Source organism: Chiloscyllium punctatum, chromosome 6 (assembly GCF_047496795.1).
Source record: "Chiloscyllium punctatum isolate Juve2018m chromosome 6, sChiPun1.3, whole genome shotgun sequence".
NCBI lineage: Eukaryota > Metazoa > Chordata > Chondrichthyes > Orectolobiformes > Hemiscylliidae > Chiloscyllium > Chiloscyllium punctatum.
In genome coordinates this window covers 25,465,988-25,610,166 of record NC_092744.1, presented here as the reverse complement: position 1 = coordinate 25,610,166, position 144,179 = coordinate 25,465,988, and the positions used below count along the sequence as shown (strand labels likewise).

The 144,179-nt window shown below is 40.5% G+C and overlaps 1 protein-coding gene across 1 annotated transcript; it reads left to right on the top strand.

Moving 5' to 3' along the window:
• Nucleotides 1-27,587: 27,587 nt before the first annotated feature.
• On the top strand, nucleotides 27,588-118,329 carry LOC140478629 (scavenger receptor cysteine-rich type 1 protein M130-like). Its single transcript, XM_072571846.1, has 15 exons — nucleotides 27,588-27,870; nucleotides 31,277-31,351; nucleotides 33,415-33,546; nucleotides 42,310-42,396; nucleotides 42,483-42,566; nucleotides 76,532-76,669; nucleotides 77,640-77,708; nucleotides 87,173-87,490; nucleotides 97,322-97,642; nucleotides 99,378-99,683; nucleotides 108,211-108,525; nucleotides 110,404-110,718; nucleotides 112,173-112,478; nucleotides 114,442-114,573; nucleotides 118,235-118,329. The coding sequence occupies exons 1-15, from the start codon at nucleotides 27,588-27,590 to the stop codon at nucleotides 118,327-118,329; spliced, it is 2,976 nt and encodes a 991-aa protein (XP_072427947.1).
• The last annotated feature ends 25,850 nt before the right edge of the window (nucleotides 118,330-144,179 follow it).

The following is a 144,179-nucleotide window of genomic DNA, read 5'->3' as shown; positions in this document are numbered from 1 at the left end:
ATGGTGCAAGTCCAGTGGATAAGGTGGTTAAGAGGGCATATGTAATTGCCTTTATCAGTCACCGCATGAAATATAAGAGCAGGTTGGTTATGATGGAATCACATAAGATGTTGTTCAGGTCATAACTGGAGTATTCTGTAGAGATAAATACAGGAATAATGTGGTTGCTCTAGAGAGTTTGCAGAGGAAGTTCCCCCAGGATAGTGCCGGGGCTGGAGTGATTCAGCTGTGAAGAGAGACTACATCGGCTAAGATTGATTCCTGTCACCAGAGAAGGCTTTGTGGGAAAGGGAGGATAGGGACTTTACTGTTAACTATTCTTTATTTGTCTACTTATTCTATGAAGTAATGCTTAAATGTTTAACTCTCTTAACCTTTGGACCTTGGTACCTAAGATGGCGCCTCTATGGCCACATGGTCCACTTTTCACTGTATTCCCGTACTTCTGTACTTCAGTACAAGTGACAATAAAATCTAAACCAAATGTCGAAATCATTACCATTGTGCCACAAGAGACCTAAATTCTGAGTTTTAAATCTCTCAACCGCACTTAGAAAAGCAAATGCATCACTTCCTTATTCTCTCATTCTCCACAGAATATTTTCCACTGCATAACTGATTGATTCAGTTGTTTCAATTCGGAATAAATTTCCAACATTTCTTTAACTCATAATCTTGTCTCCCAATAGCAGGCAACGTTCAGGGCTCCCTCTCTCTTTATTGGAGATATTTAAGACGTTGTATTTTAGGTTCTTGCACAGTTTCCAGAAATCTTTAATACTAAAGCTCAGGAGAAAGCCATTCCATGCGTTAAATCTGCAGCGGCTCCTTTGAAGAACATTCAGTTCATCCCAGTCTGTCTCCGTTCGCCGTATCTCACTAATTTCTCTCTCAAGTACTCACCTTGATCTTCTTTAAAAGTGCCATTCAGCTTGTATTTGTCACGTTAACGGGCAGTGCTTTCAAAATCACAATGGAAACAGAATTGGAAAGATGATCTAAAATGTCCATTTCCTCGTGCGAGAATCATTCGGGAACTCTTCATCTAAGATTTATGTTCAATTCGAAACTTGAATACTTTCTGACAGATAAATATTCAGCGCACTTTACAACTGCAACTTTTTAAAAAATCACATTAAATTACAATCAATGACATTTTAAAATATATTTGAGGAAACTAATGTCATTTGAATGGTGTAGGAGACAGCACGAACTCTCAGAAATCATGTTTTGGGGTCTGTGAGAGCATGTGAGCTGGAGACTGCTACCAACCCGCCTTAAATCAAGTTATTTCTCAGTCTCTTGTGAAACAGCCTTAAACTGAGTGCTTCCTTCAGTGTTCACTGTGGAGAGTGAGCAACAAGACTCGTTATCTGTTCAGAATAAACCTTGAACGAACTTACGATGGAGCCTGAGATATCGTTTAAGAGGTGATTTGTGTGAAAGCCGGTTGCGCAATGAACATATAGAGTCATACAGATGTACAACATGGAAACAGACCCATCGGTCCAACCCGTCCATGCCGACCAGATATCCCAACCCAATCTAGTCCCACCTGCCAGCACCCGGCCCACATCCCTCCAAGCCCTTCCTATTCATATACCCATCCAAATGTTGCAATTGTACCAGTCTCCACCACATCCTCTGGCAGCTCATTCCATACACGTACCACCCTCTGCGTGAAAAAGTTGCCCCTTCGGTCTCTTTTATATCTTTCCCCTCTCACCCTAAACCCATGCCCTCTAGTTCTGGACTCCCTGACCCCAGGGAAAAGACTTTGTCCATTTATTCTATCCATGCCCCTCATAATTTTGTAAACCTCTATAAGGTCACCCCTCAGCCTCCAACTCCAGGGAAAATGTTCAGCCTCTTCCCTGTAGCTCAGATCCTCCAACCCTGACAACATCCTTGTAACTCTTTTCTGAACCCTTTCAAGTTTCACAATCAGTGAACTTAAAGAGAAAATGCTGGAAAATCTCAGCAGATTCTGGCAGCATCTGTAAGGAGGGAAAAAAGTTAACGTTTCGAGTTTTGTCAAAGGGTCAGTTGGACTTGAAACGTCAGCTCTTTTCCCTCCTTACAGATGCTGCCAGATCTGCTGAGATTTTCCAGCATTTTCTCTTTTGGTTTCAGATTCCAGCATCCGCAGTAATTTGCTTTGATATCAGTGAACTATCCCAATTTTACCAGCCCTCAGTTGGACCGGGAATCGATGATCTCGCTGAGCTGCTTAAGTGGTAGCGAGCTGCCTCAGTGAGATCGAGCGAAGAGGCTGCTGTCACACTGAAGGAAGCGTCAATTTTAACAGGGTTAAAAATCACACAACACCAGGAGATAGTCCGACAGGTTTAATTGGAAGCACTAGCTTTCGGAGCGCCGCTCCTTAATCAGGTGGTTGTTGACTCCACAACCACTTGATGAAGCAGCAGCGCTCTGAAAGCTAGTGATTCCAATTAAACCTGTTGGACTATCACTTGGTGTTGTGTGATTTTTAACTTTGTGCACCCCAGTCCAAATCAATTTTAACAAGAAGACGAATGGCCTGAGACTGGATTGAGGGATTGTTGTCTCCTGGTATTCGGCAAGCCATTGTTGTACTAATGTAGGAATTCTACTCTCCATCAAAGAGAATACTGGTGGTGTCATTCTTGTCCATTTGGACAATTAAAACTGATCTCCCTGGAACTGAGAATCTCTGGAGAACAACTGCTTTATTATCTTGGCGGCATGAAATGTCGAAAGGTGGTTAATCCATAAGACCATAAGACGGTCAAGTATAGTACAGAATTAGGCTGTACCGTGGGTCTGAGTCTCTCCTCCTGTCGAAACATCTTCTCCAAATCCACTCTCTCCAGGCCGCTCGGTATTATGTAAGTTTTAATCAGATTCCTCTTCATCCTCTGGACTCCACGAAGACGGAGAGTCCTCAATCGCTTCTGATATGACAACCCTGTGGAAGCATTCTTGGGATCCTCCTCTGGACACTCTCCAATGCCAGTATATCCTTCCTTCGATACTGGCCCCAAAATGTTCACAATATTCCAAATGCATCCTGACCAGAGTATTATACAGCCTCAGCGGTACATCCCTGCTCTTGCATTCTAGCCCTCTCAAAATGAATGGTAACATTGTCTTTGCCTTTCTGACTGACAACTGAACCTGAGTGTTAACCATAACAGAATGCTAAACTGTGACATCCAAGTCCCTTTGTGCTTCAAATTTCCAAAGCTTGTCCCTTTTCACAAAACAGTCTATGCCTCTTCTTCCGACCAACGTGCATCATCTCACAAACTTTCACTTTGTAGTCAACTTGCCATTGCTTTGCCCAATCTCCTGCCCCATCCAAGCCTCCCCCTTCCTGAACCCAACCAGTCCATCCGGCTACTTTTTCATTATCTGCAAACTTAACAACAACGCCCTGGGTTACTTTGTCCAAATCTTCAACGTACAGCGTCAATAGTGTGGAACCAACACGGACCCCTGCTGAACGCCGCTGGTCACCAGGCGCCATCTGGCAAAACCCTTCATCCCTGCTCTCTGCCATCTCGCAGTCAGCCAATCCTCGATCAATGCCCCTTGCCCCAAACACCGACCAAAATTCAATTGAATCTGATTATCCGCCTTGGCTGCAAATAATGTACCAGTTCACTTTAAAGAGGTAGACGGCTGAATCCGAGAAAGAGTGAAATTATTCTTGAGCCATGTAGACAGCGGAAAATATTGAATTTTCAGCCCGGGTTACATTCTGTACAAAGTTTCTTTGATGTATGACGGTCACAATCTGATATCACCGATGTTCCGGGAATTCAACAGTTGGAAATAGTCCCGCTTTCCTCTCTGGCTGGAAATTTGGCGCATGCGGGATCCGATTGTCCCAGCTCACTTCTGAGCTGGCTCCCAAAAGTTTTAATATCATTTCCATGAATGGACAAGTAGGATATCGGGGGGGAAAAAAAGTTTTACAACTGAACAAAATATCAAAGGCCATCACTGCAGAAAACAAATCGCGAGAATATTATTTAATCATCCCACGTGCGTAATGATTCCGGCGTGGTCTGGTGTTATTCTGGTATTTTATTTCACAGAAAATACCTGACCACAAGGTCACCATCCCTAACCCCAGATCCATTGGTCGTTTTGACGTCTTGAGCGTTTAACCAAAATCGGTTTAAGGCGGGTGAAGGCACGCCGTCGCTAATCCAAGAAAACAGAGGAATGATAAGCACAAATGGTTAATGCAAATCTGCAGCAAACTGAGAGAGAAGATCCTGCAGATGTCATGGTCTAATTATTGTGTGAAATTAGATTTTGGATGTTACTCCGCCTTCTTCCAAAATATTGTAAAGCATTGCTGATATTACACTTATGAAATAGTTGTAAATTTCGGGAAATTTTACTGTCATGTGGTCACACTTGTCAGGTATGTTATGGGTGTTGTTGAAACGGTAGATAATGACAATTTAGCTGCTGTCGATGTCAGCAGGTCTCAAAGTGACATAGCACAATAATCCGGGAATAGTAAAGGGCAGTGAGAAACATCTGACGGAAACTCGCAGGAGACAATAATGAAACAAAAATTCCCAACGGAAACTGCCAAAGTATTGATTCAAATTTCTGAACTTCATCGTTCTATTTAAAGTCTCATTTTCTGGAGGAAACCTAAGAGGAGAGAAAATTAACGCTTCGCTGAATCTAACATCTCATTGAATTCTCATTTATCTGGTTGGAAAGTTTCTTGTTTGTTGTTGGCAAAACAGACTGACAATTAAATAATTTTCCAAATTGGGATTTCGTTAAAATTATAAGTTTGAAACTTTTCTACCATCTTTCCAAATAAATAATTCCATTCATATTTGTTAGCTATCCTCGCTAACCTGTAATAATAACGGAAAGATCCAAAACGAATCCTTAAAACTACAGCCACAATAACAGGAAAGTGCAATAGTTTAAATTGTTGTTTTGAAGTTGCACCCGTTGTTACTACTTCAAAAAATATGCTCAATAACAGCCCTTTGTCATCTTCCATTATGTTACTTATTTCTGCATTTTTAACCTCTACAAAGAAAGTCCACATTTAATTCCTATACCAATTATATTACTTCAGACTTAGATAAATCGTGCAAAACAATCAGAATTAATTCCTTAATTTGTTGGATTGTTTTAGCCATTTCTAGTTCCAGGTAAGTTAATAATATGAAAAACATCATATTTAATCCCTTTTATCCTTTGCCAAATTATTATTACTCCATGCACATTCTCACTTCTGTTATGACACTGAAGTGCACTGCTGATTCAGCCACACAACTCCGCAAGTCATCTCAAAAGTTTAAATGTCCAATTGATTCCCCAAAACTGTTTCATTACTTGATTATTATTTTTATCTAGGACAAAGAGGCGAATTCATCAATAAGCATTAAAATGCAAACACACAATCTTTAACAACTGTCATATGGATTACTGCATACTGCTATGAAAATTTAAATCATATTGCCTTTAAATCCATATGCACATACATTCTTAGAACAAGAAGAGACATATTGTCCTGTAAATGTTTTTATTGAAATGAGAAAAAAGCAATAAAGAAAAATTATGCATCAAATGTCAAAACATCATGGGTGGAATATTGGGACTTGCTGACAGTTGTTTCATTTTTCCATTAATGAAATCATTTTGCTGTAGGCCACAGGATAATAGTAGATCTTCAGTTCTGATCAGTAGTGATCAGTCAGATCTCTTATTGATTTTGTAGTTTTTTTTCTCAGAGTCTTTGAGTGTTGACATTCACAGGGAGAGAGAGTGTGATCAATGTTTCTGAACAAACCTTTCCACAACTACAAGCATTTTACTTTTTTCTTAGGGAGGGAGATATAGAGCTTTACTGTTGGTGTCACGAAGGTCTTGTATTAACCACATTACTCCCCAATTTGCAGTAAAACAGAAACTAATAGTCCAAACATCTGTTGGGAGGCAACCTACCTAGCAAGGCCCCTTCCACAGGTTTGTCTGTCAAAGTCCATCTTACCTCTCTCTCAGCAGTTAGGTTTTTCTTAAAGCCCCGTGATCTTTGTAATCAACAAGTAAATTACAACACAACTTGTCTTTTAACCTTCAAATTCCAAAAGTCCACAGTAAGTAAACCAGTGAATGTGGAATATCTAGACATCCAAAAGGCCTTTGATAAGGTGCCACACGGGAGGCTGCTGAGCAAGGTGAGGGCCCATGGTCTTCGAGGTGAGCGACTGGGATGGATTGAGGATTGGCTGTCTATCAGAAGGCAGAGAGTTGGGATAAAAGGTTCTTTTTCAGAATGGCAGCCGGTGACAAGCGGTGTCCCGCAGGGTTCAGTGTTGGGGCCACAGCTGTTCGCATTATATATTAATGATCTGGATGAAGGGACTGGGGAAATTCTAGCAAAGTTTGCAGATGATACGAAGTTAGGTGGACAGGCAGGTAGTACTGAGGAAGTGGGGAGGCTGCAGAAGGATCTAGACAGTTTGGGAGAGTGGTCCAGGAAATGGCTGATGGAATTCAACGTGAGCAAATGCGAGGTCTTGCACTTTGGAAAAAAGAATAAAAGCACAGACTACTTCGAAACGGTGAGAAAATTCGTAAAGCCAAAGTACAAAGGGATCTGGGAGCGCTAGTCGAGGATTCTCTAAAGGTCAACATGCAGGTTGAGTCTGTGATTAAGAAAGCGAATGCAATGTTGTCACTTATCTCAAGAGGGTTGGAATATAAAAGCACCATTGTGCTACTGAGACTTTATAAAGCTCTGGTTAGGCCCCATTTGGAGTACTGTGTCCAGTTTTGGTCCCCACACCTCAGGAAGGACATAATGGCACTGGAATGTGTCCAGCGGAGATTCACACGGATGATCCCTGGAATGGTAGGTCTAACATATGAGGAACGGCTGAGGATCCTGGGATTGTATTCATTGGAGTTTAGAAGATTAAGGGGAGACTTAATAGAGACGTACAAGATAATACATGGCTTGGAAAGGGCGGATGCTAGGAAATTGTTTCCGTTAGGTGAGGAGACTAGGACCCGTGGACACAGCCTTAGAATTGGAGGGGGTAAATTCAGAACAGAAATGCGGAGACATTTCTTCAGCCAGAGAGTGGAGGGCCTGTGGAATTCATTGCCGCAGAGTGCAGTGGAGGCCGGGACACTAGATGTCTTCAAGGCAGAGATTGATAGATTCTTGTTGTCTCGGGGAATTAAGGGCTACGGGGAGAATGCGGGTAAGTGGAGTTGATGTGCCCATCAGCCATGATTGAATGGCGGAGTTGACTCGATGGGCCGAATGGCCTTACTTCCACTCCTATGTCTTATGGTCTTATGGTCTTATTCCCCAAGTAATGTCCAGAAGTTCAATTTTCCAATTTTCTTTCGAAAAGAAAACTATACGGTTCTAGCAACTTGCTGTAATGCGGTTGAATAGAGAATTTACTGAAAATGTGGTGTTGTATTTGGAAGTCGCTCAAATGCAACAATTAAGGATTCTAATGGACATGGAAACACAATAATCTTGCTCAACAGCAATTTTGTTCTGTAATGCATAAATATTAATGCCAAGATGTAGATTACCAGTTAGATAATCTAATGAGTAAAGGGCTATGATAGTTTCACAGTGAAACTGTTATATATAAAATAACATTTTTGTTACAATTTTCAGCACAAGATAATTAGCGATGGAGAGTTTGACTTACCATGTATAATGAAAGGTTTTTATTGTTTTAAACAACAGATCACAAACAACCCAGACTTGTTGGTGGAGCAGATAGATACTCTGGAAGATTAGAGGTTCAGAAAGGAGAGACTTGGGGGTCTGTATGTGATTCACACTGGGATTTACAGGATGCCCGTGTTGTGTGTGCATCACTGAAATGTGGAGAAGTAATATCGGTGCTCAGAAGAGCTCACTTTGGAGAAGGCAGTGGTCCCATATGGCAGGATATCTATGAATGCCAGGGAAATGAGACCATTCTCTGGTACTGCCCCACGACACAAACAAATCGAAAGAACTGCACGCACAGAAATGATGTCAGCATTATTTGTTCTGGTAAGTGCTTCATACTTTCTTATACCTGCTTTCAAGTGGAAGATAGTTTAAAATCTGATCATTTTTAGCCATGGATTTGCAGCATTATTTTTCTCCATCTTAATTATCAATATGGGAAACGTAGTTCGTGCTTTGTGTGAGATTCAGACTGTAGTTGCCTTTTCAATATTGGTGACTGGATATATAGCAGCACATTCCTTTCTTCATTTATGGAGTTTGAATAGCATGCTGTCAGAAAATTCCAATGATTCATGATCTTTTGAGTAGTTGCCTTGTTCTATACTTACGAGGCAGGGAAACATCGTATCTACATTGACCGTGTATTGTGCCGTCACAGTTTTCAAAGTAACAGAAATCACCTTTCATTCTTTGAAAGTCTAAAGAATGCAGGGATGATTTCCCAAAGTTTGCCTGAAATGACAATCCTGCGTTCAATTCTGGTCTCCCTGCCATAGGAATAATGTTATTGAACTTGGAAGGGTTCAGAAAATATCTACAAGGATGGTGCTGGAATTGAAGGTTTGGGCTATAGGGTGAAGCTGAATAGACTGGGATATTTTTCCTGTAGTGTCAGTGAATGAGAGGTGATCTAAAAGATGCTTATAAAATCAGGAGGGACATTGCTGGGTTGAATAGCCAAGGTCTTTTTCCCAGGGTAGGGGGGTTCAAAAGAAGTGGGCATAGGTTTAAAGTATGAGAGGAAAGATTTACAAGGGACCTGAGAGGCAACTTTTCATGAAGAGTGTGTTATGTGTATCAAATGCGCTACTAGAGGAGATAGTGGAAGTAGGTACAATTACAACATTTGAAAGGCTGGATAAGTACATGAATAGGAACGGTTCAAAGTGATGTGGACCAAAGCTGGCAAACAGAACAAAATAATTTTAGGAGATCTGGTTGGTGCAGACAAATTGGACTGAAGTTTCTGTTTCTGTGCTGTATAACTCTATGACTCTTTGACTTTATGATTTGTCTGTTCTACCCTTTTGTGCTACCTCGAGGGAGTGTGTATCCCTTCTTTGGTAAGCAGACCAAAACTGAACACAATACCATAAATATAGGTGTCTATACATATGCAGCAAAATATTTTTTCTCCTGTACTCAAAGTCCCTTGCAATGAAGGCCAAAATATAATTTGCCTTCTGAATATAATGCTGTCTTTTTTGTGACTTCTGAACAAGGATCTCTTAGCAATCAACTGCACAATACCACACCATTGTTTTCTGTCTTTCTTATCAAATAACTCATCCTTTACTGGTCTAGACAGAAGAACAGAGAATAGGAAATTGGTGTATTTGAAAAACAATTTCTTTGTGCCTGTCTTCAGGAGAATGATGCAGAAATATTTTTCAGAAGTGGTAGGGGACTTTGAAAATGGAAAGTTGAAGAAATTAGTATTAATCAAAAGTATTACTTCACTTCTTTTCTTTTTTTGTCTATTCTTCCTAAATGATGAATGTCCTTGAGTATTCAGCTCCCAGTCTTAATCACACTGCAATCGCAGAAACATAGAAGATAGGAGCAGGAGGAGGCCATTCTGCCCTTCAAGCCTGCACTGCCATTCATCATGATCATGGCTGATCATCCAACACAGAGTCATAGAGTCATAGAAAAGTACAGCACGGAAACAGATCCTACGTTCGAAATCGTCCATGCCAACCAGATATCCTAACCTAATCTAGTCCCATTTGCCAGCACTTGGCCCATATCCATCTAAACATTTCTTATTCATATACTCATCTAGATGCCTTTTAAATTCTGCAATTGTACCAGCCTCCACACTTCCTCTGGCAGCTCATTCCATACATGCACCATCCTCTGTGTGAAAAAAGCTGCCCCCAAGGTCCATTTTATATCTTTCCCCTCTCACCCTATATCTATGCCCTCTAGTTCTGGACTCCCTCACCTCAGGGAAAAGACTGTCTATTTATCCTATTCATGCCCCTCATGATTTTATGAACCTCTATAATGTCACCCCTCCGTCTCCAACACTCCAGGAAAACTGCCCCCAACCTATTCATGTCTCTCTATTGCCCAAATCCTCCACCCTGGCAAAATCCTTGTGTTTCTTTTCTGAACCCTTTCATGTTTCATGACATCTTTCCGATAGGAAGGAGACCAGAATTGCACACAATACTCTAAAAGTGTCCTAACCAATGTCCTGTACAGCTGCAATAAGATCTCCCAACTCCTCTACTCAATGCTCTGACCAATAAAGGAAGGCACACCAAACACCTTCTTCACTATCTTATCTATCTGCAACTCAACTTTCAAAGAACTATGAACCTGCACTCCCAGGTCTCTTTGTTCAGCAACACTCCCAAGGACCTTACCATTAAGTGTACTAGTCCTGCTCTGATTTGCTTTTCCAAAATGTAGCACCTCGCATTTATCTAAATTAAACTCCATCTGCCACTCCTCAGCCCATTAGTCCATCTGATCAAGATCACATTTCCTCTTGGGTATCCTTCTTTGCTGTCCTCCTCACCTGAATTTTGGTGTCACCGGCAAACTTACTAACTATACCTCCTATATTCACGTCTAAATCATTGACATAAATGATGAAAAGAAAATCAATAGCCGAATCCTGCTTTCTTCCCATAACCTTTGATCCCGTTTGCCCCAAATGCTATATCTCGCCCCTTCTTGAATACATTCAATCTTTTGGCATTATTACTTCCTGTGTTAATGAATTCCACAGGCTCACCACTGTTTGGGTGAATAACTGTCTCCTCATTTGCATCCTAAATTGTCCATACTGAATCCTCAGACTGTGACCCCTGGTTCTGGATGCACCTACCATCAGGAACATCCTCTCTGCATCTGTCATGTCTAGTCCTGTAAGAATTTTATAAGTCTCTATGAGACTCCCCCCTCATTTGTCTGAACACCAGTGAAAACTATCCTAACCCAGCCAATCTCTCTTCGTACGTCACTGCTGCCATCTCCAGAATCAGACTGGTAAACGTTTGCTGCACTCCCGAGAGAGTAAGAACATCCTGCGAATAATGATCTGTTTTAGCTTTGGCGGTTGTTTAAAGGTGAGAACATCCTTTCTCAGAAATTATGTGGGGGTTCTGGTTTGTACATTGTACAGAGTACCCCCAGCTTCTATCACAACACCACTTCTCACCTTTAAACAACCGCCAAACAATTCACAGCAAACTGCCCAGCCTTCAGGATAACATTGACCACAACACTGTACAACCCTACCATTGCAACCACTGCAAGACATGTCAGAGTGTGTCGACAGGAGTGCTGCCATTACATGTGGGGACATTATATGTGTGGCAGGTACGAATGTGACTCAGCCAACATGTCTATCCCATACAGTGTAAGCAAGGATGCCCTGAGGCATGGTATATGGGAGAGACCAGGTCAAAACAATGACTGCAGATGCTGGAAACCAGATTCTGGATTAGTGGTGTTGGAAAAGCCCAGCAGTTCAGGCAGCATCCGAGGAGCAGTAAAATCGACGGTTCAGGCAAAGGCCCTTCATCAGGAATGAGGGCTTTTGCCCGAAACGTCGATTTTACTGCTCCTCGGATGCTGCCTGAACTGCTGTGCTTTTCCAGCACCACTAATCCAGAATATGGGTGAGAACAAGCAGACTCTACAACGACAGCAACAATCACCAGACAGGAATGTTCCCTCTCAGTCAGGGAACAGTTGAGCAATCAAGGATATTCAGCCTCAGATCTTCAGGTGATTGTCCTCCAAGTTGGACTTCAGGTATGCAACAATGCAGAGTCACCGAGCAAAGACTGATAGCCAAGTTAAGTCGCCATGAGAATGGCCTCAAACAGGATCTGAGGTTCCTGTCACACTACAGGTGACCCCACTACACTATACACTCTCACACCCACACTCACAAACAAGCATACACACAGACATGCTGTTACACATGATTGCACGCACACAGACTCTCTCTCATACACATGCTCTCTCTCAAACACACACACTCTCTCTGTCAGAAATGTACTCCATCACACTCGCACATACACTCCATCAAGTGCGCACATACGCTCACACTGTCTCTCTCACATACACAGAAACATACACTTTCTCTCTCTCTCTCTCTTTCTTTCCATCACATGCACACATGGACGCATGCACATGCACAAAACATCTATGGGGTGAATTTGTATTTGCAGATCCATTCTATTTTGTTCAAAAAGCCGACAATTTGTAGGCAATCAGTCCATGCGATATTTTATAAATTTCTCCTTTGGAAATAGAGCCAGTGTGACTCAAGTTTGGGAGACAGACAGTCTCTAATCTCACATCTTTAATGCAGTGTCTGAGCTGAGATATCACCTCTACTTTTATAAACCTTAAGTTATCTCGGAAATGTGACTTGAAAGCACTCCTAGAATTTAAATATGAATGAATCGAAACCTGCAACCCCATTCTAAATGATTAAAAAGTCAGCAGCAATCCAGGTTTGTTTAAGACATCATATCAGTTGTATGACACTTCGATCTTTTACGATAAATTCTGTGTCCTATGATCCTGCCCCACTCGCTACCTGATGTAGGGGCACTGCTCCAAAAGCTTGTTATTCAAAATAAACCTTTTGGACAATAACCTGGTGTTGTGTGATTTTTAACTTTCTCAGAAAAGGAGAACAAAACTGCACACAATATTCTCGGTGTGGCCTCAGCAAGGCCTTGTATAACTGCAATAACACATCCCTGCTCCAGTACACAAAGCCTCACACAATGAAGGCCAACCTACCTTTTGCCTTCCTCACCAACTGCTGCACCTACATGCTTACCTTCAGCAATTGGTGTACAAGGACAACCAGGTCCTGCTGTTCACTCTCCTCTCCCAATTTACACCATTCAGATAGTAATCTACCTTCTTGATTTTGATTCCAAAGTGAATAACCTCACATTTATCCAAATTATCCTGCATCTGTCATTGAGTTGCCCACTCACCCACCCTGTTCTGATCATGCTGGAGGATCTCTGCATTATTGTCACAGTTCACCCTCCCATCCAATTTGATAATTTTGCAAACTTTCAGATGATACATTTTGTTCCCTCATCCAAATAATTAATGTATATTGTGAATAGCTGGGGTCCCAGCACCCATAAATAATTAAATCACACAGTTCTCTTACTCACAGCTTGAAAAAATTAGCTTTCTCATGAATGCAATATGTCATAGAGTCATGGAGATGTACAGCATGAAAACAGACCCTTCAGTCCAACCTGTCCATGCTGACCAGATATCACAATCCAATCTAGTCTCACCTGCCAGCACCCGACCCATATCCCTCCAAACCCTTCCTATTCATATACCCATCCAAATGCCTTTTAAATGTTGCAATTGTACCAACCTCCACCATTTCCTCTGGCAGCTCATTCCATACACGTACCACACTCTGTGTGAAGAAGTTGTCCCTTAGGTGTCTTTTATATCTTCCCCCTCTCACCCTAAACCTATGCCCTCAAGTTGTGGACTCCCCCACCCTAGGGAAAACACTTTGCCTATTTATCCTATCCATGTCCCTCATAATTTTGTAAACCTCTATAAGGTCACCCCTCAGCCTCCGTCGTTCCAGGAAAACAGCCCCAGCCTGTTCAGCCTCTCCTTATAACTCAAATTCTCCAACATTGGCAATATCCGTTTAGTCTTTTCTGAACCCTTTCAAGTTTCACAACATCTTTCCGATAGGAAAGAGACCAGAATGGCATACAATATTCCAAAAATGGCCTAACCAATGTCCTGTACAGCTGCAACATGACTTCCCAACTCCTGTACTCAATACTCTGACCAATAATGGAAAACATACCAAATGCCTTCTTCACTACCCTATCAACCTGCGACTCCGCTTTCAAGGAGCTATGAATCTGCACTCCAAGGTGTCTTTGTTCAGTAACAGTCTGCTAAGATTTGCCTTCCCAAAATTCAGTGCCTCACATTTATCTGAATTAAACTCCATCTGCCACTTCTCAGCCATTGGCCCATCTGGTCAAGATCCTGTTGTAACCTGAGGTAACCGTCATCACTGTCCACTACGTCTCCAATTTTGCTGTCATCTGCAAACTTACTGACTGTACCTCTTATGCTCGCATCCATTTCATTTATGTAAATGACAAAAAGTAGAGGATCCAGCACCTATTGCTTGTGGCATTCCACTGTTCACAGGCCTCCAGTCTGAAAAATACTCGATCTATCCTGTCTATACCTTACGTATGCTTCCTTCTTTTTCTTAACCAAACCCCCAATTTCTTTAGTCATCCAGCATTCCCTATACCTACCAACCTTTCCTTACACCTGAACAGGAATATACTTTCACTGGATTCTCGTTATCTCAGTTCTGAAGGCTTCCCATTTTCTAGCCATCCCTTTGCCTGCGAACATCTGCCCTCAATCAGCTTTTGAAAGTTCTTACCTAATACCATCAAAATTGGCCTTTCTCTAATTTAGAACTTCAACTTTTAGATCTGGTCTATCCTTTTCCATCAATATTTTAAATCTAATAGAATTATGGTTCCTGGCCCCAAAGTGCTCCCCCACTGACACCTCAGTCACCTGCCCTGCCTTATCTCTGAAGAGTCGGTCAAGTTTTGCACCTTCTCCAGTGGGTACATCCATATACTGAATCAGGAAGTTTTTTTAGATTAGATTAGATTACTTACAGTGTGGAAACAGGCCCTTCGGCCCAACAAGTCCACACCGCCCCGCCAAAGCGTAACCCACCCATACCCCGACATCTACATTTACCCCTTACCTAACACTATGGGCAATTTAGCATGGCCAATTCACCTGGCCTGCACATCTTTGGACTGTGGGAGGAAACCGGAGCAGCCGGAGGAAACCCACGCAGACACGGGGAGAACGTGCAAACTCCACACAGTCAGTCGCCTGAGGCGGGAATTGAACCCGGGTCTCAGGCGCTGTGAGGCAGCAGTGCTTTCTTATTAAATTTCTCTCCATCTAAACCCTTAACACTATGGCAGTCCCAATCTATGTTTGGAAAGATAAAATCCCCTACCATAGCCACCCTATTATTCTTATAGATAGCTGAGGTCTCCTGACAAGTTTTTTCTCAATTACCCTCTATTGGGGGGAAATTAGGGGGTCTATAATACTATCCCAATAAGGTGACCATCCCTTTCTTATTTATCAGTTCCACCCAAACAACTTCCCTGGATGTATTTCCAGGAATATCCTCCCTCAGCACAGCTGTAATGCACTCCCTTATCAAAAATACCACTCCCCCTCCTCTCTTGTTTCCCTTTCTGTCCTTCCTGTAGCATTTGTATCCTGGAACATTAAGCTGCCAGTACTGCCCATCCTTGAGCCATGTTTCTGCAATTGCCTTGATATCCCAGTCCCATGTTTCTAACCATGTCCTGAGTTCATCTGCCTTCCCTGTTCGGCCCCTTGCATTGAAATAAATGCAGTTTAATTTATGGATCCTATTTTGTCCCTGCTTGTTCCTGACTGTTTGACTCGCTTCTGTTCTTAACTGTACCAGTCTCAGGTTGATCTCTTTCCTCACTATCTCTTTGGGTGCACCCACCACCCCCCGGCCCCCAACCTTACTTGTTTAAATCCTCCCGAGCAGCTCTAGCAATTCTCCCTGCCAGTATATTAATCCCCTTCTAATTTAGGTGCAATCCATCCCTCTTGTTCAGGTCACTTCTACCCCAAAAGAGATTCCAATGATCCAAAAATGTGAATCCTTCTTCCATACACCAGGTCCTCAGCCTTGCATTCATCTGCTCTATCCTCCTATTCCTGCCCTCACTAGCTTGGAGCACAAGGAGTAATCCAGATATTACTGCTCTCATGGATCTCCTTTTTAAATTCCTGCCTAACTCTCTGTAATCTCCCTTCAGAATCTCAACCTTTTCCTTTCCTATGTCATTGGTTCCAATGTGGACAATGACCTCTTGCTGGCCCCATCTCCCCCTTGAGAATATTCTGCACCCTCTCTGAGACATCCTTGATCCTGGCACCAGGGAAGCAACACACCATTCTGATTTTTCGGTGCTAGTCACAGAAATGTCTGTCTTAACTTCGGACGAGAGAATTCCCTAACACAGTTGATTTCTTGGAACCTGATGTACCCCTCGTTGCATTAGAGCCAGTCTCAATACCAGAAACATGGCTGCTTGTGCTACGTTCCCCTGAGAATCCATCACCCCCTATATTTTCCAAAACAGCATACTTGTTTGAAATGGGTATAGCCACAGAAGACTCCTGCGCTAGCTTTCTAACCTTTCCTGGAGTTAACCCATCTATGTGACTGTATCTGAGACTTTCCCCCCTTCCTATAACTGCCATTCATCACATACTGTTGCTGTTGCAAATTCCTCATTGCTTCTAACTGTCTCTCCAACAGATCCATTTGATCTGATAAGGTTTGCAAGCAACAGCATTTATTGCAGATATAATCTGCAGTACCCCTTAAACTCTCTTTAAACTCCCACATCTGACAAGAAGCACATATCACTGTACTAAAGGCCATTTTTGCTCCTTCACAATGCACAGACCCAGAAAATAACACTGTCTTATTCCTCTGCAAAAAACAAATGCCCCAAGTCAAATTAATAGCTATGGTTTATATTTTAAGTTTAATCAAGAGACATATCTCAAAAAACATATAATCAAGAAATTACCCACTCTACTCACTACTGCAGACTTTCTGTGGACTACAATTAAAACAATACACTTACCTGATTCTGTGCTGTGAACTTTGCGCAAGATCAGTTGCGGATTTCACTGTTTGTTAATTTTCCCAAATGTACTCCAACTTCCAGTGATACATGAATTTAAATAGCAAAGGCAGTACTGTCCAGGTACAATGTGGTGTCAGTTTCTTTCTCTCTCCCTCTCCTGCACTGACCTCACCTTTGTCTGTTCTTGTCCCTTTCAAAACTGCTGTTATTTTGACTTGTTTTTTCCAAAGTTCCAAGACAATGCAACAGCATATAAAACGGTAATTGCTGCTCCTGGAATTCAAGGGAATTACCTCCAGCACCTAAAATACCTCAAAAACGGAGCAGCTGTTACAACCAGAAATTTTTCCTGTCCTCCATCTTGGATTATCCAGAATCCTGCATCAAGTATTCAGATAGAATGCTTTTCATTACCTTTTTTCACATTATTCCACAAACTGATTCTAATAAATACTTCCGTTCACATTATCTTTCAAATAATATTGCTGACTCCATTTCTGTTTCCAATTCCCAGTTGTTCTTCCAGTCATTCTGACTGACCTCTCAGGATTCTATCCAAAAGGCAACAGCAGCAAAAACGTGTCACAGCCAGGATAATAGCCCTGATAATAAGATGCAACTCACCAATGTTATGCAAGTTGCCCCTGCCCCAGGAACATTGTTCCAATGTAACCAAAATCTGCAGCCTTTAATTGTCCATCAATTTTTTGAGCTAAGCATGTTTAATAGATAGTGGCACTGAAAATACTCTTGATATTAAAGCTGCTGAAGCTCTGTCTCCTAACTCCTCAAATATCTGTTTTCCAGACTTCATCTCCCTAATACTGTTGGTACTAAAATGGAACACAACCCTGTCTGTTCACCCTCACCTGGAATAATACCATGCAGTCATTCTGTGTCATCCTTGCCCCTGACACCATGGAGATAATATACCATCCTGGTGTCAAAAGTGTGGATTCAGAAATGCCTGTTTTTGCCATGATTAATGAATTCACTATCATCATGGCTTTTCTACTCTTCTTTCTCCTCACCTGGAGCTCAGTCACTCTGTTGTCAGGGACTTCACTCTTGCTGTGTTGTATTGAACAATTTCCATCCTCATCAGTATCTAAATGCAACATTGTTCGTCAGCGACATTTGTTCAGTCGAATATCCCTGCACTACCTCTGCAGTTCTCAGAGACGATCTCCAGGAAACCCAGTCATTTGTTGCATGCATATCTTAAATCTGCAGCATAACCATCTCTGCATAGCAGTTGCACCTCAATGACTGCAGATGCTACTTGACTTCTGAAGCCCAAAATAAACCTTTTACAGCAACTGATATTTCCTGCAAATATACTTGTTGAGGACACATGGTGCATTCATGACTTGTACCTACTGCAGGATGCATATTGAATATGGCCAAACTACCTTGGTATACCTTAAAAATGGAAAATAAAATTACTCCCCACCCCTCACTAAAATTGTTAACTCACCAAATTCTCAGCTTTACACATTATCCAGCGGTATTCCATGGAAGCATTTAGGTCCAAGTATTTATGTTACTACAGATGCAGAGAAAGCCAGTTCTATTGGAGCTACAGTAACCAGTTAAAGCTAACTAATTAACGAATTGATTATGACTGCTCTCCAGTGGAGAACTGATTTATCTCTGTATAAACTTTGCAGAAACTTCAATTTTACTTAAAATGTAAATTTCACCTTAACGGTGTATGCAGACAGGACATTATTGCAGTAAGAGATAGGCCCTTATAGTTCCTTTACTCAGAAAATTCTGAGCTTCTCAGACAGTACAAGCTACATTAGCTCCAACAGGAGTTCCAAAAGGTGTTCCAAAGCAATTCAAATTCTTTCATTGTGGCACTGGAATATTTCACTCCTATGAGAGATGAGAATACTTTGGGGTCTCATGCCTAGTTCCTTCTGAAGTTTTTCATGATTTTTCTTTTCTTGTTTGAATGATCCATTTTTTGCATACTTCAATTTAAATGAGAATAAATTCATCCAGATGAACATAAATTCAATGAAAAATGTTCATTGATCTTGGATAAAGGAAAAAGGAGACCACGGTTAGTTCGTGGTAATAATACCTGCTCAGGAAGAGTGGAGATAATGTTTGATGACACCTGGAACACAGGATGTGATACCTAATGGGATTTACAAGATGCAGCTGTTGTCTGCAATCAACTTGGTTGTGGAGCTGTGATCTCAACTCCAGAAGGTGCATACTTTGGAGAGGGAAATGGGCCAATATGGAATTATATCCATGTTTGCACTGGCAATGAAATCTGTTTGACTGACTGCCCAATTGCATCCAGTGGAGACCACCAGTGCACACCCAGAAATGATGCTAGTGTCATCTGTTCAGGTAGGCATTAATTCATTGTCAAATACCAAGTATTCTGATAATTATGTTGTTACTTATTTTTGAGTATAAATGTGCAATAGCATGTTCTCTTAACTTATGATGTATCTGTAACCAAGATGTCAGTTACTCATTTCTCTTCAATTTATCTTCATCATCAGAGGAAATTGAAATGGATCTATTGAGCACTTCTTGTGATGGACCCAACTATAAATCTGCATAGAATGTACAGTTGGGAAGCACATATGACTTCACTTTGCTCTTTATAGCTGCTCTGAGAAAATGGGCCTTCTTGTAAACTATTACAGTCCATATATTTGCACCAGTCAACAGTCTGCCTGCTTCCAGACTAATCGGAGGGCTTCAACATCATTGTGTGTCAAATTCTTCAATGTCTATAATCCACTTTGTATCATCACCATCATGATTAATGGTGTTTGGCCAGTTGTGAAGATCTAGCTGTGCAGCAAGTAATGAGGGAACAGGTGCAGTGAAGAATACTATCTAAACATGTCTACTCATCTCAGATGCATCCATTAATGGCAATATTGGTGGCTGCAACTACAATGGACTTATTATTGTGCTCAAATGCAATGGTTGTACAGAGGAAGCCCTGGACAATTGTTTAACACTGACACAGCACTAAATTGGATAGTTCCATTGCAAACCAAAAAGCTCAGTCCGGGTATCCTTCAGGTTCTATTGGTTATAATAAACAGCAATGTTTTATTTGACAAAAAACAGTAAATCATTGGTGCGTCATTCCTCACACTGTACTTCAAGCTAGATGGCCAACACTCCCTCAATGAGGAATGCTGAAGAAAAGACCAACAAAAGGCAAATCCCCGAATGATGGATAAAACTTTGAGAAGTTTCAACATTAGGCTATATGCCATCCTAAAGCAGAGAATCATAAACACAAAATTAAGTGAACCAATTGATCAGATTAATCCCATGTCACAGTGTCAAATCCTGTCTGGAATTCTGGAAAACTAATTGGAAGGTTTTACAAAAACATTCCTATTGCAGCAACCAAAATGCTATTAGATTTAAAATAGTGAAGGAAAAAGATAGACAGATCAAAGAGTTGAATTTCTAAAGTGGAGAAAGGCCAACTTTGACGGTATGAGGCAAGAACTTTCAAAAGCTGAGTGGGGGCTGAGTTCACAGGCAAAGGGATGGTTAGAAAATGGGAAGCCTTCAGAAATGAGTTAACGGGAGTCCAGAGACAGTACATCCCTGTTAAGGTGAAAGGAAAGGCTGGTAGGTATAGAGAATACTGGATGACTGAAGAAATTGAGGGTTTGGTTAAGAAAAAGAAGGAAGCATATGTCAGGTGTAGAGAGGAGAGATTGAGTGAATCCTTAGAAGAGTACAAAGGCAGTAGGAGTATACTTAAGAGAGAAATCTAGAGGGCAAAAGGGGACATGACATAGCTTTGGCAAATAGTCTTAAGGAGAATCCAAATACATTAAGATCAAAAGGGTAACTAGGCAGAGAATAGGACCCCTCAAAGATCAGCAATGCAGCCTTTGTGTGGAGCCACAGGAGATGGGGGAGATGCTAAACGGATATTTTGCATCAGTGTTTACTGTGGAAATGGACATGGAAGATATAGAATGTAGGGAAATAGACGGTGACATCTGGAAAAATGTCCATATTAGAGAGGAGGAAGTGCTGGATGTCTTGAAATGCATAAAAGTAGATAAATCCCCAAGACCTGATCAGGTGTACCCTAGGCCTCTGTGGGAAGCTCAGGAAGTGATTGCTGGGCTCCTTGCTGAGATATTTGTATCATCAATAGTCACAGGTGAGGTGCCAGAAGACTGCAGGTTGGAAAACATGGTGCCACTGTTTAAGAAAGGTGGTAAGGACAAGCCAAGGAACTATAGACCAGTGAACCTGATGTCAGTGGTGGGCAAGTTGTTGGAGGGAATCCTGAGGGATGGGATGTATGTGTACTCGGAAAGAAAAGGACAGATTAGGGATTGTCAACATGGCTTTGTGCATGGGAAATCATGTCTCACAAATTTGATTGGGTTTTTTGAAGAAGTAGCAAAAATGATTGATGAGGGCAGAGCAGTAGACGTGATCTATTTGGACCTCAGTCAGGTTTTCAACAATGTTCCCCATTGGAAACTGGTTCGCAAGGTTAGATCACACGAAATAGAATGAGAACTAGCCATTTGGATACAGAACTGGCTCAAAGGTAGAATACAGAGGGTGGTGGTGGAGAGTTGTTTTTCAGATTGGAGGCCTGTGACCAGTCGAGTGCCACAAGGATCGGTGCTGGGTCCACTACTTTTCGTCATTTATATAAATGATTTGGATGCGAGCATAAGTGGCACAGTTAGTAAATTTGCAGATTACATCAAAATTGGAGGTGATTTGGACAGCGTAGAAGGTTATGTTAAATTACAATGGGATCTATATCAGATGAGCCAATGGGTTGAGGAGTGGCTGATGGAGTTTAATTTAGATAAATGTGAGGTGCTGCATTTTGGGAAAGCAAATCTTAGCCGAACACATGCACTTAATGGTCAGGTCGTATGGAGTGTTGCTGAACCCTCCAAGAGACCTTGGAGAGCAGGTTTATAGTTCCTTGAAAGTGGTATCACAGGTAGATAGGATCGTGAAGAAGGCGTTTTGTATGCTTTCCTTTTTTGGTCAGAGTATTGATTACAGAAGTTGGCAGGTAATGTTGTGGCTGTACAAGACAGTCCACTTTTGGAATATTGCATGCAATTCTGGTCTCCCTCCTATTGGAAGGATGTTGTGAAACTTGAAAGGGTTCAGAAAAGATTGGCAAGAATGTTGCCAGGGTTGGGAGATTTGAGCTATAGGGAGAGGTTGAATAGACTCAGGCTGTTTCCCCTGGTGTTTCAGAGGCTGAGGGGTGATGTTGTTTATAAAATAACAAGGGGCATGAATAGGATAAGGAGACAAGGTCTTTTTCCCTGGGGTAGGCTCGTCCATAACTAGAAGGCATAGGTTTAGGGTGAGAGGAGAAAGACATAAAAGAGACCTAAGGGGCAACCTTTTCACACAGATGGTGGTACGTGTATGGGCTGCCAGAGGAGGTGGTGGAGGCTCGTACAATTGCAACATTTAAAAGGCATCTGGATAGGAAGGGTTGTAGGAGCTCTCATATTATTTCACAGCTTCCTGTGCAACACCTTGCCAAAGGTGTTTTGGAAATTCACTATTGCATTCACTGGCTCTCCTTTGTCTAACTTGCTCATTACCTCCTCAAAGAATTCTAACAGATTTGCCAGACATGACCTCTCCTTGACAAAACTGTGCTGACACTTTTAAATACATTGCAACCTCATCTTTAATAACAGACTCGAAATGTTTACCAATGACCAAGATCAGACTAACCAGCTGAAAGTTTCCTTTCTTCTGCCTCCCTCCTTTCTTAAATCAGAGTGTTAAATTACCCGTAGGAGAGATGAGGACTTGAGGGCACAGCCTCAGAGTGAAGAGACCACCCTTTAGAATTGAGATGAGGAGGAATTTCTTCAACCAGAGGGTGGTGACTCTGTGAAACCCATTGCTGCAGTGGGCTGAGGAGGACCAGGTATTGAGTTGATTGAAGACAGGGTTATGTGGAGAATACAAGAGAACGTAGTTGAGAAACATCTCGGCCACAATCTAATGACAGCACTCAATGGGCCAAATGGCCTATTTCTGCTTTTATATCGAATGGTCTTGTGGAGATGAACCCCCATCTTGAGAGGGCGCCTTCAGTCAGGATATGCAACTAACCATGTGCTAAATCAGATATATTTAGAATATATCTGTTAAATCAAAGATTCACTGTAACAATTCATCAAAGCCCCATTGATCTTGATCAGATGGGACAATGATGTGAGAAGTGGCAGATAGAGTTTAATTTAGATAAACACAAGGTGCTACATTTTGGAAAGGCAAATCAGAGCAGGACATGTGCACTTAATGGTAAGTTCCTGGGGAATGTAGCTGAACAAAGAGACCTTGGAGTGCAGGTTCATAGTTCCTTGAAAGTAGCGTCACAGGTAGATGGGATCGTGAAGAAGGTGTTTGATGTACTTTCCTTTGTTGGGCAGAGCTTTGAGTAGAGGAGTTGGGAGGACTTGTTGCGGCTGTACAGGACATTGGTGGGACCATTTTTGTAATATTATGTGCATTTCTGATATCCTTCCTGTCGGAAAGATGTTGTGAAACTTGAAAGGGTTCAAAAAGATTTACAAGTATGTTGCCAGTGTTTGAGAATTTGAGCTATCGGGAGAGGCTGAATAGGGTGGGGCTGTTTTCCCTGGAGTGTCAGATGCTGAGGAGTGACCGTATAGAGGTTTATAAAATAATGAGGGGCATGGATAGGATAAATAGATAAGGTCTTTTCCCTACGGTGGGGTAGTCCAGAACTAGAGGGTATAGGTTTAAACAGAGAGGGGAAAGATATAAAAGAGACCTAAGGGGCAACTTTTTCACACAGAGGGTGGTGTGTGTTTGGAATGAGCTGCCAGGGGAAGTGATGGAGGTTGGTACAATTACAGCATTAAAAGGTTTCTGGATGGGTATATGAACAGGAACAGTTTAGAGGGAAAATGGGACTAGATTAGGAGAGGACATCTGGTTAGCATGGAAGAGATGGACCGAAATGTCTGTTTCTGTGCTTGTATGACTCGATGACAAAAACTTCTGAGGCTACGATATTTATCATTGGTGAGATTAAAGACAACAGAAACAGGGGAACACCTGCACCAACAATTTCCTTTCAACTGGGACACCACACTTACTTGGTAAGATACCAACTTTCCAGCACTATCGTACTCCTTCAGGTCTTGGAACTCACTCCCTTAAAGAGTTACGTCTTGACCTGCAGAATAAGATTGTAGAAATTCATGAAGTCACAAACTGTCACCAGGCCTTTCCAGCGACAGCTACATCCCTTGAAAGAGTATAAAACAGTGCAATTGACAACATGCATTCTTTTATTTTGTGCACTCATAAAGACCTTGTTCTTCTGAGCACAGGAGATCATTAATCTTCCTGACGATCTCAACATTTCAAATGCTGGCTACTTTCTCCGTCTGCTTTCTATTTTCTACTCATTAATTGAGGGAATAGATAAATCGCGCAATGAGACTAATGGTCATAATTTATGTTCAGTTGCTGTCTTTTTGAAATATTGCATGAACGTTGATTATAAAATTGCGTTCTTACAGGTGAAGATTGGCAGTTACGATTGGTGAACGGACAGGGCATTTGCGAAGGCCGTGTGGAGGTCTATTATGACGGTGTTTGGGGGAGAGTGACTGACACTCAGTGGAATTTCAATGAAGCAGAAGTGGTGTGCAGACAGCTGAAGTGTGGCTCTGCAATAAGCATTTACAACCACATGAAGTTTGGGAAAGGCACCGGACCGACCTGGATCAGTAATGTCAGGTGCAACGGAAGTGAACCCTTCCTTTGGAATTGCACTTTTACAGAATCGGAGCAGTCATCAATTGGAGATGACGTGGGAGTGGTGTGCTCTGGTAGGACCTTCTTTATTTCCTCAGATCTAACCATTGTCCTGCTGCCAGCAATGGGATAAAGAGTAAAAAATAAAACTAGTGTAATATTCAGGAGCAACTCCTTTCCCAGAGGGTGTCTCGAGCGACGTGGACCGGATAGGTCTGTCCATTGTGTCGTGAATTGGGAAAGTAGGTGCGTATATGAAGAGCTAAACCAAAAGGGTGATCGGTTTAGATAATGAGGCCTGAATTCGAATAGCAGTGTTCGTTCGAATGGGTTGTTTCTGTGCTGTAACTATCCTGCAATGGTTATGAAGTGTGCAAAGAAAGGTGAATAGCTTTTTCTCGTGGATTTTCCTTTCCATTGTACTCATATTGGTAAGGGTTTCTAAACTCTCTCTCTCCCTATTCCGGTAAAGTAGGTCGATTGAAGATCACTGTGAGTCTCCAGTGTACACGGGATTGTGGTCGATCCCGACACTGGCTTGGGTACGCAGATGACAGTTTAATATTTAATTGTAATGGCACATCATCCTCCTCAGCCGGGTAAGATTCTGGTCTATTTCGATCAGCAGGGAACCACACCGCCCTCATTGTCTGAGATTAGGTTCTTTGGAGCAGAGGAGTCTGAGAAGGGACATGTTCCAGGTGTACAGTACAAAGTTATAAGGGGCATAGCTAGATTAGACAGAAAGAACCATTTTGCCCTTGATGGAGGAATCATTGACCCAGGGCATAGATTTAAGGGATAGGGGAAAGGGCAGAAGGTTGAGAGGGGATGTGAGGAAAAACTTTTCACTCAAAGAGTTGTGGGAATATGAAACTCACTAAAGTTGGCTAAGTAGTAACACTGCTGTCTCATAGCGAGTGAACCTGGATCGTTTCCACCCTCAGGCGATTGTCTGCTTGTATATTCTCCCAGTGTCTGCGTGGGTTTCTTCCCTGGATTCTAAATTGCCCATAGTGACGAGACTGTAGGATCGGGGTTGAGATGCTCTTTAGAGTTGTGGACGGAATGGGTCGAATGGCCTGCTTCCACACTGGAATTTTATTTTTTCATTAGATTCCCTACAGTGTGGAAACAGGCCCTTCGGCCTAACAAGGCCCTCCGAAGAGTAACCTACCCAGACCCATTTCCCTCTGACTAATGAACCTAACCTATGGGCAATTTAGCATGGCCAATTCACCTGGCCTGCGCATCTTTGGACTGTGGGAGGAAACCGGAGCACCAGGGGGAAAGCCACACAGACACGAGGAGAATGTGCAAACTCCACATCGACAGTCACTCGAGGCTAGAATCGAAACTGGGACCCTGGTACTGTGAGGCAGCAGTGCGAACCACTAATCCACTGTGTAGAGATTCTATCTCAGTGTAGTACGCCTATAAACCCTCAGAATATTTAAGATGTATTTAGATGCATTTGTGATGTCAAGGCATAAATAGCTGTGGGGAAATTGAGGACTGCAGATGCTGGAGATCAGAGTTGACGATGTGTCGCTGGAAAAGCACAGCATCCGAAGAGCAGGCAAATTGACATTTCAGGCATCAGACCTTCATCAGGAAATAGCTGTGGACCAAGTGCCATAAGTTGATTAGAACAGTCAAGTGTGTGCATCTTAACTGCAAAAGACTTGCTGGGCTGAAAGGCCCTTTTTCTCTGTTGTAGTCCTCAATAATTCTAAAAGGAAACAAGGGAACAAGCAATCCTTATATCAAAAGCAATTTGTACTTAAAACATTTAATATGCTAGTCATAGAATCTCCCAGACACGATGGTGTGTGTCTTGAAGGGAGCTTTCAGAATGTGGTGTTGCCATGTGCCTGATGTATCTGTCCATCCAGATGATAAAGACTTCAAGTTTGGATGGTGCTGTCAGATGAGTCTTCTGCATTATTCCAGCGCATCTTGCAGAAGGCACAAACAGCTGCCATGTGTATTGATCATGAAGGAAATGAATGCTGAAGGTGATGGATTGCAGTCCTTGGGAAGTGGGAAGGTGTGTTATTTGAACTGCACATACCCAGGCAAATTACGAATATTTAATTGTGCTCCTGCTTTGTGCTTTGTAGATGATAGGCAGACATTGGGGAGACAGGTCATGGGTTACTCACCAAATAATTCCTGGTTTCTTGTTGTCACAATTTTAATATGCCTCCAACTCAGTTTCTGGTTTATAATAACCACTTAGAATGCTGACAGTAAGGGTTACAGCAAGAGTCAACTTCAGATTTTATAAGTGCTCAGTGGAAGTAGTATTTTCACTGTGTCTAATAATTTCACTAATGTAATTTTGTGAAGTAAACCTATAATACTGTATAGCCTGACCATTTTGAATCTCAACACTGATTGAGTGAATGACAATATCTTTGGCACAACCTAACTAGCTAATCAACATTAACTTGCAGCTAGAGAGTGACAAAAATGCTGAAAAAACTGTAATGCCTTCGTAAAGAGACTGGATTTTAAAAGTTGTAGACCGTCATTTTTCAACAAGGTTCTAATGGAGTTGAGCTCTACATATTAAAATCATAGTTTTTGTCATTTTACATTTTCCTTTAATACCCATGATTATTTGTAATGTTGTGAGGGGCTGTAGTTGATAATTCTTGGCAGTTCATTTTCATTTTGAATGTGGACAAAGGAGCAGATGTATGCCACTCAGCCCATCACATGCACTATTGAATGTGATCATCATTGATCTGATAATCCCCGACTACACTTTTCTGCCTTACAACCATAACCCTTGATGCCTTTACTGATTAAAAATCTGAATTGATAATGGGGAAAAACAAGCATAACGCATAAATGGAACAAACGGATCATTGCATGCGAAAAATGAGAAATGGGATATATGTTTGCAACAAATCTGTTATGTACACACAGGAACTGTAATCTGGACAAGAAAATGTTTGATAATATTATTTGTCTTTCAGATCATATTCAGTTAAGATTGGTAGATGGTGGAAGTCGCTGTGCTGGAAGAGTGGAGCAATGGAAGTTGGGGGACTGTGTGTGATGATTCCTGGGATTTAGCAGATGCCCAAGCTGTCTGCAACCAACTGAAGTGTGGACAAGCTCTAAATGCAACAGTTTCCAGTTGGTTTGGTCCAGGCCTGGGGCCTATTTGGTTAGACAATGTGAACTGCAGCTTGAATGATTCTGTTTTGTGGGATTGTCTGGTGGGGCGATGGAGTGAAAATGACTGCAATCATAAAGAAGATGCTGGAGTTATCTGCTCAGGTAACATGCCCTTTCAAATATTCACTCTTTCCAGTCCTGTCAAACAGAAGGCTTTTAACAATTCTCTGCATGGGTTCACATTCATATGTAGTCCTTGTGATAACTGATTTTGCACACTTTTTTTCCCCTAATGCTGTCATTAATGGGAAAAGCCATGAATTTACCCACCAAAAACATTGTATATAATGGAAAGTAGGAAAGACAGTGGAACAAATTCTAAATCACATATTTTTAGTGCTGGCAGGTAGGACTAGATTGGATTGGGATATCTGGTCAGCATGGACGGGTTGGACCGAAGGGTCTGTTTCCATGCTGTACATCTCTTTGACTCTATGACTCTATAATTGTTCTTTTAGGCTGGTTCTTGGATCTTATTGAAAAAAGTCATTAGTTTTGAACAGAAAGCCTGATGTTTCAAATGCACAATTGAATTAACAGCCAATGAAGTTTAAAGTTCAATGTGAAACATTCTGTCTTTGCCAAAGGCCTTCATTTTATCTCTCTGTGCCCCCACCTCAATGAGTTATGGGCTATACATGATGTTGAGCCTCCACCATCACCCTTGTCCACCTTGCCGAGCTCATCCTCACTTTGTACAATGTCTTCTTTAACTCCTCTCACTTTATTCAGAACAATTGTGTGGCCATGGGTACCATTATTGGCCCCAGTTCTGCTGTCTCTTTGTCAGGTATTTTGAACATTCCTTGTTTAGGTTTTACATGGCCCCCTCAGAACTCTTTCTCTGAAAAATTGGTGATATCATCAATACTGCTTCCTTCTCTTACTCTGAACTGGAAAAAACTGTCAATTTCATTTTACAATTTCTGCTCTGCTGTCAACTTCATCTGGATTAAACTCTGATACCTCATTTTCCTTTCTTGACAAACCTGTTTTCCATTTCTGGGGACAGGTTCGCTACCAATATTCATTATAAACCAACCAGCTGTCACAGTTAGCTGGACTATGTGTTCTCACACACTTCTTCCTGTTAGGACTACAACCCATTCTCCCAGTTTCTCCAGCTCTAAGAAATCTGTTGTGATGATGACACCTTGTGCGGAAGGGGTCTCAGAAACGCCCACTTTTATCCTCCATCAAAGTATCCCTGCTATTGTGGCCAACAGGGTCCTTAACTATGTCCATTCCACTCCTGAACATCTGCCCTCACGTTTTTTTCTTCCCTCCCACAAATACGATAGTGTCCCCCTGCCCTCACGTACCACCCCACCGGACTGCTCCAAAAGGATTGTAAACTGCCATTTCCATCGACTCCAGCAGTTTGCCACAAACAGGTACATATTCCCCTTCAGTTCTTTGTTAGCAATCTGCAGAGACCATTCCGTCTGGGACACTCTGGTCCACGCCTCCTTAATTCTCAGCATCTCCTCAAGTTCCCATGTCACCTTCCTATGCAATTGCAGATGGTGTAACATCTGCCTGTTTACCTACTCCCTCCTCACCATCCAAGGACCTAAGATATACCTTGCAGTGGTTTACCTGTAATTCATTCAATCTAGTCTTCTGTAGTCACTGTTCACATCGTGGTCTCCTGAACACTGTGGAGATGAAATTCAAATTGGGTGACCTCTTCACAGAACACCTGCGTTCTGCCCATAAAAATTATCCAGAGCTTCCGGTTGCCGACCACTTCACCACATCACCATGTTCCTACACCAACATTTCTGTCACAGGCCAGCAGCACTGTTCCAACAAGCCTCCGCATGAACATCTCATTTTCCACTTGGGGGATCTTACAATCGCTGGGAATCAATATCAAGTTGAACAACTTCACAAAACCAAATGAATAGCAGACGCTGTAAATCAGAAACAGAAACAAAAGTTGCTGGAAAAGCTCAGACCTCAGCAGGTCTGGCAGAATCTGTGAAGAGAAATCAGAGGTAATGTTTCAGGTCCATTTCAGGTTTTGGATTCCTTCTGAGGGAGGGTCACCATACCCAAAATATTAACTCTGATTTCTCTTCTCAAAAGCTGCCAGAACTGCTGAGCTTTTTCAGTAATTTCTTTTTTTTTCTAAAACTTTACAGCCTGATTCCACCCCTCTATCTTTTTTGTCCATCTCCACACCCACTCCTGTTATGACATGGGATTGCTTTTAGCACAGTCAACCGATTTTCATCCACTCACAGGCCTATTATCACATTGCATAGTTTACCTTTAGCACAGCCTATCCATTTTCTGCTGTCCTCATTATCCCTTGTTTAGTTTATCTTTGCTCCTGGCTTGCCATCCATAATCCCGTGTTCAATTATCCCTTTCATACCTCTCTCTCTCTCTCTGATCTCCATTTCGATCTGGGCGATTATCTCTGCTTTTCCCCAATCCCCTCCCAATCTCTTTTTCAGCATAACTATCAGTTTTTCACACATATTATCAGTTCTGATCAAATCACTGGACTTGGAACACTAACTCTGGTTTCTTCCTACAAATGCTGCCAGACCTGCTGAGTTTCACCAGCAATAACTGATTTTGTTTCAGTTTTAATTCACTCTTTCTTCTATAGACCACAGAGCTGTTAGGCTGCAGGATGGAGCGAACCCCTGTCAGGGCAGAGTCGAAGTTTTCTACAATGGGACCTGGGGGACTGTTTGTGTTGATTCCTTTGGAAAGTTGGAAGCAGAAGTTATTTGTCAGCAGCTCAGCTGTGGATCTGCCCAATCTGTGGAAAGTGCTCTTACATTTGGAAGCGGTTCTGGACAGATCTGGCTCGATGATGTGAGCTATCGGTTGCAGGATACATTCCTGTGGTAATGTCCATCTTCACCATGGGGTGAACACAGCTGTAACCATGGGGAGGATGTTGGAGTCATCTGTTCAGGTGAGAACTGCAAATGGAACCAATTTCTCTTGAAGTATTTCACCAATGTTTTAATATTTCTATCATTCATAAATTTGAGATTCTGCACATTTTTAATTGTCAGTGTGCAAATAAAACCTTTGCTGTCACAGCTGCATGTCTTTTTGATCAAACACCAATTTGTTTTGAAATTTTAACCCCAATTAATAATTCCTTTCATGGCTTAACAACTCCCTGTTTTTATGAATTCCTTCTACCCCATAACTCTCCAAAGTACCTGCCATCCTCTAAGCCTGGTCTCTTGGGCATTTCCAATTATAGTTTCTGCACAATTCACAGAGCTATCTTCAATTGCTTAGATTCTCAGATTCATAATTCATTCACTACACCTCCCGACAGCTGTACATCACTTACAATCCTCCTTAAAATCTAACCATGATTGACCATGACTTTTATCTTCTGACCAAACATCTCCTTTGTGCCTCTCCCATGTTAGATTTTGTTTTAAGATGATGCAGTGAAGTGGCCTGGAACACTTAATATGCTGTACAAACAAGTTGTTGCTGAAGTAATTGAATGTTTCTTTTTTAGAACGAAGACCAAGGGAAATGATTAATAACGGAGATATGAAGAAGAGCAAAACTGAACGGGTTTCAGAAAACTTTGGTAATTATTAACATGCATGCGATTAAATGTTCTGCAGTCAGATTCCTGTTTTTGTTTCTTTGTGGAATTTCAGAAGTCAATACTAAAGAGATTCTTTACAATCTATCCATCACCTCAACCTTTAACCCACTAATATGAATTATTTTGCATGATTAATACCAATTATTTTAAGTACAGTAACAAGTGCACTTATCGGAGTTATGTCCAGTGCATGATCGTCTTTATGCCAGTAGGTTTCACCCCATCAGAATTGGTTGTAGTAGCCATTAAAAACTTGATAATTTGATATTGCTAATCAATGGAAAGGTTTGAATGATTAATCCTGGGACAAAATATTGGTGAAAAGAATCTGAACAAGCAAACACAACATCAGCTGTCAGTCCGCATCTACTCAATTTTTGACACTGGAATTAACACATTGTTCCTTTTAGGGGTCATTAAAACCTTTTGGAATTTGGTAAAGTTCTGCATAACTGTATGTCACACTTTCAGTTACACTTCGGCTTAATGTAAATGAATATGGCACCATTTCCGTGTTTTAAACTCTATTTTTAAACATTAGTAAAAACGAAAGCGAAAAGTTAACTTCTGCTATACAAATTAGCTAATTAATTTATACTTTATATTGCAGCAAATTATTCCAGACCTGTGTGATTTTTTTTGTTTTAAAAAATTGGTTATGAGACCTGGCTCTTTCTGACTAATCCTGAATTTATCGCTTGTCCCTAATTCCTCACGAGAGTGGGGTGATGATCTGCTTTCATGATCCACAGCACTCCTTGGGATGTAGGAACACTCTCAGTTCTGCTCTGTAGGGGACGTAGGTGACTTTGATTGAGCGACAATAAAGACAAGATGAAAAAAGGTGAAAATCTAGATGAGGTCTAGATTGCAGTGACATTGCAGCTGCTGGTCCTCCCATGCATATAGTGACCGTGTTTACCTTTGAGTCGGAGGTTTCGTGTATCAAAAAAGCTGTTGAAGGAGGTTTGGTGAGTTACTGCAGCCCATTTTGTAAATGGGACAGACTGTGTCATTCTGGTTCTTTTTTTCATTCTGAACAAGACAACCAAAATAAAGTAATTGTATTCAATTGCAAGTTAAAACAGCTCAAATTCTCAGACTTAACGTTTTGTTTCTGCAGAATTGTGGCTGGCTGCGGGATTTAATAATTGTTCTGGAAGAGTTGAAGTATTCATCAATGGTATATGGGGAACGGTTTGTGATGATTCCTGGGATAAGCAGGTTGCTGCTGTAGACAGTTAAACTGTGGTCATCCAATGTCAGCTCTGGAAGAGGTGCTATTTGAAAGAGGAAATAGCACAATATGGATTGATGAAATGAAATGCAAGGGGAGTGAATTATTCCTGTGGGACTGCCAATTGTCAGTAATGAGGTAAAAACAATGACTGCAGATGCTGGAAACCAAATTCTGGATTAGTGGTGCTGGAAGAGTGCAGCAGTTCAGGCAGCATCCAAAGCTACTTGGATGCTGCCTGAACTGCTGTGCTCTTCCAGCACCACTAATCCAGAATTGTCAGTAATGGCCAATCATGACTGTGAACATAAAGAAGATGTCAATTTGATTTGTTCTGGTATGCCATTTTAAATTGAATCTTGATTTTAACGCACTTATTCTTGCATTCAAAACACTCCATGCTCTTATTTGTCCTCTCTCTGTAATCTAAAATTGTACTACAACCCTTAGAATACTCCATTTGTTGCATTGTGTGTATCACCAATTACAATCCTTTCACCATCTCCATAATTTGTTTAATTAGAATATACTCTAATCCACCAATCTTAAATCGAAACAATGTTACTGAATGCATACCTAGACTGAGCATTATTTGCCACCAATCAGTTCATGTATCATTTGACGGTTTCTCATTACTTTGCCAACTCTCTACATGCCAACGTTAACCTTTAATATATGCCTCAACCTTCATATTACTGCCTTTGTACATTTTCATTGCTCCTGCACACTGTTGGTGTATCTGTACGTAAATGAAATGCATGAGGCCATTTTACTTTGTGTTATTATTAAATGTTTTTGCTTTCAGGCTATCAAAGATTCACAGAGTCCTTCAACCAGCAGAGACCCCCGATTTTTATCATCCCTTGTATTTTTGTGACCCTTTTGATTGCTGTGTCACTTGCTTTGGCTGCAGAATTACAAAGAAGCTTCCAGAAAGGTTGGTTAATTCAACATTAAAAGCCCTGCCCAATAAATATTATGGTTGATTCCTGCTAATCTTTTCGTTATACAACTCTGACAGTTTGCAAGAAAGATGTGATCATGTTAGTTACAGAGACAATCTGCAATGATGTTACACAAATTGGAGAATTTTAGCTAAGTGCTGCTGAAAGGAGACCAGACATTTATCTAGCACTCATCAGACGAGTTGATGCGAAATCAAATTGAAAAAGAGAGACAGCATTTTATACAGCATGAGAAGAGGGTGCTGATTGGTGAGAGCATAATTGACACAGAGATGAGGCAAGTGGGACAGTTAATTGTCCATTTTAGTTCTCAGACCATTCAAGCAGATTAGGATTTGTCAGGGCATTGCTATCAGAATACAGCAGACATTGGCCATCTTAAAAACAACTTTGTTTTGCAAACATCATGTTTCTTGCATTGTCGTGCAGATGAGTGCAAGACAAACAGCTTTAATATCTAGTTTCCTATCAGAAAAGTTTTCACAATTTTTGTTGTGAGCAAAGATTGGATAGTGTTTGATTATATAGCAATTACTTGTTTCATAGAGGAGGCTTAAGGGAGATTAAATTGATGTAATTCAGCAATGAGGAGCATGGATATAGTGGACGAGGAATGTCAAAAGGTTCAGAAAAGATTTACAAGGATATTGCTAGGTTTGGAGGGTTTGAGCTGCAGGAAGAGGCTCAATAGGCTGGGGCTATTTTTCCTGGAGCATCAGAGGCTGAGGGATAACCTTAGAGAGGTTTATAAAATAATGAGAAGCATGGATAGTGTAATTAGACAAGGCCTTCTCCCTGGGGTGGGTGAGTCCAGAACTAGAAGGCATTGGTTTAAGTTGAGAGGGGAAAGATTTAAAGGGGAGCTAAGGAACAACTTTTTCACACAGATGGTGGTGCACGTATGAAATGAGCTGCCAGAGGGTGATGGAGACTGGTACAATTACAACATTTAAAATGCATCTGGATGGATATATGAATAGGAAGTGTTTACAGGCATATTGGCCAAATGCTGGCAAATTGGATTAGATTAATTTAGGATATCTGGTTGGTATAATTCAATTTAAAACCATACCTCGAGCATCGGAGCCCTCCATTTCTGTTTTCAGCAACAGGAAGAGCAGGTACTTGGACCACGGGCCTGCTGGGAAAGATGTCACTTATTTAAATCTTCACATCTGACATTGGAGATTACAGCTTTCAGGGACTTTTTTTTCTCCTCAGCTACATAAGTGAGTTTTTTATTTCCTTCAGACCAGACCCAAGTCATGGTCCACATACTTACTAATGATATAGGTAGAAAGAGGGATAGGGAGGTAAGGCTGGATTTCAGGGAGCAGGTGGAAGCTGAGAGCTAGAACAAAGAGTTGTTATCTCTGGTTTGCTACCTGTGCCATGTCATAGCAAGGTGAGGAACAGGGAGAGTTATTAGCTGAACACGTGGCTACAAGGATGGTGCAAGAGGGAGGATTTCAGGTACATGGATAATTGAGGCTCATTCTGGGGTAGGTGGGACCTCTACAAACAGGATGGTCTTCACTTGAACCAGTGGGGTACTAATATCCTGGGTGGGAAATTTACTAGTGCTATTCATGTGGGTTTAAACTAGCTCAGCAGCGTGATGGGACCCTGTGGTGTAGTTCCAGTGCACAGGAGGATGACAGTAGGGACGACATGGACAGGATTTCACAGTCACTGGAGTGTGCTGGCAGACAGCAAGCTGGTTTGAAGTGTGTCTACTTCAACATCAGGAGCATTCGGAATAAAATAGGTGAGCTTGCAGCATGGATAGGTACCTGAGACTTCAATGTCATGGTCAATTCGGAGGCATGGATAGAGCAGGGTCAGGAATCGATGTTGCAGGTTCCAGAGTTTAGATCTTTCATTAAGATCGGAGAAGGTGGTAAAAGTGGGGGAGGTGTGACTTTGTTAGTCAAGGACAGTAAAATGGTGGCTGAAAGAATTTTTGATGAGGAATCGTCTACAGAGGTGGTATGGGCTAAGGTTAGAAAGCAGAGAGCAGACATCCACACTGCTGGGAGTCTTTTATAGGCCTCCGCAAAATTCCAAGGATGTGGAGGAGAGGATTGGCGTAATGATTCTGGGTTGGAGTGAAAGGAACAGGGTGGTCATTAAAGGGGACTTTAACTTCCCCAACATTGACTGGAAATGCTTCACGTGTTGAGAGTGTAGTGCTGGAAAAGCACAGCAGGTCAGGCAGCATCCAAGGAGCAGGAGAATTGATGTTTTGGACATAAGCCCTTCATCAGGAAAGAGGCTGAGACATAAATGGGTGGGGGGGGGGGGTGTGGTGGGGTTGGAGGGGTGGGTAGCTGGGAAAATGATAGGTAGATGAAGGTGAGGGAGAATATGATAGGTCATAGGGGAGAGTGATGGATGGTCTCGAGGGCAGTGCCAAGTTGGAGGCTTGGGATTCGGATAATGGTGGGAAGGGGGGGGGCGGGGGAATGAGGAAGCTGTTGAAATCCACATTTATCCTGTGGGGTTTTAGGGTCCCAAGGCTGAATTATGAGGCGTTCCTCCTCCAAACATCTGGTGGTAATGGTTTGTTGGGGGAGGAGGCACAGGATCTGCGTGTCCTTGATGCAGTGAGAGGGGGAGTTGAAGTGTTCAGCCATAGGGCAGTGGGGTTGGTGGGTGCGGCTGTCCCAGAGATATTCTTTGAAACAATCTGCAAGAGGTGTCCTGTCTCCCCGAGGTAGAGGAGACCACACCAGGTGGAACAGATGCAGGAGATGACATTGGTAGCGGTACAGGTGAATTTCTGATGGATGTGGAAGGATCCGTTGGGGCCTTGGACGGAGGTGATGGGAGTGGTGTGAGAGCAGTGTTTGCACTTCTTGCGGTGGCAGGGAAAGGTGCCAGGAGTGCGGTGTGGGCTGGTGGGGAGAAGGGGAGGTGGACCTGACGAGGGAGTCGCGGAGGGAATGGTCTTTTTGGAATGCTGATAGGGGTGATGAGGGAAATATATCTCTGGTGGTGGGGTCTGTGCGGAAGTGGCAGAGGATAATGCATTGGATGTGGAGGTTGGTGGGGTGGAAGGTGAGGAACAGGAGCGTTCCGTCCTTCTTGTTTTGGGAGGGGTGGTATTCAAGGGTGGTGGTGCATGAAGTGGAGGAGGCCATCTAGAACTTTCTGAGGTGATATGCAGTGGAGGTGGATGAATTGGAAATAAGGGATGGTGTTTTTACAGGAGGTAAGGTGGGAGTAGATACAGTCTAGGTAGCTGTGGGAGTCAGTGGGCTTGTAGCTGTGGGTCAGTTGCCAGAGACGGTGATGGAGAGGTCCAGGAAGGGGAGGGCTGTTGCCGAGATGGTCCAGGTGAACTTGAGGTCAGGGTGGAAGGTGTTGGTAAAGTTGAACTGTTCAACCTCCTTGTGGGAGCATGAGGCGGTGGAAATGCTGTAACTCCAGTACAATGGATCGATCGGTTTTGTCCAATGTGTGCAGATGGGTTTCCTGACACAGTATGTCGAAGGGCCGACAAGACGGGAGGCCAAACTGGATCTAGTACTTGGTACTGAACCAGGCCAGGTGTTTGATTTAGTGATAGATGAGCACTATGAAGAGAGTTACCATAATTTGGTGACCTGTAGTTTAGTGATGGAAAGGGATAGGTACATGCCACAGGGCAAGAGTTATAGTTGGGGGAAGGGCATTTATAATGCAATTAGGCAAGACTTAGGAGACATAGAATGGGGTAGCAAAGTAGGGACAATGAAAATGTGGAGCCGGTTTAAGGAACAGATATTGGGTGTCCATGATAGGTATGTCCCTGTCAAGCAGGGAGGAAGTGATAAGGTAAGGGAACAGTGGTTTACGAAAGAAATTGTATCTTTTGTTAAGTGGAAGAGGGAGGCTTATGTGACGTTGAGATGAGATGGTTCAGATGAAGTGATGAAGAGTTAGCTAGGAAGGATTTAAAGAGAGAGTTAAGAAGATCAAAGAGGGGACATGAGCAGACGTTAACAGGTAGAATAAAGGAGAACCCTAAAGCTATCTATAGGTATGTGAAGAATAAAAGGGTGACTAGTGTGTGAATTGGGCCAGTCAAAGACAGAAGTGGGAAGATCTGTGTGGACCCTGTGGAGGTTGGAGAGATGCTTAATGAATATTTATGATGTGTTTTCACTCAGGGAAAGGAGAATCTTGTAGAGGAGAAGACTGAAATATGGACTATTAGACTAGAAAGAGTTGAGGTTAGTAGGAGGAGATGTTATCAATTCTAGAAGGTGTGAAAGTAGATAAGTCCCCTGGGCCAGATGGGATTTATCTGAGGATTCTCTGGGAAGCTAGGGAGGAGATAGCGGAGCTTGAGTTGTCTTTGTGTACAGGTTTAGTATCAAAGGACTGGAGGATTGCAAACATTGTGCCCTTTTTCAAGAAGGGCAGTAGAGATGACCCAGGTAATGAGAGACCAGTGAGCCTTACTTGTGTTGTAGGAAAAGCTTTGGAAAGGATTATAAGAGATAAGATTTGTAATCATTTAGCAAGCAACAATTTGATTGGATATAGTCAACATGGTTTTATCAAGGGCATGTAGTGTATCAAAAGTTTTTTGAGAAGGTGACCAAGCATGTGGATGAGGGTACGGCAGTTGATATGGTGCACATGGACTTCAGTAAAGCCTTTGATAAGGTTTCACATGGTAGGCTGTTGGAGGAAATGTGGAGGCATGGGGTTGAAGGTGATTTAGCAGTTTGGATTAGAAGCTGGCTTTCTGTAAGAAGGCAGCGAGTGGTGGTTGATGGAAAGTATTTAGCCTGGGATTTGGTTACTGGTGGTGTGCCACAAGGATCTGTTTTGGGACCACTGCTGTTTATCATATTTGTAAATGACTTAGGCACAGGCATAAGTTGATGGGATAAGTTTGCAGATGACACCAAAGTCGATTGAGTAGTGGACAGTATGGAAGAATGTTGCAGGTTGTAGAGGGACTTGGATAAACTGCTGAATTCGGCTGAGAGGGGACAAATAGAGTTCAGTGCAGATAAGTGTGAGGTGATTCACTTCGGGAAGAATAACAGGAAGACAGAATACTGGGTCAACGGGAATGATTCTTGGCACTGTGGATGTGCAGAGGGATCTTTGTGTCGATGTACATAGATCGCTGAAAGTTGCCACCCAGGTTGTTAGTGCTGTTAAGAAGGCATGCGGTGTGTCAGGTTTTATTGAGTTCCGGAGCCATGATGTCATGCTGCAACTGTACAAAACGTTAGTGCGGCCTCACTTGGAATATTGTGTAAAGTTCTGGTCGCCCCATTACAGGAAGGATCTGGAAGCACTGAAAACAGTGCAGAGTAGATTTTACTAGGATGTTGCCTGGTCTGGAAGGAAGGTCGCATCAGGAATGGCTGAGGGACTTGAATCTGTTGTCATTGGAGAGAAGAAGGCTAAGAGAGCATTTAACAGAGACATACAAGATGATCAGAGGATTAGATAGGGTAGACAGTCAGACTCTTTTTCCTAGAATGATGGTGTTCGTTTGTATGATGGGGTATAGCTGCAAAGTGAGGGGTGATAGATTTTAGACAGATGTCAGAGGCAGGTTCTTTACTCAGAGTGGTAAGGGCGTGGAGTGCCCTGCCTGCCAATGTAGTTAACTCAGCCAGGTTAAGGGCATTTCAACAGTCCTTGGGTAAGCATATGAATGATGCTGGCCTAGTGTAGGGGGATGGGCTTAGATTAGTTCACAGGTTGGCGCAACATCGAGGGCTGAAGGGCCTGTTCTGTGCTGTATTGTTCTATGGTCTGGATGAGTTAGTCCGAAGGGTCTGTATCCGTGCTGTACATTTCAACGACTCTCTGACTCGACATATGTAAACTATATTAACCTGGACTGTATAACCTGAGGCAGTGTAGCTGCTGTTAGGACTACATAGGAAGCAAACAGCCTCTTGCTCTTCAGAAATGATTTGGATGATTTTATGAATTTTGATCAGTGTTTAATATGTTTGAATGGGCTGTGAATCATGGAATATCCAGAGAAATGAAACTGTGAGTAAATATTCATGCACAAATCCACTCTAACAGTTAATCTGTCAAATTAATCAACTTCTCATTTCCAAAAGTGAATTACTTTTTCAAAAAAAAATCATTCATAGGTTGTGCACTTCACTGGCTCAGCCATCATTTGTTGTCCATCCCAGGAAGCCCAGGGGTTAGTGATAGTGAACTGCTTATTTGAAATGCTGCCATTTATGTGCTGTCAAGGCAACCACACTGTTACTGGTAAGGGAGTTTTAACCGATGATAGTGGAGTACTAATATTGGTATAAGAAGAGTGTGGAAGATGTATGGCTAAAGGACACCATGCAGGTGATGGTGCTCCAAAATGTCTGCTGTCTTTGTCCTTCCAGATGATAGAGGTTAAGAGTTTGCAAGGTGCTCTTGAAGAAGCCTTAGTAAATTACTCCAGCACATTGTGTCAATAGTACACACTGATGAGACTTTTTTTTTGGTGGTATGTAGGGCAGATGTTAAAGATGATAGGTGGCATGCAAACCAAAAAGCCTTCATGGTCTGGGTGATGTTGATACTCTTTTTGGAAATTCATAATTATTTCTGGGAGTCACTACCCGGACAAAAATTTATTGCAAATCCTTATTAAACCTGAACAAGGTTGTATTGTGCTGCTTTCTTGAATTGCTGCCATCCATGTGATGTTGCTGGGCCCAAGAGCGTCTGCATTGGTTTCATCTGCGTACTCGGCTTTTCTCCCACTATCCAAAGATGTGCAGGTTAGGTGGCTTAACCATCCTAAATTGCCCTCCATGTTCAGAGATCTGGAGGCTAGGTGGATTAAACATGATAAATGCGGGCTTACTGTGTTTGTGTGAGGGTGGTGAGTCTGGATGAGATGCTGTTAATTAATGAAGCAGCTGAAAATGGTTGGACCAAGAAAACTACCCTGAGGAATTCCTGCTGAGATAATTGATCTCAAACAAGCACAACTATTTTCCTATGATTCTATGTTTTATGACTCAAACCAAGAGACAATTTTCTTCCTGGGTTCCAGTGAATCTTGTTTTGCGAGGGCTCCATGATGCCACATTCAGTCAAAGATGACCTTGATGTGAGAACTAAGGCTGTCATGAGGTCAGGAACTAAATCTGGTGGGACACAAACTCTGTGTCAGTGAGCAGGTTATTGCTAAGAAAATGTTGCTTGATAGCACTGTTGATGACACTTTCTATCATTTTCCTGATGATCAAGAAAAGATTGATGAGGTGGTAATTGGCCAAGAAGGATTCCTCATTCTTTATTTTTACACAAGACAACTTTGGGGCAATTTTCAACTTGCCATTGCTTTAAATATATTGAAATATCTTGGCTCAGGGTGTGGAAAGTGCTGGAGTACACATTTTCAATACGATTGCTGGCATTTTCTCAAGGTCCTTCATCTTTTAAGTGGTAATGCCTTTCACCATTCTTTTAAAATATCTACTGAAGTGAATCAGATTAGCTGAAAACTGGCATCTGTAACTGTGGGGAGCTCTGTAGGAAACCAACCTGGATGAATTAGGCAGTGCTTCTGGTTGCAAATGCTCCAGTGTAATCTTTTGCATTGTTTCCATGTTATTGAGCGTGGAAATATTTGTAGAGCCTGATCCTCCAGTGATTCTTTCAGTTATCTATCACTAATCACCACTGGTTTTGGCAGTACTTAGATCAGCTTAGATCAGAGCTGACTGCTTAGAATTTCTTCGGCCTATTTATCGTTTGCTGCCTTTGCTTTTTGAAATTTGTCAGCTTGTTATGTCACTTCAGCAAGTCACCTGTTCATGATGTTGCTCCTGGCATGCCATCCTGTATTCTTCATTTAAACCAGAGTTGACCAATTACCTGGTAGAATTAGGGACGTACCGAGCAATGAGGTTGCAGATTATATTGAAGTACAGTTCTGCTGTTGTTGATGGCCTGGAGTGCCTCATGGATATCTTGCCTTCAGTTGCTCACCCCATTTAGCATGGTAGTAGAGCCAGATAATGCAATGGTATGTGTCCTCAATGTGAAGTTGAGACACTGTTACCTGTTTGCAGTTCCAACAACATTCTTCTTGAGCGTTGGTGGATTTGTGTCCTTTCAAGCAAGTGGAGATTATTCTGTCACATTCCTGACTCAATATTAGGTTGAACTCTGATTTTCTGCAATGAAAGAAATTCTGATTTTACTCATAGAGCATGAGAAATGTTCCTGATCAGTGATTTGCATTGATGAGATTCAAAGTTACTGAATATTATAGCCACAGTACAAAGAATTGGATTGTCATTTTAAGAGGGTTAAAGAAGGACTTATGCCCGAAACGTCAATTCTCCTGCTCCTTTGATGCTGCCTGACCTGTTGCGCTTTTCCAGCATCACATTTTTCAGTTCCTGTCATTTTAAGAGCATTGCTCATGGAGCCTGGGTCTGCAGTTGCAGCAGGCTGTGGTTTTAACAAGGTTTAGCCACATTGCTGTTTTCAGTGTGACCTTGGCTTTCATGAACATTTCCACTTCGTTGCCAAGACAATACAAATTGATGGACGGATGCAGAGATTTCTTGAGGGCATAGCATCCTTTCCTGTTCAGCAAATATAATTTAAAATGTTATACAAAGATTCAATAACTGCTAATTTGCAGGATAAAGAAAGATGGAAGGTGAAAAGCAGGTTTTAATAATAGATGTAACCCTCGACACATGTCCGTGTATAATCTGCTGTTCTTTATTCCACAGGCAAGAAAAAGACACAATATGCTCCTCGTCGCTTTCCTGACCCTGCTTATGAAGAGATTGACATTCACAACCTTGATACTGGCCCAGGTAGTTATCTTTAAGATTTATGCACTTGATACCTTTATTTTTAAATGCAATGTTAATTTTAAGTTTCCAATGTTTTCCATGTGTAGATGTACACTCCAATATTTCACTGGACAAGCTGGAATATTATACAGGAAGCGAGTTACAGGAATGCGATGATATACATATGCAAGGTAGGCCAATTTTCACCCCACTCTTGCACAATTCCATTACTAATCTGCAATGGAGAGTAAGATAAAATACAATAAACCCCTCATAGTTAAACTCCCAGATTAGCAAGAGTCTTTTGTCTTACTTTGGAGTCATTAATTACTTTGAATATTATGTAACATATGAATATTAACTCAAGCTGCATCTTCCAAGTGGAGTATACTGCCAGTATGATTCAAGAGATAGTGACTCGTTATTGTAACCCTCCGAATTCTGTATGCGTTGTGATAGACATCATACAAATTCATTTTTAGATAATTGATATGGTAATTTTAGGACTATGCAGTTGAAAGTGCATTTTGTTTTTTGGATGAAAGAATGCAGAAATACATCCTGGACATTTAACAAAATAGACAGAGCTACCACAGATTCAATATAAGTGTAAATGTTCCAAGTATCCTTCTGTTCAGTGTTAAGAAGAGAAAAAAAGAAATGTAGTGGCTTCATGGTCAAATTCTGTATCATTATATGACATTTATTAAAGCTGTTTGAAGTATTGCTAATGGAAAAGACACAAATTGATAATGTCCTCAGCAAACAGAAATAGAAATTAAGCATTTTTTTCCAATCAACGGAAAAGTCCTTTTGCCATGCATCTTGCTTTAAGCTATGTCCAGTTTTAAATATAAATCACTTTATTCTGAAACATTAAGTAGGTTTCTGAGGAATCAGCAACACACAGTAACTAGGGCTCTCATTTAACGTAGTTGTAATAGCTTGTCGAGTTGGTGATAATTGAATGAATACATGGAGTAATATTAATTCCCGCCTCAGGCGACTGACTGTGTGGAATTTGCACATTCTCCCCGTGTCTGCGTGGGTTTCCTCCGGGTGCTCCGGTTTCCTCCCACAGTCCAAAAATGTGCAGGTTAGGTGAATTGACCATGCTAAATTGCCCGTAGTGTAAGGGGCAGGGGTAAATGTAGGGGAATGGATCTTGGTGGGTTGCGTTTCAGCGAGTCAGTGTGGACTTGTTGGTCCAAAGGGCCTGTTCCCACATTGTAAGTAATCTAAAAAAAATCTAATTGATAATAAACCAATTGGCACTGCACTGGATTCATAAAATGTCAGAAAAATATACTGATTATTTTAGGGTTTAACTTGAAAATAATAAGTTCATTTCAAAAGCTCATTTTCATTTCCTAGATTCAGTTACTTCATTAGATGCTGAATTTGGAAGAGAATATGATGACATTCAATAATTTGAGAAGGAGCTGTGATGACTTTCACCACTGGCCTTACTGAGGAAAAATGTGTGACAAAATACCTCACATTGGTTAATTATGTTTCGTTATTCAACTTAATTTGTAATGTTACTATAATGACATGTTGCAGCTTGTTGTAAAATAGTTAAATGAATGAAGCAGGAAATTAATTGTGAACTTTCATATTGAGCATACTAAGTCTAATTCAGTTCTATGCAGGAGAGCAATCTATCTATCTTTTCCAAATATGTGAATTTTTGGTGTTATGAAGTTGAAGGCGTGTACTGTACCTTTAAGAAAGAGAGTGAAAGCTGTTCTGAACTAAGAGCTTACAAGCACCTGTGTGATGTGAATAGATGGTTGTCTTAGTGTATACTGGAAAATTTAAAATATGTAACATTTGGCTGTGAAATGGATATTGGTGTTTTGACAACAATTTTTAAGGGTGGGCGGGAGAAAGCAGGAAATTATAGACCAGTTAGTCTGACCTCAGTGGTGGGAAAGATGCTGGAGTCTATTATAAAGGATGAAATTACGGCACATCTGGATAATAGTAACAGGATAGGACAGAGTCAGCATGGATTTATGAAGGGGAAATCATGCTTGACGATTCTTCTTGAATTTTTTGAGGATGTAACTCGGAAGATGGACGAGGGAGATCCAGTGGATGTAGTGTACCTGGACTTTCAGAAAGCTTTTGATAAAGTCCCACACAAGAGGTTAGTGAGTAAAATTAGGGCGCACGGGATTGGGGGCAAAGTACTAGATTGGATAGAGAATTGGTTGGCTAATAGGAAACAAAGGGTAGTGATTAACGGCTCCATTTCGAAATGGCAGGCAGTGACCAGTGGGGTACCGCAGGGATCCGTGCTGGGACCGCAGCTTTTTACAATATATGTAAATGATATAGAAGATGGTATCAGCAATAACATTAGCAAATTTGCTGATGACACAAAGCTAGGTGGTAGGGTGAAATGTGATGAGGATGTTAGGGGATTACAGGGTGACCTGGACAAGTTAGGTGAGTGGGCAGATGCATGGCAGATGCAGTTTAATGTGGATAAATGTCTGGTTATCCACTTTGGTGGCAAGAACAGGAAGGCAGATTACTACCTCAATGGTATCAAATTAGGTAAAGGGGCTGTTCAGAGAGATCTGGGTGTTCTTGTCCACCAGTCAATGAAGGCAAGCATGCAGGTACAGCAGGTCGTGAAGAAGGCTAATAGCATGCTGGCCTTCATAACAAGAGGGATTGAGTATAGAAGCAAAGAGGTGCTTCTGCAGCTGTACAGGGCCCTGGTGAGACCACACCTGGAGTACTGTGTACAGTTCTGGTCTCCAAATTTGAGGAAAGACATTCTGGCTATTGAGGGAGTGCAGCGTAGGTTCACGAGGTCAATTCCTGGAATGGCAGGATTGCCTTACACGGAAAGACTGAAGCGACTGGGCTTGTATACCCTTGAGTTTAGAAGACTGAGAGGGGATCTGATTGAAACGTATAGGCTTATGAAAGGACTGGACACTCTGGCAGGAGGGAACATATTTCCGTTGATGGGGGAGTGCCGAACCAGAGGACACAACTTAAAAATACAGGGTAGACCATTTAGGACAGAGATGAGGAGAAACTACTTCACCCAGAGAGTGGTGGCTGTGTGGAATGCTCTGCCCCAGAGGGCAGTGGAGGCCCAGTCTCTGGATTCTTTTAAGAAAGAATTGGATAGAGCTCTTAAAGATAGTGGAGTCAAGGGGTATGGAGATAAGGCTGGAACAGGATACTGATTAGGAATGATCAGCCATGATCATATTGAATGGCGGTGCAGGCTCGAAGGGCAGAATGGCCTACTCCTGCATCTATTGTCTATTGTCTATTGTCTATTGTCTAATTTGAATGTAACCAATTAGCTAAAAGTATTGTGGTTCTGTTTACCAAGCTGGGAATTTGTGTTGCAGACGTTTCGTCCCCTGTCTGGGTGACATCCTCGGTGCTTGGGAGCCTCCTGTGAAGCGCTTCTGTGATCTTTCCTCCGGCATTTGTAGTGGTTTGAATCTGCTGCTTCCGGTTGTCAGTTCCAGCTGCCCGTTGCAGTGGCCGGTATATTGGGTCCAGGTCGATGTGCTTATACCGGCCACTGCAACGGACAACTGGAACTGACAACCGGAAGTGGCAGAGACAGGCCACTATAAATGCCGGAGGAAAGATCACAGAAGCACTTCATAGGAGGCTCCCAAGCACTGAGGATGTCACCCAGACAGGGGACGAAATGTCTGCAACACAAATTCCCAGCTTGGCGAACAGAACCACAACAACGAGCACCTGAGCTCCAAATATTTTCACAAACTTAGTTAAAAGTATGTCCCAGTATACTAAAACCCAATCAAGTTTGAATGTATTGTTTTGCCAACATCAAACCAATGTTGAGAATAGAAAAATGCAGGCGTTTTGAAAATTGCATAGAGCAACTGCCATCAATACGGATCCAAGAAATGAGGAAACGCTCTCTCCCAAAGGTACCTTTTCTCAGTAAAAAGAAAGAAGAAAACCCAGGGAGATCTTCAGTCTGAAGAAGAAAGACACCGAAGATGGCAGCTGTTCTGTGGTTTTGAAATTAAGTTGATGTCATTTTAATAAGTGTCTTTTATTGGAAGACCATATTTTTCTCAAGTTGGAGGCAAGTAAAAAGCAGTTAAGTGAAAGGGAGGTGGGGTCGGCTTAGAGCTGTGAATAGTTATTGTTTAATGTTCACCTTTAGAGTTAGAGAATAAACTGATATTATTTTCTTTATATAGTGGAATTTGAGAGTTCTCTGTCCCTCATGTTTTAACAGATTACAAGGTGAGCTGAGATTTTCTGGGTGTTTAGTTTAATTAACAGGAGGGCTCATTGCCATGTCGTAACATTAGTTTTAAGACTATGAACAACTTTGAATGCTAGCTGTTTAAGAACAGATTCTTATTCATTATTCATTCCTGAAAGAAATATGTATCTTAAACATATGGGAGTTTTATTCCTTTATGGTTTTTTGGAGCAAAACAAGGTTTAGTAAGGGAAATATCAGCCTTTACATCAACATCAACATTTACAATTGCAGATCATGAAGATGCAATTTCATAATTCTTACGGAATGAGACGGAATGAATGACAAACAAAATAAAAATTGTACTTTTATAACTGCAATTCCATCAAACAAGTGTGAGAGAACAAATTAAAGATGCAGCATACAGAGTTTGTTCAGTCAATGAACCATGGTTACTGATTTTAAAAAAAATCAATGAAGTTATTACGCATGAAACTACGTTTTATCATTTTTACAGTTGTATCAATGAAAACTGTTGCATAGAAAGAGAAGGTCTTTTGAGAAAGATATAAACCTGTCTATTATAGTTTGCATCTACATTCATATAGGAATACAACAATGCAAATATATAATTTTTTTTTTCATTACTCAACCAATTCAGCAATAGTAATTTAGTTGTAAGTATTCATTTTAGGTTTCTGTTTCAGTTTTGCCATATGTATTGCATGCAAATTAAATAAATGATATTTGTAGAAAATTTGGGATCCATATTAATTTATCCATATTTTTAAATCTAATTTTTACATGTGTTATGACATACCTTTGCAACAAGTAGAACTTCAACCTTGACCTTTCTCTGACAGGAGAAGATCACAAATAATCTGCTTCTCATTGAACTGATAGATGGATATGACCTGGCCAAATCATCATAACCCATCATAAATTTCTCACAATGTAAACAAATTCACAATATCACTCACGGAACTCTCTGTCTCTGTCGCTGTCTCTCTCTGTCTCTGTCTCTTGCTGTTTTAGAACAATCATGGCTCCAGAAAAACTGAACAGTTAGTAACTCAACCCATTCACACACAGAGATCAAAAGTTACACACATCATTCAATATGCAACCTCTAAATTTAATTCTGATAATGTATAGTTTATGTGGGTCATCACAATTGTTATTGACATATCTGTCAAGGGAAGGAATTCCTCCTACCGATAATCATATGGGTCCGTATAAGTTGATGGATATTAACCAATTTAGGAGTGGAGAAGAAATTCTGGCCTTGCACAAGATTCACATCTTATGAAAACAGAGCATACAGGTGTACAGCATGGAAACAGACCCTTCGGTCCAACTCGTCCATGCAAACCAGATATCCCAACCCAATCTCATCCCACCTGCTGCACCTGGCCCATATCCCTCCAAACCCTTCCTGTTCATATACCCAACCAGATGCCTTTTAAATGCTCTAATTGTATCAGCATCCACCACTTCCTCTGGCAACTCATTCCATACATGCACCATGCTCAGCATGAAAAGGTTGCCCCTTAGGTCTCTTTTATGTATTTGCCCTCTCACCCTCAACCTATGCCCTCTAGTTCTGGACTCCCCCACCATAGGGAAGAGACTTTGTCCATTTAGCCCATCCATGACCCTAATGATTTTATAAACCTCTATAATGTCACCCCCCAGCCTACTCAAACTATCCCTATTGCTCAAATCCTCCAACCCTGGCAACATCCTTGTAAATCTTTTTGAACCCTTTCAAGTTTCACAACATCCTTCCAAGAGGAAGGAGACCAGAATTGCATGCAATATCCCAAAAGTGGCCTAACCAATGTCCTGTAGAGCCGCAATATGACCTCCCAACTCCTGTACTCAATACTCTGACCAACAAAGGAAAGCATACCAAACACCTTCTGCACTATCCAATCTCCCTGCCATGCTACTTTTGAGGAGCTATGAGCCTACATTCCAAGGTTTTTTTGTTCAGCAACACTCCCTTGGACCTTACAATTATGTGTTAAAGTCCTGCTAAGATTTGCTTTCCCAAAAGTAGTGGACCTAGCACAGATCCTTGTGGCACTCCTCTGGTCACAGGTCTCCAGTCTGAAAAGCAATCCTCTACCACCACTCTCTATCTTCTACCTTTGAGCCAGTTCTGTATCCAAACAGTTATATCTCCAAATAGTTATATATTCCATGAGATCTAAACTGGTTCAGCATTCTCCCATGGGGAACCTTGTCAAATTTCTTACTGAAGTGCATATAGATAATGTCTACCACTCTGCCCTCATCAATCCTCTTTGTTACTTCTTCAGAAAACTTAATCAAGTCTTTGAGACATGATTTCCCATCCTCAAAGCCCTCATCATGATTATCCCTCATCAGTCCTTGTCTTTCTAAATACATGTACATCTTGTCCCTCAGGATTGCCCACCAGTGACATCCAGCTCACCGGTCTATAGTTCCCTGGGTTGTCCTTATCATCTTTCTTAAATACCGGCACTGCGTTAGCCAATCTCCAGTCTTCTGGCACCTCACCTGTGACGATTGATGCTACAAATATCTCAGCAAGAGGCCCAGCAATCACTTCCCTAGCTTTCCACAGAGTTCTAGGGTACACCAGCCCAGGTCCTGGTAATTTATCCACTTTTAAGCATTTCAAGACATTCAGCACATCTTCCTTTGTAATATGGACATCTTCAAGACCTCACCATCTATTTCCCCCATGCTATATATTCCATGTCCTTTCTCACAGAACCAATCATGCAACATATTCACTTAGTATCTCCCCCAACATACGGCTCCACATAAAGAATACCTTGCTGATTCTTGAAGGGACCTATTCTCTTCCCAGTTACCCTTTTGTACTTCATATATTTGTAAAAACCTTTTGGATTCTCCTTAACTCTATTTACCAATACTATCCAGTGAATTTCACTGTTTGTTAATTTTCCCAGACGCAATACATGAATTCAAACAGCAAAGGCAGTAACTGCACAGGTTCACTGCTGTGTCAGGGAGCAATGTGGGTTTCTTTCTCTCTCTCTCTCTCTCTCTCCTGCACTGCCTGACCATGTGCTGCCTTTGTCTGTTTCTCTCCATTTTAGAAGTGCTGTGTTTTTTCAACAAAGTTCCAAAATAATGCAACAGCATATAGAACAGTAATTGCTGCTCCTGGAATTCCAGGAAATCACCTCCAATACCTAAAATACCTCAAAAAAGGAGCAGCCTGTTTTAACCAGAAATTTTCCTGTCCTCCATCTTGGATTTCATCACCTCAAGATGAACAAAAGATGGGTTATGGTTTCTATGAAATATTGTTGACTTTCTATTTAATCAGCCTTAGATTTTCTTTAACCATCATGACTTTCTTCTGTCTTATTGCATATGAAAGCCTTGGTTATGACAGTAACTGTAACAGTAACTGGAAATGATAATGTTAAAAATCACACAACACCAGGTTATAGTCCAACAGGTTTAACTGGAAGCACGAGCTTTCGCAGCACTGCACCTTCATCAGGTTTTTTTTTAACTTCTCAGAATTCAATTTATTTTAGTAATAACAAAGATTTTATCAGTTGTAATGTGTTTTATGAATAGCAGTTAATTTTATTTGATCAATGGGGTGAACAATTCCTCTTTATTTTGACTGAAAATTTTTAAAAAATGAGTGGAGCATCGATTCAAGAAAGGATAAAAGAATAGGTAGGACGAGTGACGCATTGTTCTTTTAACTTAGTGCTGTCTAATTTAGTCCTTGGTCAAAGACTGGAGGATCTGACTATGAGTGAGATGAGGAAGTGGATTCAGAATGTAGTCATGGAGGACTTGCAACCTTTATGATGAGAGAGCTAGCTACAGTAAAAATAACCTAGGTAGAAATTTAGAGAGACATCTTATAACTCTCAGCAGATTGTTTCCAGTTAGACATAATACCTCTTTGGAAGTGGATTCATCATGCATAGCTGTGAAAGGAATATAAGGATAGGACTGAGTTTAGTACTCAACAATTAGTTGCAATTTAGTTGCATGTAAATCAATTAAGTGAGCCAAGTATTCATAACATTATTTGTTTAAGTGTGGTTAATTCAAGAATCTAGTGTAGTTTCTTCGCACTTTATGCAGTTCTATGTTGTTAGGTAAGATGTATCATCCGATCCCAGGTTGACATAAATTTCGTTGGGAAGGAAACCTTGTATCGTTCTATTGACAGCAAATCAAATATGAAGATGCTTTGAAATTAAAGTTTAGTTTGAAGCCACATAATTTTGTATTTTAATTGGTTTAACTTATAACTTCTGGAGCTTTGAGAAGAGGTAATAATTTAAAGCATGTAACATGCATTTATACATAAGTTTGTGTTGTCGCTCACTATAGTGATTAGTTTTAATGGTTGGAATTTGATCCCAAGATCTCAAGAGAAAAAAACAATTGTCAATATATTCATTTCTTCCAGTCATGAGCAGTTGTTGTGTTGTCAAACATTAACAAATTCTGGATTAGTGGTGCTGGAAGAGCACAGCAGTTCATGCAGCATCCAAATCAATATTAACAAATGTTTATTTTAACTGGAATATATTGATATGTCTTTGAACAGTGCAAAACACATAGGTATATCAAAGAGACATCATCAGACAGAGAGATTAAATGTGGATCATAATTATCATGGGAGGGGGCTATAACTTCAATAAACTGATGGGGAAAAGCTGGAATCAAAAAAAGGAAATTATCTTAAGTGACTGACACCTTTGGGAGTCAGTCAGGAAATAACAGGATATCACTATCAGATTTTGGAAGCCAACTAGTAATTGGGTATATAAGGCCTGGAAAATCTGAGAAATTGATCATGTCCTATTTATGTGTTGACAAGCCAATCAAAGCAAGGTTAGAACAAGGTTAGAACAAGGTTATGAACAAGCAGAAGTGAACATACAGTGACCCATATAAGCAGACATGCAATTAAACTTAAAGATAATTTATTTTCCATTTACCTGTACTTTCTGAACTAAAATGGGAAAAGAGGTGCTTAAAAAAAAATGCCAGGATGCAGGATGGTGTGTTGCAATTTTTAACAGCAAGTTGCCAACATTCATTGTTAGTTCTGTTGACATCAGACAGACCAAACATAAACTAAGTGAATGTTTAGCCAATCATCTCAGCCAGCCCATAAGAGTCACTGCCCATTTCAACTCCCCTTCCCACTCCCTCTTCATCATGTCCATCCATGGCCTCCTCCATTGCCCCAGTGTATCAGACTGCAAATCGGAGGAATGACACTTTATCATCAGCCTGGGCAGGCATCAGCCCAGAGGACTCAACAGTGAGTTCTCCAATTTCAAATAATCTTCCCACCCATCGCTCGCTCCCTCTCCAGACCCACCTCCTTCTTTCCATTCCTCCTACTGATCCTTTATTCCAACTACCAACGAGATTCATTCCTCCCAAACAGGTTGTACCCACCACCTGTATTCACCTGTCATTACCTCACCACTCTGACACCACCTGCACCCATAACCCTCCCCACTATTTATTTGCAGCTCCTCCTACACCCACCTCCATTCCTGAAGGAGGGTTATACCTGAAACGTTGACTTCTCTAGCTCCTGATGCTGGCTGGCTCACTGTATTCTTCCAGCCTCTTGCTTTTTTACTTTGGATTCAAGCATCTGCAGTTTCTTTATCTCTAACTTAGTATCACAGAAGCCCTACATTGTGGAAGCAGGCTATTCGGTCCATTGAGTCCACGCTGCCTTTCTGAAGAGCATCTCATCTCAGTGTACCTCCTACCCTATCCTTGTAATCTTGCATTTCCCCATGGTTTATTGACCTAGCCAACATATCCCTGGACACTATGGGCAATTTAGCATTGCCAATCCATCTAACCTGCATATCTTACACTTTTGCTCTTGTTGCTCTCGTCCCAACTCAATTTCTGGTTCTAGGAAATGATTCACATTAAACAATAATACCATGGTTTGTAAGTTGGGGCAAGGCAAATAAAATAAAATATATTGATTATTGTGAATTGTAAGTTCATGTACCTCCATTTCTTGCATTAAATCTCATTCTGTTGTAGTGAGTCTGATTTCATGATTCAACAACTGCTCCAGAGGGGTTGAAATATTCTTCAGTGGCATATATGGAATGGTTTGCAATGATTCTTGCAATAGGCAGGTGCTGCTGTCATTAAGAGACAATTAAACCATGGCAGCTCAGTATGGTTTCTGAGAAAGATACTATTTTTACCAAAGAAATAGCACAATTTAGTAAGCAAGGGTAAATGGAGTAGGAGCTTAAAGATGTGTTGCTGGAAAAGTGCAGCAGGTCAGGCAGCATCAAAGGAACAGGAGAATCGACATTTCGGGCATAAGCCCTTCATTCCTGAAGAAGGGCTTATGCCCGAAACGTCGATTCTCCTGTTCCTTTGATGCTGCCTGACCTGCTGCGCTTTTCCAATAACACATTTTTAAGCTCTAATCTCCAGCATCTGCAGTCCTCACTTTCTCCTAAATGGAGTAGGAGTAAATTATTCCTGTCAATTAGCAGCATAGGAGTAGACAGGCAGAGGCTGGAAGAACACTGCAAGCCCGGCAGCAACAGGAGGCGCAGAAGTCAATGTTTTGGGTGTAACCCTTCTTCAGGGCTAGGGGTGGAGGTGGGCAGAGTTGCAGATAAAGGGGGCTAGGTGGTGAAGTGGGGATAGGTGAAGACAGATAGAGGGTATGACCCTGGTTGGTCAATAGCATTTGGATATGTGCTTGATGCCTGGTACCCTGCACAATATATATCAAGAGCTGGAAGGTGGAATGAAGCTCATAACTGGTTTTTGGTTGACAAAGGCATGGCAGAGCAAACTGCCCCCCAGTGGTCATAAAGTATATTTAATTTCTATGATGATATTTTAAGAATAGGCTGTGAGTTTTCAGAAAGCCTAAAGTATGCAGAAAAATAATCTGTGATTTGCTTTGCAGGATAATTATTTAAGTTAATCAAACTCTTGCCTTTGAAAATCAAAGAGACAATGCTGGTTGTTCATTCAAAAGCAAAGTGATATACTGCAGATGATGGAAATCTGAAATAAAAACTGCAAGTTTTAGTGAAATTGGACAGGTCTGATAGCATTTGAGGAGAGAGAAATAGTTACAATTTTGATACAGTATGAATCTCGAAGAACAATCAACTAGGATTGGAAGCATTAATTCTGGTCTTCTGTTCACAGCTGCTGCCATATGTGCTGAGTTTCTCCAGGCATCTGTGACTATTATTGCGTGATCATTTGTTGGATGTGGACGTCTCGAGGGGTCTCAGCATTTATTGTTTTTTTTTATCACCCTGGAGGTGGTGGTGGCAAGCTGCTTTCTTGACCCACTGCAATCTTTGGAAGAGAGTACACCAACAGTTATCTTTGAAATGCAATTCCAAGACTTTAACGCAGAATTAGTTTGGGAAAGGTGATTTATTTTTAGTTCAAAAAAGTGTATGGCTTGGACTGGAACTTTCAAGTAGTCCTGTACCCATGCATCTGCTACCCTTGTCTTTCTCGGAGGCATGATGCTGTCAAAGAGACTTGGTGTGCTGTTGCATTGCATCTTGTCCATGGTACTGCACTGTGTGTATATGGTATTTGAAGTGAATGCTGGTGAATGAGTGAAGGGAGGTGGTAGATGTGGTATCACTAAAACAGGCTGCTTTCCCCTGGAAGGCATTGAGAAATTTGAGTGTTTTAGAGCTACATCCCTCATGGAAATTTGAGATTATTGGATCATGCTCTTCATTGATTTCTAGCTTGAGCCTCAATTCTCTGTAACATCAAAAGGATGATTTATTTTGTCTTAGAGAATGCAAAATGTGAAGTTCACGTGGTTTGCATGGAAAAGGGATGAAGATTCTCAATGTTAGATCCATCAGTCAAGCCTTTGCCTTGGCACTTTGACACCATTCATGTGAGACCTAGATCTGTGCTAGCAATAGGCTGTTTCTAAATTTTAATAAGGTTTAGCTGCTTTGTAATTCCCAAAGTAAAACCATGGATTTTGTAACAGCCATGCATCTGATTGCAAAGATGACTCTACATTGACATAGAGGCACAGAGAATTCGTGAGGGTGTCATGCCCTTTAGGGATGTCAGAATTGAAATTAAGAGGATAAATAGCAGGCACTGTGGTTCAGTATTTAGCACTTTTGCCTCACAGTGCTCAGCCTGTATGGAGATTGCAGATTCTCCATGTGACTGTGTGGGTTTCCTCTGGGTGCTGTGTCTAAAGGTTAAGTGCATTGCCCATGCTAAATTGCCCATAGTGTCCATGAATGAGCAGAATCGGCCAGACAGACATGGGAAATGCACAGTTATGGCGCTAGGGTAGGGGAATGGGTCTGGATGTTATTGTCTTTGGAATGTCATTGTGGACTCGATGGGCCAAATGGACTGCATGCACAATGTATGGATTCAATTATACAACCATAACAAATAGGTCAGGAGTGAACCATTTGGCCCCTCAATATTTCTGTGCCATTCAAATGGATCATGACTGATCTCGTGTTCCCCCTGCCCTTTCCCCATAACCCTTGCTTTTTCTACTGATGAAGAATCTACCCATCTCAGCTTTAAACATTCACAAGGACTCTGCCTCCACAGCTGTCTGTGTCAAGGAGTTCTGAAGTCTCTCAACCCTCTGACAGAATAAATTCTTCCTCATCTTTGTCATAAATTGACACTGCTTTGACTAAGACTATGGATTAGTGGTGCTGGAAGAGCACAGCAGTTCAGGCAGCATCCAAGTAGCTTCAAAATCAACGTTTCGGGCAAAAGGGCTTTTGCCCGAAATGTCGATTTCGAAGCTACTTGGATGCTGCCTGAACTGCTGTGCTCTTCCAGCACCACTAATCCAGAATCTGGTTTCCAGCATCTGCAGTCATTGTTTTTACCAAGTTGACTAAAACTATGTCTACCGGTCCTAAACTCTCCCATGAAAGGAGACATCCCTCAGCATTTACTCTGTCAACCCTCTTAGAATCCTATATATTTCAATGAGATTACTTCTCTTTTTTTTAAACTCTCATAAGTGGAGCCCCAACCACGTAAGCCAATCCTTTCATACCGGGGATCAGACCAGTGAATCTTCTCTGAAGTTCCACCAATGAAGTAACAGTTTTCCTGAAATAAAGAGACCGAAATTGTTCACAATAGTCCAGATGTGGACTCATCAGCCTTTTGTATGTTGGCAGGCAGAGTTCACTATTCTTATACTTGAAACCCCTTGAAATAAGAGCCAACATTCCATTAGTCGTTGCTGCAACAAATAACTGATAGCTCCCAAAAAACAATAAGGGGAGATGGAAAGGATAAACTGGATATTAGAGGTTTAAAAACAGGTCAAGGTAATATTGTCAAAGTCCAAAATGACTGCACTGTCATCAGAAAAATAAGATGACTGATGGTGGGTTAACCTGAGGTTCACCACACCCAAGGTGAGGGGCGAAGTTCAGAAGATGGGGCCTTTATGGAGAGCTCAGATAGTACAGGGCCACACTGTTGATATCTTTCTGCATTGAAAATCACCTGTTCAAGCCAACTGAGCTAATCGACCCATATTTAGGGACATAAAGACATAGAGATGTACAGCATGGAAATAGACCTTTTGGTCCAACTCGTCCATGCTGACTAGATATCCTAAATTAATCTAGTCCCATTTGACAGCACTTGACCCATATCCCTCTAAACCCTTCCTACTGATATATTTATTCAAATGCCTTTGAAATGCTAATTATACCAGCCTTCATCACTTACCCTGACAGATCACTCCAAGCATGCACTAACCCCATGTGAAAAAGTTGCCCCTTCAACCTTTTTTAAACCTTTCCCCTCTCACCTTAAACCTATGCCCTCTAGTTCTGGAGTCCCCTACCCCAGGGAAAATCCCTTGTCTATTTACACTTTTCATGCCCCCCATGATTTTATAAACCTCCATAAGGTCACTCCTCACCCTCCGATACTCCAGGGAAAACAGCCCCAGCCTATTCAAACTCTCCCTATAGCTCAAACTCTCCAACACTGTTAACATCCTTGGAAATCTTTTCTGAATCCTTTCAAGTTTCACAGTATCCTTCCTACGAGAGAGAGACCAGAATTACACACCATATTCCAGTAGAGATACGTGTGACCTTATTGATATTACAGCCAACATAAACAGGTGATGTTTGATCACTGAATTTCTTGGCAATGTTTGTGAAGAGATTAAGATGGATGATGCAGATGCTGATACAGACCCAGGTAATTAACTTTAGGATCATACAGTAGAATCAGAGAATCCCTACAGCGCAGGTGGAGGCCATTTGTTCCATTAAGCCTGCAACCTTTTAAGGGCAACCTTCGCATTTAAATAATGAATGCATTTCAAGGTTACTCTAATTTTTGTTGTTGATTAAAGCCTAACAGTCTGCTGCACAATTATATAGAGTGAGTGACAATGAAAAAAAGACATTTGTAAGCAAGGTAGGCCAATTTGAACTCCTATCACATGCCAACCCCTCCTCAGCCCACGGCACAGAGCTAGATAATGTAAATGAATTCCTTTATAGCCAAGTCATGATATTCACAATCGAATTTTTTTTTATTGTGGAGTCACATAATCAATACAAACACTATGTAAAATGTGAAGTTTAATTGTTGCTGAATATTCCAACTTAATCAGGCCAACAGCAAAGTTCCAGGGACATTGTGCACTTCAAACATGGCCCCATGCTGATACCAGAACAATTTTACTTTAACACCAGTTTTTACTGTGATGGAAAACTTATATGATCCGCTGCTAGATAATGGATAATTGGTCATTCTTGGATGTAATAAACATTACACTGAAGATGGTGTTGATAACAGAATGTGCTAACATCATGTCAGCATTTGATGAGTTATAAAGAGCTGTGTTCACCTTTTACATAGTGGTTATATTACCAAATTACTCCAGAATAAAACCATTGTATTATAATATCATAGCCTCAGCAGACCTAGACTCAATAGGAATCAGAGAGAACTTTCCATTGGTTTGAGTTATAACTTGCACAAAACCACATGGTTGTAGTTGTTGGAGGTTAGTCATCTCAGCTCCAGAAAGTCACTGCAGGAGTTCCTTAGGGGAGTACCTTAGGCTTACATGTCTTTCGCTGCTTCATCAATGATTTTCTCTCCAGAAAAAGGTCAGAAACTGGGATTTTCACTAAAGATTGAACAATATTTAGCACCATTTGAAAATACTCAGTTAGGGTGATATCAAATGTAATTGTCCTGACAATTATTATGGAGCCATATATCTTTATCTATGCATCTAGATCATCTACCTCGATGCAAATGCTGCATGCATTTAGGTAGAGTGTCCTAAGATAGATTCTAACCATTTTCACTTGATAGTCAATGGCATTCTCATTGCTGAATTTCACAATATTAACACCCTGGAGGTTAGCAGTGATCAGAAACAGAACTGAACTAGTTCTACATATATGGTAGCCACCAGAGCAGATTAGACACTAGTGTTCCAGCAGTGATCAACTTACATCATGACTCCCCAATTCCTGTTCACAAAGCAAAAGTCAGGACTGTGATTGAATACTCTCCAGTTGTCTGGGTGAATACAGCTCCAACGGCATTGAAGAAGCTGGAAACCATCCAGGATAAAACAGCCACTTAATTGTCACAATATCCACAAACATCAATGACTTGCACAATTGACATTCATTGGCAACAATATGTAACAGAACTGCAGAAACTCATCATGGCTTCTTCAACAATATCTTCCAAATCCAAGACCATGGAAATCTGGAAGGACAAGGGCAGAAAATACTTGTGGACACTACCATCTGAAATTTCCTCTCCAAGCTCATCACCATCCTGAATTGGAAATATATCACCATTGCTTCAGTATGATTTAGTTAAAATCTTGGAATTCCCTCTCAATCAGTTTTGTGGTGTACATAAATTGATAGCAGTGGTTTGACAAGGAAGTGCACCAGCACATACACAAAGACAATAAAAGATAATCAATAAATGCTGGTTCAGGCAGCAAATCCTACATCCTGAGTGGAAAAAACAATCATGACTGGATGTGGTATCACTGCCAGAGCCTATGTTTGATCCTGCAGATGTGGGATTGCTTTATCATGTGCATTGCATTCTGTCTCTGCTGCTTGGTATACAAATGTGTTGTAGCTTCATTATATTAAAACATTTTTAGGTAAACTTGGCACTGCTCCTGAAGTATCTTCCAGAACTCTTCATTAAATCAGTATGATTCCCTGCTTAAATGATAATGATCAAGTGAGAGCTGTGCTGGGCCATGTGGTTACAGATTATGGCTGAATACAATTCTGCTGCTGCTGTTGCCCCCAATTCCTTCTGTGTGCCCAAGTTGAAATTGATAGATTTATTCAAAATCTTTTCTTTTAACAGTGTTCTGGAACAACTCAACATGGTGGAGAATATTCTCAACATCACAATGGATCAGCAAATATGATTCTTATCCTTATCTCTGCAGGGGTGTGCTGGGGCCACTCCGAGTAATGCTATCCTGGACAGCTGCATGCATGCCAGGTGGATTGGGGAGGATCTGGTCAAGTGAGTTTTCCCTCTGATTGTCTCCCTCACTACGGAACATGGACATACCCATATAGTTGCAATCTTCAGGACTGAGAAAACTTTGTAGTCCAGCTTCACTGTGGTTTAATTTGAACCCAAGTGTTCCTTCCTAATTCTCTTTATTTTGCACATTGTCAATTATTTTGAAAATGGTCTGATGTACTTTTGGATATTTTAATACATTAAGGATGCTATATCCTTGGAGAGTTTTGTGTAAACAGGATCATTGTTTGATGCAAGATAGGAGACAGATTTTGATAAGGTTTAGGTTGTTGAAGTCTGAGGCTACTTGTGGATGGCTGAGGAAATTATAAGTTCATTTTTTAAAGTGTGCTATTATAGAAATACCTGGTCTATATCAGATAACATTTGGCACTGTATGTCAACCCACTGCTCTTCAGCCTGCTTCTGCTCACTAGAGCTGGTATTGATGCTGCAAGCAGCACTTCATAAAGATCTCGGTGTCTGATTGTGCATCAGGCTGCAACTATAGATATTCAAATAAACAGTTGCTGGTAACAACAGTTTGACAAACAACTCACATGATGGAGTAAAGGTTGGTAACGCTACTCATAGACAACTGGGAATTTCCAAGCTCACAGCTGGGTTAAGAACCACAGCTTTGATAAAAGAACTGAGAATAAAACAAGAAATTTTAAACATGCAAATAATCACTGTAATTAAATATCCTGTAATCAGTGGACAGCTAAGATCTGTTCCCTGGAACTATTGTGTGTTGTAAAATTTCCAGAGCTCTCTGTTCTCCTTGAAAAAACTGTGTGGCAAGTGTCTCCACCTGCTCAAATAAAACCTCCAGGCTTTCTGTGTTTGAGATTTCAGAAGGACCTTAATTGCATGGTCCGTCATGATGAGAGGAAGAGACAGTACTGCAGGATCGCCTTGCAGTCTGAATATCAATGAGGCTAGTGAATCCTACCAGAAAGCAGCTTGGAGCACATTCACGGCACAGAGGGGAGAATAAAGTTGCGCAATGCGGTTTATTTTAAAATTATTCTTTCATGGCAGAAGGCCATCATTGACAGGGACATTATTTATCGCCCATCATTGTTTCTCCTTGAAGTGAATGATCAGTCAGGATTTCAGAAGCCAGTTAAGCATCAAACACCATCATCTGTACCTGGTGCAACAAGCTGAGAGAAGGGATCAGGAAAGCTGATTTTTTTTTCACTTGAAGGGCATGAATGCATGAGAGTTCTTTTACAACTGTTGTTGACTTTCCTGGGCCTCTACATTACCAGTCCAGTGACATTGCCAATATACCACCAAACATTGCTGTTCTGAGAATTATCCATAACAGACAGACTGGGGTTTCCTCAAACTTGTAGCCCAATGGGGCATTGCTCATGATTGATAAGAATAAGTAAATTCTGAAGCAACTGATACATCAGACTAAGTGTCATATGGAGATGAAAAGATTAGAGTCATAAAGATACCATGTCGGGAAGTAAGAAGGATTTTTTTTTAAATGCTGAACTTCAGAAGCTGAAATTGCCAGATGGCTTACAGCTCCACAACCAAGCAAGCATAAATAAAATCAAATGAAACAGGTTTACACTCAGCTGCTCAAGTGTGGGATGATCCTGAGGCACCAAGTCAATTCCTCAAGCAACAGGGGTCTATTTAAGATGCTAGAGTCACCTTAAATATGCAGATATTGATGTTCTCATTGAATTGGAAGGGGGAGGGGTGGATTTTAACTGAATTTACCCATTGTTCAGGTACCCGCATAAAATGGAAGAGACAAAATAGATGACCGATTGTTTTAAAGAGACAGATATCATTACAGTGCAATAGTCCAGAAGTAGGAGACAATTCATTTGAACTAAAAGAAACAGAAATTGCTGGAGAAAATCAACAGGTCTGGCAACATCACTGGAGAGAAAACAAAGTTAAAGTTTCTGGTCCAGTGACCCTTCTTCGGAACTCAACTATTTCGAAGAGGAGTTGCTGGACTCGAACTTGTAATAGTGCTCTTCACAGATGCTGCCAGAGCTGCTGAGCATCTATATCTATTTCTGTTTTGATTCATCTGTCCTGATCAGGTTATTTCTTGCTCAACAGGGAAGCATTGGATACTGGATCAAGGATCAGAGGAATGGAATTCAGTTGCAGAACATGTTTCACTGGGAGTGTATTTTGGTAACAATGATCCTCGTTCCTCAGAATTAAAATAAAGAACAAAGAACAATACAGCACAAGATCAGGCCCTTCGGCCCTTGAAGCCAGACCCAACACATTTTGTCCTTTCGTTCTAAACCTACCTCCACTGACAGGATCCATATATCTCTCTGTTCCCTTTCTACTCATTTATTTGTCCAGTTCCTTCTTGAAACTGCTTTTGTGTCTCCTTCTACCATGTCCTCTGGCAGCGTGTTTCAGACCCTCACCAGCCTTTGTGTAAACAAATTGCCTGCACATTTCTTTTAAGCTTCACACCCGCCATCTCCCCGCTCCCCCCTCCCATCCACCCCCTCCCCCCGCTCCCCCATCCCCAACCTTGCACTTGTGTCTCAAAGTAATTGATCCTTCCAACCTGGGAAAAAGCTTCATACTTTCCATTCTTTCCATGCTATATATAATCTTATAAACTTCTTTCAGGTCACCCCTCAACCTCCTCCATTCCAGTGAAAACAAACCCAGTCTATCCAATCTTTCCTCATAGATAAAAGCCCCATCCCAGGCAGAACCTTGGTTAAAAAATATTCTGTACCCTCTCCAAAGCATCCACATCTTTCTTGTGGTGTAGTAACCAGAACTGTACACAATATTCCAAATGAGACCTAAGTAAAGTTGTATAACAATGCAGCATAATTTATATATCCTTTTACTTCGTATGCTTTCCGATGGAGGCAAGTATGCCATGGACATTTTTTACTGCTTTTTCTACTTGTGCTGCTGCCTTCAGTGATCTGTGGACCTGCACACCCAGTTCCCTCTGCATATTAATACTCTGAAGCATTCTGCCATTCACTGTATAATTTCCACCTGCAATGAACTTCCAAAATGAATCACCTTACATTTCTTTGGACTAAACTTCATCTACCATTTCTCTGCCCATGCTTCCAACTGATATATATCCATTGGTATACTTTGACAATTCTCCTCACTATTTGCAATTCCATCAACGTGCAATGTGCAAACTTATTAATTAGATGAGCCTCGTTTTCCTCCAAATCATTTATGTCAATCACGAACAGCATTGATTCCTGTGGAACACCACCTGTCACAATCCTCTATTCTGAAAAACATCCTTGCACCATTAAGCTCTGTCTCCTATGACTAAGCCAGTTCTGTGTCCATAATGCCAGTTCACCCTGATACTATGTGACTTCACCTTTTGTGCCAGTTTGCCATGCTGGATCTTGTCAAAGGCTTGACTGAAGTTCTTGGAGACAACATCAACCACTTTTCCTTCATCAATCACATTTGTCGCCTTCTCCGAAAACTCAAACAAGTTAGTGAGGCATGACCTCCCCCACATAAACCATGTTGTCTATTGCTAATAAGTCAATTTACTTCTAATTGTGTATAGATCTTGTCCCTCAGAATATTTTGCAGTAATTTTCCTAACATTGACATGATGCTCACAGGCCTGTAATTTCCTGAATAATTTCTGCCATCTTTCTGAAACAAAATGACAATATTGGCTATTCTCCTCAGCTATGGCCAAAGAGGATACAAAGATGTTTGTTAATGTTCCAACAATTTGTTCTTTTGTCTCCCTCCATATTCTGGGATAGATCCCATCAGGACCTGGGGACTTATCACCCTTAATACATTTTAAGATGCACAACGCCCCTTCCTTTTTAAGAGCAATCTGGCTGAGAAATTCTATATTTCCTTCCCTGAGATCATCCTACAACAATTCCTTCTCTTTGGTGAGTACTGACACAAAGTATTGATTTAGGACCTCACCTACCTCTTCACATAGATTTGCTCCTTTGTCCTTGAATGAGGCAATCTTTTCCTTGCCTACCTTATTACTCTTTATATATGTATAATAGGTCCTGGGATTCTCCTTAATCCTCTTTGCTAATATCTATTCATGACCCTTTTTACCTCTTCTAATTCCTTGTTTAAATTCTTTTCTACTTCCCCTAGTTGTGTAAAAGTATGAGCTAGAATCATTTATAAAAGAACATTTAAGCAGAGGAGGATTATTTCAATGATAAAATAGAAAAATAGTAGGCAGATTTGTATTAAGCAATGAATGGCTTTCAGATGAAGTTGAGTTGAGTTCTTTGACCAGATTTCTTGCAATGCTCAGGCAACACTCAGTGCAACCTGGACGAACAGCACCTCATTTTACACTTGGGAACTCTGCAGCCTTCCGGATTTCATATCAAGCTCAACAATTCAGGGCTTGTGTGCTTTTCCCCATGCTTTCTCCCATCCACACACACCAGGCCTTGCCATCACATGGGCTGCTGCCACACAGAACCCATTGTCAGCAACTCATAGTCCGGGTTAGCAGCCAGACATTCTCCTAGGCTTGTCTTTCTGCACTCCTTTGTCTGTCCAACTGTTTTTCATTCTCTTTGGGCCGCACCTCCATCTATCCCTTCCCCTCTCCACTCACCCACCCCACCTTTGGTCTAAAAACCATTTTTTTCGTCCTACCATCAGTTCTAAAGAAGGGTCACTTGATCTGCAATGATAACTTTGATTTTCTCTCCACAGAAGCTGTCCTATTTTCTGAGATTTTCCAGCAATTTCTATTTTTGTTTCAGATTTCCAGCTCCATGTGTCTTTCAGTTTTTTGTCTTATGTGGAGTTTAGAGGTTCTCACCGAAGGTAAGAAATGACATCAAAACGCAGTCAACTCAGGATATAGAGATTAAAATGACCCAAAATAAAAAGGACAGGCCTTGTATAAAAGTTCAAATTCTTAATTGAAGTAAGGCAAATTTTGGAAATTATGAGACAGGAACTTTCAAGAGTTGATTGGAGTAAACTATTTGCAAGTAAAGTAAAGGGACGAATGGCAAGAGGGAGGCTTTCAAATTGAGATAAGAAGAGTTCAGAGGCATTATGTTCCTGTGACAGTGAAGGGTAAGGCTGCTAAGATTAGAGAATAATGAATGAATAAAGATATTAAGGCTTTGGTGAAGGATAACAAGAAATCATATATTAGGTATAGACAATTGAGATCAAATAAATCTCCTTTACAGTATAATGGGTGCAGTGGCATTCTTAATAGGGACATCAGGAAGGCAACAAGGGGACATGAGATAGCCTTGGCAGATAAAGCTAATGATAATCTAAAGAGATTCAACAAATACATTAAAAGCAAATGAGCAACAAGGGAGAAAATAGGGCGAATTTCAGATAAACAAGGTAGTCTGTGTGGAACCATAGAAGCTGGGAGAGATATTAAATGAAGATGTTGCATCAGTTTGTTATTGTGGACAAAGAAATGGAGGCTAGGGAACTTGAAGAAGTTGGATACAACAGGAGGGTGGTTAAAGTTGTGCCTTTATTTAAGAAAGGATGTAAGGAAAAATCTGGGAACTATAGACCTTTGAGTTTGACATTAGTGGTGGGTAAATTGTTCGAGGGGTTTCTGAGAGAGAGGATTCACATACATTTAGAGATGCAAGGACTGATTAAGGATAGTTAGCATGGCTTTGTGCGTGGGAAATCATGTTGCACAAACTTGATAAAGTTTTTTTGAGGGCATATCCAAAGGAACTGATGAGGGCAGAGCCGTAGGCATTTTCTCCATGGACTGTAATAAAGCCTTTGACAAGGTTCTAATAAGTAAAGTGAGATCACATGGAATTCAGGGAGAGATTGCCAATTGAATACAAAACTGGTTTGATGGTAGGAGATAAAGGGTGATGTGGAGTATTGTTTTTCAGACTAGAGGCCTAAGACCAGTGGTGTTTCCACAGAGATCGGTGTTGGGTCTACTTTTGTTGTAATGTATATAAATGATTTGGATGACAATTTAAGAGGATGAGTTCATAGCTTGTGGATGACACCAAAATTGGTGATCTAGTTAACAACGAAAAAGATGATCTAAAATTACAGAGGGATCTTGATCAATTTGGCCAATGACCTGAGCAGTGACAGATGGAATTTTATTTGGATAAATGTATGGTATTGCACTTTCGTAAACAAACAAGGATGAGACTGATACAGTGAATGGCATGGCTTTGTAGTAGTGTCAAAAATAGAGATCTAGGATTTGAGGTACACAATTCTTTGTCAGTTGCAAAACGTGTAAACGGGATGGTTAAGAAGGTATTTATCACACTTGCCTTATTTTCTCAGACCATTGACTATTGGAGTTAAGGCGTCTGTTGTTGAGGTTGTACTGGACATTTTTGATGCAACTTTTGGAGTACTGTGTGCAGTCCTGCAAAACGAAGGATATTATTAAATTGGAGAAGATTAAGGAATGATTTATTGTCGGGACAGGAGGATTTGAGTTATAAGGATAGGCTGGAACTTTTTCACTGGAATGTAGGGAGTGGACGGGTGACCATCTGGAGGTTTGTAAAATCAATAGTGGAATAGATTAAGTGAATAGTTAGGGTCTTTCCCTAGGGTAGGTAAGTTGAAAATTAGATGCCATAATTTTAAGGTTAGAGAGGCAGATTTAAAAGAGACTGGAGAGCTGTTTTATCACTTAGAGGGTGGTTCCTGTGTGGAATGAACTGCCAGAGAAATTTATAGATGCAGTTACGGTAACAATATTTAAAAGATATTTGGATTGTTGCATGAATAGCAAAGGTTTAGAGGAATATTGTCTAAATGTAGGCAAATGGGACTAGTTTACTTTGGGAAACTTGGTCGACAAGCATGAGTTGAATCAAAGGATCTACTTCCATGCTGCATGACGACGATTCTATAAGCCTATGGCAAACCTCAGCTGAGTAAGATAGTAAAGTGAGTTAAATACAGTAATTGCAAAGAAGACTGAAAATTGTAAAAAGAATAATAAAGAATGATAAATAGAACTTTCATTTTTGGTGAACAAATGAAAGAAATTAGGCCTCAATATTATCTGCTTACAGTGTTGATTACATTCACACCAGCAATTGCCAGGTCCACAGTAGAGCTGTTCCAGTTCAGCTACAATGCTAGGATTGACTCGATTCAGAGGTAAATTTTCCAATTATGTCCAGTTTGTTCATACACAGATAACTCCCTGCAAGCAAATTACTGGCCCATCAACACGTTATGCAGATCAGCATGCTGATAGAATGTCTTGCTGGTAAAGCTTTGAATTGGTGCTTGTTCATCACTAAAGTATTGATAATGCTCTACTTTGCTTCTGGCAAAACCATTCAGCTACATTCAGCTTTTGCAACCTTGGTCTAAATATGCTGAAACAAACTGAACTACAGAAATGAGAACAGAGTGATTGGCCTTCACATCAGCTCTCCAAGATACTTTCTACAACACTTGAAAGACTCGAGTTTGAGCACCTCGGAGAACAGGACTGTTGGTCCAACTCCCCCTTTGCCCATGTCACATACTATGCTAGCTTGTAAATGTATCTCTGTTCTTTTACTGTCATTGGAAAATGACAGTTTCCTAACAGTTTCACTACAATGTATTCCATTAGGAATAGGAGGTTGAGCGCCACTAGCTTTGCTAGTGATACCCTTTAACAAATCAGAAGCAATACTTTTAAAAATGCTTTAACATATACATATTAAACAGCTGGAGAGAATAAGGACCACTCTTATGAATGATGCTTTTAAGTGGATTTAAATAACTTTAATCTTAGAAAACAGGATAAAATTTGAAAAATTGCCCATGTTACCAAATCTGCATTTTGAGAATGAAACATATTACTTGACAAATTAATACTTTGACTAGCAGTTAGATTGAATTAATAAGCAGGAATGTGAGATGATGCATTTTTTGAGGATGTAATTAGGACAGTGTATAAGAGACAGCCTATGATTGTCGGTTTTTTTGGAGTTCTAGAAGGTGTTTGATAAGATTGCTCAAATGAGATTAACATACAAAACTAAAGCACATAGGTTTGGTGGTCATGTACTGAAATGGATTGAAGACTGATTGACAGACAAAGAAACAGCAGGAATAAACATTTTGAATGGCAGGCAGTGTTCACAGTATATGTTAATGATTTACTTGATGAAATTACATGTCATTCTCCAAGTTTTCAGATGACACAGGCTGAATTGGGCAGTGTGCAGTGAAGAGGATGAGGATAAGATTCAGAGCGATGTGGACAACTTAAGTAATTGGGCAAATATGTAGCAGATGCAGTATATTGTGCACAAATGTGAAGCTATGCACTTTAGTAACTTAAACAGACATACAGATTATTATTTAGAATGCAACCATTTGGAAATGGGGAGACAAAATGAGACCTTGGTGTCCTTACACAGCTGTTGCTGAAAGTAAGCATGCAGGTGCAGCAGACAGTGAAGAAGGCAAATGGTATGTTCGTCTTCATAGCAAGAGTATTTGAGTGGAGCAGAGGAATGTCTTGCTGCAACTGGATAGAATATTGTTAAAACTAAGTATGGAGTACTATGTGCGGTTGTAGTTTCCTGATGTGAGGAATACTGATCTGGCTATTGAGGGAGTGAAAAGAAGGTTTATCAGACTGATTCCTGGAATGGCAAAACTGATGGAAATGGAGAGACTTCCTCAGTTAGGGCTATTTAGATTAGATTCCCTGCAGTGTAGAAACAGACCCTTCAGCCCAACCGACCTTCCAAAGAGCAACCCACCCAGACCCATTCCCTACCTAATGCACCTAACACTATGGGAAATTTAGCATGGCCAATTCACCTAACCTGCACATCTTTGTGACTGTGGGAGGAAACCCACACAGACACAGGGAGAACGGGCAAACTCCATACATACAGTTGCCTGAGACATGCATTGAATGCGGGTCCCTGGTGCTGTGAGGTAGTTGTGCTAACCACTAAGCTACCATGCCACCCCAACCCAGATTGAAGGATATGGAGATGAAATGGGAATATGGCACTGAATTGGATGATCAGCCAGACTTGAAAGGATGAATGACCTGTTCCTGCTCCTATTTCCTATGTTTCTACGATTTGAAGGGTTGGGATGATGATATCGAATTAATGGCACAATGTTTAACTATATTCACTGGAGCTTAGAATAATGAGGAACGATCTCATAGAAACCTATGCAACTCTAACAGGATTATACAGGGGAGATGCAGGAAGATGTTCGCAGTCATCAGGGAGTCCACAACCAGAGGTCACAGTATAATGATAGGGAGAAGGTCATTGAGGACTTAGATGAGAAGGAATTTATTCACCCAATGTGTGGTGAGCCTGTGGAATTCTCTTCTACATGAAACAGTTGAGAACAAACTATCAAAAACTTTCAAGAAAGATGTACATGAAATTCCTAGGAGTAAAGAGATCAAAGGATATAGAGATGAAAATGGAACATGACACTGAATTGGATGATGTGCCAGACTTCAAAGAATGAATGACCTGCTCCAGCTCCTATTTCCTATGTTTTTACGATGTGAAGGGTTGGGATGATGGAATCAAATTAATAGCACATGTTCAACTGTGATCAGGGACAGAAAGTCCCGGGGACTCCTGTGCAAAAAAACAGAAACTTATTTACAATGCTCATTGGATCCAGAACTTCATAACTAGGTGGTTTGAATACAAAAGTAGAGCAATTATGCTGCAATAAAACTGAAAATGCCAGAGAAACTAAGCAGATCTGGCAGCATCTGTTGTGGTGCACCTTTTAAAAACTCTGATCAGGACCAATGGTTACCACATTTTTCAAAAGATGCAGTGTCCTTAGGTAGATGCAAAACAAATCTACCAGACTGGTCCCAGACACAAGGTTTTAAGTTAACAGCTTGGGCTGGCTAGGTTCATATAACAACATTTGGACAAAGGGGCATTGAGAAGAGATTCCCTAAACGGCAATCAAATGATGACAAACCAGATTGTACAAGATCAAGTTGAAATAGATTAAATATTTTGGGCAGAGTATGCATGTGGCTTGTAAGTAAGTCCTGCTTAATGTAACCAGTGTTTAATATACATGGAGGCAATTTCTTATGAGAAAAGATTGAGGAGGTTGGGCCTGTGCTGTTTGGAGTTTAGAAGAATGAGAGGTGATCTCACTGAAATGTACAAGTTCCCTATGGAGCTGAACAGGACAGATGTGGGAGAGTATAGAGTCAAAGAACAAAGTCTCAGAGAAAGGCTTTGTATATTTAAGACAGAGATGAAGAGGAAATTCTGTTTTTGGATGTCAGAGAATAGTAAATCGGTGGAATGCTTTACTGTAGAGGGCTGTAGACGTAGATTCATTAAATGCATTCAAGGCTGAGATAGACTTTTTTTTACATCACTAAAGGAATGACCGTTAGAAGGAAAAGTCTGGAATATAGATTATCATGTCAGTCATCATCTCAGTGAATTGAGGAGCAGACTGAATGGGCTAAATGGCCCCTACTTCTTTTGCCACATCTTACCGGTCTCTACTTTGACCTCACTGAACATGAAGGTGCTGGAAGCGCAAATAAAGATTTTGAAAGTGAATAGGTGGGGATTTGAAAGATAAAAAATATAGAGCACAAAGATCGGGAGGAGAACCGCAACTCAATAATTTGCTCCGGGAGTAGTCAGTAAGCAGTTAATAGATGGAATCACCCCATTCTGTGTCGTAAGTGATCCTATGAAACACCAGGATTGTTAGTTTTCCTAGATGACCTAGAAAGGTACAGGTTTGAAATAGTCACAACATGTCAATGTGGGATTGCTGCCTGATCACAGAAAGACCGCATATGTTCTCAAACCCCAAGGAGGATAAAACTAGCAATTGGAGTCGAATCAGCCTTACATCGGCAGTGGGGAAACCTTTAGATTAAATTAACATAAAGACATGCTTGGCTTTCAGAATATTATAGTTGAAGAAACGACCATCAGTCGGAACTTAGTGAAAGCAAATCTTCATTGATTAATTTGATTGAATGATTTGCTAAGAACATAGCAATTCGGGAAAGACTAGTAATTGTTGAGAACAGCAATCAGACATCAATGGGAAAAAATGTCGAGACACAGCCTCATTAATTTTGTTACAGAAATGTGCGATGTGTTACATTGTGGTTGAAAGAATGTGGCGGGGCAATTTGAACCAAAGGGTGCAATTGCAAAGTGACCGCAAGCATCGAGAGACCTGTGGAGGTATTGTGGAAATCTTTGTCACAGGCGGAGATGGGGAGAGGCATTTTAGATCCATTGGCATTATAAACAGGGAAACAGAGTAAAACAAAACCAAATAATGTATGCTCCAGCAGCTTAGAACACTGGCTCGGCTTCAGCTGCATATTTGCATTTTATTATGGGTACCACAAGTTTGAAAAGGATGCCAAACGTTTGGCAAGTTTACACATGTAATCTGCTGAAATAGTGCCGAGGGCGTCGGCTTTTAGTAATGCGGTGATCCTCGGTGATAGAGTCATAGAGATGGACAGCACGGAAACAGACCCTTCAGTCCAGCCCGTCCATGCCGACCAGATGTCCCAACCCAATCTAGTCCCACCTGCCAGCACCCAGCCCATATCCCTCCAAACCCTTCCTATTCATATGCCATTCCAAATGACTTTTAAATGTTGCAATTGCACGAGCCTCCACCACTGGCCTCTGGCAGCTCAGAGAAAGTAGCTCAGTGGTTAGCACTGCTGCCTCAGCGCTAGGAACATGGGTTTGATTCTAGCCTCAGGCGACTATCTGTGTGGAGTTTACACATTCTCCCCGTGTCTGTGTGCGTTTCCTCCCACAATGCAAAGATGTGCAGGCTAGGTGAATTGCCCATAGTGTTTGGTGCATTAGTCAGGGGTAAATATAGGGGAATGGGTCTGGGTGGGTTACTCTTCAGAGAGTCGGTTGAGGACGTGTTGGGCTGAATGACCTGTTTCCACTGTAGGGATTCTAATCTAATCTATGCCCTCTAGTTCTGGACTCCCCCACCCCAGGGAAAAGGCATTGTCTATTTATCCTGTCCATGTCCCTCATAATTTTGTAAATCTCTATAATGTCACCCATCAGCCTCGGACACTCCAGGGAAAACAGCCCCAGCCTGTTCAGCCTCTCCCAATAGCTCAAATCCTCCAACCCTAGCAACATCCTTGTAAATCTTTTCTAAACCCTTTCAAGTTTCACAACATCTTTCCGATAGGAAGGAGACCATATTATCGCGCAGAGAAATTGATGAGGGTGTAAGGCGTCATTGCTGTGTTTGGTCAAGTACATAAGGAGAAAATCTTTCCAGTGACAGAACAGGTCATGGGGACAGAATAGTGAAGATTTGTGAAGAATCAGATGCAAACCGTGAAGATATGTTTTTTCTAGAGATTTAGTTGTGGTGGTGAATTACCTACCTGAAAAGCCATTCACTGGTATTACAGAAGCAAATCTGTTAAATCCTTAAATGAAATAAATGCAGGACAGCAAGAAAGTGTTTGAGAATAGAATTAACTGCCTTTTTCAATTTCCACACAAAAAGAAATCAGCCCGGAAAGGATGAGCTGAGTGCTGTTATTTGAATATATCCTACTGAGTAATTCGAAACTACTGGCCATGCTTCCATGGAATTTAACTGAAACAAGATGACTACTTTCACATACAACAAGCAAATAAACACCAACTAGCCACAAAATGACATGACCAGCTATCCTTAGTAGCCACACACGTAGATGACAAGCAACATGAGTTCGACTGGGAAAACACTACTATTATAGAGGTAAAAACAATGACTGCAGATGCTGGAAACCAGATTCTGGATTAGTGGTGCTGCAAGAGCACAACAGTTCAGGCAGCATCCAAATAGCTTCAAAATTGACGTTTCGGGCAAAAGCCCTTCATCAGGAATAAAGGCAGTGAGCCTGAAGCGTGGAGAGATAAGCTAGAGGAGGGTGGGGGTGGGGAGAAAGTAGCATAGAGTACAATGGGTGATTGGGGGAGGGGATGAAGGTGATAGGTCAAGGAGGAGAGGGTGGAGTGGATAGGTGGAAAAGAAGATAGGCAGGTAGGACAAGTCTGGACAAGTCAAGGGGACAGTTACTGAGTTGGAAGTTTACAACTAGGGTGAGGTGGGGGAAGGGGAAATGAGGAAACTGTTGAAGTCCACATTGATGCCTTGGGGTTGAAGTGTTCCGAGGCGGAAGATGAGGTGTTCTTCCTCCAGGCGTCTGGTGGTGAGGGAGCGGTGGTGAAGTAGGCCCAGGACCTCCATGTCCTCAGCAGAGTGGGAGGGGGAGTTGAAATGTTGGGCCGGGACAAGCCAAACAGAGAACAGCCAGGGAATTCCTAGAGGCATGGCACTCATCCACAGATTCTGTCAACAAGCACATCGACCTGGACCCAATATACCGGTCACTGCAGCGGACAGCTGGAACTGACAACTGGAAGTGGCAGATTCAAACCACTATAAATGCTGGAGAAAATATCACAGAAGCGGTTCACAGGAGGCTTCCAAGCACTGAGGATGTCACCTAGACAGGGGATGAAACGTCTGCGACACAAATTCCCAGTTTGGCGAACCGAACCGCAACAAATAAACTACATATTCGAGGAAACAGTGACTCAGAAAAGGACAAAATCCGAACGCAAATATAATGACTCAATACGAGAGGCAGATCGTAGTGGGCAGCAAATACAATGAAGCACACAGTGGGAGATTGATCGGCTCTGGAAATAAAGATCGGTTAGAACGATAGCAAAACAGGTGGAAACAAACAAATATACTATTTCCTCCAACATGAGAAAATTCTGATAGACACAGAAATTCGACTGGTCAGGCCTACCTTCCTTCCTTTCTCCCTCCCTCCCTTCTCTCCTTCCTGCCTTCCTTCCTCACTTCCTTCCTCTCTTTCTTCCACTCTTCCTTCCTTTCTCCCTCCATCCTTCCTTACTCGTTCTTCCTTTCTTCCTTCCATCCTTCCTTCTTCTCTTTCTTCATCTCTTCCTTCCTTCCTCCCTTCCTTCCTTCCATCCTTCCTTACTCGTTCGTCCTCTCTTTTTTCCTTCCTTCCTTCATTCTTTTCTTTCTTACCCTCTTTTTTTCTATTTATCACTAACTAAAGAAGATGTCATGATTTGTTGTACCTTGCAGAGTTGTAGATTAAAATGGTTGATGGATCCTCGCCGCTATAATTCTCTTTCTTTCTCACTGGGCACGAAGTTCTGATATTGACTGGAGGCTGCTCGTCTCATGCCCCCGATATATTCTTTACCTGCAGGACATTGCCTTTTCTGTTGCATCTAATTCAATATAAAGACAGGAACAGTTCAATGAAAGTAAATATTATTAACTCCCCTTCATAGTTGATAAATTTGAATTCTAATCCGAAACCTGTCGGTCACAGAACCCCTCCCCTCTCACGCTTTTAACTTTAGCTTTGCCTAAATTGGTAATAACATCGGTTATTGGTTCGTCGATTCCAGTCGTTCTGTGCCGCTGAAAACAAACTTTGCCAGACCCGAATTTAACAGCGTCTTGCTGCTGAATAAATAGATCCGCTGGTTAATGAACCCCACATCATCTTTTGACTGAACCGAGGTGCAGTTTTGCTCAGATCATTGATCAGGTTCTCCTGCCTATCTCTGTGATACATTGCCGGAAATGCAGCGCTTGGGGATGTCTTTGCTGATTCTACACATTTCCGTGGGTAAGTAAATCGCAATCGCGCTTTCCTGAAATCTGGAAAATTACTTTATCTCGGAGTGGTTTATTATTTTCCAGACATTCGCTATTTACTGAAGGATGCTCTGTTTAATAATTCTTTTTCTCATTTTACACAGCTCCCCAATGTTATTGGTGATTGTTCACAAATTCCCATTCCGCAAAGATCAGAAAGATTCAAAAGTATAGGAAAGTAAATTCCCTTTCGCCGATAAATGTTTCTTGAGTAGGTGTCGTTTTCTATTTCCTGTTCTGGACATTGATTATGGAATACAGGTTTCTGGACGCTTGCCCGCTACAATAGAATTCGACCCAATCCTTGTTTTATTTAAACACAAGATGCGACGAGTGAATGATGTGCTTCGCGAACTCATAGACATTAAACTGTATTTATTAACTATATCGTGAAATATGTTTAAATAGAATTTATTAGGTTAAATTAAATTCAATAATTGTAATAGTAGTCGATGATGCTCAATACATCGAATGAATTCCGAACCAAAACATCAAAATATTGTCATTCCCGGTAAGTGTGAATGTGGTCTTATAATTTAGATCTGAGTTAATATTTCAAGTCACCGAAGAATAACATCGATTAAAATCGGTGAAATTATTTCTTTGTGTAAGTACAGCGGGTTTTTCGTTTTGATCTTGTCCACATTTGGAATAATGATTTAATTTCATTAATCGGCATCACTTCTCACAAACGGGGAAGTTCCTCAATCTGATAACTTGGAACCTAGTGGCATATAGAGTGTACACGATATTCGACCTTTGCTGCGCTCCTGCAGAAAACAAGGTGTTAAACAAGACGACAATCCCAGGAGTGCGAATCAACAATTTCAGCGTTTCAGTTGCAAATAATTTATGGTTTCAGTTTATGAGGCACGGTAATTGATCAGTAGGTTATCAAATTCTCCTAATATCCCCGAAAGAAAAAAATAATTCCACAAGAATGAGATCTCCCGCCTTTCGCAAGAGTTCTTATGGGCACAATTTCAGAAAAATGTACATTATTCTGGAAGAAGGCGCTGTAGGATTTAACTTCTCAGGTATATGTTCGAAGACCTGGGAAGAAACTCTTTCCTCATGTGCGCCAGATTGATGTTAACCAACTCTAATGTTGGTTCCTGTCTGCCGTGGGGTGATTGACGGTGCTGTCAATAAGTGCGCATTTTCTGTAAAAATAAAAGAGCCGAAAAATGCCAGATCCAGCAGGACTCATTCGTTACCAGAGCGAATGAACTGATATTCTAATCATGAACTATTATAACGATGGCTTGACAGGCGTTTTCATTCTGTCCAGTTGTGACTTTTTTGCTCAGATCCTCGACTTGCCCGATTGCTCATGAAAGGGAAGTCAGGCGCGTTGTTGAGCGAAGGTACACTGATGCCAGTTTTGTAACAAGGCAGGAAAACTAATTTGTTTCAAACTTTGAAATTGAGAAAGAAGCAGGCGATATTGGAAATGTCTCTCTCATCCTATGGAAAACAACATCCACAAAATATATAAAAAGGGCTGCAAAATCGCCTTGAGCTGAGCCCAGTAACAAAATCACTCTTTCTAGCAGCATTCAACTGAATGCCATGCTAATTTAGGGAAGGCATCATCATGAATAAACCAATTTCAGAAGCTCTTACATTCCACTTTGTAAACAGAACGCTCCTTCGTTTTTTGAACATTCTTCCAAATACTACCACATTGTCTAAGGCGTGTCCTGTACGAAAATAACTCCTTTACTTTGTGTCAAATTCTACCTGGTTACGCTCCCGGGAAACAACTTTCGGCATTTCATGACGTGTATGTAATCGTTGTTATTGTCACTGTTATCGAGCTATTACTATTCATCACCGTGATCTACTATGTCAGAATTGACACACGTGAAAATTTGAATTCTATTTTGACATAACGATCGCTTACCTAACACACCGAAACAGAAATAATACCTTCCGCCGGGTCTCACCACTTGCTGTTCGAGTTTAGAGATCCCTTGTTCCTCAGTGAGAGACAAGTTAAAATACCGAGCAGGCCAAAGCACCGTTAGCGGCGGGATCACAAATTCGCAGCTGTAGCTGCGAGCGGCTGCAATAGTGGACCCGTTATTCGGCGAGCACATCGGTGAATGTAGCAGAAAGACTTAGAACAAATCAAAACGTATACCGTCCGTTAAACAGTGGCAGAAAGAAATGGTTGTTGCTAAATGCTGTTTCGGACGCGACACGGCAGAAAGCTGTATCTCAGTTGCCTGTGGTAAGGATCCTCTTTCAAGATACTTTTAATTAACCTGTTATTATTAATTAATCTATGATTCTGATCTGTTCAGAACTGTCATGATACACCTCTGAGGCAGGTGAGACTCAACCTTCTGCTCCAGAGGTCGGGATATTACCACAGCACCACAGGAGCCCAGGATATTGTTTACAGATATTTTATAAACAACCTGCTCAGCGATGTTATTACACACCTCCAGAGCAGTTGGAAACTTCAACAAGACCTTTCTAGTTCCAGAGGTAGGGACACTACCATTGCACCATAAGATCCCTAAGGACTTTTATAAAGTATGCGTAACTTTCATTTCTTTACTTAAGAAAATGTAGAAGTATTTAATCAGCCTGTACAGGGATATTATGGGTCACCTCTGGAGGAGGTGAGCCTTGGACCTGAAATGAATGACAGTCGTTCAAGAAAGCGACCAACTAGCATCTTCTCACGACCGAATAGCGATGGTTAATAAATGTCAAGCCTAGCTATTATCAGAATTGTTACAGTGCAGGAAAAAAAACATTCATCCCTTCACATCTGCATTGGCTCTCTGAGAATACAAAAGTTGCTTCTCGTTTCAAATTTGCTTCCTTTGAAAAACACGATGAAACTGAATCCTCTGATCCTCAATCAATTGAGGAGTGTGAAAGGGTTCTTTCAACTCACTCTGTTCAGATCTTCATGATTTTCAAAACTTCTGCCAAATGCTACAAAATCCAGATAAAGTCTAATGAATAATAACACATTTTGTTTGGAAAGCTTCCTTGAATTTTTGTTGTTAAATTTTAATGTAGAACTGGAATAAACGAGCTACTTGCAAGTTTTTCCCCACATGAGCATAAACTACACTATTAGAAAAATTGGAATTCAGTTTGAATCTATTCACAAATAGAATCTCTGAATAAATTGCCAGGTATGATTAATGAAACACAGACGATATTATTTCTCTGACTTACTGTCTGATGGAATAAGTCATGTTAAGCTGAGATTTTTTTTCTCATTGTTACATTGCTGAAATTCTGTGCACTTCCATGACTGGTAAGTTCTGCAGTGAATAGAATTTTATGGATACATTTCAATCATTCTTCTTTTTCTCGTTATTACTGCTGACTTATGATGCAAGGCTACTGAGCGATCATTTTCAAATTTTGAGGGAAAATGGGAAAGAGCTAAGGAGACGATCTAACTGGATTTCACCTCAGAAGAGATGATCTGGACTCGGAGGACAGAATGATATCCTGAGTTGTAATATTCTTCGCTCTTATTACTCTAATCTTCCTCCAGAGCCTATTTTCAGGCATTATGTAATGCATATAGAATGTTAAGGAGAAAGGGTTGCATATTGGTTTTATTTAGGTTCAGTTTCATTATTGCTAATAAACAGTCTCTGTTCTTAGATTTTAGATTTTTATAATCTGCCTATTTATTTTTCAGTTTCAGCAATTGGTTCCTCTAAGCAACCTTCCAGTCAAGATACAACAGTTGGTCCAGTGAACGACAAAGGTAAACATTTTATATAATTGGAGTTTAATATATCATGCAATATTACATACCATAGTAAGAGAATTTGTTGCAATGATTTATCAACACTTGTTAGGAAGATAAGTGTCATGCATCTAGTCTTGTGAACAAATACTTTATGTAAATGATTTGGACATGAAATAGGAGGTATGGTTTGTAGGTTTGCAGATGACACGAAAATAGATGGTGTATTGGACAGTGACGAAGATTATCTCAGAGTACAATGAGATCTCAATCAGATGGGCCAATGTGCCAAAGAGTGGCAGGTAGGGTTTAATTTAGATAATTGTGAGGTGTTGCATTTTCGAAGGCAAAACAGGGCAGGACTTACACAATAAATGGTAGGGCTATGGGCAGTGTTGCTGAGCAATGAGACCAAGGGGTGCAGTTGTATAGCTCCTTGAAAGTGGAATCGCAGGTAGATAGGATAATAAAGAAGGCATTTTGCACACTTGCCTTCATTGCTCGCAATATTGAGTACAGGAATTGGGATGTCCTGTCTATGGGCCATTGGTGAGGCCACTTTTGGAATAGTGTGTGTATTTTGGCCCCCTTTCTAAAGGAAGGATGTTGTTAAACTTGGTTGGATACAAGAAAGGTTTGCAAGGCTGTTGCTGGGACTGGAGTGTTTGAGCGATAGGGAAAGGCTGAATAGATGGACATATTCCCCCCGAGTATTGGAGATTGAGGGGTGACATTATACAGGTTCACAAAATCATGAGGGTCATAGATAGGGTGACTGGATATGGTATTTTTCTTAGGGGGAGGGGGAGGGGAAGGGATGGGGGGCGGAGGGTAGCGCGGGAGACCAAAGCTACAGGACATAAACTTTTCACACCGAGAGTGGAGCATCGTCTGGAATGAGCTGCCAAAGTGGAGATCAGTGCAATTACAACATTTAAAAGGCATCTGGAAGGGTATTCGAAAAGGAAGGATGTAGAGTTGATGGGCCAGTTTGGCAAATGGGACGAGGTCGGAGTCAAATGTCTGGTCGGCAAGGATTAATTAGACCAAAGGGTTTTTTTTCCCCCATGCTGTATTACTCGATGACTTTTTGGAAGCATCCCTGGGACTCATGGTCAATAACCTGCTCTGCACATTTGATAATGCTAAAAGGCATGCTCTTAAGATGGTTTTGTTTGAATATGTGATTTATTCTTTCAGCAATAATTAAATTATCTTCATCTGACAGAGTGCTCCCCAGTTTTCAGAAAGCTCTCTTGCAATTATATTTTATGTATTGCATTTTCTTTACTGGAATGGGAAATAAAATAAAGACATCATAAGTGCAATTTTGAAAGTTGACAAGTGTCAATGTTCTTGATAAATTAGAATAATTTCTTGAAAATGTGAAATCTAAGAACCATGAAGTGAGTCCATATTTCCAAACTGTGCGATTATTGAAGTAAAGGACTTGGTTTCATTTTTGAATTCTGAGAGTTGTTTTGAAATGTGTTTACATGCATTTAAATTCAGCTTTTTAAAATCAAAAACTCCTTGAGGTGAATAGTCCATACTTCTGAAAATAAAGCAAAGGAGAGAAAAACATTAGGCTTTTGAGTCACAACAAGGTGTCAGATAATAGGAGATAGACATAGAAAGCACTTCCTTTGGAAATACCATGCTATTCAAAAGTATGGAGGATCCTTCCAGACACAGTGTGCAGGTTTCTCTCAGAGAGAACAGTTGTGTCACAGCAAAGGTATTTTTCGCTTAGTCGTCCCCAAATCAGTTTTGGTTACAAAGTCCTCTTGAGTGATTTATTATTAGTTCAGGGAGAAGTCCAGAAACGGAAGATTCTGGAAAAAGAATTTAAGGAATGTTATGAAATAAATTAGCTGTGTTAGTTCATTTAAGAGCCCCATAAAGAGATATTAAATAAAGCTAGCATTGAGTGAATACAGAGGTTTGCCAGGAAGAAGTTAATCACAGCTATTGCCAACGAAAGAAGGAACTTCAAAGTGGAAACAGGGTCATGCTTCACTGAGATTTGCGCATCTGGAAGGTTGTTGAGGATAAAATGGTTGAATCATTAGTTCTCATATTTGTGTTGCGACTATCTCAATGAGTTCTTGTATTGTGCTAGAACGCATATTTTCCTTTATTTCCTCGTGATTATCATTGATGTTGTTTTAATGGTAAGTACAGTGTCAGCCTCTCGTCAATATGTTCAGTGATTGACTACCAAGGTAAATAAATTGCAAAAATAAAACTTATGATCCACCAAGCCAGGTTTCACTCTGGGATTTTACTTGTCCAGTATTAATATCAATTGGAATCTGTATGCTTGCAAGTGATAACCAATAAGTCATATTCAAACTCATTGTAGATCCTGAAGAAACTAGAAAAAGTTTTGCAGCAGAAAATGAATAGGAATTTTGAGAAACTTACATCCAGTTATAGTGCTATGTTTGTCCAGCAGTGTGACATTCCCTCGCACAACTGACCTGCAAATCTCTTGCACAATTCCTTTGGAAGTTAAGAACTACAGGGTCTTAATATCTCCTTTGCATCTTAAACAGTGCCAACAACTTTTTCTTCTTCTTGCCTGTACACGTTCAAACCTCGAATTCTCACAGGGGTCTCCAACTTACTGAGAGAATAAATAATTTCAACCACCGATACGTCAGTGACTGGGGAATGATCCCTTTACCATTTTCAGTACAGCAATGAACCAGAATCTGAAAACGTCACTTCTCATAACTTAATTACTCCCCTGATAAAATAACTTCTAAAGTTACCAACCCTTACCAGCGGTCGGTCACATCATTTGTGTGAAACGAAGGTAGACTGGACTTGACCTGATTAGAGACCACAAACACCAATGTCGTGCTTTTTTTGTTCACTCAAGGTGCAAAGTTTCGAAGCTAGAAGCAATACAACATGGAACAGTGAATCGACGCATACGTGTGCACTTTAATAGTAATTGGTGCACAGTGAATAGTCGCAGCTTGAATACTGATGAGCTGAGTTTTGCTCAATTCGAATTTCTCGCCAATTAGTATTGGATTTAGCCTGCTGATAGATTTTTGCTGTTCTTAGTGCTGCGAGTTAGAACCATTTTCTGTTTAGTCGGGTAGGAATGACAACAAATAATTGCTAAAATACGATTTCGTATGTTTTTGCTCTGTATCAGGTTCTCGGTCAGTAGCAATACTGTATCACAGAACCAGGGACCCGGGTTTGATTCCGCCCTGAGGCAACTGTCTCTGTGGAGTTTGCACATTCTCCCTATGTCTGCACGGGTTTCTTCCGGGTGCTCTGGTTTTCCGGAGATTCGCTGGTTAGGTGGATTGGCCGGGACGTTTATGGGGAATGGGTCTGTGTGGGATGATGCTCGGAGGGCTCGATCGGCCAAATGGCCTGCTTCCACACTCAAAAGATTCTACAGTTCTAAGGACGTGTGCAACAACTGGCAGTGCCTCGTGTAATTTACATTTCGTACCATTTCAGTCGACCGTGATCAATTCTGAATATAAGACATCGTTTTGAAAACCGGCAGCACCATAAGTAAAATAGTTTCATCAACTAATTTTCTTTTGTCTCAAACATAAACGCGGATCAAAGCGACACAAGTAGCAAAAGAAAATTCTATTATTAGTGCAAATTGATTATCAAATTATTTTAAAGCTGTGATTTAAAGTTAATGATTCCAGGATGACCATGTCAAATCAGTCTGGATGGTTTACAAATTAATGCCTCTCCTTGAATGTTTAACAGAGTTGAGCGAATCGAGACTGGTGGGTCTGGAGGGGACATGTGCTGGGCAACTGCTCGTTCGTCACCGAGGTCGGTGGGGCTCCGTCTGTAGTAGCCTGTGGGATTCAACAGCTGGAGAAGTCGTCTGTAGACAGATTGGTTGCAACGCCTATCACGCAACATTACCTATCCCAATCTCACAAGAAACAGGACCTATTTTGTTGGAGAAAGTTCATTGCAAAGGAACTGAGTCATCACTATCGGAATGCTCATTCAGTGCTTCAGACCAGCAGAGCTGTGAAACTGGGACCGTTGTAGGCTTCTTCTGTAAAGGTATTTGCATCATAGAGTCAGAGATGTACAGCACGGAAAAAGATCCTTCAGTCCAACTCGTCCATGCCGACCAGATATCCTAACCTAATCTAGTACCATTTGCCAGCAGTCGGCATATCGCTCTAAACCTATTCATATACCCATCCAAATGCCTGGCAAATACTGTAATTGTACCAACCTCCACCCTCTGGCAGCACATTCCATACATGCACCACCCTCTGCATGCAAAGGTTGCCCCTTCCGTCCCTTTTATAACTTTCACCTGCCACCCTGAACCTATGCCATCTCGTTCTGGAATCCCCCACCACAGCAAAAAAAAACTTGTCTGTTTATTCTGTCTATGCCCCTCATGATTTTATAAACGTCTCTCAGGTCACCCCTCAGCCTCCGACGCTCCAGGGAAAACAGCAACAGTCCCTGTTGCTCAAATCCTCCAACCCTGGCAACATTCTTGTAATTTTTTTTCTGAACCCTTTCAAGTTTCACAATATCCTTCCAATAGGAAGGAGACCAGAATTGCACGCAATATTCTAAAAGTGGCCTAACCAATGCCCTGTACAGCAACCACATGACCTCCCAACTTCTATATTCAATGCTCTGATGAATAAAGGAAAGCATACCAAATGCTTTCTTCACTATCGCCCTTTGACTCTACTTTCAAGGAACTGTGGACCTGCACTCCTAGGTCTCTTACCATCAAGTGTATAAGTCCTGATCTGATTAGCTTTTCCAAAATGCAGCACCTCACATTTATCTAAATTAAAGTCCATCTGCTACTCCTCAGCCCATTGGCCCATCTGGTCAAGATCCCATTGTAATCTGAGGTAACCTTCTTTGCTGTCTACCACACCTCTAATTTTGGTGTCATCTGTAAACTTACTAACTATACCTCCTATGGTCATATCCAAATCATTTATATAAATGATGAAAAGTAGTGGACTCAGCACCAATCTTTGTGGTTCACCACTGGTCACAGGCCTCCAGTCTGAAAAGCAATCCTCCACAACTACCTTTTGAGCCTTCTACCATTGAGCCAGTTCTGTTTCCAAATGGATAGGCATTTAATATTGGATATGCTTTTTTGCATGTATCTTGATACTTTGCATGCAACATGTCCAAGAGTATCTATTGCATTCCCCAATGTAGTCATATATTGAGCTTCCACTTTTGGCTGTACAGACATTGGAAGACATCTACAAGGGGGACACAGAAACATTCTGAGAAGGAGGAAGAACGAGAGATTGGTTAAAATATGCTTACTTATATTTATAATCTTCATGTTTCCTTCAAAGTGCCATTTGTAAAATTGAAAATTCATTTACACATTTCTTTGAGAAGCTGACAAAACTGGTGGATGAAAGAAAAGCACAGAAGGTGTATATGAACTTCATAAGGCGTTTGATAAGGTTATACACGTAGGCTATTGCACAAAATGCAGAGTTTTGTGGTTGAAGGTGAATTAGCTGTTTAGATCAGAAATTGGCTAGCTGAAAGAAGAGGGTGGTGGTTAATGGGAAATATTTATCCTGGAGCTCAGTTGCCAGTGGTGTGACACAAGGGTTTGTTTTAGAGCCACTGCTGTTTTTCATTTTTATAAATGATTTGGACATAGTGAGGTGGGTGAGTAAACTTGTGGACGACACTAAGGTAGGCAAAAGTGTGGATAGTGTCGAAGGATATTGTGGGTGTCAGAGGGACATAGATAAGATGCAGAGCTGGGCTGAGAAGTGGGAAATGAAGTATAATGTAGAAATGTGTGAGGTAGTTCACTTTGGAGGAAGTAACAGGAATGAAGAGTACTGAGCTAATGGTAAAATTCTTGGCAGTGTAGATGCACAGAGAAATCTCGACATCCAGGTGCATAAATCCCTGAAAGTTGCCACCCAGGTTGATAATGTTTTTAAGAAGGCATATCGTGTGTTGACGTTTATTGGTAGGGGGATTGAGATTCAGAGCCACAAGGTCATGTTTCAGCTGTACAAGGCACTGGTACAGCCACACCGAGAATATTGCATATAGTTCTGGTCACTGCATTATAAGAACAATGTGGAAAGTGTTCAGGGGAGATTTACGAGGATGTTGCCTGGCATGGAAGGAAGGTCTTAAGAGGAAAGGTTGAGGGAACTGAGGCTGTTGTCATTGGAGAGAAGAAGGTTGATAGGTGACTTAAGCGAGATGTATAAGATAATTAGAGAGTTAGATAAGGTGGAGAGTGAGAAACTTTTTCCTCAGATGGTGAAGGCTGACAGGAGAGGACATAGCTTTAAATTGAGGGGCGATTGAGTTAGGATAGATATCAGGGGTATTTTCTTTATTCAGAGAATAGTTGGGGCATGGAACTGCCTGCCTGCAACAACAGTAGACTCACTGATTTTAAGGGTATTTAAATGGGCATTGGACATACATATGGATAATAATGGAACGGTGTGAGTTAGATGGACATCAGATGTATTTCACAGGTCGGCACAACATCAAGGGCTGAAGAGCCTGTATTGCGTTGTAACCTTCTATGTTATATGTTCTAATACCGGGACACCTAGTTTTCCCTCACTTGTTTCAGCCTTCCCACTTTGTTCAAGTTATCAAACTATGTGTCCAGTGTCCTGAGCTGGATAGAGAGAAGTTGAAAGCTATGTCTTCTGCCCTTGTCATTAAATTCACTTTTGCGTTACAACTCCAACTCTGCCCAGAATTGACTAAGCCAAAGTCTGGACATTTCAGCTTCATATATAGCATCAGACTGCCCACATATTGCACCAACGTTAAGGCCACCAGTTTCCAAGTCTGTAACATCATGCAGAATTGTGTTGTTTAGTTCCTGCGGCTCAATATTCAACTCCATGGTCTTTGAAATATGCTAGCTTCCATTTCAATAATTCCTTAGTTTTAAACTCTTGATCCTTGCATTTAAATCTTTCCATTGCCTAGCCTTGCAATAACTTCCAGGCCTAAACCTTTTTAACATCCGTGTTTCCATACCTGGACAGGTGGGTCTTACAATGTACCCTGTGCCACTGTCCCATGTGGGACCTTCTTCAAGTGCTGCAAGGTAGATATTTTTTAATCAACCTACTCAGAGATATCATCACACATCTTTGAAGCAGATGGCACTTGAATCCTGACTTCTTGGTCTCAGGCATGGAGACTACCACTGAAACACAAGAGTTCTTCAAACGATATGAGGTATCATCAATTCTTTACTTCTGGTCACCTGAGCACCAACAATTTTATCATTGATGGGCATGCCTACAGCTCCTTCGCCCTCAACATTGAAATTCCTTATCTAACTGGCTATGTTTCATTATCTTGCTTTACTCATTTCAGACATTCCTTCATCCTAACTCTGTTGTCTTTGTTAATTTCTCACCATGTGGCAAGGTGTCTTGTTTCTTTTATAATGCTTCTGTGAAGCAAGTTGAGACATTTTATATCTCTAAAGGCACTATGTTTGCACTATTTTATTGCTGGACCAAAAACATCTGAGTGTGCACCTATTGTGACATCATGGAGCTCTACATCTGGCTTTGTTTCTATATAGAGAAAGTGAGGACTGCAGGTGCTGGACAGTCAGAATTGAAAACTGTAGTGCTGGAAATGGTCAGGCAGCATCCGAGTAGCAGGAGAGTCAAGGTCCCGGGCATGATCCTATGAACACATTGTGTTTCCTATGGTTTCATTCCTGGATGTCCGTTGCCATTTGCGCCTCTGCTTCTCTGGTGATATCTTTCAGAATCTACAGTTTAAGAAAACCAGTTGTGATAGTTGCAGTCAACAAAATTTCAGACATTCCGAGTAACTACTCATCAGTTTGTGTTCATAACTAAACTTGTTCTTATTTCGAGCAAATTTCGAGCTTATTTCAATTGAAAACATTTCTTGTCTTCTATATCTTTATCATGTATTTATCCAAATCCCTCTTTGACAATCTGTAAATTTAAATTAGTTGCATTATCCTCTCGAAAAGCATGAATGATTATAATTGAGAGATTATTTGCTGATACCTTGATGGCCCAGTCTCTTATCAGTAAATAAGGTTCTAGGAAGATCAAAATGGTTCTTGTTTCTTCAGGCACATTGGTCGTAACCTTTCTCTCGATTATGAGGTCCATAAGACCATAAGACATAGGAGTGGAAGTAAGGCCATTCGGCCCATCGAGTCCACTCCGCCATTCAATCATGGCTGATGCGCATTTCAGCTCCACTTACCAGCATTCTCCCCGTAGCCCTTAATTCCTCTAGACAACAAGAACCTATCAATCTCGGTCAAGAATATGTCCCAGCTAACCCAAAGGTGTACATTAGCACGTGCAACCTGGTTGGTTGAAAATACTTATAAAAGCTGAAACAATCCCAGCCCATGGCCTCCCATGATAACCTCAAGACAGTAAGGGTTAACAAGTGGCCTGCTTTTTCTCTTTGGATTTGCATTCACGTTTAGCTCATAGGTAAATTTGCACAAAACACTCAAACTTGATGCCCCCAACTCAACTTCATGACTGTCACACCTTTTCCCTCAACGTTGCTCCTGTCCTTCACATTCAACCATGGCTGAGTTATATTGTCTCGAAATATTGTGCTGCAACCAACCTTCATTTGAGGTAGGCTCTCCGTTTTGAAAGAAAGTTGCTGTTAAAAATTAAGTTATGCCAAAGTGAACATTCAAGCAGTAATGCCAAATTCGAGGATGACGGATACAGTGTATGAGTGCTCAAACAATAAAGTGCGATATCATTAGTTATGGTTTGGCCAGGAGACCCTCAAGTAGCTTAAATAATAATATCAGAAACTTGTGTTTAATCCCTCTTCTCACCTCTCGAGACACATGAGGCAAATGAAGGAGACAATTCGTTCCGTTTTACCAGTTACGAGAATCAGGGAGAGATATAGCACAGTGGTAATGTTAGTGGACCAGAAATTCAGATTTTTTTTTGGCACTGATTGACTTTAGAGCGGTCGATCAATATTGCGACTGCAGAATAATTCTGTCGCTTTCATAAAACATAACGATAATTCTACCTGTGTGTGGAACCTCTCTGCTTCTCCGTGGCATCTGACTTCGAATCTTTGTACTTTGATTATTATCCACAATTCCAAAATATATTTTGTCTCTTCTGCCTTGTATATTTTCTTTTTATAGTAATAATTGCTGATGATCTATTACCTCTATTAATACATCTTATATGTTAAAGGACTGTGCTCTGTGTCATGCTATAATGACCACTCGCGATTACGATCTTTTTGTAATTGTAGAGCTAACCTCCTATTCCGTCGATTTATTAATAGTGTGCCTTGAAACAGGAAGAATGGCTGTGATAGCTGTTGTTAAAATGATTTTAAACAGGTGGTTTATTGTCTTCTGTTAAACTGGCGCATGCCAGCTAATGTGAATATCCTGATGCATTCTTCCCTGACAGCCAGACAAATTGCTGTACTGAAGGATGGAGGTAGCCCTTGCGCTGGAAGAGTTGAAGCCGCGAGCTTTTCATCGTTGATTGTAATGTGTGGGCGAATGTGGGGTATAAACGAAGCTCGTGCTTTCTGCAAATTTCTGAGCTGTGGCGACGCTGTATCTGCATCAGGGAATTCTCAGTTTGGGGCTGGTTATGTGCCGATGCTGAACTTTAGACTTCATTGCAAAGGCACTGAGGAGGACCCTTGGAAATGTGAGATTAAACATTTGGCTCACAAAAACTGCTCTGCGGAGAAAGAAACAGCTGGTGTTGTTTGTTCAGGTAACTTTTCCGTCTATATTATTTTAGATAATAAAGTGCCATTGACATGTTTGCATGCTACAATACTGAACAAGTTGTATAATCAAGTAAATTATTAAACAACTCAATATCATTGAATTCTACCTTGTGGACTATCGATTTAGAAATTAAGTTTTCAAACAAATTATGGAATATTTATTGCCCATCCTAGTTACCAATGAGAACATAGTAATGAGCTGACTTTTTTTGGCTCTTTTAGATTTGATGCTCGGCAATGAGCCAGGACAGGTGTCAGATCTTGCGGTGGGAGAACACTTTGGTAACAGTGACCACAACTACCTCACAGTTACCATAGCCTTGGAAAGGGAAAGGAGCAGTTACCAAGGGAAGATATTTAATTGGTGAAAAGGAAATTATGAGGCTATCAGACATGAGTTAGGAAGTACAGATTGGGAGCAATTGTTCCACAGAAACGGCACAACAGACATGTGAAGACTGTTTAAGGAGCAGTTGTTGCCAGTGATGCACAAATCTGTCCCTCTGAGACAGACAAGAAGGGGTACGATTAAGGAGCCTTGGATGACGAGAACAGAGGAGCTTCTTGTCAAAAGGAAGAAGGCAGCTTACGTAAGATAGAGGAAGCAAGGATCTAGCACAGCTTTAGAGGATTACAGGCTTACTAGAAAGGAGCTCAGAAATGGACTGAGGAGAGCCTGGAGGAGGCACAAAAAAGGCTTGGCAGGAAGGATTAGGGAGAACCCAAAGACGTTTTATACATATGTGAGGAATAAGAAAATGATCAGGGAGAAGGTAGGGCTGGTCAGGGATAGCATAGGGAACTTGTGCATGGAGTCAGAAAAGATAGGGAAAGCCCTAAATAAGTTTTGTTTGCTTTGGTTTTCACTAAGGAAAGGGACCTTGTTGTGAATAAGAACTTTGAGAAGCTGGGAAGCAGGCTTGAACAGATCAAGATTGATGAAGTTGATGTGTTGGAAATTTTGGCAAACATTAAGATTGGTAAGTCCTCAGGGCCAGACCAGATTTATCCTAGGTTGCTCCAGGAAGTGAGAAAGGAGGTTGCTAAACTGCTGGTGAAGATTTTTGCTTCCTCACTCTCCATGGGAGTCATACCAGAGGATTGGAGGCAGGCAAATATTGTTCTTCTTTTCAACAAGGGGAATAGGGAAATCCCTGGCAAGTCAGTCTTGCATCTGTGGTCAGCAAGGTTTTGGAGAGAATTCTAATAGATAGGATTTATGACTATCTGGAAATGCATAGTGTGATTAAGGCAGTCAGCAAGGTTTTGTGATGGGCAGGTCATGCCTCACAAACCTTATTGAGTCCTTTGAGGAGGGGATGAGACAGGTTGATAAAGGTTGAGCAGTGAATGTGGTGTATATGGACTTCAGCAAGGCATTTGATAAGTTTCCCGATGGTAGGCTCATTCATAAAGTCAAGAATATGGGATACAGGGAATTTCATGGCACTAAATGAATAGTAAAATATTTTCAAGTCTGAATAATGAATGGCTTGAAAATTAGCTTGCATGTAGTGGCATTCTCATGTACCTGCTCCTCTTGTCCTTCTATGGGGTTGGCAATTACTGCCCAAGTAACCTTCCTGAATGTATATAATGCATCTTTATATGGTATACATTACTGGTACTGAACATCAGTGTGAAGGCAGTGAATATATGTGGTAACAAATCAGCCAATTGCTTTGTTCTGGATTGTTCTCAGTGGTGTGATTGAGCATTTTTGGAGATGGATTATCAAGGAGAGTATTCCATGACATTTCTGACTCATGCCTCTGACTCAGAGAAAGGCTCTGGAGAATCAAAAAGTTAATGTGTCATACTGCTGACCTGCCCTTGTAGTGATAGTAATTATATGCCTTACAAAGATCGGTGATGTTTCTTAGATTTATACATTACGCAATTCTTATTTTGGTTGTCTCTTCTTGAAGTTGCCACTGTTTGATCAAGAGTAGAAATGAAAGGGAAACCTCACTCTGATTAGAGGTAAAATGTTGCCTCAGCTGTGACAAAGATGCTGAGGGACAAATGGTTTTAATTGAGTAAAAGTTATAGCAGACTATCCAAAACGCTAAGAGTGGAACTCGTTACAGTTAGAGGTTGATAATTGAAATGTAAGACATCAGAACAGAGGTAGACCATTTGTCTGATCGAGATTGCTACATTCAATTACAGTAAGCCAAATAATTTTTAAAAATTTACACATGGGATGTGGCATCAATGACTCAGCCAGCATTTCTCCCTTCATTGCGTTGGAACTAAATAGCTTCCAAGCCATTTCAGAAAACAGTTAAGAGTCAATCACAGGAAATGAAAGTGCTGGAGAAACTCAGCCCATCTGGCAATGTCTGTAGACAAAAATGCCGAGTTAATTTTTCACTTCCACCTTTTAGTTATAATTTGTTATAATTCTGCCATGAGTCTGGAGAAACACATGTGAACTAGACTAGGTACAGATTGCAATTTCTTTCTTTCAAGAACTTGAGTAATACAAATGACTTTTTAAAAATCGTGTTGGTTTAATGGTCATCATTAGAACTTAATTCCATCATTTTATTGAATTTAAATTCCACCATCTGCTAGAGTGGGATTCAAACACGGGGCCACAGAATATTAAATGGGTCTCTGGAGCTCCTCTGATAATCTTCAAGTCTACTACCCTGCCTTTGCCCACTAATACATAATTTGTTTCTTTATAAAAAAAGTTATCTCAGCCTGGATATTCTGAATGAATATTCTGCAGCAAAGAATACTTTAGTTCACTATCCTATCCTCCAAGAGAAGAAATTAATATTAACCTCTGTCTTGGAATGACAATGCCTTATTCTGAGGTATTCTCCCTTGGTCATAGTCTGTCTATGCGAGTGAGTACAGGAATTAGCATGTAGAATGGATAAGTTTGTGGCAGAAAAGTTGGAACAGGAGGGAGTGTTTTTGATTTATGGATCTGAATCAGCTTCATTTCGGGCAAAGGTTTGAGCTGCACAAGTCTGACAGATTGCACCTGACCTGTTCATACTTGCAGGAATGTTTGGTCATGTGGGTGGTGGGAATTTCAACTAATTTGGCTGAAGATGGAATACAGAATAGAGGTATATAAAAGATCATGCACAAGAAAATAGAGAAGAAGAACCAAGTCTATCTAGAAAGTGAGGCATAGATGGTCATGTTAAGGCACAAGGAATCACGGCAAGGCTGTATGACATTTATTTCAATGCATGAAGTCTTTCGAGTAATGCCGCTGAATTGACAGTGTTGATTTCATATGGGGATGTCATGTTATTGCTGTCATGGAGATATGATTGATAGAGGGGCAGGAGTGAAAGCTCAATATGCCAAAGTGAAGTCACTTTAGGCATGATAATGAGATCTGCAGAAAAGGAGGTAATATCACAGTGGAGAACAAAGTGTCAGCAAGGAGGGATGTTATCTTAGAAGATTCCATGAATTAGGCCATGTGGATAGACCTCAAAAACTAAATGGTGTAAGTCACTTTTCTGGCTGCACTATAAATACCCAAATAGTTTGAGGAGGTGGAAAGACGGATATATAGGCAAATTCGAAGTGCAAAAGCTCTCCCCCCCTCCCCACCACCCCCCCCCCCCCACCCTCACTCTAACCCAATACCCTCTCATTCTGGCCTCTCCTGCCCCAAAGAAAAGACCTTGTCTGTTTACCCTATCTATGCCCCTCATGATTTTATAAACATCTATAAGATCAACCATCAGCCTCCAATGCTTCAGGTAAAACAGTCCCAGCCAACTCAGCCTCTCCCAATAGATCAAACCCTCCAACTCTGGAAACATCTTTGTCAATCTTTTCTGAACCCTTTCAAGTCTCACAACACTCGTCCTATTAAAGGGAACCCACAATTGCACAATAATCCAAAAGTGGCCTAACCAATGTCCTATACAGCCACAAAAAAGACCTCACAACTCCTATACTCAGAGTTCTGACCAATTAAGGTAGGCATACCAAATGCCTTTTTCACTATCCCATATATCTGTGATTCCACTTTCAGGGAACTATGAACCTGCACTCCAAGATCTATTTGTTCAGCAATATTCCTCAGGACCTCACCATTAGTGTAAATGTTCTGCCCTGATTTGCCTTTCCAAAATTCAGCGCCTCAAATTTATCCAAGTTGAACTCCAACTGCCACATCTTGGCCCATTGACCAACTGATTAAGATCCCATTGTACTCTGAGGTAACCCTCTTCACTGTCCAATACATCTTCAACTTTGGTGTCATCTGTAAACTTACGAATTATACTGCCTTTGTTCACATCCAAGTCATTCATGTAAATAGCAAAAAAACAGTGGACCAAACACCGATTCTTCTGGCATACCACTGGTCACAAGCCCCCAGTGTGAAAAGCCACCCTCCACCACCACCATCTGCATTCTATGCATCAAAGCAATTGGAGACATTCAAAATGGTAACAAATAGAATGTAGAGCCATAAAGGTGTAAAATATATTAGAAGCGAGAGGATAACCGAGGACAGATAAGTCCAATTGGGAAGCAAAGCAGCAATCTGTGTGTGGAGCCAAACAACATTGCTGAAGTTTTAAACTTGCACTTTGAATCTGTATTCATTGCACAGATGTATATGTAGGACAGGAAACCAGGAAGGGGGACTTTGTTGTGCTTGAATGAATTAGCATTGAGAGATTATCATTGACATCTAGCAGGTTCAAAAGTGGAAAAATTCCTATACCCAGATAAGATGCATGCCAAGCTGCTGTGGAAGGCAAGAGAGGAGATTACATGGCTTCTACTATCAATTTTGACATCATCACTGGCCACAAGAGGGGTGCCAGATAATCGGAGAACAGCTAATGTGGTATCATTATTCAAGATGAGTGGTAGGGATAAACAATTAAACTAACAACTGCGAAAGAGAAACAATTGGAAATAGTTTTGAGGGACAGAATTAATCTCCATCTGGAGAGTCAAAGATTTTTCAAAGATAGTCAGCATTTCTTTGTTAGTGGGAGATCATGTCTCAAAATTGACTCCTTTTTTTCAAGGAAGTGACAACGTGTCTAGATGCGGGTAATAGAATTGATATAGGTTACACTGACTTCAGTAAGGCTTTTGACAAAGACTCATATGGCAGACTGACTAAGAAACTAAGAGCCCAGTTAAATGTGGCAAATTGATTTAGTGGCACGAACCAGAGGGTGATGGTCAAATAATGTTTAATGTCTGGAAGCTTGTGTCCACTGGTGTACCACAGGGTTTGATGATGGCTGTATTGTGTACATTAATGGGCTAGGCATAATTGCGGGTGGTATGATCAGTAAATTTTCAGATGCCATACAAATTAATAGCCTGAAAAAAATGTGAAGAAGAAAGCCTTAGATAGCAGACTGATGTAGATAGACTCATCATATGGACTTAACAGTGGCGAATGGAATTCAGTGCTGAAAAAAATGAGGAGTATCAAGACAAGGGAATACACATCAAATGGTAGCACCTTCAAAAGTACAGAGGATCTGAGAGATCTTAGTGTCCTTGAAAGCAGCAGGGCAAGAAGATAAAATGGTTGAGAAGGCATATGTAATACTTACCCTTTATTTGACAAAATAGTGAATACAACAGCAAGGAGATTATGAACCGTGTACAATGTTAAGCCACAGCTGGAGTAATAGATGCAGTTCTGGTCATCACATTGTTGGAAACTGTGGTTGCACTGGAGAAAGTGCAGAAGAGCTTTACAAAGTTGTTACCTGGTCTGAAGTGATTCAGCTTTCAAGAGAAACCAAATGAACTGGGGCTGTTTTGCTTAGAGCAGACAAAGCTGATGTGTACCTGATTGAATGCACAAACTTCTGAGGGGCATAGGCAGTGTAGATAGGAATAATGTCCCTACAGTGAAGGGGTCAATAATTATAACACAGTTTTTCAGATATGTAGCAGAAGTATTAGAGGGAATTTGAGAAAATAATATTTTGTTATCAAGGGCTGAAGGTATCTGGAACTCATTGTCTGAAACAGTGATGAATGCAGGAACCCTTAAGACCTAGAAGAAAAATTTAGGTGATCATATAACATATAAGGATCTGGGTCAAGAGTGGAAAACTTGGATTAGGATAGATGAATGGGTATTTCACAATCAGTGCAGAAGGGCTAATGAGAAAATCAAAAACAACTTAAATGCCAATCGATAAGAAACAGACAAAAATTGTTCACAGTATTCCAGCTGTTCCTTGTGTAGTTTTAACACAAACTCCCTAATTTTGAACTGCATTCCATTTTCTTTCCTTATTATCAACTTAACCTGGATTCCCAACTGAATCCTAAATCTTGTGGTGCTGCAACTTTCTGGAGTCTTGCTACATTTAAATAATATTCAGCTACTCTATTCTTCCTGACAGAGTACAAATAAGAAACATACGTTTTCCTGCCCCTTCAACAAATTATGCTAACTACATGATGCTGAGATAAAATATTATTGTTTTATATATAAATATGCTCTATTTAGCAAGTTTATTTAAATTAAGTGTGGAAAGTAAATTCCAATTTCTGCATTTATTGTAAAGCAGACTCCAGGTGTGACCAACTGGTGACTCATGAAATCACATCATTTCTGGCTATTGAATGACGTTGATATGTGTAGTCATTTCAAAATGAAAATAACTTATGGGTCATCATGATTTGGGATACCAAGTCACATTGTTCATAGAAAAAATTTAGTTATGTACTTCATAATTTTCATTACCATGGTGTGGATTTATTTAATTGATTCCATCACAGGATTTGGGCATCAGTGAGACCAACGTTTGCTGCCCATCATAAATTGAATATGAGAAAGTGGTGATCAGCCATTTTCTTCAAACTCAACAATCCCTTTGGCATCGATAGAACCATAGTTCTGTTCGGAAGGGATTTTTAGAATTCCACATCATTGTGAGAGAAATGGCAAATGATTTTCAAGACAAAACAATGTACGATTTTGAAAGGAGCTTGCAAGTGTTGATGTTCCATGCATTTGCTATTTATTTCATTCTATGGGTGAGGGAAAGCAGTTTTGGAAAGTGCTTTTAGAGAAGCCCTTTTTGAGTTGCTATTGTCCATATAGAAAAGGACACAAATTGCTGTCACATTCCCTTCCTCTCCACACCTCCACTCCACCCCTCCAAAAAGTTAACAGACTCAGTTGTGATATATTTATTTGTACCATATTTTAATGTCATAAAGAACACATATACGACATGTTATAGCTATCAACCGCAATTAATAATTGCGACATTCTGAAGATAGAGATGTGTTGAATGGATTAAAAATTTTAAAAGCTTATTTATTAGCTATGGCAGGCACATTTTACAACTTGTGATCACTTTATACCAAAAGGATACCTTGCTGTTTCAAATCATGAAAATAAAATTCTGCGTTTGCATCATTGATGTGAGGTACTTGAACTTCAATATTATATCTCAGCATGGTCAACTAAGTCTTCTTTTTAATTTTTTTCTCACTGTGATTTAAGAAAAGGTAAAATACAAATGAAAATGCAAATGAGCTTATAAAACGGAGATTCAGAAACACGTCTGTTCAATTGCACCAGTGGGTCACCAAAAATTGCAAAGCTAAATAATGTCAAATATTTGGAAGAAGTAAACATTCAACTTAAATTATCATTTCATCATCTGAACAATGTTAAACTCTAGTGAAGTAATTTTCTTATTTTAAATCATGAATTCAAGCCAGTGATGTTGAAAGTTTTATCCCATTTCTTTAAAACAACAGAACACAGAGAGCCAAGATTGGTTGCTGGAACAGATGGATGCTCTGGAAGATTGGAGATACAGAAAGGGAATACTTGGGGCACAGTGTGTGATTCACATTGGGATTCACAAGACGCTCGTGTGGTTTGTGCTTCCTTGAAATGTGGTGAAGTGATAGCAGTGCTCAGAGAGGCTCGGTTTGGAGAGGGCAGTGGTCCTGTGTGGCAGGATGTCTATGAGTGCCAGGGTAATGAGACGATTCTCTGGGATTGCCCCATATTACAAAGCAAACAAATGAATTGCACACACAGAAATGATGTCAGTATCATTTGTTCTGGTAAGTGTTTTGTCCCTTCTTTCTGCAAAATTCGAGTGGAACGCAAAGTTTAAAATTTGTGCTATTTTCCTGTAGATTCGAATTTTTTTCCCCCTATTAATGCCTCCGTCAATGACGTAGGTGACATGGTTGATTTCAACATTTGGCCCAGTTCTCTGTTCGCGTTTCAGCATGATGATTCAAAGTGACACTAGAATATATCCCTTTCACTGTTGGTATCGATTACGCGAATCACCGTTTTCAAAGAACCTGCATTTGAAGTTCAAATTGAGCTGTAGGAACTTGTCGCAAGACAGCAGCAGACAAAAATGTGAGGTGCTGCATTTTGGGAAAGCAAATCTAAGCAGGACTTATACACTTAATGGTAAGGTCCGAGTGAGTGCTGCTGGACAAAGAAACCTTGGAGGGCATGTTCATAGCTCCTTGAAATTAGAGTCGCAGGTAGATAGAATAGTGAAGAATGTGTTTGGTATGCTTTCCTTTATTGGTAAGAACACTAAGTATAGGAGTTGGGAGGTTATGTTACAGCTGTGCAGGAGGTTGGTTAGGCCACTTTTGAATTGTGCAATTCTGGTCTCCTTCCAATCAGAAGGATGTTGTGAAACTTGAAAGGGTTCAGAAAAGATTTGCAAGGATGTGCCAGGGTTGGAGCATTTGAGCTATAGGGAGAGGCTGAATTGGCTGGGGCAGTTTTCCCTGGAGTATCCAAGGCTGAGAGGTGACCTCATAGAGATTTATAAAATCATGAAGGGCATGCATAGGATAAATAGGCAAAGTATTCCCAGGAGTGGGGGAGTCCAGAATTAGAGGGCATAGGTTTACGTTGAGAAGGGCAAGATATAAAAGGGACCTAATTGGCAATTTTTTCACACAGAGGGTGGTGGATATGTGGATTGTGTAACCAGAGAAAGTGATGGAGGTTGCAAGATTTAAAAGGCATCTGGATGGGTATATGAATAGGAAGGGTTTAGAGGGATATGGGTCAAGTGCTGGCAAATGGGAATCTAAAGTTAGGCTATCTGGTCGGCATGGACGAATTGGACCGAAGGGTCTGTTTCCGTGCTGTGCACTTTTTAATAAAACAAAAGGAACCAAAGCTCAGAAGTAATTACTTCAGCTACTTCAAAATAAGTCGTATAGAATTCTCTCGGATCCTAATGGATTTTGTCCCTATCTGCAAACTTACAGTCAGAGCAATAAATGGCCGGTAGCGTCCAATGTGTTCAGTCAATTTTCTTCCGTGTTGCCACTTCACCATCTTGTGAAATGGAAAGTATCTACCTTGCTTAGTTCCCACCTTTTCTTTTTGCACTGGAATCTCTAATCTAAAAAACCTCTTCCTGAACCACAATTCAATTTTGCTATTTCATTTCACAATAATAGGGCGAATTCAACTCCAAAATTTCCATTCAGATGATTGCTTCTGTCTAGCTTCCTTTCATTCGCAGAATGTTTGTGTCAGTCTCTACCACGGAATTACATCTTGACCCTTTACATATGTCCTACCTGTTGTATCTGCACAGCTCTTTCCCCTTCACCTATCCGTTGTCACAGCGACATTTTGCTGTCGTCAAAGCTGCTCTGTCTGTCAAAATTGTGGGACTTCTTAATCAGCCTTTGCCAAAATATATCGAGTTTTCCTTTTTCCAACAACCTCTCCTATACGTACTGTCGGGATGGACAAAATAGATTATTTCCATTAGAATATGAAATCAGAACATGATAACATGTATTGCTTCTGCACCAAGGTCAAAGGGGACCACGATTAGTTGGTGGTAATGATACCTGCTCAGGCCGACTGGAGATACTCATGGATGATACCTGGGGCACAGTTTGCGATACCGACTGGGATTTACAGGATGCAGCAGTTGTCTGCAATCAACTTGGTTGTGGAGCCGCAATAGCAGCACCAGGAGGCGCATTTTTCGGAGAGGGAAATGGAACGATATGGAATGACAAATACGAATGTATTGGCAATGAAATGCAGTTGCGTGACTGCACGGTTTCATCCTGGGGACAGCATCGGTGTTCCCACAGCAATGATGCTGGGGTCATCTGTACTAGTAGGTGTTCATTCAGCTTCAAGTATTCGTTAATCTCTTAGCTGTATCTATTTTAGTGTTCAATTTCTCGAGTGCGGGATTACATTATGGCTCGTTGCCGCGACAAAAGTCCGAATTCTTCTGCTTTGCAATTGTTGCACGAATCTGTTTGATTTTTGTTAATTTCCGAGCGACAAGAGATAGCACAGTGAGGGATTCCAGGTAGCAGGATACGACAGTTATTTATTTCCTACCCTTCAATGCATCTCCTTTGTCAGAGGAGATCGAAATCGGATTTAACACTTCCTCTGAGAAAAATATAATTGCAGAATTCTGAAAGTCCTAAACGTTAACAGAAATTGCTGGAGGAGTTTAGCAGGCCTGGCAACATCTGTGGAGAGAGAAACAGAGTTAATGTTTCGAATCCTGTCCTGAAGTAGGGTCATTCCACTCGACGCGATAACTCTCTCCCAGATGCTGCCAGACCTGCACAGTCTGTACACGGACATGAACACAGAGTTCATGTTTCAAGTCTGGGAGCCAGAACTTCAGAGCAGCGTTCTGAAGAAGCGTCATACTAAACTGTTCTGCTTTTGTTTTAGCATGAGAATAGACCCGATAGGTTAAATATACTGAAGAAGGGCTCATGCCCGAAACGTCGATTCTCCTGCTCCTTGGATGCTGCCTGACCTGCTGCGCTTTTCCAGCAACACTTTTTCAGCTCTGATCTCCAGCATTTGCAGTCCTCACTTTCTCCTAAATATACACCACTGCAACTCATCAAATCTCTCTGCCAGAACGTTTCATTCCCAAGAAACCTACCATCTGTTAGAAGAAAGGCATGCAGTAATACTAGGAGAAATTGAGGATTGCAGATGCTGGAGATCAGAGTCGAAAAGTGTGATGCTGGAAAAGCACACACGGTCAGGCAGCATCCCAGGACGTTTCGAGAGGAGTGAGGGGGTGGCCCAAGGCAGCAGACAGATTAAGGACAGGGGGTGGGGCTTTGGGGAATGCTATAGGGAGATGAATGGTGTAGGTGTTGATGGTCGGTCCAAAAGGAGAGTGGAGCGGATGGGTGGGAAAGAAGATGGACAAGTAGGACAGTTCAAGCGGGAGGTGCCCAGTTGGAAGATTGAATCTGGGATAATTTGCGGGAGGGGTGGTGTGGGGAATGCAGACACTCTTCAGCTCACAGGCCATCATGACTTGGAAATATATTGCCATTTCATCATCATTTCTGAGGCAACACATTGCAACTCCCTCTCTAACACGTCTGTGGCTATGACAATAGCATACATTCTGGAGTGGGATCAAGTTACGGTCAAACTGTAACCTTCTCAAAAACAAACCCTGTCCTTCCCGATGATGTCCGCATGCTCTGAAATAACGAAACAAAACGGCAATCTGATTTTTATTCATTCCAGGAATGTGTGTATCTTTGGTGAGGCCAGCATTTACAGCCGAACCCCAAAGGCAGACGAGGGGGAAAAAAAACTGCGAACGTTCCCCGGCCACATGCAGTTCAAGCGAAAACATATTTTGCTTTCCTCATTTGAAATGTTTTGACTGAAGCTTCTCTTAGATCCTTACTCACTTTAACTTGCTGACAACCTTTATATTCTGTACTTGTAATGCATTTCCTTTGCATTTTGTGAGCAACGAGTAACCACAGAATAACAACTTTTAGAATTGATGTCTACATTTCAACTTTGAAATGTTGAATGAACCTAGATTGTCAAATTACATTCTACAGGTGAAGATTGGCAGATGCGACTGGCCAATGGGGAGACCATTTGTGATGGCCGAGTAGAAGTTTACTATGGCGGCAAATGGGGGAGAGTGACTGACACTCAATGGAATTTCAATGATGCGGATGTAGTTTGTAGACAACTGAATTGTGGCTCTGCAATAAACATTTACAACCACACCAAGTTTGGGAAAGGCACAGGACCATCATTGATCAACAATGTCAAATGCAATGGAAATGAACCCTTCCTGTGGAATTGCAGTTTTACACAAATGGAAGAGGTGTCCATTGCCGATGGAGTTGGGGTGGTTTGCTCTGGTAAGAATATCTTTAATTAGAATACCTTTAATTATCCAACACAAATTGTGCCTAATATTGCATTAGACCTTAATGTCAGTCGTCCTGGATAGTGGTTTTTGATTTAGTATTTCACTCAGATTAACTGGACCATTTTCGGGCAGATTTTACATTTCATTCACTGAATACAATTCATAGAAAACATTATACATCGCCAATTAAAACTAGAGTTAATGTAAACCGGTACTTTAAAATATGTTGCTCATTGTGCATTGAAGAAGGAAACATTAAGGTACTAATATGCAACCTGCCAACCCCTTAGCTCTCGAGAGCTGTGGCTTTAATGAATAGAAAGCTGTTGAATTTCAGGAAAGGAAATTATCATAAGTCGTTATATGACGCTGTGCAAATAACCACGACTTAAGAAATTGATCCAACATCAGTCAGTGTCAATTGGTTAAGAGTAATAGGTTCAAATCAACATTATGTAATGCCAGTCCAGAGATTAAAAAAAAATGGACAGTTTGAGAAACATCTTCAGTTTACATTGCAGTTGAATGTGTGGAACTAGCCATGTTTGGGATTGAGTGTTCGCTTAACAGAGTTCCAAATGAGACATTCTCAAGTTCATTGAGAAGTATGCATCATTCATGACTCAATACAGATAGGATTAGTTTGAACACTCAATGTAAAAATCTGAAAAGTAAATGGCAGTTCAGAGGACTGGATTGGGAAGTCTTTAAGAACCAACCATGAGTAAGACCAAAAAAACTTAAGAACAGAAGTAGGCCATTAGCGTACGCTCTATCATTGAATGAGCTCATGGCTGATTTGATAACATTCAATTTCACTTTCCATTTTCTCCTTAATCATTGATTTCCTTAATGGATTTTTAGAACTTGGATTTAAATATACTTCACCAAATGGCCTCCAATGTTCTTTACAGCAAAGAATTTTACAGATTCATTACACTATGAGAAATTAAACTTTTTCTCATCTTTACCTTAAATGGGTGCCCTTTACACTGAAATCATGCCCTTTAGTTTTAGACTCTCCCACAAGTAAAAACAATCTTTCAGTATCTACCCTGCCAACTCCCTCAAAAATGTTGTAATGCAACAAGGTCGCCTGCTATTCTTCTAAATTCCAATGAGTACAAACCAAAGCTACTCCACCTCTCCAGATACAAAACCCTTCCATCCCAAGATCAATCTAGTGAACTCTGTTTTCCCTGCTTCCAATTCCAGTATATAGAACATAGAACATAGAACAGTACAGCACAGAACAGGCCCTTCAGCCCACGAAGTTGTGCCGACCATTTATCCTCATGTATGCACCCTCAAATTTCTGTGACCATATGCATGTCCAGCAGTCTTTTAAATGTCCCCAGTGACCTTGCTTCCACAACTGCTGCTGGCAATGCATTCCATGCTCTCACAACTCTCTGTGTAAAGAACCCGCCTCTGACATCCCCTCTATACTTTCCTCCAACCAGCTTAAAACTATGACCCCTCGTGTTAGCCATTTCTGCCCTGGGAAATAGTCTCTGGCTATCGACTCTATCTATGCCTCTCATTATCTTGTATACCTCAATTAGGTCCCCTCTCCTCCTCTTTTTCTCCAATGAAAAAAGTCCAAGCTCAGTCAACCTCTCTTCATAAGAGGTCCAGGCAGTCCAGGCAGCATCCTGGTAAACCTCCTCTGATCCCTCTCCAAAGCATCCACATCTTTCCTATAATAGGGTGACCAGAACTGGATGCAGTATTCCAAGTGCGGTCTAACCAAAGTTTTATAGAGTTGCAACAAGATCTCACGACTCTTAAACTCAATTCCCCGTTAATGAAAGCCAAAACACCATATGCTTTCTTAACAACCCTGTCCACTTGGGTGGCCATTTTAAGATCCCTCTGTTCCTCCACACTGCCAAGAATCCTATCCTTAATCCTGTACTCACCTTTCAAATTCGACCTTCCAAAATGCATCACCTCGCATTTATCCAGATTGAACTCCATCTGCCACCTCTCAGCCCATCTCTGCACCCTGTCAATGCCCCAATGCAGCCTACAACAGCCCTCTATACTATCAACGACATCTCAAACTTTGTGTCATCTGCATACTTGCTGAACCATCATTCAATCCCCTCATCCAAATCATTAATAAAAATTACAAACAGTAGAGGCCTAAGGACAGAGCCTTGTGGAACACCACTCACCACTGACTTCCAGGCAGAATATTTTCCTTCTACTACCACTCGCTGTCTTCTGTTGGCCAGCCAATTCTGTATCCAGACAGCTAAGTTCCCCTGTATCCCATTCCTCCTGACCTTCTGAATGAGCCTACCATGGGGAACCTTATTAAATGCCTTGCTGAAGTCCATATACACCACATCCACAGCTCGACCCTCATTAACTTTTCTAGTCACATCCTCAAAGAACTCGATAAGGTTTGTGAGGCATGACCTGCCCCTCACAAAGCCGTGTTGACTGCATTTAATCAAGCCATGCTTCCTCTATCTCTATCCATTCCAGCACGCACAGCTGCTCTTCAAAGGTTTCATTCACTACAAGGTTCATTTCTTTCATAAAGACAGAAGCAAAAAACATATTTAGGGCTTCCCCTACCTCCTCAGACTCCACACACAAGTTCCCTTTGCTATCCCTGACCGGCCCTACTCTTTCTTTGACCATTCTCTTACTCCTCACATAAGTGTAAAATGCCTTTGTGTTCTCCCTACTCCGTTCTGCCAAGCATTTCTCGTGCCACCTTCTGGCTCTCCTCAGACCATTTTTGAGCTCCTTCCTCACCTGCCTATAATCCTCTCCAGCTGAGTTTGACCCTAGCTTCCTCCACCTTATGTAAACTACCTTCTTCTTTTTGACGAGAAGCTCCACCGCTCACATCATCCAAGGTTCCTTTATCTTACCTCTTCTTGCCTGTCTCAGAGGGACATATTTATTCATCACTTGCAACAACTGTTCCTTAAACAGTCTCCACTTGTCTATAGTGCCTTTACCATGGAACAATTGCTCCCAGTCCATGCTTCCTAACTCATGTCTAATTGCATCATAGTTTCCTCTTCCCCAATTAAATATCCTCCCATTTTGTCTAATCCTCTCCTTCTTCATAGCTATGTAGAAGGTGAGGCAGTTGTGGTCACTATCATCAAAATGGTCTCCCACCACAAGATCTGATACCTGCCCCGGCTCGTTTCCGAGCACCAAGTTTAGAATGGCCTCTCCCCTCGTCGGCCTGTCAACGTACTGAGTTAGGAAACCCTCCTGAACACACCTTACAAAAACAGCTCCATTCAAATCTTCTGCTCGAAGGTGGTTCCAATCAATATTGAGAAAGTTAAAGTCACCCATTACAACAACCCTACTACGTCCACACTTTTCCAAAATCTGCCGACCTATGCTTTCTTCAATCTCTCTGCTGCTATTGGGGTGCCTGTAGTAAACCCCTAGTGAGGTGACTGCTCCCTTGCTGTTCCTAATTTCCACCCATACTGACTTGGTAGGCAGATCTTCCTCAACAATGGAAGCTTCTGTAGCTGTGATACCCTCTCTGATTAGTAGTGCTACACCCCCTCCTCTTTTCCCCTCTTCCTATTTTTAAATGCTCTAAACCCTGGACCATCCAGCATATGTTTCCCTCGATAACATGACCAACTGCTCACAAGTTTCAAGTGTGGTCTGACTCGTGCCTTGCACAGTATGAACAAGAGTGTTAAGTTATTGCCCACTCACTTAACCTGTCCTATCAGTCATATGTCTTATGTCATTCTTACTACATGGCTTCCCATCTTTTTTATTATGTAATTTGCAAACTTGGTGATAGTACATTCACTTCCATTATGCAAGCCTCTGATATATATTGAAAATAACTCTGGATCCAGCACTGATACTTGTAGCACTCCACTAGTTTTAGGTTGCCGTGCAAAAAATGTGTGCTTTATTGAACCCTGTCTTCAATTAATTAGTCAATCTTCTATCCAGATATAAATGTTAACCACAGTGCCAAAGACTCATTTCACATTCAGCAGCTTAATGTGTGACACCTGATCAATGCCATTTGTAAATCCAAATATATTGCATCTACTGGTTTCTCTGTTAGCTATCTTCTTTTATTTTACCTCCTCAAAGACTAAGACTATAACAATGCTTTTTTTTAGCATGATTTCCCCTTCATGGAGATAAACTGACTCTTCTAGAAATTATGTTTGTTTCTAAATGTTTTGCTATTTTGTTATAGTATAACAGACTCTAACATTTTCAAAATGACAGTGTCATGGAAATTAAATTGATTCGACTCAACTATTAGCAAGAGCAACCAAAAAGAGCTTTATTAATTTTAAGCTCCACATTGCAGAGAGACCACATGCACTTGACAAAAATGCCTTGTGCAAGGGCCCTGAGCATAATTCATATATTCGTCTTATACTGTTTCTTATCACGCTCTCAGGGACAAAGACTATGAAGATTTGAGTTGTTATTCTTTTCATTCCCTTGTTGTGGACATACTGTTCTTATATTTTTCTCTTGTTGAATGTTTACAAAGTTCCACAGAGACAAGCTGTCCCTCGACTGCAGACTTCAGCAAAGTGTCAGAAAGTTTTAAATTTAGTAAAGCATTGTCTTTCAGATTTCAGAGTAAATGTTAATTTTGTTAATTTTCCATTACATTTTCCCCCTTTTTGTCATTCTATGACAACTAGGCAACAAAAAAGAGTCAGATTTTAAAAAATCTACACAGCCAGTTAGCTAAAACTCAGCAACCTTAACAGCTATCTGTGTTGTAAGGAGCATTTTAAACCATTGCAACCAACTCTTTGCTTTCCAGTTTTTCCTCCTGAAGTCTTTCATCACTATACAGTCTCCAGGTTCTAGATTGTGCAGCTTCCCTTCTGCTGGTTGGAGTAGTGCTGCTTTCACTTGATTCAATATTTCAGACAAAAGTGTAGAGAGTCTCATACAGTAACACAACATCTCATCCTCACAGTAGCCTGTTATCTGTCTTACCTTAGGTCTTGGGTCAATTCCTGTATTGGGCAGCCTACCAAACAAAATCTCAAATGGGCTAAGATTAGCTCTTCCTCTCCTCCTAGATCTCATATACATCAGCACAATTGGAAGTGCCTTTTTCCATGTCACCCCTAGTTCCTCACAACATTTTGTCAATTTATTTTTTAAAGGTAGCATTTTCTCTTTCCACTGCCCCACCACTCGCTGGGTGGTAGGCACAGTGTTGTCTCATGTTTATTCCCAAATAATCACTGATCTTGCCGTAAGGCATTATTGACAAATGGTATCCCATTGTCACTATTAAGCCTTTCAGGGATGCCCCTGTATCTACCAAAAAGGTAACTGGGGTACCTTCCACATATAACATAGAGGTAGGCATTGACTTATATGCATCATCATTGTACTGAACATATGGTCCACACTCTGCAATCTCAGTGCTCAATATGGGGATGGGACTTGTTTCAGTGCCCATAAGGTTAGTAGAAGAGATTAACATAAGTGAGTCTTTGTTGCCAAGCATAAGGGCAAGAGACTTACCTGTACCTTGTGGGCTGCCCACCTCCACCTCAGCCTTCCCCCATCAGTCATCCTGCTGTCCAGCCTCCAGGGCCAATTGAGGCTGTCTGTGTGGGCACTGTCTCGCTCAGTGGTCCATTGCTCCACAAACAAAGCACCCACCAGATCTACCTCTGCTAGCACCTCTTCCACTCTCTTTTTCTGCAGCACATCCCTCCAACGGCTGGGTGACCATCTTTTTCACTATTTCATCCTTCATTCCATTGATGAAGCTGTTCCTCAGGTATGCTTCATACAGTGTGATTTCTGCTGCCGTTATGTCTTCAGGTGTTCTCAGTCCACGATGGGCATTATGGACTTCAGTGAGGCGCATAAGGTACTGGGGCACTGTCTCACCTTCCCGTTGTTTACACATTGCTATTTTGGTCATGTCTATTTGCACTGGGAATGCCTCCCAGGCAGTCGCCAGCACTGCAACAAAAGCATTAAAGTCTCTGTTCTGCTCCACTTGCGGGTTTGCTGCTCTGGCATGGACGTTTGCGGCTGGCCATTTATACTTCTCTTGGGCTTCTTGCTTCAATCTGTTGCGGGTACGAGATGCTACTGGTGATTCAGCAGATCCTGAGGTGGCCGCCGCTGACGTGGAACCTTCGCCAGGTGGATCTTGTAGCGGGGCTGTAGGTCTCGGAGGGCAGTCATCAAGGTCAGGGTCTGAAACAGACTTAAGACACTGTACAACTTTGTTAGGTTGATTTCCACACACGTCTGCATGTGTGCTGGTGTTTGTGCGTGTATTTGATCTATCCTTTACTTGAGATTTCCTTTCTTTGATATCAGCCTCAGCCTTCCACATGTTATAAGCATTCCAATTCACAGGTTCTATTTTTCCCTTCCATTTCTCCTTCTCTCCCTCCTCCAACCTCGACCTCAATATTTCCAACTGCCTTTTACTAAAACTTACTCCCTCCGGAAAACCACATTCCTTGAACCACAATTCTGACTGCCTTACAGACTCTGGGCCATAATTATTTAACATGTACTGTATTTTTGGTTGGCCATTCCAATTTCTCTGTGGATTCGCTTTTTGTTTGCTCTTGCCAGAGCCCACTTTCAGTGTTATTGGAAAAGTGTTCAGCTCTCTCTCTCTGTCTCTCATGGTACGGTTATCTTTTTCCCTTCGACTTGCTTTTTACCTCTGGAGGTTCCCTCTCGCATTAGGGGCATCCACCTCAATGCCTTAGTTTTCGTAAACCAAGAAACCACGTCCCCAATACATCTTTGGTGAGTCCAACTCAGCCAGTGGTGGTTCCAAGTCTAAAATCAGCCTTAAATTTGCTGTCTCTCAAACACACTAGAGACAGCAATCCTTTCCCTTGAGTTTTGCTCAAATACTGCGCGAGAGTTCACTGAACCTTTTTCCTGATTCATTTATTCTCTTAGAATGAGTCTCTATATAGGATTACTTAAGCCATGACTCCTACCCTGACCCTATTCAGTTCAGACCCCGGCGCTGGGGTGATCCACAGATTCCCAGTCCACTCATGCAAAAGGGCCAATTCAGTGCTCGAGATGAAGTGAAAAACCTTCAAGGCGCTGACACCTGCACCTTCTGGGAATCTTCAGAATCTCACCCAGGCACGGGTGCCGGGAGAGCCTCCAAGTTTATTGTCGTGGAAATTAAATTGACTCGACTCCACTATTAGCAAGAGCAACCAAAAAGAGCTTTATTAATTTTAACTTCCACATTGCAGAGACACCACATGCACTTGACAAAAATGCCTTGTGCAAGGGCCCTGAGCATAATTCATATATTCGTCTTATACTGTTTCTTATCATGCTCTCAAGGACAAAGACTGTGAAGATTTAAGTTGTTATTCTTTTCATTCCTTTGCTGTGGACATACTGTTCTTATATTTTTCTCTTGTTGAATGTTTACAAAGTTCCGCAGAGACAAACTGTCCCTCGACTGCAGACTTCAGCAAAGTGTCAGAAAGTTTTAAATTTAGTAAAGCATTGTCTTTCAGATTTCAGAGTAAATGGATTTCAGAGTAAATGTTAATTTTGTTAATTTTCCATTACAGACAGATGTTCAACTAACTGGCCTACAGTTATCTGCTTTGTTTTAAATCTCCCTCACTTTTTGATTAAGGAAGTCTAAGAATTCTCTGGTACTTTTTCAGCGTCTAAGAATTATTGAAAGATGACTGCCAGTTCATCTACTATCTTTGTAGCTACTTCCGTTTGAATCCTTAGGTTCAACCCATCAAGCACATGGCTTTATCAGCCTTTAGCCCAATCATTATTTCCTATCTAATGAGAGATATTGTGTTTAATTTCTTCTTATTTTATTATTTAGCTTTTTTTTGTAAAGTTAATTGTGTCCTCTTCCATGAAAATTAATGCCAAATATTGTTCAACTCCTCTGCCATTTCCTGGCTCATGTTTCTACTTCCAGAGTCTCATTCCCTCAGGGCCCAATGTTCATGTGGCCTCTCTTTTCCTTTCTACATATTTATGGAAGCTCTTATGGTCGATTGTTAGGGTATTTACTAGTTGGTCCACATAGTTTATTTTCTCCCTCATAATATTGATTGGCTTTTAAAATATTCCCAATCCTCTGAGTTTGTAAGAAAAAAATCATTTAAGAAAAAATAAAATTAAAATCATTGTATAGTTGAGAATCTGAGGATAATGTCACTGTAATCCTACCAGCCCATATGGCTCTTTTTACATTAGAGAGAGAGAGATGACAATAGTGTTTTGACTTGAGGGTTACCACACCTTGGGTGAGGTCAGAAATTGAGAATGACAGTCTTCATGGTAACCTCAGTCAATGTGTGAATTAAAGTCACACTGTATCACAACATTCTGTATCACATACCAGCTGTCTAGGCAACTGAGGTAAACAACACCATGTTATGAGTTTCAGAATATAATTTGGGAATTGTAAGTCATGCATTCACTGCTTCCTGGACCAGAAACTGTTTAAGATATTTGTGCCTGTCCTGCAGATCATATTCAGATACGATTGGTGGATGGTGGAAGTCGCTGTGCTGGAAGGGTGGAGCTGTATTCCAATGGAACCTGGGGAACTGTGTGTGATGATTCCTGGGATTTAGCAGATGCCCAGGTTGTCTGTCAACATCTGAAATGTGGACAGGCTCTAAATGCAACGATTTCCAGTTGGTTTGATCCAGGAGTGGGACCGATCTGGTTAGACGATGTGAAATGTCAAGAGAATGATTCTGTTTTGTGGGAATGTTTAGCAGGATCTTGGGGTGAGATTGACTGCAACCATAAAGAAGATGCTGGAGTTATCTGCTCAGGTGAGATGTGATTTCAAAATTGAGCACTGTTAATGATAGCATTAATAAATCTAGGGACTGGATGATTGATAATTAGACCTGGTAATCATTGAGTTTGTCGCTCTATGGCCTACTGCTCCTGATAACAATGGAAAATCCATTGATTTAGTTGCATGCCAACATTTTGTAGAATGAGATATTAAGCTGCAGTCTGGCACATTTAAAATGAAATTCGATGAAACAATTGTTATGGACCAGGCCAGATCACCTCAAAACATTTCAAACAAGTAGCCCAGACCCTAACTTTACTAGTTGCTTAAAGCAGGTGTGATATGAATATTCCAGGAGATGCAGCTGGTCAAAACACTTGGCTGAAAATGTATTGCTGGAAAAGCACAGCAGGTCAGGCAGCATTCCAGGAGCAGGAGAATTGACGTTTCGGGCATGAGCCCTTCTTCAGGAATCTTTAATTTCCGATATGGCTAAGAAGAACTGTTTGTTTGGTGTATGGATTCTTCTGTGGATGAAGAACAGTAGAGGTCCTTTGCAGGTCTGTGAGAGTGTTGTCCTGAGCTGGGGTAGGGCTAATTGCAGGGAATGTAAGTAGTGGCGCATGGTTGCAAGCGTGGAACGGAGGATCCTGAGGGAGGTCTGTTGCTGGAGGCTTCGGATTTGTTGTAGGTACTGGTTGTCCTGGTTGGGTCCAAATTTTGTTGGTCTGAACAGAGTCCGGAGTCCGTGAGGGGTCAGTTGGTTCCGCAGGCAGGTGCTGAGGCAGGAGATGTGGCTGTGGTAGCGAGTCTGTTTGAGAACGTGGCTGAAGAGCTTCTGGGCAGAGGAGATGACCTGGGGTGTGCAGTGAGAGAGGGACTCACTGAAATCTTTGTAGAGGGAAGAAGAGAGCTTCTTCAAAGAAGGCATCCTTGCAAAAGGATTCGCAGTAGGTTAAAATCTTCTAGGAGAAAGTGAGGACTGCAGATGCTGGAGATCAGAGCTGAAAATGTATTGCTGGAAAGTTTGAGAACGTGGCTGAAGAGCTTCTGGGCAGAGGGTTTGGGAATGTGGCTGAAGAGCTTCTGGGCTCCTGAAGAAGGGCTCATGCCTGAAACGTCGATGATTCCTGAAGAAGGGCTCATGCCTGAAACATTGATTCTTCTGCTCCTTGGATGCTGCCTGACCTGCTGTGCTTTTTCAGCAACACATTTTCAGCTCTGATCTCCAGCATCTGCAGTCCTCACTTTCTCACGGTCAAAACACTTAGTTTTACACAGAACAGAATTTATTTACAAGATTTATGAATGAAACAGAAACAAAGGATAACAGAATATCAAATAGCTTAATCTATTCAAAACCCCAACTGATCATCCCAACTTAATGATGCTTTTCCAAATACTTGTAACAATCCCTATGAACACCCCTTGGAGCAAAAAGTAAAATCAAACACAGGATTTTACAGGGGAGAGAGAGAGAGAGATGACAGCATGGAACACCCTCTTCCATGGAGATATTTCTTGGATCAGCAGCTTCAAAACTGCCTGACTGCTTTCAGTGAACAGCCAGACTGCCAAAACTGCTAAATCAAACCAGAGAAGGATGAGTTGGGAGAAGTGACACTCCCCTTTCTTTTTTTTCTAAAACTAGGAAGCCTTTTGGCTCAGGCAGTATTTGTCAACTATAATCAAATTGGCCCTGAGACACTTCCAAGCCAGACTTTACAGAATCGCTGCTTTTATGACTTGCTGAAGGTGCAGCAGCATCTCACAATCGTCTTCCGAATGGTCTGTTTCAAGAAAAATCATCAAAGTAATGTAGTTACGGATCTGCTTGATTTTGTTTTATCCGCATTTACAGGGGTCGCATGGAAATGAACAGAAGATTAACCTAAGCTTTGTTCTCCAGAGCACAGGGCTTTGAGGCTGCAGGATGGAGCGAACCACTGTCAGGGCAGAGTCGAGGTTTTGTATAACGGAACCTGGGGGACTGTTTGTGCTGATTCATTTGGAATAAAAGAAGCGGAGGTTATATGTAAACAGCTCGGGTGTGGCTCTGCCCAATCTGTGGAAGGTGCTCTTACATTTGGAAGCGGTTCTGGACAGATCTGGCTCGATGATGTGAGCTGTCGTTTGCACGATACACTCCTGTGGCAATGTCCATCTTCACCATGGGGCAAACATAATTGCAACCACCAGGAGGATGTCGGAATCATTTGTTCAGGTAAGAACTGCAAATGGAGTCAATTCATCGTGAAATACTTCACCACTTTAATATTTCCATCACTTGTAAATTTGCGGTCGCCCACAGCTCTGCAGTGTGTGTTTAAATCGAAAAAAGCCCCAAACCCCATTATACTTGTACTCGATGACCTACATGCATGTGGAGTGTCTAGCATTTTGATGCTTTTAAAAAATCATGAGATGTCAATACTGGCTATGCCAGTATTTATTGCCCTTCCCTAATTGACCCAGAAGAGGTGGTGGTGAGCTACCTTCTTGAACGGTCGTAGCCCATTTATGTAGTCACACCCACAGTACTGGTATGAAGAGAGTTCTGGGATTTTGACGCAGACTCAGGGAAGAGTGATATACCTCCAAGTCAGGTGAGAGCCTTGGACGTAGGTGGTAGTGTTCCCTGTATCTAATGCACTTCCTCTGTCGCGTTTGGGAGTTCGGAAGGAATTCTCAGGGTTGTTTATAATTACCTACAAGACTTTCCTTTCCTTTTTGTCTGTGAACATCTTCAATCCCACCATTCTTTGACACATATACCTTGCTCTAATTCTGACTGGTGTTCATTCTTAAGTTTAATAGCTCCATCATTCGTGACAATGCTTTCAATTGTCGAGATTCAAACCTCTATGTTTCGCTACCTTCAACTGTCTACTTCTCTATATCGCTTTCGTATTTTAACAGATACTTTCGAGTCTGCTTTGTCGATGCCGGTGTTGGACTAGGGTGTACAAAGTTAAAGATCACACAACACTAAGTTATAGTCCAACAGGTTTACTTGGAAGCACTAGCTTTGGGAGCGCTGCTGATGAAGGAGCAGCGCTACGAAATTAGTGTTTCCAAATAAACCTGTTGGACTATAACCTGGTGTTGTGTGATTTTAAACTTCGAGCCTGCAGCTTTGAAAATGTTATCCGCCATCTATTTTCATATCCCCTTTTTTGTTAACGCTGTCGTTGAAAGCCCTGTCTGAATATCAGCTGTTGTTTTGAAAGTAATCGATTGTTTACTTTCCAGAACTAAATCCGAGGAAAATGCACAGTAAGAGGAAGAGGAAAAAAAGTAACATGGAATCAGTTTCGGAAGATGTTGGTAATTATTGACAAGGATTCCATTAAAAATTAATAATAAAATCCATACTGTCTCTAAATATTGTTATTCATTAATATACCCAAGAGTAGGCAATTATCTTCCGCTGTGCACGCCGGCCAACTAGTTTAATTTTACATAACGCTACACAATGATCGGGAAAGGTGAGCACCTTTGCTTTTGACGTATACTAACAGAGTACCGCGATGGCTGAGAGACCCAGGATCTTTAATAATGGTGCAGTCAAAGTATCTTCGTGGTTTGGGATCTAGAGCTGAACAACTAAAGTAAATGTCCAATTTCAAGTTGAAGTATCCTCGGGTTCTCTAGAACGCTTTCTGTTTTTCTCTGCAGAGCTGCGGCTGGCTGCGGGATCGACCAACTGCTCGGGAAGAGTTGAAATATTTTTCAGTGGGACGTGGGGAACGGTTTGTGATGATTCCTGGGACAGGCATGATGCCGCTGTTGTTTGCAGACAATTAAATTGCGGCGAGCCGGTCTGGGCTGTGGGAGAGAAGCTATTGGACCAAGCAAACGGCACAATTTGGATGGACGAGGTTCAGTGCAAGGGGAGTGAACTATTCCTGTGGGACTGCCAATTGTCAGCAATGGGCGATCATGACTGTGATCATAAAGAGGACGTCAACGTGATCTGTTCTGGTACACAATTTTAACTTCAGCCTTTATTTGATCATTCTCAACTTTACCATTATTAACTTCAATCACCCTCTGTGTCTCATGTCGTCCTCCATACAACAACCACCACCCTCCCAAGAAGTCACCAACTCCGGCCTTCTGCCCAGCACTGAATCTTTTGACCGTTGCCATCATCTCTTCCCCTCCCCAGAAAATAAACACGAAGGTTCCACACCCAAACACACGACGACTTTGTCTTATTCTACATTTCTTTGAAAAACGTACCGCTTTGATCAACCTTTCAGTCACCTAACTCAAGAGATGTGGGTCTGTGTCAATTGTTCCCCAATAATGTTCTGGTGAAGTCTATTCTGGATAATACATAAATGAAAAGTGAATGTATAATCAGTGTGTGGAAAACACACGCAAGGGACATTAGGAAACGTGTTAGTTCTAGAAGGAGTAATTAAAAATATCTTACTGCTATAACTACACAGTGAAATTTTATATCGTTGTCCAAATGCTTGTTTATACAAAGCGTGTATTTTTTTTTGCAACCATGCCAATCGACAGGGCTACGTTTATATTTTAAAATGGAATTCTCCGAAAGTGAGATTTTTGTTGAGGATTTCGCCATCGACAGAGAAGTCATTATCTGCTCATGTGAAAGCTCTGGAGCTTACATTCTTCACCCCCAACACAGTCCGAAATGCTACAATCTGTAGAAGATAATCAGTCCATGCTATCCTGCGTATATATGCCACCTTATCACGGTTTTTTTGTAATTGTTCACAAGTTTTCAATGATACATCTATGCAATTATCTATGCCAATCAAAGTGCGTTCCTTTTCATCCTTTCGCAAATAATCTGATGTATCAATTTTGGATCCAAAGTGTAACACCTCACATTTCACCGCATTGAGCTCCATTTGTCACATTTATGCTAAATTACTTAATGTGTCAACCTGCAAATTCTGCTCGTAACTGCAATATGTCTTCTCTCAACTTTCTTGGCGGCGCCATTAAACTCTAATAATAGCAACTTGCTTCATGTTATAAACTGAAGTTTTACATAATTTTCCAGAATCTGAACACAAAGGATCAATTTCCAGTGTCAGTGCAATCGATAGTTCATGCTAGTTTTGCCTCGAGTACTAATTATAATAAACACAACAATCTTACGTTCTGCTGTATGGTTAAAGCAGAAAAGATTTACAGGGATGTTGCTGGATGAAGGGTTTAAATTTATAAGAGAGGTCGAATAGGCTTGTACTTTTTCCCTGGAACATAGGAGGCGGAGAGGTAGCTTCATAAAGATTTAGAAAATTACCAGGGGCAAGGATAAGATCCTTTCCTCAGTGCAGGGGAGTCCAAAGCTACAGGGCATGTGTTTAAAGTGAGAAGGTACAGATTCAAAAGAGACCCGAGAGGCAACTTTTCATGCAGAGTGTGGAGCGCATATGGAACAATCTACCAGAGGAAGGCATGGAGGCTTGTTCAGTTAAAACATTTATAAGGCGTCTGTATGGGTACATGAATTGGAAGGGTTTGGAAGCATATGGGCCAAATGTTGACAAATGGGACAAAATTAGATTAGATTCTCTACAGTGTGGAAACAGGCCCTTCGGCCCAACAAGTCCACACCGCCCCCCCCCCCCCCCCGAAGAGAAACCCACCCAAACCCATTCCCCTATCCTATATTTACCCCTGACTAACGCACCTAATACAGTGGGCAATTTAGCAAGGCCAATTCACCTGACCTGCATATCTTTGGATTGTGTGAGGAACCGGAGCATTCGGAGGAAACCCACGCAGACGCAGGGAGAATGTGCAAACTCCACACAGGCAGGTGGAATCAAATTAGTTTAGGGTATCATGTTGGCATGGTCAAGTTGGACCGAAGGTTCTATTTCTGTGTTGTAAACTCTTTGATCATAAAAGCGCGGAACAAATTTTCCCTATCATTATTACATATTTGTGATTACAGCCCATCAGAAGCACACAACACCCTTCAACCAGCAGAGGGCCTCTATCTTCATCATCCCTTGCGTATTTGTTGTCCTTTTGATTGCTGTTTCACTTGCTTTGGCTGCAGAATTGCAGAGAAGCTTCCAGAAAGGTTGGTCAATTTCAAATAATCTCCCAGATTTTTAAGTGGCTCGCGTAATTCTTATTCATCTTGTTGTTCTGCAATTCTTAGTGCATTCATATTCTGAGCGAGTGTTTTGCAGGAAGGTTGTCAACATAAAGGAGAGGTTTAGATACGAGAACACATTGCGTTGTTAGGAATTGTTTTCTTTCATAGTCAGGAAGCATAAAGGAGAGTAACCTGAGACGTACATAATAATGAAGAATTTCGACAGATTTTGTACAGCTAGGAGGCCAGGACACAAAGCTTTAAAGTGTTATGTTCAAGGGTTAGAGGGATTTGCTTCCACTTAAAGGGGATTGAGGGTCTGAATAAATGATGAGCGTACTCAAAATGTAGTTAGTTTCGTATCTGAAGTCTCAACCGACATGATATAGACCCATGTTGGAAAATGGCCTGGGATGGTTGGTCAAGTGATAATGGAACTGATTCATAACCTAGGTATCTTAGACTGTGGGCATTGGTTGAAATCCTACTTTGGGGAAGCTGGTGAAATTTGACTCGATCTCAAAATACGGAGTTTAAAATTGATTTTTAAAAAAACCTGTTTCACTGATATCTTTTGACAAGGAAATCTGCCATTTCCCAGTCTGGCCTACATTTGGCTTCAGACTGATAGCAATGTACTTGTCACTTCACTGTTCGGAATGGGCAATACATACTCGCCCAGCCAGTGAAACTCACAACTTGTTGATGTTTCAAGGAATAATAACATTGTCTAGCTGGTTTCTGGAGAAGTATCAGAGCATTGGAAAACTGCTAATGTAACAACTCTATTTAAAATAGGACAGAGGCAAAAGGAACTGATAATTATTGTCAATTAGATTAACATCTAGTGCAAGAAAATATTGGTATCAATTATTAAATGAATAATCTCAGAACATTTGTAAAATCATCATCTAATCTAGTAGAGTAACATAGCTTCGTGAAAGGGAAATTATGATTGATGAACTTGTTGGAGTTTTTTGAGGAAGTCTAAACCAGAGTGGATAGAGTCTTATGTTTGGACATCCAGAGGTGTTCAACAATGTAACTCGAAAAGGTTAAATGAAAAAAAATACGAGCCCACAGTGTTGAAGATACTATATTGGCACGGATAGCAAATTGGCTGTATCAATGTGTGAACCCTCTTGAGTTCCTCATGCTTATAGTGTGAAAAATGTCACTCATGCCAATGTCCATAATGCCTTCTGGATAGCAGGCAATCATAGCACAGTGATTAATCCAATATTCTCTCATCTAGATTAGTATCATAAAATTACCACAAAAGACAGCACACTGAAGGATTGAGAACAATTTGATTTCAGGAAATTAGGACAAAAATGTTTTTCAAGAGTGGAAAACAAAGAGTATGTGAGTAAAATTGCCAGGTAAATAAAAGCTGGCTAAAAATACATCTATAAATATGAGAAGAGAATCTTTTAAAAACAGTAAAGTTCATTGTAATTCCGATACTGTCAGAAATTGGGGAAATTTTATTAGGAAAAGAAGAAATGGAATTTAAATAATTTTTTTTTAAACAATTGTGATAACAGAACATTTGGAAAACATTAATGGGTTGGCAAAGCATAATGGGTTTATGAAAGCCAAATAATGCTAAATATGTCTACTGGAGTTTTAATTTGAAGATGTAACCAGTAGAATAGATAAGGGAAACCTGTTAGATGTAGCATGTTTTGAATTTTCTGATAGGAGTGCTAGGCAAATTTAAAGCACATAAAATGGGATTAACATTTAGCATGGATCAAGAATTGGTTGACAGACAGAAAACAGAGAGTGGGGAGAAATGTGTCTTTTCTTTGAGATGCACACAGTGACAAGTGGAATATTGTAAGGAGCATTGATGGGCTCCAAGCATTCACAATATGTAAACTGTTCTGGATGAGGGAACCAAATGGAACATTTCCAAGTTTTCAGATGACATACGACTGGGCAAGATTTTGAGTTGTGAGGTAGAGGAGGCAATGAGGATTCAAGATGATTTGGACAAGTTAAGTGATTGGGCTAGTACATGGCTGATTCAGTACAATGTGACTACATCTAAATTTGTACACTTCATTGTGAAAATAGAGAGGAAGAGTATTTTTAAATGGGATGTATTGGGAAGTATGGATTTAAAAAATGGATATTGGTGTCCTTGTAAACAAGTCAATGAAAGTCGTTCAGGCATGTTCAGGAAGCAATGAGCAAGGCAATTGGTCTACTGACCTTCATTGTCAGATGATTTGTGTAAAGAGGCAGGGATAACTTGCTGCACTTGCATGGAGCCTAGCTGAGACTACAACTGGAACTTTGCAGTAGTGCACTTTTGCCTCCCTATCTAAAAAAGAGACAACAAGGGAGTTCCATGGAGATTCACTCGGCTGATATTGGGGATGATACGATTTTCTTATGAGGAAAGGTAGGGGTTTGACTGGCCTGTATTCAATCAAATTTAGAAGGATGAGAGAGAACTTTTTGAAATGTATGTAAACCTAACAAGCTGGACAGACTTCATTATGGGAAGATGTTTTCAATGGTTAGGGAGTCCACAATTAATCTCAGGATATTCAATATACCATTTCGGACTGAGATGAGAAAATACTTTTTTCACTCAAAGAGTAATGAACCTATAGAAATCTGGACCACCGAAGACCGGAGAGGCCAAGTTACTGAATGTAATCAGGAAAGAGATAGCTAAATTTTGAGATTTTAAAGGCCTCAAAGAGTGTGGGGAAGAAGTAGGAATGTTACATCGAGAATGGTGAAGCAGGCTGGAAGGCCAAATCACCACCACCTGTGACTCCTTTCTCTGTTTTTATACCGTATTTGTGTTTGCCACTTATCAGTTTGTGGCTGTTGACTAATTTACATTCTCTTTTTTTCTATCATTCACACATGACTACTCTTGTTTTGAAAACAAACAACATTTGTGCTTATTGTTCATGATGTAATTACATGTAAACATTCCGAGTTCTTACCTTGTCAAATCAATTGGGGAATACTGGATTCTTTCACACATTTGAAGTAGATATATACATTTATTTAACCCCTATCCAGCTAAGTACCAATCACCAGATTGCCAATTAAATACTTCTTCAGTCATTGCCTCCTACCACTCCCCACTCATCTTTTATTCTTCCCCTAGTCATCGGAATGCAGTGCCATCAACAACAGAGTATGCAACTGCAAAGATGCTTCAAAAGGTTTATGAAAACAGCATACTATTTACTAGGATTACAAATTACTAACACTGATAAGTGCTAGGGCCAAGAGGAGACATTCAAAGTATATAGAAATAGGAATGGTGATCATAATTCTTGCATTGGTTTCTTCAAAACAAGATGTCACATAACCTCGAGCAGTGACAAAATATCTCGGCTTTGTTATCCGAACAATTGATCTCAGAGCACGATCTGTATCCCATGCTTCCCCTGCAATTTTCTCAGGCTTTCCCAGACAATCTATTCAGCAAAATAGGGAACAGAATTTTTCAAGAGTTTAGCAGGACATTAGAGACTATATGAGAATTCAAATGACTGTTTTCTACCAGGCAGCATTACATGGGATCTAAAGAGGAATATGGGTGCAAAGGGTATGAGTAATCTTTGATGCTTGGACATCTTTGATGTGGTTTTTTTTTGTTTTACAGCCAACAGGAACAAACAACATTACAGCACTGGAGTTCCTGATCATGTTTATGAAGAGATTGAAGTTCAGGAACAGGGACAAGCAATTATCTTTTAGATTTACACCTATGGTAATTTTCAATTTATATGAAATTTGTGTTTTAAGATTATAATGCATTTCCTTCAAAGATTTGAACTCTGCCAGTTCACTAAACAAGTTGGAATATTATACAGATAGTGAGTTACATGAATATGCCGATGCAAATATTGAAGATAAACTAATTTGACATCTTGTCCCACGCCTTGCTTTGCAATTCCCCAAAGAAAAGTGAAACGAACAAACTCACATCCTCATAGTCAGGCCAACACAATTTAGAAATGCACAACAATCTAATCATAGAGTGATTTTAGTATCACATACCCATTCCAAATTATCAGTCTTAATTGTCAGTGTCTTTTTAAACTCAAGCAGGCAGACTGCATTGTTAATAATATTTATTTATTTAACTGTGGTCCAAAGCAGTAATTAGAAGAACTTTAGTTAGATATCCATATGCATGGTAATGTAAAACCATTTGAGTTCAGCAGTAGGTAACTGATCACTGACTCCAATATTTAGGTTTTCTATGAATTTTTAAAAGTAGAGCTACATCACTGTGTTGATATAAGTTTTAATACACTGAATACCCTTGCATTCGGCAGGTAGAAGTGACAGGAGATTCATGAAGATGTCCCCCCAGCATAGATCGTGCACCTGTATAGGATACACATTTTAACCATTAAAAATGTAAATGTAGAGTTCACCAAGATGGTAACTTGGCTTCAATACTTCTCCCTCATTGCATTTACTAATAAATCATACCCATGTTTATTTAGAACAGGCAAATACTCTGACCTATTTAGTGTGTTTCAGGGGAGGCAACAATAAGTATGAATTAGATCAGTCAAGTAATTTCAGTCATTTGTCGAGGGACTGATGGTGAGTTAGATAAAGAGGAAGACAACATGGTTTGATGGTAAACCAATTGATATTGCAAAAGATATAGCAACATCTATTATAAGCTTGCTAAAGAAAATGCATGCATTATTTTGTGGCTACCCTAACTAATGTAAGCTGACAATGCCTGATTGTTTTGCTTTTTAGATTCGCTTACTCTTTTCGGTAATGAATTTGAAAGGCAATTTGATGATATTCAATAATTTGAAACAGATTACGAAGAACTACCACCACTTCAACTTCTTCCAGGACATTATCATTAGTTACGATTTCCCATTTATTTTAAACAATTTGTGATAATGAAAATGAAAACTTTAATGTTGCTTATTTAGAAATCATCAACAAAGGAAATATTGCAGTGAAAATTTCGCTGAAATAAAATGGAGCACTAATTTGCTGTGAGGAGAATGGTAAATTAGAACGTGTTTTGGAGTCAGTTGCCAAATTGAAGTTAAAAATATTTCGCCGGGACTGATTTTATTGTGGTATAATGTTGAATGTTGCCGTTATCACATGTTGAGCATTTGCGTCAAAATTTTGTAATCATGGAAACCTGGAACTTTTCTTATTCCAGTTATGTGCTTCAAATATTGACGTTCTGCTAGACTTTATTAGTTATCCTTAGATAGTGGTTGATGTGAAAATGACTGTCCCGATGTTGTTTTATGTACAGTGAAATGAAGAGAGGGATAACTTATCTGTTAATGGCATAATAAGTGCAGAGCGTTTCAAAATAAATTAAAGGTGCATTGCTAACTAGAGTGCCGTCCTCAGTGCTGAACTATGAAGCACTTCACTTCGATTCTGTAAAGTATTGCATCAATCTTCATTCCCAACTATGCACTCATTTGACTCATTTGCTTGCCAAAATGATAATAAAACTGAAGTCTCAATGTTTAAGAATGGATTTTTTTCATAATTCATTTCGCAGATGAATTTATTTCTAATAGATCATGGAGTTCTATTCAATGACATGTTTAGACAAAGCAACTTTTAATTAGGCAAATATCGGTTTGATTTGTATTTGTATTTTCAATTGTGTCAATGTGGAGATTGCATTTTGGTTAACTCTGCTGATAAGATGGTAAAAACAATGACTGCAGATGCAGATAAGGTAACATGATTTACAACAAGTTAATCCAATGATATTTCCTGGGAAAGGGTTCTTCATTACAAGAAAAGTTCAATCAACTGTAATATGGTGACATGATTGACAACAGGCTAATCCAATGGTATTCCTTGGGAAAGAAATCTTATTTACGTAAATCATCATGCCATGGTAGCAGTTCAAGGTTAGTTCAAATGGTCAGTTAATGTGTCAATATTCATTTTATGAAAACTCTATTGTCCTCTTTGGATTTCAGCTTAATTCTGCAAAACAGCAATACAAGTTCATAGGGTTCAATCACTATTCTCAGCTATTTTCTTGTATTGAAAAGCCATCTTGTGGTTAGTAAAAAATCTACATATACTGGTTGCTTCTAATGATAACCTAAATTCAAATATTAGATCCTCAAGAATAGTAGAATCATTATTACTTTACTCTTTTTTTATTTGAAATTTGTATTAAGTTCAAAGACAAACTCATGCTCCCCAGACCATTAGCTGAGAACTCTGGACTGATCATTCAGTGACATTTCAGTAATGCCATCGCTGAATCTGGGTGTGTTTGAGCCTCATCAAGGTCTGACTCTTGCTGCTTCCAAAATATTACCACAGCACAGTTATTTGGTCAGTTTTGAACCATTGTGGGAGCTGTCTGATGCATCCATTTATGGTGCAACTTCTATGTGATTTATATTGTGTAAGTAATTATATTGTTCAGACTTGGATTTCACTGAAATGTATTGATGTGAAGAAGGATTTTTTGGCTCTGGAGGGAGAATGATGATGATTTAGCAGGCTGATGCCTGGGATCGCATGACTATTACATGAAGAGAAATTGGATCGTCAGGAACATATTCTGATTCTGAAACTAGGGTTCTGAATCTAAATAGAGGAACCAAGGATTATATGAAGTGCGAATTTATCATCATAGATTGGGGAAAAGTTCTTCAAGAGATTATGACAGAAATACAAAGACAAACATTCAAAGAGCTGCAACAATTGTTCATTTATATCTTGAGCAAAAGTAAAATAGGAAAGAATACACAATCATAGCCTTCAAGGGAAAGTAAAAATATTAATAGATCCAAGAAAGATGCATACAATTGGTTATATAAAAGACAACATCTGGGGCATGGGAGACTTCAGCAAAAATGGACAACGGGGTTGATTAAAAATTGGAAATTGGAATGCGAGTGTAAGCTTGTGGGGACCATAAAAACTGACTATAAGTTTCTCTATGTATATGAAGAAAAAGAAATGTGAAGACAAATGTAGGTCAGAATGAGGCAAATTTACAATGGGCAACAAATAAATGGCTGAATTACTCAACGCATGTTTTGTTTCTGTGTTCATAAAAATGGACATCAATAACACGCCAGAAATGTTATGGAACACAGGGTTTAGTGAGTGGGGGGAATTGAAGGAAATCACTTAATAGGGAAATGATGTTGGGGAAATAGATGGGGTGAATGGCCAATAAATCTATAGGCCCTGTTAATCTACAACACAGAGTAATGAAGGAAGAGACACTAGAAATATTGAATCATAAATGATCATCTTCCAAGATTCAATATAGTCAGGAACATTTCCTATAGATTGAAGGTTAGCTAATGTTACCTATCCATTTAAGAAGAAGACAGCGAGAAAATGGGAACTGTGGACTGTTCAGACTGACTTTGGTTGAGGGGCACAATCAGATAGAGTTAACGTGGATGTATGAAAGGGAAATCATGCTTTACAAATCTGCTGGAAATCTTTGAGGAGGTAATTAGTGGAATTAATGACAGGGAGTCAGTGAATCTCGTTTCTTTGGACTTTCAGAAGGTTTTTGACAATGTGGCACATCAGGTTAACTTTAAAACACATGGGATTGAGGATAATGTATTGAGATGGATAGAAAACTGTTTGGCAGACACGAAACAAGGAGTCAGAATAAACTCTGTTTTTTAATGGGAGGCAGTAACTAATGGTGTACTGCAAGGCTTAGTGCTAGGATTTCAGCTATTCAAGATATATATCTATGACTTGATCAATGAACTAAATGTAATATTCCTAAATATGCAAATGAAATGAAATTGTAAGGAGGAAGCAGAGATGCTTGAGTGCAATTTGGACAAGCGCAGTGAGTAGGCAAATGCATGACAAATGAAATATAATTCAGATTTAGATTTAGGTTTCAACGTGATTATCATGTGTACTCAAGTACAAAGTACAGGCATACAGTGAAAAGTGTTCAAAGTTGCCATACACAATACCCAGGTACAAGAATTTAAGATCAAGATAGAAAGAAATAAGAAACAAAGTTAAAAGTTAAACATTTTATCCTCCTCAGTATAAAGTTGGAACATAAAGAAGTAAAGTTAAAAATTCAGCCATTGTTGAATTTCTTAAGTGCTTTGCCATGCTGTGACCACACTTCCTACAAGGACTCAATCTCCTCTACTTTGGCATGCTTTCTCCATGCTAGCTTGATCCCCTTGCTCTCGTCATCACCACAGATATTGAAAGAACCTTCACCGCTGCATTGTGCACATCTTGGGATCTCACAACACCAATATCTCCCAATCCAGACCAACAGCCACTGTCACACACCAGACTGCTAAAGTCCCTATCCAGTCACCGTCATACCAGGCTTCGGCCACACCTTTGGTCTGCGCATTGGGCATCAGGAACTCATCGAGAATCCCATGTCAGGTTCCCAACCACTGGTTGGCACTGGGCATCCATCCAACTGCCAACTTCAAAGAACTTGAAACTGCTGCTGCTGCCTCTCTCTGGAAAGAAGTAAGTGGGAAAAAAAACTTTAAAAAAAATTAAAAATAGGAAAAAAAAGTGAGAAACGCAGAGAGAAGAAATAGAAAAAGAAGAGGTGATGAGCCTCTCTGCCAATGAATCTATGCTGGGCTGACTTGCTGACTGCCATGAGTCCATGCTAGGCCTATTCACTGCCAATGCCACAGCTGCAATCGAGCTCTAAACAATAGGCAAGGAGACTAACGTCAAAAAGACTAAAAGAGAAAAAAGTAAACAGAAATGAAAACAAAAGCAGACAGAGTGGATGAACTCCAGGTTCAGAAGCCATACACCACCATGATCTTGTTAAGTATGATGTGGCTAAATGTTTATTTATTAATTTTAGCTTTCAGCAGGTTATTACATAAATAACAATAAATTGAGAGAGGGAATGTGCAATGCAACCTGTGTGTCCTGTTGCACAAGTCGTCAGAGTGAGTGTGCAGGTGCAGGAGGTCGTTAAAAAAGGCAAATGGTATGTTAGGCTTCATAGCCAGAAGATTCAAATACAGGAGCAGGGATTTCTTGCTGCAGTTAGACAGGGCCTCGTTGAGACTATACGTAGGATACTGTGTTCAGTTTTGACCTCCTTATCTGAAAAAGCTGTTCTTGCTAGAGAGAGAATGCACCAAAGGTTTGCCAGACTCATTCCAGAGATGGTGATAGTGAAGTATAAGGAAGTATTGAATCAGTTAGGATTATATTTGCTGTAGTTTAGAAGAACATGGGAGACCTCATGGAATCCTAAAAATATATTCACAGGATTAGACAGAGTAGATGCAGAAAGGATGTTCTCAATGCCAGGGGATTCCACAAGAAAGGATGAATATCTAAGGAATAAACCATTTCGGACTGAGAGGAGAAAAAGTTTATTTATTCAGAGGGTGGTGAGCTGGTGGAATTTTATACTGTAGAAAGTAGTCAGGCTGGATACCAAACAATGATGAGTCAGAATACAGGAAGATGATAGAGTGCTTAGTGTTGTTGTGCAATGATAACAACTTCTATCTCAATGTCAGCTAAACAAAATAACCGATCGCTGACTTCAGGAAGAAATTAGGAAGACATGCCCCTAACTATATCAATGGAGCCAAGATGGAGAGGATAGAGAGTGCAAGTTCCTTGGAGTGATGATAACCACCAATCTGTCCTCAAGCTCCCAGATAGATCTAATGGTCAAGAAGGCACAACACCTTTCCTTCCTCAGGAAAATTAGGAAATTTGACATGTCCTTAAGGACCCTCATCAGCTTTTACAGTTGCATCAAGGAGAGCATTCTGTCCGGCTACATAAGGGTTTGGTATGGCAACTCAGCCCAGGACCAGAAGAAACTACAGAAATCTATGTACACAATCCAGACTATCAAGAAAGTTAACCTACTGTCAATGGACTCCATCTACACTTCTCATTGCTGTGGAAAGGCTGCCAACATCATCAAAGAGCCCTCCTATCCAAGTAATACTCTCTTCCAACATCTTCCATCAGAGAAAAAATACAGAAGCTTGAGCATATGTACAACCAGTTTCAAGAGCAGATTATTCCCTGCTGTTATTAGACTGCTCAATGGATCTGAGTCGAAATGTGTAATGCTGGAAAAGCACAGCAGATCAGACAACAACCGATGAGCAGGAGAGTCAACAGTTTGACTATAAGCTCTTCATCGGGTAAGAGGAGGCGGGCCAAGGAGGCTGACAGACAAATGGGAGGGAGGTGGGGCTGAGAGGAAGTTACCTGGGAAAGCAATAAATAAATGGAGGTGGGAGGATGATGGTGACAGGGTGGAAAGGAGGGTGGAGCAGATAGATGGGAAGGAAGATGGACAGGTAGGACAGTTCAAGAGGGCAGTGCTGAGTTTAAAGATTGGATCTCAGATAAGTTGGGGGGAGGTCAAATGAGGAAATCTGTGAAATCTACATTGATCCTGTGTGGTTGGAGGGTCTCAAGGTGGAAGCTGATGCTTCTTCCTCCAGGCATTGACTGCCTAGATATTCGCAATGTAGGCGGCCTGAGACGTGCATGTCCTTGGCAGAGTAAGAGGGGGAGTTAAAGTGGTCTGCCACAGGGCAGTAGGGTTGTTTAGTGAATGTGTCACAGAGATGTTTTCTGAAATGTTCCGCAAGTTGGTGTCCTGTGCAGTTCTCAATTTCTCCCTGCTGAATGGATCTGTCTAATTTCAAATCTAATATTGATCTTGCTTTTTTGCACCTCCTGTGCAGTGTAACCTTGTGTGCGTCACTCTGTCTAAACACCCTATGATGTGTGTATCCTTGTATGTTATGATCTGCCCATACTGCTTGCAAAAACAAAACTTTTCACTGTATTCAGGTACATGTGACAACAATAAATCAAATCAAATTTTAAAAATATTATGATTTCAGGAGGGAGTTAGCAATAGCACTTAGGTATAAAGGGACCAAAGGATCTTAAAGAAAAGCAAGAATAGACATTGAGTTAAATAATCAGTCATGATCGTAATGTATAGCAGATCATGCTCAAAGGGCTGACTTGCCTACTCCAATATCCTGTTTGTTCTAGTTCGATGGAACAAATAACCCCTTGCTTTTCAGAAATGATATCTGTGATTTAATGAATTTTGATCAGTGTTTGGGTTGAATGGGCTAATAATCCATTGAATACCCAGAGAAACAAAGCTGTGAGTAAGTATTCATACACAAATCCTGATGAAGGGGTTATGCCCGGAACATCGATTCTCCTGCTCCTCATATGCTGCCTGACCTGCTGTCTTTGTCCAGCAACACACTCTTGACTCTGGTCTTCAGCATCTACAGTCCTCACGTTTTCCTGCAGTTTATGCACTTTCAGGGCAATCACACCGTTATTAGTAAGTGAGTTATAACATTTTGAACCAATGATAGTGGTGAGCTGATATTGGTACAAGAGGAGTGTGAATGGTGAATGGCTTGAAGGGTACTTTGTAGGTGATGATGCTCCCATGTGTCTGCTGCCCTTGTCCTTCCAGGTGACAGAGGTTAAGGGTTTACAATGTGTTGTGGAAGGAACCTTGGTAAATAACTGCAGTACATTGTGTTGATGGTCCACACTGATGTGACTCTTCATTGGTGGTGAAGAGGGCAGATGTTGAAGATGGTAGATGGTATGCTAACCAAAATGACTTCATGGTGTTGGACGATATTGATTCTCTTTCTTAAAATTCATAATTCGGTCTGGATGTCACCACCTGAACCAAACTTTTTCATAAAGCCTCAGTAAGCCTGAAAGAGATGGTGCTGAGCTGCTTTCTTAAAATGCAGTCAGCCATGTGATGTAGCTAAACCCAATAGCTTGGCAGTTGCACAGTGGTTCATACTGGTGACTCACAGTGCCAGAGTCCTGGGTATGATTCCAGCCTGGGGAGACTGTTGGTGTGGATTTTGCATGTTCTCCCTGTGGCTGCATGATTTCCTCTGGGTGGTCTGATTCCATCCCTCTGTCCAAAGATGTTTGTTAGGTGAATTGACTATGCTATATTGCTCTGCAGTGTTCAGGGATATGGAGGCTACATGGATTGAACAAGGTAAAAGTGGCGTTACAGGAATAGGATGAGGATGTGGTGAGTATGAGTGGGATGCTAGCCCGAAGGTAGATTATTAATGAAGCAGCTGAAATGATTGGACCAAGGATACTACCCTGAGGAATTCCTGCTGAGATAACTGATCTCAGACAAACAAAACAATCTTCCTATGACTCCATGTTTCATGGCTCTAACCAATGTATAAAATTTCCTTCTGAGTCCCACTAAATATTGTTGTGTGGTGGCTCCTTGATGCCATGTTCAATTAAATATGACCTTGATGTTAGAACCAAGGCCATAATGAGGTCAGGATCTAAATCTGGCAGGACACAAACTGGGTGTCAGTGAGCAGGTTATTGCTAAGAAACTGCTCTTTGACAGCATTGTTGATGATGCTTTCTATCATTTTCCTGATGGTCAAGAAAAGACTGAAGTGGTAATTGTCTGGGTTGGATTGCTGTTCCTTTATTTTTGCACAAGACAACTTTGGGGCAATTTTCCATTTGTCATTGTTGTAAACGCACTGGAATAGGGGTGTGGCAAGTTCACGAGCAATCATTTTCAAAACTATTGCTGGCATTTTCTAAGGTCCTTAAATGTTTGTTTGTCTGGTGTGTCCAGCCATTTTTTTAAATATCACCTGAAGTGAGTCAAATTGGCTGAAGACTGGCATCTGTGAGGAGTTTGACAGGAAACCAAGCTGGATCATTTAGTCAGTGCTTCTGATTGCAAATTGTTGCAAATGCTTCAGCTTAATCTTTTGCACTCGTGTTCTGGGGTCTCCCATTATTGAGCATGGGAATATTTATAGAGTCTTATCCTCTCGTGACTTTTTCAACTGTCTAGCACTAGTCACCACTAGTTATGGCAGTACTTAAATCAGCTTAAGTCAGAGCTGACAGCTTGGAATTTCTTAGGCCTGTTTATCCTTTGCTACTTTTGCTTTTTGAAATCAGTCATCTGGTTTTTTTACTTCAGCAGGTCGATAGTTTCATGGTGCTGTTCTTGGCATGCCATCCTGTGCTCTTCATTAAACCAGAGTTGACCAATTGCTTTTATGGCTATAGTAGAACTGGAGAAGCACTGAGCAATGAGATTGCAGATTATCTTAAAGTAAAGTTCTGTTGTTCCTAAAGACCTGGAGTGTCTCATGGCTATCTTGCCTTCAGTTACTTGTCCCATTGACCACAGTAGCTGTGCCAGATGATGCAATGGTATGTGTTCTCGATGTGAAGTTGAGATACTGTTTCCTGTCTGCAGTTCCAACAAATTTGTCTTGAATGTTGTTGGGTTTGTACCTTGCAAGCAACTGGAAATTATTCTGTTACACTCCTCACACAATATTAGGTTGAAACCTGATTCGCCACAATTGGGAAGAAACCATTTTTTTACTCACAGAGAATGAGAAATGTTCCCGTTCAATGATTTTCATTGAAGAGATTTGAAGACATTGAATATTATAGCCGCAATTCAAAGCCTTCCATTGTCATTTTAAGAGCATTGCTCATGGAACCTGGGTTTGCAATTGCAGCAGGCTGTGGTTTTAATAAGATTTAGCCACATTGCTGACTTCAATATGACTATGAACGTTTACATTGATTGTCAAGAAAATACATATTGATGTACAGGTGCAGAGATTTCTTGAGAGCATTGCATTCTTCGGTGTTCAGTGAATATAAGTTAGAATGTTTTATAAAGATTGAATAACTGCTAGTTTCCTGGTTAAGCAACAATGGAAGGTGAAAAGCAGTTATTAGTAATTGATATAACCCTTGACACTTGTCCATGTATAATCTGGCATTCTTCATTCTATAAGCAACAGAAAGACACAATATTCTTCCAGGCCCCTTTTTGCCCCTGTTTCTGAAGAGATTGAGATTCACAAATTGATACAGGCACGGGTAATTATCTTTAAGATGCATGCTCATTCTACCTTTATATTTAAATGTAATGTTAATTTTAAGATTCCAATGTTTTCCATGTATAGATTTGCATTCCAACAGTTCACTGAACAAGCTGGAATATTATACAGGAAGTGATAATATACATATGCAAGGTAGGCCAGTTTAAGCCCTCTTGTACCATTCCAACACTAATCCGCAATGGAAAGCAAGATAAAATACAATAATCCCCTTATAGTCAAACTACCAGATTAACAAGAGATTTTTGTATTATTTTGGAGTCATCCATTAATATGAACATTATGTAACATATGAATGTTAACTCAAGCTGTACCTAACAAGTGAAGCATACTGCCGGTGTTCTTCAAGAGATATTGACTCATTATTTATACCCTTGAAAGTTATAAGAAAAGGTTTTGTCAGATATCTGTATGTATTGTGATGAACATCATAAAAATTCACTGTCAGATCAGTATTTGGTAATTTTTGGACTAATGGAGTTGAAACTGCATTTTTCTTTGGAAAAAAGAATGTATTTAACAAAATATGTAGAACCACCACGTTATTAATGTAAGTATAAATGTTCCAAGTGTCCTTCTGTTCAGTGTTCAGAAGAGACAAAAGAAATATGAAGAGTAACTCCATGAACAAATTTTGCGCCATTATATGACACATACTAAAGCTGTTTGAAGTGTTGCTAATGAAAATAAAACACAAAATGATAATGTCCTAAGCAATCAGGAATAGAAGTTAAGTCTTTTTTTCAAATCAACAGACAAGTCCATTTGCCACGCGTTTTTGTTTAAGCTATTCCCATTTTCAATTTTAAAAAATTATTCTGAAGTGTTAAGTAGGTTTCAGAAAAATCAACAACACATAGCAATTAGTCATAGAATCATAGAGATGTACAACATGGAAACAGACCTTCGGTCCAACTTGTCCATGCCGAACCAATATCCTATCCTAATGTAATCCCATTTGTCAGCACTTGGCCCATATCCATCTAAATCCTTTCTATTCATACACCCATCCAGATGCCTTTTAAATGCTGCAATTGTACCAGCATCCACCACTTCCTCGTGCAGCTCATTCCATACAATTACTACCCTTTGTGAGGAAATGTTGCCCCTTTGGACCCTTTTAAATCTTTCCCCTCTCACCCTAAACCTATGTCCTCTAATTTTGGACTCCCCCACCCCAGGGAAAAGGCCTTGTCTATTTATCCTATCCATGCCCCTCATGATTTTATAAACCTCTATAAGGTTAACCATCAGCCTCTGACATTCTAGGGAAACCAGCCCCAGTCTATTCAGCCACTCCCAAAATTCAAATCCTCCAGCCCTGGCACCATTCTTGTAAACCTTTTCTGAACTCTTCTAACTTTCACAACATCCTTCCGATAGAAAGGAGACCAGAATTGCATGCAATATTTCAAAAGTGGCCTAACCAATGTCCTGTACAAACTCTGAACCTGCACTCCAAGTTCTCTTTGTTTCAGCAGCATTCCGCAGGACCCTCCCGTTAAGTGTATAAGTCCTGCTCTGATTTGTTTTTCCAAAATGCAGCACCTCTCAGTGAAGTAAATTAAACTCCATTAGTGCTCTCATTTAAAGTAGTTATAACAGTTTGTCAAGTAGATGATACCTGAATGAATACAGGGTCATATTAAATGATAATAAACCAATTGGCAATGCACTGGATTCATAAATTGTCAGCAAACTATACTGACTATTTTGTGGCTTAACTTGAATATAATTATTTCATTATACTAGCTCATTTTTCTTTTCTAGAATTTGGAAGACAATACGATGACATTCAATATTGAGAGAAGGAGCTGTGATGACTTTCACCACTTACATTACTGAGAAAAACTAGTGACAAAATATTTAAAAGTTATGAAGATGTGGGTGTACTGTACCTTTAAAAGCTAGCAAAACTACCTGACAGCACCAAGTGTTCTGAATAAGACACAATGTAACATGTGGTCCCGCAGCTAGGGTAGCTGGTTGCCTGGAGACTAAAACAAACTTGAATTAGGCCAATCAGATTAAATTACACCCTGAAAAATACCAAACACCAATCAAGTTATAATTTAGTACAGTGAAAATCTTAAAAGCCAATAACACAATCTGATGCTTTGGGGTTAAAGACCAGGAAAATTTAAGCCTTGGAAGGAAAACTGCCAAACCAACGACATCTTCAGACAACCCAGAGAACAGCTGTCTTAAAGGTACCTTTATCAATCAGTGACTTGTGAAGCAGAAATCCCGAAGAAGAAGAAAATAAGATTCAACATCTGGCTGGTTTCTTGAAAAGTTGAAATTTGGTAACTCTTATTCGGGTGTTTTATCAGACGAGCATTATAGAAAGGAAAGTAATAGATGGATTAGAGGAAGGAGTTATAAATAGTTGTTAGTTAATTATTCTCTAATATACTTTAAGAAATAAAGTTGTTAATTTTTACTTTAAATAGTTCTTGGCCTTTTGAATTTTCGCAGATTATTGCATGGGATAAATCTTTTCTGTTTCACTGGTTTAAATTAAGCAGGAGGGTTTACCCCGTGTCATAACAATTCGTTATTGAACTAAATGTATAATATTACTGCGATGATGCATTGCAGACTGTTGTAAGATAGCTAAATGAATGAAGTAGTGAATGAAATGAAATCGTTCATACTGAGTATTCTAAGTCTTATTCAGTTCTATGCTGTTCAGCAGTCTATTGATCTTCTCTTGCAAATTTGTGAATTGCTGGGTTTAAAACAGTTAACAACCTTGAATTCTCTCTGTTTAAGGACTGATTTTCATTTTTATTCATTTTTGGGAAGAAATGTGTATCTAAAACATATAAGAGCTTTACTCATTAATGACATTTTTGGACAAAACAAGTTTTAAAAGGAAAATATCAGTCTCTACATTGACAATGACATTTAAATTGCAGATCATGAAGATTGCAATATAGTGATCCTTACAGAATGACACTGAATCAATAACAAATATATCATAAAAATAATAGCTGTAGACTTGGAGTTCCATCAAAGAAGCATGAGGTAACAAATTAAAGGTGCAGCATAGAGTGTCTGTTCAGTAAATGGATACTGACGTAAAAACCAAAATGTAAAGTTATGATGCATGAAGCTACATTTTATCATTGCTTTAGTTGTATCAATGAAAATTGTTTGCATGGGGCCAGGCAGTGAAAGAGAAAGATATAAATCTGCTTACTGTAGTTCGCATTTACATTCATCTAGGAATATAGCAATACAAATATATACTTTTATCAATCACTCTAGCAATCTAGCAATATTAATTCAGTTGTAAGCATTCTTTTTAAGTGTGTGTTTCAATGATGCTGCATGCATTGCATGTAAATTAAATAAATGATATTTGATCAAAATTTGGAATCAATATTAATTTGTCTACATTTTTGAATCTCCCAGTGAGATGTGTTTTTTTTTAAAGATTACTTACAGTATGGAAACAGGTCCTTCGGCCCAACAAGTCCACACTGACCCTCCGAAGAGCAACCCACCCAGACCCTTTCTCCTACATTTATCCCTTCACCTAACACTATGGGCAATTTAGCATGGCTAATTCACCTAATGTGCACATTTTTGGACAGTGGGAGGAAACCAGAGCACCTGGTGCAAACTCCACACAGACAGTTGCCTGAGGCAGGAATTGAACCCAGATCTCTGGCGCTGTGAGGCTGCAGTGCTAACCACTGTGCTACCGTGCCACCCACATGACAGATTGAAAATGATGCTGGAGAGATAGTATTGGGGAGCAAGGCAATGGCTGAGGAAGTGAGCCATCACTTTGTGGCTGTCTTTATAGTGGAAGACACAAGTAACATCCAAAAAATTCAGGAGAGTGAGGGAGCAGAGCTGAGTATGGTGGCCATTACCAAGGACAAGGTGCTAGAAAAATCTGAATGGCCTGAGGTGAATATATCACCTCGACCAGATGCACCACACCCAAGATTTTAAGAGAAATAACTGAAGAGATAGTGGAGGTGTTAGTGGTAATTTTTTAGGAATCACTACCACTACGGAGGGTCCCAGAGGACCGGTAATCGCTAATATGACACTTCTGTTTAAAAAGGGGCTAATGCAAAAGATGGAAAATTACAGACCAATTAGCATAACCTCAGTTGTGGATAACTTCCTGGCATCCCTTGTGAAGGATGTGATATCTGAATACTTGGAAGTATGTGGTAAAACAGGATTGTCAGGTTGGGTTCATCAAGGGGAGGTCATGCCTGACAAACCTGCTAGAATTCTTTGAGGAAGTATTGAGAAGGTTAGATGAGGAGAGCCAATGGATGATACCAACCTGAATTTCAAGAAGGCATGCCACAGAGGAGGCTACTGAGTAAGATAAGGGCCCATGGTGTTTGAGGCAAGGTACTTGCATTGATAGAAGCTTGTCTGTCTGGCAGAAAGCGGAGAGTGGGGATAAAAGGATCTTTCTCAGGATGGCAGCCAGTGATAAGTGTTGTTCCACAAGGGTCAGTGTTGGAATCCCAACTTTTCACTTTATACATTAACGATTTAGATGAAGGAAGTGAGGGCATTCTGGCTAAGTTTGCAAATGATACAAAGATATTTCGAGGGTAGGTAGCATTGAAGAGGTAAATGGGGGGTAGGGAGTAGTGCCTGCAGAAGAATTTGGACAGGTTAGAAGAGTGGAAAAAACAAGTGGTAGATGGATTACAGTTTAGGAAAGTGTGATGTCATACACTTTTGTAGGAAGAATAGAGGAATGGACTATATTCTGAATGGGGAGAAAATTCAGAAGTCTGAAGTGCAAAGAGACTTGGGAGGTCTCGTCCAGGATTCTCTCAAGGTAAACTTGCAGGGTGATTCAGTAGTTAGAGTGGCTTATGCAACGATGGCATTTATTTTTAGAGGACTTGAATATAAAAGCAGGGATGTACTTCTGAGCCTCTGTCAGGCTCTGGTCAGGCTACATTTGGAAGTCATGTGCAGTTTTGGGCCCCATAGCTCAGCAAGGATGCACTGGCCCTGGAGAGTGTTCAGAGGAGGTTCACAAAAGTAGTCGCAGGACTGAAACGCTGAACATATGAGGAACATTTGGGGACTCTGTGAAGTTTAGAAGGATGAAGGATAATCTATTTGAAAAGTACAGAATACTGAATGGCATGGACAGAGTGGAAGTTGGGAAGATGTTTCCTTGGGTAGAAGGGAGTAGGACATGAGGGCACAGCCTTAAAGTAAAGGGAAGACCTTTTAGAGTGGAGATAAGAAGAAACTTCTTCAGCCAGAGATTGTTAAATCAATGGAATTCACTCCACAGCAGGCTGTCGAGGCCAGGCCATTGATTTTATTTAAGACTGAGATAGATAAAGTCTTGATTGTCAAGGAGATAAGGGATTACGAAGGAAAAAGCGGGTTAGTGGGGATGAGAAACTTTTCAGCCATGATTAAATGGCAGAGCAGATTCAATGGGCTAAATGGCCTATATTTCTTCTCCTATGCCTTACGGTCTTGCACCTTTGTTACAATTGGAACTTCAACTTGGGACTTTTGGCTTACAGGTAGATTTGAAGGAAATTATAATGAAAAATTGTTTGATAATTGGTAGTAATTGAGAACCACAACTACCTGAGGTTGAGCATTATCAAAAACAATGTGAGATTAATATTGAAGAATCTCCAAAACAGCGGAAGGAGAAACATTGTATTAACCCATTCAGCTTTAAATTGGGACAGGGCTTTGAATGGAAATTTGAAACATCAACTAATTCTCAAACATTGCACTATGCCATATATAAACAGGATCAGTAGAATAGTCCGATTTATATGATAGACAATATCACTATCTGTTATACTGATAATATTGCTGTTTGCAACATTAATTTTAATGTCTTTGAGACATGAAAGGAATAAAAATGTAAAGCGATACCATGATTGTTTGATTACTGAAGCAGACCATCACTGGGGTGAAATTGATCTTTAATGATCTGCTTTACACACGCTGTCCAATTGTTTTAGTTAGTGCTTCAACAAGGAAAATAGCCATCACATCCTGAGAGAGATGACATGACTGTAGCACTCTCCAAAACACTTTCCAATTTATCAAGTAAACTTAATCTGTATCACTATCACTCTGGTAGGAGCAGATCACAGATAATCTGCTTCTCATTGTGCTGGTGGATAGATATGTCCTGGCCAAATCATTGGTTCAGCTTCAACATGTCACGTTATAATTCTCTCACAATGCAAACAAATTCTAAAGCTCGCACTAGGAAATCTCTCTCTCTCTATCTCTTTGTTCTCACGTCTTGTAAAACAATCACGTCTCCCGATTAAGAATTAAAATCACTCATACACAAAAACCAAAACACACACACTGTTTATTCAAAATGCAACCTCTGAAATTAATTCTGTATAATATATGTGAAATATTTCATGACACTCGTTATTGACATATTGAAAGAAGTCCTCCTACCCACAATCATATGGGTCCTTGTAATTTGATGGATATCAACCAATTTAGCGATAGAGAACAACTACTGGACTTGCCAGGGATTCACATCCTGTGAAAAGATGAACAAAAAATGTTTGATGGCTTCGAGAAAAATTTGTTGACTTTCTACTTATTCAACGTCAGATTTTCTTTAAATATCATGACTTACTTCTGTTTATTGCATATGTAGGCCTTGGTTATGACCATCAACAAGCAACAGTAACTGGAAATAATGAAGATATCCTTCAGTTTCGTCATCATTTCAGCTCGAGACAGTGTCACTGGGAGAGTTTGATGGGTAAGGAAATGACCAAGTAAGTATATAACCAAGTAACTGCATGACACAGAGACTTAATGAAAAAGTGTGACAATTATAAATAAGGAGATGTCATAGAAGGACTGCTGCTTTCCATGGCTTCAGGAACTGATTCTGAGCAACTCTAGTGTGATGTCTCAGATAAGCTGCAGTTCATTGGTGAGGAAAGTATTTCCTTTTTACTTCTCAGAACTCAAATTATTTTAGAAATTGCAAGATTTTATCAGTAGTAATGTGTTTTATTATAGCAGTTAATTTTATTTGACTGATGGATGAGCATTCCCTCTTTATGTTGACTGAGAATTTCAAACAAAAACATGAGTGGAGAATTGATTCAAGAAAGGATAGAGGGACAGGTAAGTCTAGTGACAACACTGATCTTTCATCCTTCCATAAATTCATGCTCCACTAATGTTTATTGATATTCTCAGTAGAAATAAAGAGGAAATATTCATCAGGACAATTAATTAATTGGGTAACTGCTGTTAAAATGGCAGAGTAGGTGAAGTGTGATGTTGCAGATTGTGGAACCTGGGGACACCAGTGTCATCCGAGGGATGCAAGTTTTTATTCAGCATTTGTGTTAGAGGGTACTTTGGCTCAGTGTGATTCAGTTGAAGGTTGAGCTGCAGACACTGTGACACATTAGTGAGTGGGAAAATTACTTGGACACTTTGTTCCAGGGGACAGTCACACCTCTTAAGATAGGGTTGTCTGACTTAGTCATTGGTCAATGACTGGAGAGTGTGACTATGAGTGAGGTGAGGAAGTGGATTGAGAATATAATCATGGAGGTCTTGCAACCTTTATGATGATAGAACTAGCTAAAGTGAATGGATAACCTAGGTCAAATGTAAAGAGAAATTTAAAAATTTGAAGCAAAGATTCTTAGAAAGTTAGACATAATGCCTCTTTGAAATGGATGCATCATTCATAGCTAAGTAAGGAATTTAAGGACAGGACCAAGTTCAGTACTCAAAAATTAGTTGTAATTTAGTTGTACGTAAAGATAAAGTAAGCTAAGTCTTTATAACATATTTTGTTTAAGTGTGGTTAATTCAGAAAACTGGTGTCATTACTTTGTCTGCAGCTGTATGTTGTTAGGTAGGATGTATCATACAATCCCAGGTTAACACAAGTTCCTTTGGGAAGAAAGCCTTGTATCATTCTGTTGACAGCAAATCAAATATGAAGATGCTTTGAAATTGAAGTTTAGTTTGAAGTCACATAATTCTGTATTTTAATTGCCTTAACTTATAACTTAGGGAGTTTGAGAAGGATTCATAATTTTAAAAATACAGCACACATTTATACATAAGTTTGGAATTGTGTTGTAGCTCACTTTTGTGATAAGTTTTGATGTTTGCAATTTGACCCCAAGATCTGCAGAGAACAAACAAACAATAACTAATTTGTTCCAATCATGAGCAGTTGCTGTGAAGTCAAACATTACCAAATATTTATTTTAACTGAAATATAATGATATGCCTTGTGAACTGTCCAAAATGCATACTTACATCAAAGAGACATCATCAGAAAGAGTTATTAACTGTGGATTATAGCTATCATGGGAAGGGGCTATAAATTTCCTAAACTGATGGGGAAAAGCTGGAATCAGAAGGATATTATCAAAACTGACTGACACCTTTGTAAGTCAGTCAGGAAATAGGATATCACTATCAGATTTTGGAAGCCACCTGGTAGTTGGATATATAAGGCCTGGAAACTCTGAGAATTTGGTCACATTCTATTCATGTGTTGACAAACCAATCAATGCTTAAGGACACCACTGACCGTGAACAAGGTTAAACCAAGCAAACGTTAAAATGCAGTGATACATAATAAAAGTCATGATACTAAAATTACCTGTACTTCTCTGAACTAAAATGGGAAAGGGCTATTTACAGAAAAATGGAGGATTTGGGAGGGTTTCTGAGCTTTCTAGCAGCAAGTTGCCAGCATTCATTTTAAGTGCTGTTTACACTTACTTGTTTAATCAATGGGGAAAGTTAGTTGCAGACAAACTGACACCAGGAGATGTGTACAAAGTGAGATTCAGCGAGCAACAATCTTTGGAGTGATACTCCAGTTGCCAATGACAAAGGGCTTTTGTCTGTCAGCAACTATGTGATTGACTCCCAGGCAGGTAACAATTTGTGGATGTGATAGAGAGTGAGAAGCCATCAGAACTCCAAACAGTAAGGTGGCATCCTTTTGTCTTGCAGTGAAAATCACCAGAAATCTGAAGAAAGCCAGTTTATTTTCCATACCAATTTCAAACAATCTTATATCCCTACAGTGCACAAGAAACCTCTCAGCCCACTGAGTCTGCACAGATCCTCTATAGTCAATCCCATCCAAACCAGTGCCCCACACTATCCCTCTCACCTAAATGTCCCTGGACCCAGTGGGCAATTTAGCATAGCTTATCCACCTAAGAGCGTCACCCAAAGCTGGAATTGAACTTGGATCCCTGGTGCTGTGAAGCAAGCAGTGCTTTCCACTGAGCCACCATGCCACCCAAAATCAAGCATCCAACAATTCTATCCCATTTCTGGCACTTTATTCACAGCTGTGTATTCCTTCAAACTGTAAGTCCACATTTAAATACTTCTAAAGCTTTATAGTACTAATGTAGACTCCCTATAATATGGAAGCAGACCATTCATCCAATCGAATACACACCAACCCTCTGAAAAGCAACCCACCCAGACCCAAACTCATGGCCACTTCACTTACCCTGAACATCTTTGCACTGTGGGAGGAAACTAGGGCATCGAGCAAACACCAGTGCTGACACAGGGAGAATTTACAAATTCCACAGAGTTACCTGAGATTAGAATCAAACTCATGTCCCTGGTGCTATGAAGCAGCAATACTAACCATTGAGCCAACAGGCCAATTTCTATTAGTTATTGGTTTTGACCTCTGTCAGAAACATCATAATTTATGAGCCAGCCACTTTGACTGTCCAGTAAGCAAGTGAAATCTCTTAGAAAAGACAGAACGAGGATCAACAAGCCCTGGTAAGACAATAGAATAATCTCAACAATCCCATAATACCATATATTACTTTATTGTATTTGTCTAGCTGTGTGCAATAGGGATTTTATCAGCGGGTTGGTTTTTTAGGAGTAGAATTATGTGTTGACAGTTCATACATATTTACCTGTCGCTAGAATCTATTTATTTACAATAAATAACAGTTATTGATAAGTACAGAAGCTAGTCTGTGCTTTATGTGAACTTGGATCTAAAAAGAAAGTAAGTTTGTGAATTTTGTGTATTTTGATCAAATATATAACTCTGATGTTGACTTCAAGAATAGAGAGGCTATATTTCTATTTCAGCACGCCAGTGGGGTTTAACAAAACAGAAGATGAAAGAAGAACTTCTGTGAACAGAATAGAACAAGAGGCAAGTGTCCTAATAGTAAGATATCATGAACTGTTGTTGTAATGTAGGCAGAACCAATTCAATGCAGACAGTATGTAGCATTCTTTTAGAATTGTTTTCATAAACATACTCAAAATTGTGAAATTCATGAAGAGAAACTTGTTCTCCAGGTGGTTTTGAAGCTAGTCAGGGCCGAAAGATTATTTTAAATAGGTCTAGAATTGTAACTGACTTCTGTCTGGCAAAGTTAAATTCAAACCATAGCCTTAGAATATGACATTGAAAGTAAAATTCAACAGTTTGTGTCATATCAGAAAGGTGGTGTTCCTTGTTCATTTGAGCACTTTCAAGACAAAGATCAATAGGTTGGCAGATGCTGATAACATCAAAGGATATGTGGACAATATTGGAAATGATCTGGAATAGCAGAACAGGTTGGATGGACTGAATAGCCTCCTCCTGTCCCTATGTCCTTACCTTTCTAAGAGACCTGGGAGGAATCTTGTGTAGATCTTAAACATCAACATATCTCTTTGCTCTTAATATCTCGTGATACTTCTCAAACATGAAGACAAACATTGAATTGTGGCGTGACACCTGCAGGAAAAGCAAACTGTGTCTCAGACTTTTGACATACTTAGCATTGTTTTGATGACTGATCTGATTGTGTACTTAGCTCTACTTTCCTTTCTGTGCTGTTTAAATGTTCAAGCCCTAGTCAATCATAAATCTCTTTAACTCAACTTAGAAAATGTTCAATAATTACTGTTTGTGAATTTTAAAGACTATCTAAAGACTGATGATTGCCTGAGTTATAAATGTTCTCAACTCAATTTAAAATTGTATGTGTCTCCAGTTTTGGATTGCCCCTAGATGAAAAATCATTTTGAAATCCCCTTTGTCAAGCAGCTTAAAATCTTACATATTTCAATAATATCAGTTGTCACTCTTTAATTCCTAATGAGTATCAGCCCAACCTGCTCAGTCTTTTCTTATAACAAAATTCCTTCATCTGGGGAATCAGCTTAGTGGAACCTCTCTGAATTGCCTCCAGTGCTAAAATATATCTCACATTTAGTATCTTGTTTTGAATTGAGTTGTTTGGAACAGAGGTATTTCTCTAGTATATAGGCTGAACAATGGATGAAACCAAAATGACATGGTCAAATCTTGGCAGTAGACTGAAAATACAGGTTAAATGATTTAGATGTAGAGAGTGCTCAGTGGAAATCGAATTTTACTGATAAATGTGCCTAACTGATTCATTAATGTCTACAGTACTGCTCTCCACATTTATAAAAGGATGTTGAATGAATTGGAAGCATATCTGAAATGGTTTACTACATTACTTTCTGGAATCATTGCAGGAAAAAGGGCTAGACATGCTAGGCCTTTACTCCCAGCGTTTAAAAGAATCAGAAGTAAATAAACTAAAACATAAAAGATCCTGAGGGGACTTGACCGGATCGATGTGGAAAGGATTGTTCCTCTTGGAGGACAATCAAGACTTGGGGTCATAGTTTAAACGTAAGGCATCATCCATTTTATCAGAGATGAGGTAAAAAAGAAACCTTACTTAGATGTATGTGAGTCTATGCAATTTCCTTCCTCACAAGGCAGTGGGTGCAGAAGTTTTAAATATTTTAAGGCAGAGGCAGACACACTTTGATTACCAAAGGGTTGAATGATAGTCTCGAAAATGTTGAGTTGAGGTACAATTCAAATCAGCCGTGATCATGCTACATAGCAGAAGAGGCTCAACTGGCCGATTGGCCTGGTTTTGTTTGTTGTTCAAGTGTATGTTTGCAAAGGAAAACCAGCTATTCTGTTCAATTTGGCCAGTATGTCCTTTGGACAACAACTTAGTTTCTTTCACCAGAACCGAGCATGTCAATGTAACCAATCAGTTTAAAAAAGTGGCAGGGGATGGATAAGAAATGCAAAGTTTCCTGTGTGCCTAGGCTGGAGTTTGAAATGTGCAGATGTCTCAGGACAAAGATTCAGAAAAGGTCAGCACTGAATATAGGTTAAATCATCATTGTTGCATATTTATTTTATATCCTATGATTATTTGTATTGCAGTAGTATTTGCATTTGCGGAGGTGCAATTCACAATTTGACACAAATAGTTTCATTGTTAACATGAATCAGGAATGGATTAAGGCACTCTTTTTCTCACACCTGCAACTATGGATAATTATGCATGCAAAGTTAGGCTAGCAAAGGACATGCACATTATATCCAGAAGGGACATAATCACTTAGAAATGATATATTACGCCATATGCAAGTTCTGCACTGAGCATGCGCATTGAAGTGCACACACTTTTGAAATAAGGTTCAGCGACAGAAGAGGGAATAATGGAAGGAGAGAGTTCGGGGGCAGGGAGGAATAGGGGCAGGAAATAATCCATATCACCATACCCCAGGTTCTGATTCCCCTCTCCTGTATTCCAACAACATTCACTGTTCTTACAGTCTGCAATCCCCAAAAGCATTTGATGAGCATGTATGATTTAAAGCAGCATATAAAGCTCTTGCACCAGTGTCAGCAAGGATTTGCTGACATTTGCAACTGTGGGCAACTACACCTGGGTGTGAATCCAGAGACATATATTTGCACGACTCCAAACACTACATCACCATTTAGGATGTACATGTGACGAGGCCAGCATTTATTGCCCTCCTATAATTGCCATGGACAAAGTAGGGGTGAGCTTCCTTTTTGAACCTGTAAGTGCTCAGGTAATAGATACATCCACAATGCTGTTCGGAAGGAATTCCAGGATCTTGACTCAGGGATACAGAAGGAATGATGACATAATTCCAAATCAGGATGGTGTGGGGCTTAGAGTAGGAATTGTGTCCTGTGATTTTCACATGTACCTGGTGCCCTTGTCCTTCTAGTGGTAAGGGCCAAGAGTTTGAAAGGTTCTGTCAAATAAGCCTATGTTACCTAGAATAGTGCACAGTGCAGATGGCAAACACTGCTGCCAGTGGTACTGCTGACAATGATGAATATTGATGGTGATGAATCATTTGCCCATAAACTTGGAAACTTTGTCTGGGACATGTTCTAGATTCCTGGATGCTTTGAAGTTGCACTCATTCAGGCAATTAAAGAGTATCTTATCGTATATCATGAACACAGTTTGGGGAGGTGCAGAATTCTGAGCCTCACTGCAGAAATCCTAGCCTCTGAACCGCTCTTCGAATCATAGAATCATAGAATCCCTACAGTGTGGAGGCAGGAAATTCCAGCCATCGAGTGCACACTGCCTCGCTGAAGAGCATCCCATGCAGACACACTCCCCCTACCCTATCCATGTAACCTTGCATTTCCCATGTCTTATTGACCTATCCTGCATATCCCTGTACTCTAGGAAATTTAGTATGGCCAATCCATCTAACCTGCACATCTTGGATTTTTGTTCTTGCAGCTGTCATTCCAATTCAAGTTCTGTTTCTAGGAAATAATTTACATTAAACAATAACACCATGATTTGTAATTTGGAGCAAGGCAAATAAAATAAAATATATTTGTTATAGTGAATTGCAAGTTAACGAACCTCCACTTCTTGCATTAAATCTTATTTTGTGGTATTGAGTCTGATTTCATTATTCGACAACTGCTCTGGAAGAGATGAAATATTCTTCAGTGATGCTTATGGAATGGCTTGCAATGACTTCTGGGATGAGCAGCTGCTGCTGTCATCTATAGACAATTAAACTGTGGCAGCTCAATATGGATTCTGGAAAAGACACTATTTGACCAAAATATGGCACAGTTTTGGAGGCAAGATTAAGTGGAGTTGGAGTAAATATTCCTGCAATTTATCAATGGTAAACGATTATGTACCAGACCAACACACCCCCTTCCCCACCCTACCCAAAGTATATTAAGAAGATTGTTTAAACCCTAACATTTTCTTATTTTAAAGGTAAGTGTTAGATATTGCATTCCAGATTAAAATCAATTGATCAAACTACCAATGTTAAACAAAACGCACTGTATTATGACACAGTTAAAGTGCAAACAAAATAAAAGAATTTTAAAGATCATCTTAACTTTATCAAAATGCTTAACAAAATAATACATATATGTTAACTACTCCCAGTTAAATGTTCCAATATCATAACATCCTATAAACACACTTGGCAGAGGCAAAAATAGTAAAATGGATTGTCTCACATTTAAATCCAGCAGGAAGAAGAGAACCCCACCTTTTAGCTGTACCAGAGAGAGGAAAAAGAGCTTCCATGTCCAACTTAAAGATCACAGCAGCAACAGAAAGCTAAAACTAAAAGTTTGGTTTCATACCCAATCATTTGCTTCTAATGTTCCAACATTAAAAAATCCCAAGACCTCACAATCAGTTTGTTTTGAGCAGACTGTTCGGCACCTTTATCTTAACCTTTCTCATGAAACAATTACAAAATACACTTTTTCAAGCCGACACCAAGGTAAACAAAACTGAACACAATACTCCAAGAGCAGCCTTACCAGCATTCTGTACAACTGCAACATAACTTCCCAACTTCTATACTCAATACGTTAACTGATGAAGACCAATGTCCCAAAAATTGTCCTCACTAGCTTGTCTGCCTGTGACTCCACTTTCAGAGAACTGTACCCCTAAACTCAAAGGTCCCCTTTTTCCATTGCACTACAATTCACCATGAAACTCCAACCTTGATTGACTTTCCAAAATGCAAGAACTCATACTTACCTATATTAAACTGCATTTGCCATTTCTCAGCCCACTTCCCTGGCTAATCAATGTCCTGCTGCTATTTCTGACAACCTTCCTCACGGTCTACAATACCCATCTATTTTAATGTCATCTGCCAACATACAAATCATACCTTGTACAGTCTCATCCAAATCATTGATGTAGATAACAAACAGCAATAGGCCCACCATGACCCCTGCATTACTCCACTAGTCACAGGCTTTCAGTCCGACTAGCATTCTTCCACTATTACCCTCTGCGTCCTACCATCAAGCCAATTGTGTATCCAGTTTTCCAACTGCCCTGGATTCCATGTGATCTAACCTTCCAGAGTAGCCTACCATATTGTACCTTATCAAAAGCCTTACTGAAATCCAAATAGCATACATCCACCGCCTTGCTCTCATCAACTTTCCTGGTCACTTCATCAAAGAACTCTAACAAATTTGTGAAGCATGATTTCCCATGCACTAAACCGTGCTGACGGCTTTTCAGCAAACCCTGTCTTTCCAAATGCATTACATATCTTAGCTCTCAGAGTCTTCTCAAGTAACTTACCCACCACAGATGTTAGGCTTACTGGTATATAATTCCCAGGTTTATCTTTGTAACCCTTCTTGAAGCAGGGCACAGCATTTGCTACTCTCCAGTCATCCAACACCTTATCTGTGGCTAACAATGGTGCAAAAATATCACCCAGGGC

What these genes read in the sequence shown, in the direction of transcription:
- LOC140478629 (XM_072571846.1), top strand. Translation starts at nt 27,588, where the DNA reads ATGGTGGAAGTCGCTGTGCTGGAAGAGTGGAGCAATGGAAGTTGGGGG. An exon ending in TGGTCCAGTGAACGACAAAG is followed by an intron (nt 77,709 to 87,172) that starts GTAAACATTTTA and finishes CTTCCCTGACAG; the next exon opens with CCAGACAAATTGCTGTACTG. An exon ending in TGCTGGAGTTATCTGCTCAG is followed by an intron (nt 108,526 to 110,403) that starts GTGAGATGTGAT and finishes TTTGTTCTCCAG; the next exon opens with AGCACAGGGCTTTGAGGCTG.